We start from the raw sequence: 144,179 nt of genomic DNA, 5'->3' as shown, positions 1-144,179 counted from the left end.
AAACGTCCTGGAGCTTTTCTTTTTTTTTTTTTTTTTTTTTTACATGAGCCAAAAATGAATTTCCTTTTTGTATTGTACATTGATTAAAACTAAAGGCATTGTAAACGTTCAAATATTTTTTTTTCCTTTCTTTAATTATTGTTTATTGAAGAAATGGAAGCAGAGGCGTAACTAGATCATTTAGGGCCTGGTGCAAGAAACCATGAAGGGCCCTCCTTTCCTCCCAGCCCAGTGGCAGAACACCAGGGGCCTAGTCACAAGTGTGACCTTTGTGACCCTGGTAGTTCCGCCACTGGTATCAGTCGTTTTTTATTTTTATTATTTTCTTTTTTTTATTATTTTATTTTACCATTATATTTTATTTTGATTTTTTTCTACAATATTATTTAAAAAAAAAAAAAATGTAGGAGCCCCATTGGGGGGCTTTGGTGAGATATCTGGGGTCTAAACAGACCTCTAATGTTTTACCTTTGAGGCAGAGAAAAGAGATTGAGGACATAGGGGGTTGGTTCTGATCGCTATTAGGCTTGTTATAAGTATAAGTGTCTGCCTTCGTCCCTGGGTAAATTGTGTATATGGGTTGGCGTACCAACCCATATACACAGAGATTGAGGACATAGCCCTCAATCTCCATCTCTGCAACCTCAGCTGCACAGAATGAATGGACAGGAACAGCTCTGTGCAAAGGTCTCCCCTTCATTTACAAACTGAAACATAGTAAACACATTTTTCTATGTTTCAGTTATGAATGGACAGAGTCAGTGATCGGTACCAATCTCTATTCATTCAGACAAGGGGTTGGTAAATGACACATTTACTGGCCCCTTCCCCTCTCTATCTTGACAGCACCCCCTGAAGCATCCGGTGGTAGAGAGGAGGGGGGAACCCGGCAGAGCTGTGGGGGACAGGGGGGGGCGAGGGAAAGCACACGGGGGCCAGGAGAGAGGACAGGGGCCCAGGAGGAGCATTAGGAAGCTGGATAGGAGGGGCAGCAGCATATAGAGCAAACCATCCCCTCCCTCCTGCAGCTGCTGAATGCTTGCGGAAGGGAGAGGAAGAGAAGCGGGCATTCAGCAGATGTATGAGGGAGGGGGTTCTTTCCGCTATATGCCACCACCTCTCCTATTCAGCTGTACAGGGGGCTGCAAAGGCCCCCAGGAGCATGGGGCCGGGTCACAACCCCTGTAGGTGCTTCCCTGAACAGAAGGCTGTACTGGTGCATATATATAAGCGGGATAGCATCCTCTACCCTCCCATGGACGCAACACGTCAGGGCGGAGTGGCCAAGTAGCGCCATCACGCACGGTGTAAATTATTATTTATTACAGGATTTATGATTTTGCACATTAAGATTGAAGTGCTGCACATTTTAATACATTTCGATTTATAACACGTTTTTGATTGATACATCAAGAGACAGTAATACAATTTGGCATACAAGTCAGTGGGTCTATCATCAATATACAGCATAAAGAAAATTCCCGTACGTAGACCCAAAAAACACAAAGCAGTCGAACATTTCTCTGACTGGTCGATCGGGAGTCAACAATTTTTAATGTTTGGAGACAGGTTACGGGGAAGGATAAGAAAGGCAGAACAAGAAAAAGAGGGGTGGGTGTCTGACTTTGAGTAGCTCAGGGTTGTCCAGGAGATATATTAACTTAGGTCCTCAGAACTATGTTATCCCAGAGGTCAATCACCTACCAGTAAAATTAATACTACTTAATAAACTTAGGCATTGAGTCTGCAATTTTTGACGTCAATTTTTCATTTGAGTGAATGTGTTGTGTATTCTATTTTTTTTCTGTATATTTTTATTGTAAATTTTCATTAAACAGTATGCATTCAAGAAGAAATGAGGACATATATAACTCTCATAGCATAACTATCAATGTCAAATAGTAAAACGTTCTACACTTCCGTAAGTCAAAGTTCAAACATAAATATGACTACATTAAGCATAACAGAAGCAATGTCAATAACACCATAGTTGTTAGGTGTCTCACATGGGACAGAAGGAGAAAACCAACCTGATGTTTGGATGACTCTTAGTGTCGGTTCACACTGATCCGACTTGGACCGCGACTTGTCAGCCTGACAAGTCGCGGTCCGTCACGCTCCCATTGTGCCGTACAGGAGCCGTTCTAATAGGAGCGACACAAGTCGCTCCGACTTAGAAAAAGGGTCCTGTACTACTTCGGGGCGACCTGGAGGCGACTTGCGTAGATATTCATTTTATGAAAATGAAGGATAGGGTGTTGGCGCTGCCTATTAGAAATGCAGTAAAAACATACAAGACGGTAAACTCAATAAAGTGACAGTTGCAAATGATTAAATATCCTGGCATAAATATTTCATACTAAAAATAAATACAACTGAGGTGCTAATCAGATAAAGTGCACAGCATATAAGGTGCTTATCACATATAGTGTTATCATGCACGTGCAAAAAGTTCCCAACTGTATCATACAGTATATGGAAAGTGCTATAAAGTGCTAAAAGAAAACTGATATGCAAAGGATATATATAAATATAAAATAAAGTAAAATAAAATGAAAACACAGTCCAAATAGTACTGGTGTGCAACAAATATGTGAATAGTCCAAATGGTGAAATTTCTTTAGTCCAGTGGCTGAGTATAATGTGAAAGATATCCAAAAAATTATATATAGAGATGGGTGAATGGTAGGTGACAATCACTTAAATTCAAAAGGGTGACCCCGTGCCGTGTGGTAGGGTGCTGCGTGATCCTTTCTGGTAAAAAAACTCACTTACCAGAAGCACCCACCCCACACAGGGGTATAAGGCGGGTGTGTAAAGATCAAGGGTCTCAGTATCTCCCCTCCTCCTGGGTCGATAGGTCCCGGAAGTGGTCTCGGAGGTCCTAACTGGAGATATCCCTGGGGTACTAGTGGGTCCTAATATTCTCCTATAGGCCGGGGATGGTCCGAGAGGTCCGCCAGATATAGCTCATAGCCGTATACCAAAGGATGATAGATAGACAAGGCACATAGCGTAATAACGTCTAGAAGGTTTATTAGTATGTAACAGAGAGGTACTCACAATCAGAAGCAAATAAACAGGCACGGATACGAGTGTGGAGCGCGATGCGGTCCAAGCCTCGTTCTCGATGTGCAGGAACCGGAAGTGACACGACACGCCGTACGCGTTTTGTAATCAATATGTCTTCAGCAGCCTCATTCATTTTATGAAGTCCGTGCAAATCGTGCTGAAGTCGCGCTGCACGCGACTTCACAGGTCGCCCCCTAAGTCGGAGCGACGTAGTGTGAACCGAGCCTAAGCTAGTTAGTAATAAGACCTAGACCAGTGATGGGGAACCTTGGCACCCCAGATGTTTTGGAACTTCATTTCCCATGATGCTCAACTACACTGCAGAGTGCATGAGCATCATGGGAAATGTATTTCCAAAACATCTGCGGTGCCAAGGTTCCCCATCACTGACCTAGACCTACAGAATATTCAGTAAAATTTACAAAAAATAAGTTGTGTCCATATTGAGAGCATTCTAGGATAGCAGGAGTGGTCGGCTAGCAGATAAAACACAGGTCAAACATAAAGATGATAGATGGTTTCAACCTGGGTGAATGAGCTAAGAGGAGTAAGTCAAGGAGCTGGGATTTTAAGTTTGCCAGGTGAGTTGGTTAGAGAGGCCTTGAGATACCAGACGGTGCACTGAAAAGAAGTCATTAATGACACTCTTTCCGATGGAGTGAAGGTGTATGAAATAAAGGAGCGCCATCTCACAAAGAACTGTTTGGTGTGGATATAGTTCTGAGTCTGTGCGTCCAATTTCTCTTTGTAGAGAAGGGTCGTCAAATCTTTTTTAACTGCCAATACAGTGGAGGGAACAAGGTAGTCCACATTTTTAGAATATATTTTCTGGCTGCTCTGAGAGTTTGGGGATGGCCCCTTCCTGTTCCAACATGACTGCGCATTAGAAGAAGAACAGGAGAGACAAGATTACACCTGCAGCAAATCAAAAACAAAAATCCAAGCATATTGCAAAAAAGGTGAAGAAAAATAAATAAAAGTATAAAGGAGGTGCACACAAATTGACCTAAAAGGATTAAAACATTTGATTTTTAATTTTTTTTTTGGGGGGGGGGGGGATGTTATCTAGCAGAAAGTGAAAATATATATATATATTTTTTTTTTTCAGAATTGTCACTCTTTTTTTGGTTTATAGCACAATAAATATAAATCACAGAGTTGATCAAATAACACCAAAAGAAAGTGCTATTTGTGGGGAAAAAAGGACATCGATTTTATTTAAGTACAGCGTTGCATGACCGCGCAAAAGTAACGCGGTGCCGAATCGCAAAAAATGGCCTGGTCAAAAAGGGGGGCAAATCATTCCGGTGCAGAAGTGGTTAAATAGAGTTGACTCTGTGAAGCCTGCTGTTACATCAAATGTCCAGTAGGGGGGGTCTGGGAAAGCCAAGAGGGGTATATGGCCTTATTCAGCTTCTACAGGAAAAAGTTACAATTTGGATACCGTTTACACTGCTTATATCTCAGGCCAGGGCCACTGCTAGAAATCATAGGGCCCCATACAACCCTCCTGACAGGCCTCCCCCCAACCATGCCTACACCCCACCTCAGTGCAGCGGAAAAGCAGAACTGACTTTACCCACCTATACCCCAAAAATGAAAAAAGTCCCTCCTCTGCTTCCACCTCCTGGGCCCCTTTGTTAACCTGATGGGGCCTTGGAAATGTAATTTAAGCTATGGCAAGCAAGAAAAGGGGTGAGGATGTGGTCTACTAAAATCCATTTATTAATTTTAGGCAGAAATGAACAATAAAGCTGCCCTGGGCCCCTGAATTATCCGATGGGCCCAGTACAGCAGGACTGGTTGTACTGCCTTATCAGCGGCCCTGTCTCAGACTGATGGTTATGATATGATGGTTATGATATGATGGTTAGGATATGATGGTATGATATGATGGTTATGATATGATGGGTATGGCATGATGGTTATGATATGATGGTTATGATATGACATGATGGTTATGATGTGATGGTTATGATATGATGGTTATGATATGATGGTTATGGCATGATGGCTATGATATGATGGTTATGATATGACATGATGGTTATGATATGATGGTTATGATATGATGGTTATGATATGACATGATGGTTATGATATGATGGTTATGATATGATGGTTATGACATGATGGTTATGATATGATGGTTATGATATGATGGTTATGATATGATGGTTATGGCATGATTGATATGATATGATGGTTATGATATGATGGTTATGATATGATGGTTATGGCATGATTGATATGATATGATGGTTATGATATGATGGTTATGATATGATGGTTATGATATGATATGATGGTTATGGCATGATTGATATGATATGATGGTTAGGATATGATGGTTATGATATGATGGCTATGATATGATGGTTATGATATGATGGTTATGATATGATGGTTATGGCATGATTGATATGATATGATGGTTATGATATGATGGTTATGATATGATGGTTATGGCATGATTGATATGATATGATGGTTATGATATGATGGTTATGATATGATGGTTATGGCATGATGGTTATGATATGATGGTTATGATGGTTATGATATGATGGTTATGATATGATGGTTATAATATGATGGTTAGGATATGATGGTATGATATGATGGTTATGATATGATGGGTATGGCATGATGGTTATGACATGATGGTTATGATATGACATGATGGTTATGATATGATGGTTATATGACATGATGGTTATGATATGATGGTTATGGCATGATGGCTATGATATGATGGTTATGATATGATGGGTATGGCATGATGGTTATGATATGATGGTTATGATATGACATGATGGTTATGATATGATGGTTATGATATGATGGTTAGGATATGATGGTTATGATATGATATGATGGTTGTGGCATGATGGGTATGACATGATGGTTATGATATGATGGTTATGACATGATGGTTATGATATGATGGTTATGATATGATGGTTAGGATATGATGGTTATGATATGATATGATGGTTATGATATGATGGTTATGATATGATGGTTATGGCATGATTGATATGATATGATGGTTAGGATATGATGGTTATGATATGATATGATGGTTGTGGCATGATGGGTATGACATGATGGTTATGATATGATGGTTATGACATGATGGTTATGGCATGATGGTTATGATATGATGGTTATGATGGTTATGATATGATGGTTATGATATGATGGTTATGATGGTTATGATTGTTATGATATGATGGTTATGATGGTTATGATATGATGGCTATGATATGATGGTTATGATTGTTATGATATGATGGGTATGATATGATGGTTATGAAATGATGGTTATGACATGACATGATGGTTATGATATGATGGTTATGACATGATGGTTATGATATGATGGTTATGATATGACATGATGGTTATGATATGATGGTAATGATATGACATGATGGTTATGATATGATGGTTATGATATGATGGTTATGGCATGATGGGTATGACATGATGGTTATTATATGATGGTTATGATATGATGGTTATGATATGATGGCTATGATATGATGGTTATGACATGATGGTGATGATATGATGGTTATGATATGATGGTTAGGATATGATGGTATGATATGATGGCTATGACATGATGGTTATGATATGATGGTTATGATATGATGGCTATGATATGATGGCTATGATATGATGGTTATGACATGATGGTGATGATATGATGGTTATGACATGATGGTTAGGATATGATGGTATGATATGATGGCTATGACATGATGGTTATGACATGATGGTTATGATATGATGGTTATGATATGATGGCTATGATATGATGGTTATGATATGATGGTTATGATATGATGGTTATGATATGATGGTTATGATATGATGGTTATGATATGATGGCTATGATATGATGGCTATGATATGATGGTTATGATATGATGGTTAGGATATGATGGTTATGATATGATGGCTATGATATGATGGCTATGATATGATGGTTATGATATGATGGTTAGGATATGATGGTATGATATGATGGCTATGACATGATGGTTATGATATGATGGTTATGATATGATGGTTATGATATGATGGTTATGATATGATGGTTATGATATGATGGCTATGATATGATTCGCTCTCAACTGTAACAGTTTTTATTCTAAAAGGCAATGAAGAACTTTGCGAATAATGTTTGAAAACAAAAACAAATGAACAAACTTTTTTAAAATGTATTTTATTTTAGATGTGAAGGGTGAGCGAAGCTGGCACCCTCTAGGGTAGAGCTTCAAGGCAACAGCAAACTTAGCATTTTGCTGGGTAAATGCACAGAACCAAGGTTAATTGGTTCTCCGCTAATTGGAAAACAAAAATGTCCTGCATGTCAGCGGTTCAAGAGCCCCAACCCCCTCGCCGTACATCAACTGGTTCAAGTACAGTCTATTAAGCGACGGATTGGCACTGATTGCCTACTGTACATTGCCTTCATCGCTCAGGCTGTTGCAATGCATGATGGGGGCCATAGATCAAACCGGTCAGCCTGACAGTGGAGCTTGGCAGGAGAGGGGTTAATTACTCAACTTTAGCCATCCGCTCTTACTCAGCTCAGGCATTCAAACGGTTTTCAATTTTCGGAGTGAGAGCCGCGCAAACCTCAACAGGCACAGTAGGTGGAAAAATCAATCACTTTGATTGACCAGATAGTGTGTGCTTCCAGCTTTATTGTTTGGTGATTATCTATTGTGCCTTTAACCCTGAGCGCTCTGGAGACTTCCGATTGTGCTTCTTGCAGCCCGCAGATAAGGCTACATCTTGACTCTTGTGTGCGGTGGGATTCTCCTAAAGTGGATCCATCGGTGAAAAGAACAGTCATACCTGTAATACAACTCCCTTTGCCCAACAATTTTCCTACAGTTTTATACTGATGGGAATATAAATTCATTTTCGGCTAATTTATTATAATTTTAAGCCTATATATTAGGGATATTCAAATTGCGCCCCCTCCAGATGTTGTGGAACTACACGTCCCATGAGGTATTGTAAAACTCTGACATGCACAGACATGACTAGGCATGATGGGAATTGTAGTTCCTGAACAACTGGAGGGCCATAGTTTGAAGACCCCTGCTATATGTAGTATTTTTAACCACCTCCTTCCCAGGCCTATTCTGACACTTCGCTCCTACATGTAAAAATCTACTTTTTTTTTGCTAGAAAATTACTTTGAACACCCAAACACTATATATATATATATATATATATATATATATATATATACATATATACAGTATATATATATATATATAAAGAAAAAAGATATAAAATATATGTTCTGATCTGAGGAAGGGTGCTGTCAGTTGAGCCCAAAACTGTAGTTATATTATGGACATGTTCTGACAGACTTTTGTGTAATGTCTGTTTGATTGGATTTTTCCAATAAAAGTTTTTATGTGCAGCAAACCCTTTTGACTTTTTTCTTTATATATGACCTATGGGACGGCCTGATTGCTATGCACTAATTTACGGCTGTTCACCTCTACTGATTGCAATATATATATATATATATATATATATATATATATATATATATACACAGTGCCTTGCGAAAGTATTCGACCCCCTTGCACTTTGCGACCTTTTGCCACATTTCAGGCTTCAAACATAAAGATATAAAACTGTAATTTTTTGTGAAGAATCAACAACAAGTGGGACACAATCATGAAGTGGAACGAAATTTATTGGATCTTTCAAACTTTGTTAACAAATAAAAAACTGAAAAATTGGGCGTGCAAAATTATTCAGCCCCTTTACTTTCAGTGCAGCAAACTCTCTCCAGAAGTTCAGTGAGGATCTCTGAATGATCCAATGTTGACCTAAATGACTAATGATGATAAATAGAATCCACCTGTGTGTAATCAAGTCTCCGTATAAATACACCTGCACTGTGATAGTCTCAGATGTCCGTTTAAAGTGCAGAGAGCATCATGAAGAACAAGGAACACACCAGGCAGGTCCGAGATACTGTTGTGGAGAAGTTTAAAGCCGGATTTGGATACAAAAAGATTTCCCAAGCTTTAAACATGTGTGGTGCGATTACCGTTTACATATGCATGTGGGAGTAATGTATGTGTTCGGATTTGCGCGTAAGCACAGTGGGACAGGGGCGCATTTAATTTTTTTATTTTATTTATTCATTTTATACAAATTATTATTTAATTTTTTACACTTTTTTTATTTTTATTTTTTTATACAAACTTCATTGCTATCACAAGGGATGAACAACATCCTTTGTGATAGCATGGGCCATAACAGGTCCTTTTTGTGGAGATTTGGGGTCAAACCTCTCCTCTGGCCCCCATGCAGCCATTCAGATCTGCTATAAATTTCCATCAAATAATGCAAACACGAACTGGAAAGTGATCTATGCAATGCTATTGAGCAATGAGCCATGTGCTAATTGGCTGTATTATGAAAACGAGAGGTGATCTCGTACTGACGTGTCCCTATTTAGTAGAGGTCGACCGATTATCGGCAAAGCCGATATATCGAGGGCCGATATGCACTTTGCCCGATATATCGGAATCGGCCTTCCGATATTTTTACAGATTTACCGATATTGCCGATATTTCGGGAAAGTGCATGTACCGGGGTGATGCCTGCAGCTAGAGGCATCACTACCGTACTGGTGTCCATAGCCGACGGGCAGCTGTCTTGTAATGACAACCGATGCGGCTGAGAAGCCACTCGGCTGTCATTCCAATGAGCAGGAGGGGATGTCCCCTGGGAGCGGGAGGGGACGTCCCCCCCTCCCGCCGCCTTCTGCGGCTCGCCAGGGTCTCCTGTCCCACCGGGAGACCCGGGCAACCTACCTTCACTGCCGCCATCTGACCGGGTCTCCATCTGCACCGCCGCCGTCTGACCGTGACTCGAGACTTGAATTCGGTGCCGCCAAGTACCTTGATATGACATCAATTCCGGGTACTGGCGGCGCCGAATTCAAAAAATGTACGGCATTCAAAACAGCCAAACTTGGCATTTTAAATGCTTTTAGGTCTAGAGGAGGGGTTTGGGGTCTTTTAGACCCCCAGATCCCTTCACCACAGTACCTGTAGACATTAAAAAAAAATAATACAATTTTTTTTTTAATGTCCGAAAATATCGGCCAATATCGGCCGATACCGATATCCGATGACCAAAATATCGGTATCGGCGGTAAAAGAAAAACAATATCGGTCGATCAATACTATTTAGTATAGGATTTTTTTATATTTGTCTATAGTTTTTACTATATATAAAAAAAAAAAAAAAATGAAAGTATATTCAGATCTGCTATAAATTATTAAAAAAAAATAAATAAAAATAACAATAAAAATCATTTAAAAACAATAAAAAAGCTACAGTTCCAATAATGATGATGTTATTTATGCAATTACATTGGCCAGGTGTATTTTCCTAGTTGGCTTTATAACCGTAAGAGTAGGTAATTTCGTACTGAGGGGTTTCAATACCATGGGAGGGGGGGGAGGAGATAAGAAGCAGTTGCACAATACAAACTGAGAATTGGAAAATTAGATACAATTAGTGACCAATCAGACCTTTGTGTTAGTTAGTTATTTGTTTTTATTACAATTTATTTCAGTTAGAAGCCTATTTTTTTTCAACCCCGCCCTCCCACCCTATCCCCATTCCTGAGTCCCCCGTACACATCACATACAGATCTTTTCAAAGATTCTTCTGACCAGACAGATGATGCCACAGATCTTTCCTCTTCTGTTCCAGCAGTGGTGCTGATCGGCAGCCTTTGTGATGACACCTTCTCAGGGGGGCGGGTCCATGACAGAGGAAATGGGTTGAATGACATTGGCTGTCATTGAACTCAACAGACTGAGCATATCTAGTGGTGAAAAAGTAGTACTGCAGTTTTAAGCTCGAGGTAGTAGGCAAGCATTTGCAGCAAAACCTTTTTTATTTATTTTTTAATATAATGCTGACCTTTTTAATTGAGACAAATCCTCTTTTAAAACATCTATTAGATATTCTGCTTGTATCACATTTACCTTCTTCAATTAAGAACAAATTCTAAAAGCCGATAGACATCGGATGCTGCGTTTAGGGTATATATTGGCCTCGCTGTCACACCTCGGTTTCCCATGATTCCTTTGGGTGGAGAGGTGCAGAGCGGCAGCTTTTTAGCCAGTTTGTTATATCCAGGGTGACAAAGTGACTAATGAACAGCTGAGCAGGTCGAACAGTTGGGTTACACACTCTGCAGGTTAGTGTCTGGAAGGCAGAGATTAATTGACCTGAAGGTGCCCTAGTTAGCTCTCCTCTTCTGCTTACTAGGCGGCCAGCTGGAAGCAGCTAATGTGCAGTGAAAAGCAGCCTAAATACGAGGACAGAATATGAAAAGAAATGAAATTTCTCCGCTCCACAAAGACCAAGCAATATGAAATCTCTATGGAACATGCAGAACTTTAGAGTTTTGGGTTTTAAATGTTACCTTGTATCTGTGTTGGAAACTTTTCAATCCCTGGAAAGTAGATCTGCCATCTGTTTAGGATTACAAAACAAACTCCATGCAAATCATATTTCTTAGTTTTAATTTAGCGCACCTATGGAAGATCAGCTGGTGAATTTGGCTTTGTTCCTCCAGTCAGGACACACATAGCCAGGCACATAGCAATTTCTCCGCTCTTTCACTGGCTCAAAGAAACAATCTAGGGGTGTTTTTCTGTTTTGTTGTATTGGAACATAGAAGGTGAGGTGGCTTGGGATATGAATGATTTGAGGACTCTTCTCTAGATTGCTGAGCTACACAAAAAATGTCCCACACAATCTGTCGCAGACAGGAGACTAGGACTTATTTATAATGAGAGCTGCCCCCAGTAACTTATTTCCAGAAACAGGGTCAATTAGTCACATGACCACAGGATCATTGGTTGCCTCCTTTTGATATCCACCCTGCCCTCTCTAAAGAGGGAGGGACACAAACCCACACCACCATAGGACTTCTCCTCCAACTTGGTACTCTCTCTCTAGTAAGCTTCTCCAGACCCAAACAAACTCCAGAACTAACTTTTGTGAATAGGCCCCCCAGCTGAAGCCACAGCTGGGACCTCAATATCTTCTAAGGGGCACCTTTAGAAATCTTGCCTCAGGGGCTGAGCCCCTGCACAGGGGGTCTCCTCCAGCAGGACTGGACCCAGGAACTCTCTCCCCAGTCTATTTATGGGCTCTTCCACCACCTTCTGGGCACACCTCTCCGGAATGGGCTGGAGACCCATAAATATTCTGGCTTCTTATTCTGTTCATCCACCTGAAAGATCCACTGGTGAATTTGGCCTTATTCCTGCAGTCAGGACACACACAGCCCGACATATAGCATTTTTTCCACTCTTTCACTGGCTCAAAGAACAGTTTAGGGGTGTCTTTTTTGTTTTGTTTTAATGGAACTTAGAACTTGGATAGGGTGAGGAGGCATGGGATATCCCAGAACTGAACAAAATAATGCTTTGAGGACTCTTCTCTAGATTGCTGAGCTACACAAAAATGTCCCACAGAATCTGTCACTGGCAGGAAACTAGGGCTTATTCCCAATAGACTAGGACAGAGCTTCGCTCAGTCACTAATTTACAGAAACAGGGTCAATTACTCACATGACCACAGGATCTTCGGTTGCCTCCTTCCGATATCCACCAGGCCTTCTCTAGTGAGGGAGGGACACAAACTCACACCACCATAGGACAGCTGGACACTTCTCCTCCATCGTCTTCCTGGTACTCTCTCTCTAGGTTAAGGAAAAAAACAAGGATGCCAGGTCAGAAAATTGTAAAAGTAAAGGCAAAATGTATTCTGAGACACTTACATAAAAGAAAGCCAGCATCGACAAACAGGTACTCAAGGACGTGGGTCCCCAAACGTGTGGTGCTGAGGGGCGGTGTGGTTCGCATGCATCCAACAGCAGGTTTGCCCCCAGTGTCCTGGGATGGAGGAGGTCGGAAGACCCGGAGGTGCCAAGGGGGATTTCAAGAGTAGAAAAAATCCAAATTGAGACCGCACTCAAGGTGATATGATGAAATCAATAAATTATTTTATTCCTCAGGAATGAAGCAAACAGACGTGTCGGGTTGGCGCGTTTCACAATGCTGTAGATCGCTTACTCATAACCACACCTGTGTGGTTATGTGAGTGTGGTTATGAGTAAGCGATCTACAGCATCGTGAAACGCGTCAACCCAACACACCTGTTTGTGCACTGTCTGTTTGCTTCATTCATGAGGAATAAAAGAATTTATTGATTTCATCATATCACCTTGAGTGCGGTCTCAATTTGGATTTTTTCTACTTTTGGATGATGGATCTGACCTGCACCAGGCTCTGAACTTGCACCTGAGCGGCTTCCTCTTTGTTTGTCTCAAGGGGGATTTCAACACACCTCCCCAGGGACGTCAGCGGCACTCAGCCGTGAGCCGGATGCAGCGTCACAAGACACTGCCGGTTCCTCCACAGAAGTCGGCAGGAGACAACTGAGGCTGTGGAGAGGGCGGGCCGCAATGTCGTTTCAGAGGATCCACCTCCCTCGTCAGACTCTACCTCTAGTAAGCTTTCCCAGACCCAAACAAACTCCAGGGCTAAACTTTTGCGAATAGGCCCCCCAGCTGAAGCAGCAGGTAGGACCTCAATGTCTTGTAAGAGATGCCTTCAGAAATCAAGCCCCTGCACAGGGGTTTCCTCCATCAGGACTGGACCCAGGAACTCTCTCCCCAGTCTGTTTATGGGCTCTTCCACCACCTTCTGGGCACACCTCCCCAAGGATTGGTTGGAGGCCCATAAATATTCAGGCTTCTTATTCTGTTCTTCCTCCCACTATAATAAAAGAACCCTCTAGAACACAGGGGTAAACAATCAGAGCAGCGGCCTGTGAGATACTGAGCAGACCTACAAAATCAACCCCAGCTCCACTGAGGAGCTAAACTAAATATATCTAGCAGACCACACTACATTAGGAGGGTACCGCATCTACAGGAGGGTTTGAACCATTAAAAAATCTTCCAGACCCTTTGGGCACATTTACACTTGTGCAATGTGGCAATGTGTGTCGAAACCCATGTTCTGCAATACATGGCTATGTACCTACCCCATGTGCAGAGCATACAGGTGCCAATGGTTGTAAATGGCACCCCAACGCATTTTACATGGGGCTCTGCAGCGCACCACAGCACACATACTGTAGGGGGGATAAAGGTAAAATAAAGAAGAAATGAGAACAATGTATTAAAATTCACCAGGGTTAATTAAAAAATAAAACAAAAAAACAAAAAGACATTTGCCAATTTCTTAGCCATATGTTTTACAATATCATTTTTTTGTTTTTAAATCTTTATTGCACTGATTGGTTGAATTTACTACAAGCATGTTATTATTATTTTCACATAAAAGCCATTTCGCAAAGGATAATATACATAGTTTATGATTTAAAGCAGTATTAAATCCAAAAGCAAAATTTTATTATATTGCAGCTTATTAATTCTTAGATGTGATGGCTGATTTAGCTTTCTTTTTTAGGCTTTATTTCCCGTATTGTCACCTGTTGATATGGCCAGTAAGTCTGTTGTTTTTCAAACCATGAGACAAAGCATTTAGTCCCGGTTCACACTACCGCGACTTGTCAAGTCGCGGTCCATTCTGTGCTACGGGAACCGTTCTAATAGGAGCGACTCAAGTCGCTCCGACTTAGAAAAAGGTTCCTGTACTACTTTTGACACAAGTCGGAGCAACTTGCATTGACTTCCATTATGTGAAGTCCGTGCAAGTCGCGCCGAAGTCGCGGTGCACGGCGACTTCACTAGTCGCCCCCGAAGTCGGATCGCCATAGTGTGAACCGACACTTACTACTGACAGGGGCGCTTACAATAAACAGCTTTTATTTATTTATATTATTAAAAGGAAAACAACTGTTTGCTGTAACTGCTGGACTTTGCCTTCAAATTGTTAGTGTATTTAAATCTGCTAGTCCACCTAAGACTCTCCTCACCTGGACTGACAGTTTTGCTGCCCAAATATTCCCCCAGTGCTCCCTCAACCAAAGTGGGGGGCGCTCTAGTACAGGAGGTATGTTACTGGTCAGATCACTAGGAGAAAACAGAGGGGAAGAAGACAAAAATAAATAAAACAAATACAGCCATTGCATCTAAGGATTAGTAAACCGCAATATATTACATTGTTCGTTTTGGGTTTAATACCGCTTTGATAAAATGCTGCCACCCCCTAGAAAGCCATGCCTGGGAGGCTCGATAAGCAGGAAAACGAGCCAATCCAAGTGGATATAAAATAATAGTTGATAGGAAATAACTATATCCTACAAAACAAAAATATTACTTGAGAGAGATAAGGGGGGAGGGGTGGGAGAGGGAGAGAGAGAGGAGATAGAGAGATAGATGGTGGGAAAAGAAGAAGTAGAGGATGAAAGAAGGACAAATTGTGAGAGGGGGAATGAGAGATTGATGGAAAAAGTAGGACAGATGAGAAAGATAGAAAAAGAGAGTTGAAAACAAGTAGGGAGTGAGAGGGAAAAAAAATATGAAGAGATAAAAAGAGAATGGGGGAAAGTTAAAGATATAGAATGGGCGATGAAGAGGGTTGGAGAGGGCTAGCGCAGTGGTTCTCGACCTTGTTATTACCAGGGTCCAGTAAATCTTCTAAAACCTTCCATGACCCAACACCAACAGTATAAATTAAAGTCTGGGAATGCAAAAGGTACTGATATCATGGAAGGCTCTGGGTGATGCAGGGGGTCACTGTGGGGTGTTTGGGACTCTGAAAAGGGTGAAGTGACTCTGCAGAAGACTTGGTGGTCCTGTAGGGGATGAGGTTTCTAGAAGGGAGTGGCAACAGCTGTAGAAAGTGGGGTCTCTCTAGGGGGCTGTCCAGAATGCTGGGGGACTTGCAAGAGCACTGTGGAAAACTGCAGGGGGTGGGGGGAATGAGGGAGGTTAGGTCACACTTTGGGATACTGTTGAAGATTGGGGCGGACTGGGGGAGGGGATCTGCAGAGGGCTGAAAGGCACTGCATTGGGCTGCGCAGCACTGTGGGAGGATTGGGGCACTGTGAGGGATGAGGGGTCACAAGGGGTGAAAAAGCACCATGGGAGGTTTAGGGGCGTTGTGAGCCACTATTGGAGTTTGGGACTCATAGTGGGAGGTTTAAGGGCACTGTGGGCCACTATGGGATGGTAGGAGGTACTGTGGAGGGTTTAGGGGCACTGTGAACCACTATGGGCGTTTGGGACGCATAGTGAAAGGTTTAGGGGCACTGTGGGCCACTATAGGAGGTTGGAAGGTACCGTGGGAGGTTCAGGGGCACTGTGGGTCACTATAGGAGGTTGGGAGGTACTGTGGGGGGTTTAGTGGCACTGTGGGTCACTATGGGAGGTTGGGATGTACTGTGGGAGGGTAAGAGATCTGAAGTTGGCTGGAGGCCTAGGAGGAAGGAGGCCACAGCTCGGCAGCAGACCATGGCCCAGTGGTTGTGGAGAGAGTTTAAAAAAAGGGGAGAGAGATTAAGAAGTAGAGAGAGTGATGGAGGGAATACAAGAGTACGGTGGAAAGAGACAGGGTTGAGGTTTCTAAAGGGGAGTGGGGACAAATGTAGAAAGTGGGGTCTCTTTAGGAGTCTGTCCAGGATGCTGGGGGATATTCAGAAGTACTGTGAGAACCTGGAGGGTAGTGCAGGTGCTGGGGGACTGTGGGAGGTAAGGACACACTGTTGGACATTGTTACAGACTGAAAGGCACTGCATTGGACTGCGCAGCACTGTGGGAGGATGAGGGCACTGTGGGGATCAGGGGTCGCAAGGGGCGTAGGAGCACTGTGGGAGGTTTAGCGGCACTTTGAGCCACTATGGGTGGCACTGTGGGAGGTTTAGGGGTACTGCGGGCCACTATGGGAGGTTGGGAGGCACTGTGGGGGGTTTAGGGGCACTGTGTACCACTATGGGAATTTGAGATGAACTGTGGGGGTTTAGGGAGAGGAACTGTGGGGGTTTAGGGGCACAGTGGACCACTATAGGAAGTTGGGAGGCACTGTGGAAGGTTTAGGGGCATTTTGGGCCATTATGGGAGGTTGGGATGTACTGTAGGAGGTTAAGAGATCTGACGTAGGCTGAAGGCCTAGGTGGAAGGAAACCACAGCTCGGCAGCAGCAGACCATGGCCCGGTGTTTGTGAAGAGAGTTAAAAAAAAAGGGGGGAGAGATTAAGAAGAGAAGAGAAGAGAGGTAGAAGGAATACAAGAAAAAGGGGGAAAGAGACAGAGTTGAGGTTTCTAGAAGGGAGTTGGGACAACTGTAGAAAGTGGGGGTCTCTGGAGGGGCTGTCCAGAATGCTGGGGGATTTGCAAGAGTACTGTGGAAATCTGGAGGGTACTGCTGGGGCTGGGGGGGCTGGGGGGACTGTGGGAGGTTAGGACGCACTGTGGAACACTGTTACAGGTTGGGAGGAAGGGGGCACTGTGGGGGCCTGGAGGATCTGCAGAAGGGTGGAGGTCACTGTAGTGTAGCACTGGACAGTGCAGCACTGTGGGAGGATAGAACCACTGTGGGGATTAGGGTTCTCAAGAAGCATAGAAGCACTATGGGAGGTTTAGGGGCACTGTGGGCCACTATGGGAGGTCTGGAGGCACGGTGGGAGGTTCAATGCCCCTTTGGGCCACTATGGGAGGTTGGGATCCACTGTGGGATCTAGGAGGTACTGTGGGAGGTTAAGAGATCTGAATATGGCTGCAGACCTAGGAGGAAGGAGGCCATGGCTCGGCAGCAGACCAGGTGGTTGTGAAGAGAGTTAAAAAAAAGAGAGATGGAGGGAATATATGTGTAAGGTGGAATGAGACAGGGCAAAAAAAGGAGAAAGAGAGAGCAGAAGTAAAATGGAAAAGGAAAGAAAAGCAAATAGGGGGAGGATATAAAGAAAAGAGAAAAGAAATAACGAGAGAGAGAGATAAAGAAAGCAATAAAGAGAGATGTAGAGAGAGAAGGCATACATGAGGCATTCCCCATTCAGACTGTCTTCATATCTGCTCACTTTGTTTAAATACATATATCTGTACTGTCCTCTGGTTCACCTTGATCATACTGAGCCCCGACTGTGCAGAGTGTTTGTAGTAACAAGGTTAATGCAGTGACCAGAGCAGGAATGCCGTGCCCCCGTCTAGCAGAAATGATGACTTTAATAAGGCTGTCAAGGGAAAAGACATACTGCCAATAAGCTACTTTGCTTTTGCTTACCATAACCAGGACGTCTTTATAGACAACACCCGGGAGATAAATTCTTTAATTACATTGAGAGTTTGAGCTGGGCTGGAGCCTCCCCACCCCCACCTCTATATGGTGATTCCCCTGTGGAACAACACATATATTGACAGATTTCCTTCTCTGTTACCGCAACATACCAGCAAAATTAAACTGAAATTCCAAATTGGTGACAGATTTAATCTTGTAAGCCGGAGTCAATCCATTCATTGTTGCACACTCATGCATATCTACAAGGCTTTTGACTCATTTACTCATTTACATTGTGCAAATTCTCTTCTGTGTTCGGAACTGAGAATTAGATAATGAAAGAATAAGTTAACAGGTTCAGCCGATGGAACCAACTAACAGGGGCAGGTGCGGCAATAGAACAATGGGTTCAAGAACTTGAATTAGGGTTTTTCTCCAAAACTGTTGGGTTTTTGGGGAGGAATTTGGCAGTTATATGTGTTCAAGCAAAGACCTTTGTGCCATTGGGTCACTGTGTGCCACCTTCAGTTTTATAGGGAACTTATACTAGTGGCTGCTTTGAAGGTTCCCCACAAGCTGTGTGGGCACTGTGAACAAACCTTGGGCAAACCCAATCTATATGACAAGGAATAAATCTGCAATTTAGTCTGGGAATGCATTGGGATTGAGAATTAGATAATGAAAGAAAAAATTAACAAGTTCATCCTATGGAGCCAACTAATAGGGGCAGGTGTGGCAATAGAACAATGGGTTCAAGAACTTGACTTAAGGTTTTTCTCCAAAAATGTTGGGTTTTTGGGGGGGAATTTGGCAGTTATATGTGTTCAAGCAAAGACCTTTGTGCCATTGGGTCACTGTGTGCCACCTTCAGTTTTATAGGCAACTTATACTAGTGGCTGCTTGGAAGGTTCCCCACAAGCTGTGTGGGAACTGTGAACGTGCCTTGGGCAAACCCAATCTATATGACAAGGAATGAATCTGCCATTTAGTCTGGAAATGCCTTGGGGAGGCGCTCCCACCCCTTCTCGGCAGCAGGCAGACGGCTCCCATTGCCGTCTGACACCCGCGATAGTTCCCCGCTGAGAGAGAAGAATGGTCAGCTGTTGTAAACACAGCTGCCCGTTCTTCTCTCTGGAATGATCACAGAGGTCCTGTGATCCTTTTATATAGGATCACAGGTCTATATGATCATTTCACAAGCCACGCTCCCCCCCCCCCGACAGTTAGAATCACTCCCCTAGGCTCACATTTAACTTATTGATCACCCACAATGCTAGCCCCTTCCCTGCCAGTGACATTATTACAGTGACAGCGCATATTTTTAGCACTGATTACTGTAGTAATGTCACTGGTCCCCCCAAAAGTGTCAAAAATGTCAGTTAGGGGTCCGATCTGTCCGCCGCAATGTTGCAGTCCCACTAAAAATCGCAGATCCCCGCCATTACTAGTAAAAAAAAAAAAAAAACAATAAAAATACATAAATCTTTCCTGTAGCTAGTAGACGTGATAACTTTTGTGCAAACCAATAAAAATACGCTTATTGCGATTTTTCTTTGCCAAAAATATGTAGCAGAAAACAAATTGGCCTAAAATAGTAAAAATTTAGATTTTTTATTTATTTATTTTTTTTGAGAATGTTATATAGCAGAATGTGAAAATATTGTTTTTTTGTTTTTTTTTTCAGAATCGTCGCTATTTTTTTGTTTATAGCGCAAAAAATAAAAATCGCACAGGTGATCAAATACCACCAAAAGAAAGTTCTATTTGTGGGAAAAAAAGGACATCAATTTTATTTGGGTACAGTGTCGCACGACCGCGCAATTGTCCATTAAAGTAACGTAGTGCTGAATCGCAAAATATGGCCTGGTCATTAAGGGGGGAAATCTTCCGGTCCAGAAGGGGTTAATGACCCCCAAACTAGTTTCCTATAAACTGAGTTAAAATAGAATATTTAAATTTTTTTTAAATATTACAGCAGTGATCTGAGGCTCGCGGATTTTAAAAAGCAGATAGAAGCAGCCAGAACTCCGCCATGTGTTTAGCATTGTGCAGCATATCTAAAGGTTCCCCTATCTGAATGTTCTTAAACAACTCTTGAAATGCATCAGATTCTGTCTATTGTCTGTGATGGGTAGCATGTTAAACCCAGGATTAATCCTCGAGGGACTCGATTGATGCTGTGAATGGGATTGTTTCACAGTGCTAGGCAGGCACCGCGGGGCATTTGTAAGTCACAAGTGTGTCATTTTATTCCTTTAATACTATTTCATCAGTCAAATGAATGTCATACTTCAGACGAGACTGCCTCTGCTTGTTAGCTGCCTGCCGCTGCCTCAGTCCCTGTGATTGGAACACTCACAAACATCTGTAATGCTTTGGTATCAGATATTTCATCCCCAGATTTCTTACAATTACATCGTATCAAGCTTTAGATCTCTTGAAGGGAAGATAAAGCGCACGGCATTACAAATGGCATTGGATAACAAGGAGCTACAGCTCCCATCATGCTCTGGGGTTTTAAGATTAAATGGGTCAGTCCACCCAAAACTGTTTTTTCAATGTTTGGCAGATGCTGTCATGTTCTTCTGTCATTTGAGGGCTCTTTTGGTGAGATTTATGCCCTGAGTTCACGGGTCTGTACACCTGCCGTGCCCATTATAAGAGGCTTCCCTTATAATGGGCATGATTATATAAGAATGTTATAAAATATGGTATAGGAACACATAAAGAGTCTGGAATTATATTTAGGAGGTCTCATTGTTGGAAGGAGAGATCTTCCAACAATGAGACCTAAGAGATATAGGAAGCCGGGATCTGCCCTCAACTAGAGTTTGACTTTTGTGTTGATTGACTTTTTTAAAGAGTAAGTACGCAAAAGAGCAGATGACTGTAGGTGGAGTCTGGTAGGCAGAATCAACCACTGGCCTCTTGTTATGGAATATGGTACAGAAAGAGCTAAAACACAAAAAGAGTCTGCAATTATAGCTGGGAGGTCTCATTGTTAGAAGAAGAGATCTTCCAACAATGAGACCTAAGAGATGTAGGAAGCCTGGGATCTGCCCTCAACTAGAGTTTGACTTTTGCGTTGATTGACCTTTTTAAAGAGTAAGTACGCAAAAAAGCAGATAACTGTAGGTGGAGTCTGGTACGCAGAATCAATCACTGGACTCTTGTTATGGAATATAGTGCAGAAAGAGCTATAACACAAAAAGAGTCTGCAATAATAGCTGGGAGGTCTCATCGCTGGAAGAAGAGATCTTCCAACAATGAGACCTAAGAGATATAGGAAGCCAGGCTCTGCCCCCAACTGGAGTTTGACTTTTGCGTTGATTGACCTTTTTAAAGAGTAACTACGCAAAGGAGCAGATAACTGTAGGTGGAGTCCGGTAGGCAGAATCAACCACTGGCCTCTTGTATGGAATATGGTACAGAAAGAGCTATAACACAAAGAGAGTCTGCAATAATAGCTGGGAGGTCTCATTGCTGGAAGAAGAGATCTTCCAACAATGAGACCTAAGAGATATAGGAAGCCAGGCTCTGCCCCCAACTAGAGTTTGACTTTTGCGTTGATTGACCTTTTTAAAGAGTAAGTACGCAAAAGAGCAGATAACTGTAGGTGGAGTCTGGTACGCAGAATCAATCACTGGCCTCTTGTAATATCCCTAAAGGTGGGACATGGAATATAGTGCAGAAAGAGCTATAACACAAAAAGAGTCTGCAATAATAGCTGAGAGGTCTCATTGCTGGAAGAAGAGATCTTCCAACAATGAGACCTAAGATATATAGGAAGCCAGGCTCTGCCCCCAACTAGAGTTTGACTTTTGCGTTGATTGACCTTTTTAAAGAGTAAGTACGCAAAAGAGCAGATGACTGTAGGTGTAGTCTTGTAGGCAGAATCAATCACTGGCTTCTTGTTATAGAATATAGTACAGAAAGAGCTAAAACCTAAAAAGAGTCTGCAATTATGGGAGGTCTCATTGTTGGAAGAAGAGATCTTCCAACAATGAGACCTAAGAGATGTAGGAAACCAGGCTCTGCCCCCAACTAGAGTTTGACTTTTGCGTTGAATGACCTTTTTAAAGAGTAAGTACGCAAAAGAGCAGATAACTGTAGGTGGAGTCCGGTAGGTAGAATTAACCACTGGCCTCTTTTATGGAATATGGTACAGAAAGAGCTATAACACACAAAGAGTCTGCAATTATAGCTGGGAGGTCTCATTGTTGGAAGAAGAGATCTTCCAACAATGAGACCTAAGAGATGTAGGAAGCCAGGCTCTGCCCCCAACTAGAGTTTGACTTTTGCGTTGAATGACCTTTTTAAAGAGTAAGTACGCAAAAGAGCAGATAACTGTAGGTGGAGTCCGGTAGGCAGAATCAACCGCTGGCCTCTTCTATGGAATATAGTACAGAAAGTGCTATAACACAAAAAGAGTCTGCCATTATAGCTGGGAGGTCTCATTGTTGGAACCTCTAAGAGACATAGGAAGCCAGGCTCTACCTTCAACTACAGCTTGACTTTTGTGTTGATTGACCTTTTTAAAGAGTGAGTCCATACAAAGCAGATAACTGTAGATGGATCCTGGATGGAAGAATCAACCACTGGCCCCTTATAACTACAAGAGACTTTAGCTACAAGGTTTTCTTACCATGGACCGCAATTCCATTTCTGTCTGTCTGGGGAGGTCTTCTTCTCTTGGAAAACGAGCAATCCTTCCCCTTCTTTTGCATGCTCCATAGTAAAACGTACATTTAAATAAATCAACAGGTAGTATCAAATAAAAATGTAAGACAAAAGATGGGATTTGCAAATGGTGCAGACACTTCCCTAAAGAAAATCACAAATTATTAATAAAAACAATATAGTTTGATGTACATTGTTAAAACACATTAGTTCACTTCATATAAAATTAGAATATCTTAAAATTGAAAGAATGCAACATGAAGGTACCCCCAAATGTAACTCTCACCACTCACCTTCTTTATATAGTAGGTAGATGAACACTACATCAACATATTCTAAGTCAGCATATGTAGACGTCTAGACGAAAGAAAAATGGAGGTGCTGACTGTAAATCATTTCTAATGATGAGGTGAGTACAGGGTAAGATACAAGTCCTGGTGCATTTTGCAAAGAGTTTCTTCAAGGGATCAAGGTAAAAACAGTTGCATACCATATGTGAACCAAAGGTGAGTTGGCACTAGACATTGCAAGATCCAAAGGGAGGGAGGAAAGCTGTCTGAAAAGGCCAGATCCCAAAAGGTGGGACAAGCATTAAGGAATTTGGTCCAGAAGGCTGACTCCCTCTACTGTGCTACATCACCATAAGGAAGGATCCCTTAGTTAGACCCCTTACTGGCCTCTTGTCTAGAAAGGATATTTCATGCCATTTTTTAACATGAGGATTGTGTGTTTAGCAGGCTTTGGTCTACTTAAGGGATCATTCTATATGACAATGTAGCACAGTGGGGTGCGTCAGTCCTTAATGCTTGTCCCACCCTTTGGGATCTGCCCTTGGCTGATGGCTTTCCTCATTCCCTTTGGGTCTTGCACTGCACAGTGCCACCTTACTTTTGGGTAACATATAATATTATGCAACTATTTTTTCCCTGATCCCCCAAAAGAAGCCCTTTGCGATACGCTTTGGAAAGCGTCTCTTACCCTGCACTCACCTCATCATTGGAAATCATTTACAATCAGCAACTACCCTTTTATTTTGCCTACATATGCACATTTATGATATGTTGATGTAGTTTTCATCTATGTACTATGTATAGAATGGTGAGAGTTACATTCATCTTTTGTCCTACATTTTTGTTTCATGTTTACTTACATGGATGTGATGCATTTTATACATATCCACAACAATTTCTAATGGTAATCCAACAGGAAGATTGATACCGCTTTGAAGAACCAATTTGTGGTTAGCATGTCCACGTGTGACCACTTTGGTGATGGTTATCCAGTTTTAGTGGGTTCATCTTCTCCTTTATCACATATATAGGCTGTTTAGTATTGCTATTCAGTGACTGCATCTTACTCAAGACTGTAAATCTTTGGTACTAAGGCTACTAAGGGACTGGTGTAGGAAAGTGGAGAAACGACACAGTTTGGCTCTGAGGAAGGGGGTTCGCCCTTGAAACGCGTCAGCCTAGCCACAGCAGCTACATGCAGTCAGCTGCATGCCATCCAGCATCACGTAGTGCCAGGCTATCTTGGAGACCGTTCCATTGATTCATTGATTTTACGATATGTGTGTCATTTCACGTTATGTTTGTGAGTATATTTTATGCAGTTTACAATAACCTATGTACATACCTTGAGATGTGTTAAAATGCATAGGTGTGCCCTAAATGTATGTAGGAAACAACACTACTGTGCAGCTGATCAATCTCATTTCAGCATTTAGGAGTGTTTCAGAATGATCCACTCTATATGAATACAGCTACCAGAGCAGCCTTGCTTAATCAGGGTTCTGTGGTATCCTAGGGTGTTTCTAGAGGTTGCTAAGGGTTTCCTGAGCAATGGGCAATATCTGCCACTCAGATATGTAACCACTGACAGCAATCGGCAATAATCTCTTTAGCTACTTGTAATGGGGTCATTCTTTCCACTGACCACCCATGTAGGGAGAATTCTTCCATCTGTCCACCAATGTAAGGAAATTTTTGTCCATTGACCACCAATGTAAAGAGCATTCTTCCCACTGACCATCAACGTAAGGGTATTATTCCCACTGTGGGACAATTTAAGGAGCATTCTTCCCACTGACCACCAAAGTAAGAGGCTCTTTTTCTGTTGACCACCAATGTAAGAAGCATTCTTCCCAAAGACCACCAAAGTAAGGAGCATTATTCCCACTGACCCCCAATTTAGAGGTATTCTTCCCACTGACCACCAAAATAAGGGGCTTTTTGTTTTCATTGACCATCAATGTCGGAAGCATTCTTACAAATGACATCAGTGCAATTAGGGATGCACCGATCCGACTTTTTTGGACCCGATACCAATACCGATATCTGGCGTTGTGAAATTGCCGATACCGAAACCGATCCGGAGCTACACATAAAGCAAGCGGCTGTAGTACAGAGCAAAGCCGCTGCTTCATGTGTACGGCTCCTCCATTCACAGGTGCATCTGATATCACTCCACCTGTGAGCCGGACCTATACAGGAAGTAGCGGCTCCCATCCCATACTATTACTGCACCTAGTAAGGGATGGCTGAGACGTTACCAAACAAAAACCGGATCGGCCAGTGGATCGGTCAATGTTACCGATCCCCCGATCCATCTAAAATGGCCATATCGGCCGAATATCGGATCGGTGCATCCCTAAGTGCAATGGGACCCTTCTGTCATTGACCACTGGTGTAAGAAGAACCTTTACTCTCAGTGACTAGGAATGTAAGGTGGACCTTCAACTACTGACCACCAGTCTAAGGGGGCCTTACTCCAATGACCACCATTGTATTGGAGAACTTCACTGAAAAACCATGCCTTCTTGCTGTGTATTTAAAATCATTATTGTTACTGAAAATAATTGTTGTATAGAGTGTAAAGAGTATGCAATGTATTCTGCATTCCTTATTCTTTTTTTTTATTCTTGTATTCCTACTGTTCATATGAATGTTCCATGAGCTGTAGATGTTGTAGTTATTAGCAGGTGTTCCCTGAGACCTGAAAGTTATTTGCAAGGTATATCCATGATAAAAATGTTGAGAAAGGCCGCATTGGAGGGACAACCTACCATTCTTTGAGCTACAATCAAAATATGGGATAAAATGCATGCAACAGTAGCACCAAAAATTTATTTTAGGTAAACTTTATTATAGATAACTCAAAATATGTATTCACAAAGCATACTCATAGTTTCCCTTTAAGAGCGACTAATCTTCAGGTCTGTTGTTTCCCGGCTTACACCCTGAGATGCATTTTACACTCTTTGCTGGCTTTTTTCATTCATTAGTGTCAACTTTCTGGATGCAGCTCGCCTTGTATTGTTGGCATTTGGCTTGTTCGGGGTCTCAGTGATTTCCCCAGGTCCTCCGGTGAAGCAGAGAAGGTGTACCAGATACAAAGACTGCGCGGATAATAAGGCATCTTGGACTACATGTTACCTGGCGCCTGCGATGTGTTTAGATTTCCTCTTTCCAGCTGCTTTATAATCGGCGCTTTTCCCCCTTTACGTGAAATAAAACCAAAAAATAAATCATAAATGCCTTGGTTCAGATTTAAAGAAGAAATTCAATTTTCCATTTTCCTTCAGAGAGATATGTGCATTGCAAGGTGACCAGAAGGCATCTAATTCTTCATACTGGAAGGGAGATATTGTTTATTTTGTGGACGATTAATGTGGAACTACCTGTATGTGTTACATAGTTACATAGTTACATAGTTACATAGTTTCATAGTTAGTGAGGTTGAAAAAAGACATCAGTCCATCCAGTTCAACTTATGATGTGTGTGTGTGTTTGCTGTTAACCCGTACATTGTATACCCCCGTATGTTGTACATTGTATACCCCTGTATGTTGTACATTGTATACCCCTGTATGTTGTACATTGTATACCCCCGTATGTTGTACATTGTATACCCCTGTATGTTGTACATTGTATACCCCTGTATGTTGTGGTCTTTAAGGTGCCCACCTAATAATTTTTTGAAACTACCCATGCTCCCTGCTGATACCACTGCTTGTGGAAGAGAATTCCACATCATTTCCGCTCTCACAGTGAAGAACCCCCTGCGTATTTTAAGGTTAAACTGCCTTTCCTCTAGTTTATTTGCAGTAATTACATACAATATATTATATATTGCAGTCTGTTATTAACAATAAAACAGCCGTTTTTGTTTCTTCGAGTCCCCCCGTAACATAGGTAAATGACTTGTTGACCCTGCCAATAAATCTTTTATTTTTTGGATAGTGACATACTGCATCATATATGTCTTTTTTGGCCAATAGTTACACTTAAAGCAAAATTTAACTCCAAAAAGGAAGTTAGTTCCACTTACCATTCCCCCCCTCCCCAAGCATAATAGCCCAAAATGGTGAAACAGGACCTATTGTGTGGCACCAGAACAGCTTTGAAGAGCTCTAAAGCACTGCAGATAAGTCGAATAAACAGGGTGAAGAGAGTTGAGTATCTCTTAAAAGCCTCATGAAACCTTCCTAATAGAGGATTTATATCAAATTAGGGTGCAAAATCTTACTGTTTGTTTTTGTTAACCACTTAAGCCCCGGAAGATTTTACCCCCTTCCTGACCAGGGCCTATTTTGCGATTCGGCACTGCGTGACTTTAACGGACAATTGCACGGCCGTGCGACGATGTACCCAAACAAATTTGACGTCCTTTTTTTCCCACAAACAGAGCTTTCTTTTGGTGGTATTTGATCACCTGTACGATTTTTTGATCATGCGTTATAAACAAAAAAAGAGCGACAATTTTGCAAAAAATAACAATATTTTTCAAATTTTTTTTATATGAAATTCCCCCCCCAAAAAAATGTAAAAATCTAAATTTTTTAACATTTTAGGCCAATTTGTTTTCTGCTACATATGTTTGGTAAAAAAAATAGCAAAAAGCATATTTTGATTGGTTTGCGCAAAAGTTATCGCGTTTACTAACTAGGGGAAAGATTTTTGTCATTTTTATTATTTTTTTTTTTAACGAGTAATGGCGGCGATCTGCGAATTCTTTTGCGGGACTGCGACATTGCGGGGGACAGATCGGACCCTTGACTGACATTTTTGACACTTTTGGGGGTACCAGTGACATTACTACAGTAATCAGTGCTATACATACGCACTGTTACTGTAAAAATGACACTGGCAGGGAAGGGGTTAACTTTATTTGAGAAGGAGGGGTTAAGTGTGTCCCTAGGGGCGTGCGTCTTACTGTGATTGGATGTGGCTGTGTGTGTAACAGCACAGATCTACGGTCCTACATAGCAGGACCGTATGATCTGTGCTGTTACACAGGGGAGAAAGACAGGCGGCTTTGTTTACATCAGCCGCCTGCCTTTCTCCCGGTGTAACCGACGATCGCGAGTGACCGGCGGACATCGGGTCCGCCGGTCACTCACGCGGGGGGGTCCGTGAATGAGCAGGAGTGGGAGCGCTCCTCCAGCGTCGCTTTGCCTGTGAGGGGCTGACTGCCGATTTAAATAATCGTTAGGCAGTGGGCAAGTGGTTAAAGAAACAGCCCCAGCTACGTTCAAACAGCCTATGACCTGCCAGTAGTCTGCAAAGGATTGTTTAACTCTAAGATCAGTGGTCTCGCTGCAGAGGTCTGACACTCCCCATGTCTGTCAGAGATAAAACTCTCAAATCCCGGAGCTCTGCTAATTCAGGAGTACTAGCATTGACACACAAGGGGTATGTCAGACCTCTGCAGAGAGTCCACTGATGATGACATCTTATTCATTGGTGCCATTGAGTAACTCAAATGATAAATGACCCCAAGGCATTGGAATACGTAGTTAGAACAAGGTGGTACCACAAACTTTCATACCTTCCATCCTGTTTTTTTGACAGGCAACATCTGCCTTGACATGTTCCATGGTGACTGGATAAAGCTTACCAATGTGAATATAAATGCTGGGTATGTTCTCCGCCCTGAGGAGGCTGCTTGGGCAGTTCACAAAAGATCTTCAACTTCATGCAACAAGTCTAGTTGAATGTGACTAACTACTACTAGTTATACTATGACCTGGATCAACGAGAACCCTCACAGACATACATTGCTCAGGTGGTGCTCATAAAAGTGAGCAGGGCACATATAGACCTTATACCAGTGAGGGCAAACCTTGGCACCCCAGATGTTTTGGAACTACATTTCCTATGATGCTCATGAACTTTGCACTGTAGTAGAGCATCATGGGAAATATAGTTCCAAAACATCTTGGGTGCCAAGGTTTGCCATCACTGCCTTATACAATTGATACTTAGGGGGTTGATTTACTAAAACTGGAAAATCATGTGCAGCCGTGCATAGTATCCAATCAGCTTCTAACTTCAGCTTGTTAATCAAGTTTTGACAAAAAAACATGGAAGCTGATTGGTTTCTATGCAGAGCTGCACCAGATGTTGAACTCTTCAGTTTTAGTACATCAGCCCTTGGCATGCAATACTTCCAGTGATATGCAATACTACTCCCTAACAAGGTGAAGCTATGCTCAAACAATTGTCTGAGCGTACCAATAATGGAAGGCACTCCCTGCATATTTTTGTAATCTGAATTATAAAGATTATGGAGATCTAATTGCCTTCAGAAACCTAGCCTTTTCGGGGACTCTTGATGGTTCCCAGTAAATTGGAAATATGCAAAAGTTGGTATTTAAGGCAAGGTGCTTTCTCAATGATTTATTTATTTCCAATATTCTCCCAGAAGGATGCTGCCAGGTTTTTTCCTTCATTGAATTTCTGATTATTTAATTCAATTACGTCTTCCTATGTCTTCCTTACACGTTCCATATGCCACTGCTAGAATAATAGGATCCCAGAGCGAAACAGCAAAGAGTGGTGAAGAATAACGGCAAAAATGTTTTATAAGAGGTTTAAAGTGAAGCTGAAGCAATCCTGGCTAATTCAAACTAGGCATATGATGGAATTTCCCAGTGGGCACTAGAACAGGTGCCGTCATTGGAAGATTTCCCATCTAGTCTGCCCTGGGGACAACACAAAACATTCTCTCACATTCAGTCCTAATGACAATAGTCAACAGAACAAAAAGAGGGCAAGTCTTTCTGGGGGGTGGGGGGGGGGGCAAAAAAAAAAAAAAAACTTGAGATGGCACTTGAGAGTCCACTTCTGTCTCACCCAAATGCTGGGGAGGTTGTGGCTCATTGGGAAAACTTGTCTACACTTGGTTGGATTGCCCGTTTATACAAAGATATTCGAATAAGAGTCTTCCTCTGACTCAGTGTCAGTGGTGTCCAGTGCTTTAAGTGGCCCAAAAGAGGTGCCGGTACTCTATTATAGCCTATAAATCCCCCCCCCACTCCACATAAAGGTTTCCCACAGAGCACCCCCCCCCTGGCCTGGGCTGGGACTCCGGAGCAGGGGGACTCACTGGTGGTGACTGGTCTGGCTCTGGAGTGGAAAATATTCTTGGGGGGGGGCAATTGAGGTCGCAGATGTCCAAAATGAGCGTACTGGTACGCTAAGGCGCACGGAGAGGTGGCGGTATGCTCAAGAGCCATATTTGGAAGTGGCGGTACTGAGTACCAGTGCATACCGGCCCACTTAAAGCACTGGTGGTGTCCAAAAACATCAAGACTCTTGACCTTGTCTCTTCCACAGAACTCTTTTCTCTGTTAGTATCTACAAACACTCAATGGCCCCTCATCTTCTTAACAGGGCAAAGAGCCTAATACCGAAGCATTGAAGAACAGAGCAACCCCTAACACTTTCTAAATGGCTATGCAAAGTAACCCTTATTCCCCTTATGGATGAATTATTGTACAGCTGAAGGGACTCTTACAGTAAATTCTACCACATCTTGGCAGGGTGGCTCAAATTCAAATGCTTCCTTCCATCCATGTCTTATATCTTATACGATTCTTGATTAATGTAAGCTGGAAGGTTGACCCAACCTAGGGGTAGATATGCAGCCTAGCTTAAATGTCAAAAGACCTTAACCTAAGGCCCGTACACACGCACCGATTGTTGGCCGTAAATTTTCGGCCAACGTCCAATCGGCCGATTGTCAGCTTGTTAGTATGATGCTCCCGACAACCGACTGCGACTTTTCGGCCGAACAAAATCTGGTGTGCATGCTATAAAATTTTTGTTGGCCGTCAACAGAACGGCCGATTGTTCGTCAGTCAGTACAGATTTCGGCCGCCAAAAATGTGATGATCAAGACTGGGCATGCTCAGAGAAGAAAAAACACACAAAAAGTAGACCAGAACATGACATCACTTCTGCAGTTGGTTGTTGTTGGCCGACAAAATTCGTGTGCAGTCTAGAGCCCATTTCAATCAACACAACAACACTGGACAAAAGACGGCCGATCATTCGGCCAACAATCGGTGCGTGTGTACGGGGCTTTACTTTTGCAGCTATGTAGGATGCAAGTGCTTAACTTTCGACGCTAGAAAGTACTTAATAGAGACATCCACATTGAGCTATCCTACAACCCCTTCCCCCCACCTCCCCTTATTCCCTTTCTTTTTCCTGATGGTGTTTGGTCTGTGTCTTAACCCTACCTTTGTCAGTTAGTTCTTTGGTTTTCCTCATGATCTGCTGTAACTCATAATTTTGGTGTAATGTTTTGAACAGTGGCTGGACAAAGTCAACGAGTGCCTAGGGCGAAGATGCTAAAATGTGTACCCCCTTTCACAGACACGGGAAAAACCCCCAGCATTGGAGTCAGTGGATACAATAATAACCCGCAAGCATTGGTGCCAGTGGACACAATAATAACCCTCCAGCATTGGTGCCAGTGGACACAATAATATCCCCCAGCACAGGTTTCAGTGCATGCAGTAGTAGCCCCAGCACAGGTGTTAATACAGGCAATGATAACCCCCATCATTTGTGTCAGTGGACCCCATAAATACCCCTAGCACAGGTGTCAGTGGATGCATTAATAACCCCGAGCATTGGTGGCAGCTGATTTCATAACAACTACCAGCACAGGTGTCAGTAGATGCAATAATAATCAAGATCAGAAGAAAATTTCAGTCTCAATGACAATGGTCAACAGAACAAATAGAGAGGGTGAATCACAGAAAGCAAAAAGACTTGAGGTGCCACTACATTCCTTCCAGAGTCCACTTCTATCTCACCCAAATGCTGGCGAGGTTGTAGCTCATTGGAAACTTTTGTCTACACTTAGTAGGATTGCCCATTTATACAAAGATATTGGAATGAGAGTCTTCCACTGAATCAGTGTCAGTGTATGTGCAAAAACATCAATAATTACTTCCAGCACAGGTTTCAGTGCATGCAATAATAACCCCCACTACAGGTGTCAGTGCACACAATAATAACTCCCAGCATTGATGTCAGTGGACTCCATAAAACTCCCCAGCACAGGTGTCAGTGCACACAATAATAACCCCCAGAATTGGTGTCAGTGAACCCCATAAACACCCCAGCACAGGTGTCAGTGCACACAATAATAACCCCAAGCATTGATGTCTGTGGACCCCATAAAACCAGACAGTACAGGTGTTAGTGCACACAATAATAACCCCCAGAATTGGTGTTAGTGAATCCAATAAAACCCCCCAGCACAGGTGTCAGTGCACACAATAATAACCCCCAGCATTGGTGTCAGTGGACCCCATAAAACCCCCCAGCACAGGTGTCAGTGCACACAATAATAACCCCTCCAGCATTGATGTCTGTGGACCCCATAAAACCAGACAGTACAGGTGTCAGTGCACACAATAATAACCCCAAGCATTGATGTCTGTGGACCCCATAAAACCAGACAGTACAGGTGTTAGTGCACACAATAATAACCCCCAGAATTGGTGTTAGTGAATCCAATAAAACCCCCCAGCACAGGTGTCAGTGCACACAATAATAACCCCCAGCATTGGTGTCAGTGGACCCCATAAAACCCCCCAGCACAGGTGTCAGTGCACACAATAATAACCCCCAGCATTGGTGTCAGTGGACCCCATAAAACCCCCCAGCACAGGTGTCAGTGCACACAATAATAACCCCTCCAGCATTGATGTCAGTGGATCCCATAAAACCAGCAGTGTTGGGGGTAACTAGTTACAAAGTAACTAATTACAGTAACTACATTACTTTTTTTGGTAACTAAGTAAAGTAACTAGTTACAATACTAATATTGGTAACTACACTACTTTACTAGGCTATAGGAGGTAACTACACTACTTTACTAGGCTATAGGAGGTAACTACACTACTTTACTAGGCTATAGGAACGCGCTTTCCTGCGTTACCCAAGCCGTGCGATACAATCGTTATTTCGAAGAATAGAGAGGGATGAAGTTTATGACTTTTTGTTGCACTTTATGTTTTATTCTGTTTTTTCAGGTTTTGTTCTCATGTTTCCCAAAGCCTGTGTTTATACAGAAAGAGTGTCATGTATCTTCTTCTACACGGTCAATTAAGAAAGAGGAAAGTAAAGTAATAAGTAGTGAAGTTACTTTTCAAATGCAGTAACTAGTAAAGTAATCTCATTACAATTTACAGAAGTAACTAGTAACTAATTACATTTTTTGAGTAACGACCCCAACACTGAAAACCAGACAGTACAGGTGTCAGTGCACACAATAATAACCTCCAGCATTGGTGTCAGTGGACATCATAACTACCCCCAGCACAGGCCATAAAAAATGGACAGGGGTTGCAACCCTTCCCAATGCTACCTAAAACTGGTAAAAAAAAAAAAAAAAAAAGAATTGAATATGCTTGCATTTAAAAAAAAAAAGTTTTACTCACTGTAGTACACTATGACAGCTGCAGCCTATTGGCTTTAGCTGTCACTGTGCATCTCTCTCTGTATAAGACACAGTGACAGCTGGAACCTGGGCTCACAGGCTCATAGGTAGCCATTTCTAGATCTACAGTTGAACATAGATGAGAAAAATAAGTTTACAGATTGCGATCAGAAGTGGGTAATGGCAGGGGCGTCAAACTCAATTTCCCCGTGGGCCGCATCGGCATTATGATTGCCCTCAAAGGGCCGGCTTTATCTGTTTTACTATATAAATTCATCCACTGCTTTATTTCTCAGAGAATAAGTGCACAAACTCAACCACACCCCACCCCAGTGTTCTTGGGTTTGATAGGTACACAGTGCAGAGTTCAGGAGTGCCCTATGCACAGAATGCAGAGTTCAGGGGTGTGCTGTGTAAAGTAAGCAGGGAAGCTCCACCATATTCCGGTTGCAAAAAAACTCTGGGTGTGAGGGCCACATGAAATGGTCTTGAGGTCCGGATTCAGGCTAGGACCTTGTGTTTGACACATGTGAGTTAAGGTCCATTCACACTAGCGCGACTTGTCAGGCGACTTGGTCGCTCGCCATTGAATAGTACAGGACCCGTTCTAATAGGAGCAACACAAGTCGGGTCCTGTACTACTTTGGGGCGACCTGGAGGCGACTTGCATTGACTTCAATTATATGAAGTCCCTGCAAGTCGCGCCAAGGTCGTGGTGCATGCTGTGCACCGCGACTTCACAGGTCGCCCCTGCAAGTCGTGTCGCGCCAGTCTGAATGGGCGCTTAGGGTGTCTACAAACATTGAAGAATATTTGTTGTTACCAGTCAGATCATGGAATGGTCCAGTGTGTTTTGGCAGCTCCACAACCATGGCCAAGTCTTCCAGGTCAAGCTAGCTCCGGGGAAACTTGTTTGGCTTTAATGAGTTTTTTTGGTTGACCCTTATAATCCCCCTCAAAAAAGGACAGCAACCCCAGCATTCCCCCTCAACATTTTTTTTTGTGCAAAGGGAACTTGCGTTCACAAGGCTCTTTCCTTAAAAATATGGTTCAACAGTTTTATTCATAGACAGCTAGTCGCCGAGTAATATTTGTAGGCTGCTTTATGTCAAGGAGGTCTATTCAACATCCCAGGCTAAGCAGTGATACAACTATCGGTTGAAGAACTGGATGATCTTAATAGAATCGTGTCTTTTTTCAACCCTACTAATTATGTGCCTACTACTACTACTACTACTACTACTACTCCATCCTCCAGTGCCATTGGTGTCAACTCCATTACATTCTTGGCCAATTTTTTTTCTTCTCAGCTCCTCTAAATGAGGTGAAAAAGTGACACAGAAAACACGTATTCCTCATATTCATTATTCCAGCAGCATCCTCTTACTGGATACACCATATTCCTCAGAGTTCTTATTACGCCATTTAATTCCTGTGCAGCCCGAAAACCTTTTTCATAGTGGAATGACTAATTTGAGGGTTAAAATATGTAATCAAGCTATGTAAAAAAAGGCTGAATGGTGGCATTTATGGGTTATTATAGACTCATACATTGCTTTATAATAGGACAGGGCATATGAGAATGATACAGTAGGAGATAAAAGCACAGCAGACCTCAGGCTATGGAGATGTGGAGGGGCTGAATATATTTCATCGATTATTGTTCTTGTGATGTTAAGAAATAGGGCAACAGCGATCTGTCATCATTAAGGCTTCCTTATATCTGCATCTCTGGAGTATTATTTCTGGGTCGTTTATAACATGCCTTATAAAACAAACAACTTGTTATACATTTTATAGAATTTGTAGCCATTTTTCTATGTCCATGCAAAAGAATAAACTCATTTTATAAACTATTCCTTCCTTCCTTTCTTCCTTCCTTCCTTTCTTCCTTCCTTCTTTCCTTCCTTCCTTCCTTCCTTCCTTCCTTCCTTCCTTCCTTCCTTCCTTCCTTCCTTCCTTCCTTCCTTCCTTCCTTCCTTCCTTCCTCCCTTCCTTCCTTCCTCCCTCCCTTCCTCCCTCCCTCCCTCCCTTCCTCCCTCCCTCCCTCCCTTCCTTCCTTCCTTCTTTCTCTCCCTCCCTCCCTCCCTTCCTTCCTCCCTCCCTCCCTCCCTCCCTTCCTTCCTCCCTCCCTCCCTTCCTTCCTTCCTTCCTCCCTCCCTCCCATCTTTCCTCGCTTCCTTCCTTCCTTCCTTCCTTCCTTCCTTCCTTCCTTCCTTCCCTCCCTTCCTTCCCTCCCTTCCTTCCTTCCTTCCATCTTTCCTCACTTCCTTCCTTCCTTCATTCCTCCCTTCCTTCCTTCCTTGCTTCCTTCCTTCCCTCCCTCCCTTCCTTCCTCCCATCTTTCCTCGCTTCCTTCCTTCCTTCCTTCCTTCCTTCCTTCCTTCCTTCCTTCCTTCCTTCCTTCCTTCCTTCCTTCCTTCCTTCCCTCCCTTCCTTCCCTCCCTTCCTTCCTTCCTTCCATCTTTCCTCACTTCCTTCCTTCCTTCATTCCTCCCTTCCTTCCTTCCTTGCTTCCTTCCTTCCCTCCCTCCCTTCCTTCCTCCCATCTTTCCTCGCTTCCTTCCTTCCTTCCTTCCTTCCTTCCTTCCTTCCTTCCTTCCTTCCTTCCTTCCTTTCTTCCCTCCTCAGTTATACTTCTAGGACCCCCCCCCCCCTTTCTTTTCCACCCTACCTCCCTCTTTCTTTCTAATGTTAACGAATACCCTATCCATCTTTCTTTTTACTCCAATATCTTCCTTTCTCTCTTGCTTCCTCCTTTTCTATCTTTCCTCCATTTCCATATCTATCTATCTATCTATCTATCTATCTATCTATCTATCTATCTATCTATCTATCTATCTATCTATCTATCTATCTATCTATCTATCTATCTATCTATCTATCTATCTATCTATCTATCTATCTATCTATCTATCTATCTATCTATCTATCTATCTATCTATCTATCTATCTATCTATCTTTGTCAACCCCCCCACCCCATATCTTATGTTCTCATTTCCTTCCTTCCTCCCCTCCCTATCTCTTTTCTTCCTTTTATTTCCACCACCAGGAACCCTTCCTTCCTTGTATCTGTTTTCAGGACTTCCATCCTTCCCTTCTTGCCACATTCATTGATTTATGAATATACCCATAACCAAGTTATTTGGTTATTTTTTAATGTTTGCCCCAAGATTCTTATAACTTTCACCCAAGATTCACCCTTTTTTAAAAATAAATAAATGGAGTAATTATTGGATGGAAGTTGTGTGAATCTTGGGTGAAAACATACCAGTTGAGTCCTATCTGTCAATGTGTCCAGTCCTGCACCGAGCTCCTAGAAGCAATGACTTCCATTACAAATACAGGGAGTGCAGAATTATTAGGCAAATGAGTATTTTGACCACATCATCCTCTTTATGCATGTTGTCTTACTCCAAGCTGTATAGGCTCGAAAGCCTACGACCAATTAAGCATATTAGGTGATGTGCATCTCTGTAATGAGAAGGGGTGTGGTCTAATGACATCAACACCCTATATCAGGTGTGCATAATTATTAGGCAACTTCCTTTCCTTGGGCAAAATGGGTCAAAAGAAGGACTTGACAGGCTCAGAAAAGTCAAAAATAGTGAGATATCTTGCAGAGGGATGCAGCACTCTTAAAATTGCAAAGCTTCTGAAGCGTGATCATCGAACAATCAAGCATTTAATTCAAAATAGTCAACAGGGTCGCAAGAAGCGTGTGGAAAAACCAAGGCGCAAAATAACAGCCCATGAACTGAGAAAAGTCAAGCGTGCAGCTGCCAAGATGCCACTTGCCACCAGTTTGGCCATATTTCACCAACATCACTGGAGTGCCCAAAAGCACAAGGTGTGCAATACTCAGAGACATGGCCAAGGTAAGAAAGGCTGAAAGACCACCACTGAACAAGACACACAAGCTGAAACGTCAAGACTGGGCCAAGAAATATCTCAAGACTGATTTTTCAAAGGTTTTATGGACTGATGAAATGAGAGTGAGTCTTGATGGGCCAGATGGATGTGCCCGTGGCTGGATTGGTAAAGGGCAGAGAGCTCCAGTCCGACTCAGACGCCAGCAAGGTGGAGGCGGAGTACTGGTTTGGGCTGGTATCATCAAAGATGAGCTTGTGGGGCCTTTTCGGGTTGAGGATGGAGTCAAGCTCAACTCCCAGTCCTACTGCCAGTTTCTGGAAGACACCTTCTTCAAGCAGTGGTACAGGAAGAAGTCTGCATCCTTCAAGAAAAACATGATTTTCATGCAGGACAATGCTCCATCACACGCGTCCAAGTACTCCACAGTGTGGCTGGCAAGAAAGGGTATGAAAGAAGAAAAGCTAATGACATGGCCTCCTTGTTCACCTGATCTGAACCCCATTGAGAACCTGTGGTCCATCATCAAATGTGAGATTTACAAGGAGGGAAAACAGTACACCTCTCTGAACAGTGTCTGGGAGGCTGTGGTTGCTGCTGCACGCAATGTTGATGGTGAACAGATCAAAACACTGACAGAATCCATGGATGGCAGGCTTTTGAGTGTCCTTGCAAAGAAAGGTGGCTATATTGGTCACTGATTTGTTTTTGTTTTGTTTTTGAATGTCAGAAATGTATATTTGTGAATGTTGAGATGTTATATTGGTTTCACTGGTAAAAATAAATAATTGAAATGGGTATACTGTATATTTGATTTTTGTTAAGTTGCCTAATAATTATGCACAGTAATAGTCACCTGCACACACAGATATCACCCTAAAATAGCTAAAACTAAAAACAAACTAAAAACTACTTTCAAAAATAGTCAGCTTTGATATTAACCACTTGCCGACTGCCTAACGCCGATCTACGTCGGCAGTCAGCCCCTCACAGGCAAAGTGACGTAGGGCTACGTCACTAGCTTGTGAGGGTCTAGGGAGCGAGCGCGCGCCCCCGGAGGCGCGCTCCCGCTCCCGCGTGGTCACGGACCCCCCCGCGCGTGTGACCGGCGGACCCGATGTCCGCCGGTCACTCGGCGATCGGCGGGGGAGAGGGAGAATGTCAGGCAGCTTGTGTAAACAAGCCACCTGTCATTCTCCTTGCTGTTAGGATACTGATCACTCGGATCTAGTATGTAGATCCGTTGATCAGTGTCCATACAGCTCAAGCCCCAGCCAATCACAGTAGAAAGCACGCCCCTAGGGATACACACAGCCCCTCCCTCCCAAATAAAGTTAACCCCTTCACTACCAGTGTATTTTTACAGTAACAGTGCATATATATAGCACTGATTACTGTAGAAATGTCACTGGTAACCCCAAAAGTGTCAAAAATGTCAGTCAAGGGTCCGATCTGTCCGCCCCAATGTCGCAGTACCGCAAAAAAAAATCGCAGATCGCCGCCATTACACGTTAAAAAAAAAAAACAACAAAAATGACAGAAATCTTTCCCTTTGTTAGTAAACGCGATAACTTTTGCGCAAACCAATCAAAATACGCTTTTTGCGATTTTTTTTACCAAACATAGGTAGCATAAAACAAATTGGCCGAAAAAGTAAAAAAATTTTGATTTTTAAATTTTTTTTTTGGGGAATTTCATATAAAAAAATGTGAAAAATATTGCTATTTTTGCAAAATTGACGCTCTTTTTTTGTTTATAGCGCGTGATCAAAAAATCGCACAGGTGATCAATTACCACCAAAAGAAAGCTCTGTTTGTGGGAAAAAAAGGACGCCAAATTCGTTTAGGTACAGCGTCGCACGACCGCGCAATTGTCCGTTAAAGTCACGCAGTGCCGAATCGCAAAATACCCCCTGGTCGGAATGGGGGTAAAATCTTCCGGGGCTTAAGTGGTTAATGAGTTTTTTGGGTTCATTGAGAACATGGTTGTTGTTCAATAATAAAAGGAATCCTCAAAAATACTCATTTGCCTAATAATTCTGCACTCCCTGTACATTGCAGCTAGAGAAAGTCAGCCTGTGAACTTGGGGTTATGTGAAGAAGTAACTTTTTGACCTTCTTGGAAAAAAATAAAAAAAGATTATTTCTTGCTGAGCCTTAAACGCAGCTCATGTAATTCACGGTTACAAAAAGTCTGCATTCAAAATAAACAAAAAAAAATCACACTTTTTTTTTTTCCCCCAGCAGCAACAACAATTTCTGCTCTGGGAAAAACAGCAGCGGAGGCTGTAAGTACATTGGGTGGAATATTCTGCGGAAGCGAGATTTGTTATAAATCCAGGGCAGACTTGTAAGCGGCATTTTTCTTGCCACGAGGTCAGAATAAAAACACTTTTAACCTTTCCTGCTGGTTTGGCTTTTGAAAAGTACGCTCCGAGGATTGGCTTCATGGCGGCAGAAATTATTTAGCGCAGACCATAATGGAGGTCTGAAAAGCTAACATTAAATATTGAACATTGCGGCCCAGCCGCTCACACACTGATTATTAGGAACTTGAAATGACCGAAGGGAAGAGGGCGATGGTGCGCGTCTAAGATGAGCGCAATTGTTTACCAATCGTTTTGTTGCGTTAATTCACCTTTTATTATGTGTTATATTTTGCACTAAAGACACGTCATACCTTGAAAAAAATATATTTAATCTGGAAAAACTCAAAATTTAATCCCTAAAGTGATTGTAAAGTCTCATTTTTTTTTTTTAAACTACTTAACCACTTTAGCCCCGGAGGATTTTCTGCTTAACGTCCAGGCCACTTTTTGCAACTTGACAATTGCGCAGTCAGGCAACTCCGTACCCAAACAAAATTTACGTCCTTTTTTTCCCACAAACAGAGCTTTGTTTTGGTGATATTTGATCACCTCTGCGCTTTTTATTTTTTGCGAAATTAATAAAAAAAGAGCAAAAATTTTGCGAAAAAATTGACATTTTCTAATTTGACAGTTATAAAAGATCCAATATTTAAAATTTTTGTCATATATTTAGGCCAAAATGTATTTAGCTACATGTCTTTGACAAAAAAAATTCTCAATGAGCGTATTTTTATCCACTTTAAGACCGGAAGATTTTACCCCATTCCTGACCAGGCTATATTTTGCGATTCGGCACTGCGTTATTTTAACAGACAATTTTGCGGTCGTGCCACGCTGTACCCAAATTAAATGTATGTCCCTTTTTCCCCCACAAATAGAGCTTTCTTTTGGTGGTATTTGATCACCTGTGCGATTTTTAATTTTTGAAAAAAAGAGCGACAATTTAAAAAAATATATATATATTTTACATTCTGATATATAACATTCCCAAAAAAAAAAGTATAAATCAAAAATTTTCAACATTTTAGGCCAATTTGTTTTCTGCTACATGATTTTGGCAAAAAAAAAAATCACAATAAGCGTATTTTGATTGGTTTGCGCAAAAGTTATTATTAACTACGGGAAAGATTTGTCATTTTTATTGTTTATTTTTTTTTTACTAGTAATGGCGGCGATCTGCGATTTTTTTTGCAGAACTGCGACATTGCGGCGGACAGATCGGACCCCTAACTGACATTTTTGACACTTTTGGGGGGGTACCAGTGACATTAATACAGTAATCAGTGCTATAAATATGCACTGTTACTGTAATAAAGACACTGGCAGGGAAGGGGTTAACACTGTTGGTGATCAAGGGGTTAAATGTATGCCTCATGCTCTAGGATATAGATACTCTAGAGAGAGTTCAAAGAAGAGCTACTAAACTAGTACATGGATTGCAGGAAAAAACTTACCAGGAAAGGATAAAGGACCTTAACATGTATAGCTTGGAAGAAAGAAGAGACAGAGGGGATATGATAGAAACATTTAAATACATAAAGGGAATCAACTCGGTAAAGGAGGAGAGCATATTTAAAAGAAGAAAAACTACCACAAGAGGACACAGTTTTAAATTAGAGGGGCAAAGGTTTAAAAGTAATATGAGGAAGTATTACTTTACTGAGAGAGTAGTGGATGCATGGAATAACCTTCCTGCAGAAGTGGTAGCTGCAAATACAGTGAAGGAGTTTAAGCATGCATGGGATAGGCATAAGGCTATCCTTCATACAAGATAGGGCCAGGGACTATTCATAGGATTCAGATATATTGGGCAGACTAGATGGGCCAAATGGTTCTTATCTGCCGACACATTCTATGTTTCTATGTTTCTATGCTTACTGACGTGTGTGGGGGGAGGGGACTATGTGACACAGATACAGATCGCAGGTTCAGCTATGCAGAATCCTGTGATCTGACCCTGCCTGTCACATTGGAGATCCGCCCGCTTTGTTTACACAAGCAGGCGGATTTCCTCACTCGATCCCCGACGATCGGGGAAGAGCGGCGGTGATCATCGCCTCACCTCCTCCGGCCCGACTCCCGCTGTGACTGAATACAGCGGGAGCGAGCCTCCGGCGGCGCGCGCGCACCGCCGAGAGAGTGGAGAGTCTGGTGACGTAGGTCTACGTCGCCATACCTTAACGAGCCACTTTGCCGCAGTACGCTCAATGTGAGCAGTCGGCAAGTGGTTAAAGTTGACTTTGTTGAGAAAAAACACCCTGTGGGTGATCTCTGTACATTACAAGGATTTTAACAAACTTTGTTGCAGGTCCCTCCCTTTTGTTATTCCTCCTCCCCGGCACTCCCGTAGCGACACAACTGACCAAATATAATTAGTGACATTACTACTTGCCAAATATAGAGTTGGCATTACACACATCTGGTCCACCACTTGGTGCCAGTGTTTAATCAGCAATATAAGGGCGACCCTCATCTATTGTTGCCTGAGCACCCTTAGATTGACTGCCATTGCCACCAGGTCTAACCCTTCCATTTTAGTATCCCAGGTACGATTTTTAAAGGAAATAGCTCAGGTTGTTTTGGCTCTTCCGGATGGGCTGTCAGGAGCTTCCTAAAATATTAGACACAAATTGGCATAATTTCCTGCTCTGTAGTTGCTCTGTAATCCACCAACTCTGGGAGCCTGCTTTCCAATAGCTTTAATGGTTCTGGTTCTGAAAGGTCAATTATTTAATACTTCTGGTTCAGAAAGGCCACATTTCTGAGGTTTGCACATTTTTGAAAAGTTTGGCCGAAGACAGCTGATTTTTCTGAAGTTTTTCCGAAGTTTGCTCATCCCCATGCCAAGGCCATCAATGGTTGCTATGAAAACTGTTATTTTGAGCTTCAGTTAATAGGTTGCATATGATACAAATTGTTCTATTTATTCTCTTGAGCGTGTTTCACCTATTTGTCCTTTGTCGCCAGGGCGGGCAATGATGTCACATCCAAAATTGTATGTTTTCCACTTGAACAGGAATAAAAGGCGAAAATCTCCCAAAAGTACACCTGTTCCAGTAACAATTGTCTAAGGGCTCTTCCACATGGGTGGCAGTTCTTACTGCCCTCTGAAAAAAGATCTGTGGTAGATCCCCTTCCAGAGCGCAGTATAGCAGTGGCTGTAGGGCATTCAGGAGGCGAAAATCAGGTTTTTTGTAAATGTCTGTTTTTTTTTTTTAAATCCAAGGGAGACTTTGTATTAAACATTGGGTATTGTACTTGCAGTTATGGTGCACCCCTGTTGACCTCAGTAGGCGAATCTGCCAGGTGGTGCCTTCTGTCAAACTCTGTAGGCCGAGCTAAAATTGCCACAGCTTCGAAGCAAGTCCCAGCTGTAATATTAGAATTTAGGTGTACACCCAATAGGGTAGTAAAGCTGCGTCTCAGCCACCTGTTCTTACTGCCCCTTTGACCACTCATGTGAAAGATCCTTATGAGAGGATTTCACCTACTTTTGGAAAAATGTTGACTGTTTTTTTGAATTGTCTTCAGGACAGGAAGTGGGAGGAAGCTCCCCCAAAATCTGAAAATAATTCTAACCCCCCCCACACACACTTTTTCTAAAATGATTAAAAAATGGCTTTAAACACACTTTAATGTATAACTAAATTCAAAACTTGGCCCGGTTAAGACTCCAGCATGGCTACCAGATGTCTCAGGTTTGCTAGGAGTTGGCCGTCCAAGCATAATTAGAGGCAGGGTTAAGGTGGGTCACTCCACTAAGTGGACAGGATAAGGGCAGGCCTGTGGTGGACTGTGGGACACTTCCTGTCCAGTAGCTACAGCAAGAGGCAAAAGGAAAACTTTCAAGACCAAAGGAAATGCCCTCTTAGATTGTTGTCAGTGAATCAGGTGCCCCAGTTGGAAAATTACCCCTCTATTCCTTGATTGAGTTGATGGAAACTCAAAACTTTGGATTTTCCACCACTTTCTAACCCAGTGACAGTCATCAACTAAGACAAATAGAGAAAAGGAATCTCCTCAATAGGGGGTGAAGTTCATGTTCACAAATTGCAAATGTGTGGCCAAAAACTTCAAGGATTCACCACCAGAAAAAAGTGACAACCTATAATGCAGGACCACTGGTCAGCTGAGTCATAAGAGCCAATAACTTGAAAGGATTGATAAGCCTGCCCACTTTCAATGAATAGATGAGCTTTTTTTAAGCAAAAATGTCTGGCCCCACCTCACCATGCACTTGATTCGCCTTAGGCGATTGACATACATACTGCCTGTTGTGCCTTCTGGGATTTGTATGTCACATATCCCAGGAGACGTAGCCTTCCTTTTAGAAAATGAGGAGGCCTTTTGGTGCATCATCGGGAGGCCAGCTGAACCAGCTAGAGCCAACAGTCCTCTCAATGACGTCATAAAAAACATGGCGGCCTGGGGCAGAGTTGTGGCCAGGCATGAGAGGTCTCAGCTGGATAAGGCTTGATCCACTGGAAGGGTAAGTATCTGAAATGTGCAGATACCACCTTAAGGTGGGAGGGCGGGAGGAGATCCGCTTTAAGCGAGGGGTGAAATTGATCACTGAACCAAGTCAAAGAGATGGTGGACACTTGTCATCTCATCCTTAGTTTGCATTACATCATTCCTGACAGTCTATCACCAGGTTTACGCTGCTCTGTGCTAACAAACAAAGGCAATCAAGACCGAAAAGTCATCATCCATGGACAAATGACAAACAATTTCAGCTGATGCCATGACCAATTTTGATTGTCAATCACTAAATGCCATTCTCCAAGTGTAGATGAAGCCAGGGTTAAGCCTTTGTAGGCTCTCTGCTGGCTGTTCTATCCCATTGAGATGACAAGTTTCTATTGTCACAAGGTAACTAATTGTGTTGGACAGACAATGGCGGGAGAGCTGAGAGGAGGTTGCCACATCACTGGCTCTCAGGGAATCTAGGGCGACCTTTCCCCCTGTGGGATGTGCGCAGCCCTTTCTTCCTATATCAAACAGAATTCATACTGAAATTCTAAACTTGCTGCAAAAAAAAAAAAAAGACAAAACTTTGATGTGGATTCTTCTTTCCATGGCAGATGCTGTTTGATGAGATATTTTTAAAATGGGTCTGATAAAGGTGAGGACATTACCAAATTTATGGTGCCATCGTACCGGAGTGTAGTTTGTGAGGTGCAATATGCTGTAAAGCACAGGTGTCAAACACAAGGCCCGCGGGCCGAATCCGGCCCTCCAGGCCATTTTATGTGGCCCTCGCACCTTTCCTGTAGCTGCAGGAGAGCTCCAGTCCTCCTCCAGACCTTATACTTTCTGCTTTTCCGCAATGCCTCCAGCTTCTTCCCAGCAGCACCACAAGGTAAGGGAGGTGCACTGTGATGTGAGGGATGGTGGGGGACTCAACTTTTGATGGTTGAGAGGCTCTTGATGTCTTATGTAAGGGTAGAGGATGCTCTTGACATCTAGTCTTACAGATACAACCAGCCCTTTTGAGGGCAATCATAATGCTGATGCGGCCCGCGATTAAATTGAGTTTGATATCACTTCTGTAAAGTATGGAACCAAGGATGCCACAGTGCAATTCACACCTAACATGGGAGGTGACTACTATATAAGAAAACATACTGCAGGAAACGATATGGAGTTTTTTCAATTTATTTTTTAAAGCTCCGCACCTGGTGGGCTGGGTAGAGTCAGTTCCTCGATTTTGGTCTTGGATTCACCAACAGTGATAGAAGGCCAACCTTGATTCCTGTTGACCTGGGAGTTTTGGGTGTTCACTTTCCTCCTTTTATATTCCCCATAGTATAAATGAATAATTCCAGCTGAATGGTGGGAGCCCCTCATAATGGACAGAGCTGGTATGTAGCCTGAGAACCCACCCACAATGGCACTGATAGAGGCTCTTGGAAATAAGAGAAAATATCAGATGGTTTAAAGGAAAACTGAACTTTCCTACAATTTGTCTTTAAGACTTTCCTAAAATGTCTTCTATTCACCTGTCCGCAATCCTGGCAGATCCACACTATGTGGCCCACATAGAGCTATACAGCCTTTGCTGGAAAATGTTCCTAGCTGGTCCTAAAGTGTTGACTTAATGTATGTACAAAATCCCATTGATTTCTATAAATAAGCTGGTTATCGTGCACCAATTGATACATGGCTTCTGCATAGGAATGATTGGGATGAGTTTGCTTATAGCAACAAAATTTAGGACTGACTGGTAGAACTTCCAGTGGGGCCTGAGCCATCATGCGCCATGCACTATTGGCACTTTTCCACTGCAAGTACCGGCTCGGCTCTACTCGGCCCTGCTTGGCCCGGTTTGCTTTTCCACTGCTGGTACCGCATGGTACGGTGTTGGAACGGTTCGGTACGGTTTGGTATGGTTTGCTTTTCCACTAAAGTAGTACTAAAGTTAAGTGGGTGGGATAACAACGATTCTCTGACCAATCGGTGGCTAGTAGTGACTGCATGCAAGGGATTGTGGGATATGGTACCGGTATGGTACCCCTTGGAACCACAATCGAGGTGGTACTGTTTTAGGGAGCTGTACCGTTCGGTTCCATGCAGTGGAAAAGCGCCGCCGTACCGAACCGTTCCTACACCATACCATGCGGTACCAGCAGTGGAAAAGCGCAAAAGCGAGCCAAACCGTTCGGTTCCATGCAGTGGAAAAGCGCCATATGGTTCTTCCAGGATCGACAGGGTAGTATGAGACCTTGGGGGGTGGCCCATTTTTCAGGATAAGCTTACTCCACCAAACACCAAAGTATGTGTTTTTGGGTGGGCTGATCCTTTAAGCTTCTAACTCTAGTGTCCCAGTGCTAAAACTTTAGGGTCTGCTTGTTCCAGTATATAGCAGGCCTACAAACTTCTTGGAGTAGACCAAAACAAAAATAGTGCAATGCACCTATCTCCTGCGCTCTGAGAAGGTAATCTCCTGACCAACTCGAGCCACACACATGCGGCTACCAGAGACCTTTCGCTTGGCTTCTCCTGGATGCTTCAGCCTTGCAGCCCCTACAAGACCAGGGTAGTCTGGGACCACTGCAAAACAAACACAAGGGCACACGGGCCTAGCGCATTATCCTCCAAATGGGTTTTATTGAATAAAGAAATAAAAATACTCACAAACGAGTTCATAGTATGTGCATATCGAAATAATTAGTTGCCATCAGCATCAGAAGCGAAAGATGTACCGCCCTCAACAGTTTGAAATGGCTTACGCGTTTCGAGGCTTAGCCTCTTCCTCAGAGCCTACAGAAGATGTCTGAGCCCTTGCATAATATACTAGTACATTGTTTCTGATGCTGACGGCAACTAATTGTTTCAATATGCACATACTATGAACTTGTTTGTGAGTATTTTTATTTCTTTATTCAATAAAACCCATTTGGAGGATAATGCGTTAGGCCGGTGCGCCCTTGTGTTTGTTGTGCTACAAACTTCTTGGCATGGAAAACAGGTTTGAATTTCTGCACTGGTACGTGTGTGTTTGCATGGTGGTGGAACGTTTGGGACTCCAGTTGTACACACAGTGCATGGTCATTGAAACTCTGCAGCCTAGTATTAGCAGCCCCAATGCTCAGCTGTAGTTGCAGCTGCACCACTGTTCTCCCAGTATACACCATACTTTCCATTCCAATAACATATATGTGTTGTTTTCTGGCCACTGCTTTTACCAGCTGGTCATATAAGCTGTAACTATATCCAATGTGCAACTGGTGGCTAGGAGCTCGTTGAGACAGATATTTTTCTTCTAGTGCAGTAGCAGTCAGTTTAGATTGGTCAGGAACACACCCCCAACCTTCTAATTGGGTAAAGAAGAAGAGGAAGCAGTACACTAAAATTGCTCATATTGATTTCTCCTCATAATAGCCTATGTGCTAAGCATCTGATTAGATCCTAGCCCTTCTCTTATGACCACAAATAGCCTATCATAAAGGAAACCTTTAAATCCTTGCACATCCATGGCAATTCCAAGCTTTGCCTAATCCCCAATACTTTTAGGTAGCCCAAAACATTTTGATAGGTGCTCTACTTTAGAACCTGACTGGATCCTAGCTCTTTCCTCATAACCATACAATGCCAGATCCTTGCATCTCTGTATCTTACCAAAAATTTACCTAACCCACATCCATCTTAGGGAGACCAGTGCCCTTTCAAGTACAAAAATTAAGGCAGTTTGAGTAAAGTCATAGTTTTTTTTTGACAAATCCTTTATTAAAAAAATTGTGTCCCTCGATGTAAATCCATCGTCAATCCATTGTAAATCATGCTGCCCGGCAAGTCCAAAAAAAAAACCGCTCTCGCCTCCTGCTGTATGTCCACTGGGCGCTTTGACATTTCTTATATAGGCAAAGGGGCAGGGCCACCTGGCTACATCACCTTTGGCACCACTCCCCTCTGACGTCACGTGACTTCAGAAGAGGGGCGGTGCCACCAGGTGACGTAGTCCGAAGGGCCTGGTATGGACTGGGGGGGACGACCCCACGCCGTTTTTTTTTTCTTTACTTTTTCAATAGCCGGGTAACGGTCATTTTAAATGATTTTAAATTATTTGACTCATTTTTTTTTTCTTTAGAAATTTCATTTTTACTGTAGCATGTTTTATACATGCTACAAAAAAAACAATATTTTTCACTTTCTGCTATATAACATTCCCAAAAACATTCTTTAAATCCAATTTTTTTTTTACTTTTTAGGCCAATTTGTATTTTGCTACATATTTTTGGTAAAAAAAATCACAATAAACGTATTATGATTGCTTTGGGCAAAAGTTATCGCGTCTACAAAGTACGGGAAAGATTTATGTCATTTTTATTGTTTTTTTATTTTACTAGTAATGGTGGTGATTTGCGATTTTTAGCAGGACTGCGACATTGCAGCAGACGGATCGGACCACTAACTAACATTTTTGACACTTTTGGGGGGGCAGTGACATTACTACAGTAATCAGTGCTAAAATATGCACTGTTAGTGTAATAATGACACTGGCAGGGAAGGGGTTAACACAGTGGGGGATCAAGGGGTTAAATGTGTACCTAGGGGTGTGTTTCTAACTGTATGGGGACGGGGCTTATGGAATGACCATAGAGACCTGTAAATCTACATAGAAGGATCACAGGCGCTCTGTGATGATTTCAGGGAGAAGAATGATCAGCTGTGTTTACAACAGCTGACCGTTCTTCTCTCTCAGCAGGGAGCGATCGCGGGTGTCAGGCGGTGTTCTAACAGATCTCCATACCCCATCAGAAATCCATACCTTCGGCATTTCCGGCTGCGGATCAGCTGTGGCTTTGTCATGCATCAGCTGTAGCTGCGTCACAAGTCCTACTGCACATGCGCGGAATAGGTAGGGAATTTTGATAACATAGCAGTGGGTCGGGCACACGTCCTAGTGCGCATGCGTGGCAACGGGTGGGGCAGGGAGATCTCGTATAACAAACAGCCATCTGATCTCCATGCCCCACACTGCACCGACCCGACAATGGGAAACAGCCATAAAGAGACTGTGGGAGTGCGTGTGGGAGTATGGAATATAGTATGTATATATATATATATATATATATATATACATATATATATATATATATATATATATATATATATATATATATATACACACACACATTCCCTTCCCCCACGTGCACACCCACTGTTATATTTATATATCAATTTCCTACCACCACGTGCAGTCCCACAGTCCAGTTATGGCTGTGTCCCATTGTCGGGTCGGTGCAGTGTGGGGCATGGAGATCGGATGGGTGTTTGTTATACGAGAGCTCCCTTCCCGTTGCCTGACCCGTTGCCACGCATGCGCACTAGGACGTGTGCCCGACCCGTTGCGATGTTATCAAAATTCCCAACCTATTCCGCGCATGTGCAGTAGGACTTGTGACAAAGCCACAACTAATCCGCAACCAGAAATGACAGAGGTACGGATTTCTGATGGGGTATGGAGATCTGATAGAACAGCGGCAATCGGAGCCGTCTACCCCATTTAGAGTCCCCACTGCCGAGCAGGGGCAGGAGCGCACTCGCCCCCTAGCTGCAGGCGTGTGACTGACATAGGTCGGTTCGCGCAGGAGGGCCCCCCTGCCACAGTAAATTGGCAGCGGGTGGTCTGGAAGTAGTTAAATGATTCGACTCATTCTTTTTTTCTTCTTTTTAAATGTAATTTTTGCTGTAGCATGTTTTATGCATGCTACAGATGCACCAGTAAAGTCTTCATTTTTACCATGACATGCCTCAACAACAAGACATAATGAGTTAACAGTGCCAGAGAAAAACACTTTTATGTGCAGGGCCTGGTATGGACTGAAGGGGGAGGACCCCACGCCATTTTTTTTCTTTATTTTTTCAATAGCCGGGTGACAGCAATTGTAACCGCGAGTCATTTTAAATGATTTGACTTCTTTTTTCTTTAGAAATGTCCTTTTTGCTGTAGCATGTTTTATACATGCTACAGATGCGCCAGTAAAGTCTTTGTTTTTTTACCATGACATGCCTCAACAACAAGACATAATGAGTTAACAGAGCCAGAGAAAAACACTTTTATGTGCAGGGCAAAATGTTTATGAAATTAATTATGGAGAAATAGCTGCCTTGGAATCGGTTTATCCTTGTACTGTGGCTTGCAAGGCTCCAGAAAACTGCTTAATTAGTGTAAACATGGGAGAATGAGTTATTATACCGGGATAGGCAGCTCAACAACTGAGATTGCAGCATTACGTGCTCAAATCAAAATGTTCACAGCAATTTCTGACTGAGAGACATACTGTGAAGATAATCATGAATTCCCATAGACACCGGAAAGAAAATCAAAAGTAAGAGTGATTGCTCCACTGTGTGCATGCTTTAACATTACAACAACTACTGAACACAGCTGAGATGCAAATACAGGAATGGTTTTTACTGCCAGAAGATTTGTAGTTCTGTTCAGCTAGCTGTGTGGTCTGGGCAGCCCTGCTAGGTCCACCATGACCTCTATTGCAGTAGCCTGCTGATTGGACACTGGAAGAGCAGCAGTACACTGATAAGTCAATCTGCTCGCTTTGCTCTCTCCTTCTGTTTGGTCTCTGGAGGTTTCCCTACCCCTCCCAATCTAAATGCTGCAATGCGGGAGATTACAGGAGACTGATATTAGGGCATAAAATACTAATTATTGCAATGAATCAAAATATATCCAGATACTCATTATATGTAAAAACATATACAGTATTTTCGTTTCTTGGGTTTTTGGAGTTAAAGCGGAGTTCCGGCCACGGAGGTGAAGTTTAGATAAAAATACCCCCCGGGACAGTCAGGGGTAGTACTTTGTACATTCCACAATGGATAGCCTCTGAACTTCAATAATGACAATAATGACACTGGCAGGGAAGGGGTTAACCTAGGGGTGATCAAGGGGTTAAATGTGAGCCTAGGGGAGTGATTACTAACTGTATGGGGGATGGGCTTGTGAAATGACCATAGAGACCTGTGATCCTATATAGAAGGATCACAGGCGCTCTGTGTTCATTCCAGAGAGAACAACGGTCAGCTGTGTTTACAACAGCTGACCGTCCTTCTCTCTCAGCGGGGAGCAATTGCGGGTACCCGGCAGAAATCGTGTCTGCCGATCCCGTGGGTCTGAAACCCCTGCTGCCTAGTGGGGGCAGGAGCGCCCCCCAGCACCACGCAGGCGACTGACGTAGGGCTATGTCGTTTCGTACAGCCAGCCTTCCGCAGTCAAACTGCGGTGAGCAGTCGGCAAGTGGTTAAGGACAAGAGCAGGTAAACTTTTGGTCACATTGGGGTGGATTTACTAAAACTGGAAATTGGCAAATCTGTTTAAGCTGTGCATGGTAGCCAATCAGATTCTAACTTCTGCTTGTTCAATTAAGCTTTGTCAAAAAAAAAAAAAAAATGGAAGCTGATTGGTATTTATGCAGAGCTGCACTAGATTTTGCACTCTCCAGCTTTAGTAAATCAAACTCATTTTATTAATCTTCAGAATTCGTGTGGCATTTCTTGAGGATGGTTGATGTACTAACTTGGAAACTGTTTTTGTGATAATCGGCTACTTGCCATCTTAAAGTTGAGATCAGGAAATCAATGGGTGTTTCTGCTCTCAAAGCAGATGGGTGTAAGGGGAAGGCACGCAAGAGAAAAATACTGCAGTGTGGGTGCCACCATTGTGGTAAAGTTCATTGGTTGGTCAAACTGTTGGAAGGAGGCAGGGCAGTGACACTGACATACAGAACTATGCATTTAGATTTTTGGAAACCTGACCATTACACCTACCTGTATGTCACCCCTCTAAATGAGTGAGTTCAGGTGGGTTTACGAAGGGTATATACAAATTGTGCACATCCAACCTTGTGGCAAGGCCCTTTTCTGTTCCATCATGAGTCATGACTGTTCCCAGCCAGGTCCACAAAAACATGGTTTGACGACTTTGGTGTTGAGGAACTAAATTGGTGTGCATAAAACCCTGACCTCAACCCTACTGAAAACCACTGAATTGGAACACCAAATACAGTCGTTCTCATCCAACATTAGTACCTGACCTCACAAATGTTCTTTTAGCTGAAAGAGCAAAAATTCCTACATGCACACTACAAAATCTTGTGGAAAGCCTTCCCAGAAGAGTAAAGGCTTTTGGGGTTTCATAGCCATGAAGGAGAGCCAATTCTATGTTCACATCCATGGATGAACAACAAGCTCATATAGGTATGATGGGCAACTTTCCAAAACCATTTGGCAATTGTAGGGTTGATTTACTAAAACTGGAGAGTACAAAATCTGGTGAAGCCAATCAGCTTCTAGGTTTTTTTTTTTTCAAAGTGTAACCACCTCCCGCCCACCCGGCAGCTCTCTCATTCTGGGACGATGCAGTGAGGAGATGGGAGGTGTGCCCTCTCCCTGGGTCAGGGCGTTTCACCAATCTCGGGTCAAGGCGTTTCACCAATATCGGTAAAGAACCGATGACAAGGCTCTTTACCCATGTGATCAGCTGTGTCCAATCACATCTGATCACGTGTAAACAAAAAAACCCCAGTGCCTGACAGCATGTGAGGAGTAGAGAGTGGATCAGTTGCATTTCCTCACAAGGGAGATCTGCACAGATAATCAGGGCACTGATTATAGGTGCCCTGATTATCAGTGCAGTCCCAACGGTGCCCATCAGTGATGCCAATCAGTGCTGCCTTTCAGTGCCCATCAGTGCTGCCAATCTGTGCCCATCAGTGCTGCCAATCTATGCCCATCAATGTTGCCTATGCGTTCCGCTCATCAGTGCCCATAAGTGCCACCTATCAATGACCATCAGTGCCCATCAGTGCCACCTATGTGGGCCCATCAGTGCCGCATATCAGTGCTCATCAGTGCCGCCTATCACTGCCCATCAGTGCTGCATATAAGTGCCTCCTCGTCAGTGCAACCGCATCAGTGCCCATCAGTGAAGCCTATCAGTACCCATCAGTGCAGCCTCATCAACACACATCAGTGCCACCTCATCAGTGTCCATCAGTGAAGCCTATCAGTGCCCATCAGTGCAGCCTCATCAGTGCCCATCAGTAAAGCCTATCAGTGCCCATCACTACAACCTCATCAGCGCACATCAGTGAAGGAGAAAAAAATACTTATTTACAAAATTTTATAACAAAAACGAAGACAACTTTTTTTTTTCCAAATTTTTCAGTCTTTTTTTATATTTTTTTTTAGCAAAAAATAAAAAAACCCAAAAGAAAGCTCTATCTGTCTCACAAAATTGATAAACATTTTGTTTTGGTACAGCTTGCATGACCGCGCAATTGTCATTCAAAGTGCGCCAATTGGCAGTTGGTCTGGGCAGGAAGGGGGTAAGAGTGCCCAGTAGGCAAGTAGCTAATTGAACAAGCTGACTTTAGAAGCTGATTGGCTACCATGTACATCTTCACCAAATTTTGTACTCTCCAGTTTTGGTAAATCTCCCCCGTTGCGTCTTTGTTTAGGATGTGAATTTGGTTGTTTGGCTGCAGTTGTCCTTTACTTTAAATCCTTCCATGAGCACAAGATAACTGCCCAGAAAAATCAACGCACGGCCTTGAATTCATTCCAGCCGGTAAACGACCCCTAATATATTTTATATAGTGTCTTCAAAGTTCTATATATCTGTGCAGTAAGTTTCTCTAACTCGGCTCTGCATCATCTTTCCACCCAGTAATGTTCTCCCTGAGATGCATCATTTGTTGCTCGCAGAGGTTAAAGTGTTAACAGGATTCTGTCAGGAGTGAAATGGGATTGTAAATAGAAATTACTATGTTAGGACGGAGATACGACGGACTGCGATGTAACGCAAGAGCTGGCAGTTATTAGCTGGCTGCAACGCTGAGCCCAAATGCTTAAGCAAACACATAAAGGCAGTTGATCCCAGACCCCCGCCTGACGCATTGTGATTTCAAAACAGTTAAAATGCAAATCCTCTCTGGAGACACAATGCTTTTGCTTCGCTGTGAGTTATCAAGGTAGACTGACCTGACCTGATGCGACACAAACCTTCGTCCCTATGACTCTCTGAATTTATGTAACTCTACACAGCTGTAAGTGATACTGAACAAAGCAAGGAAGAGCAGAAGGAAAACCCAGAGGGGGGAGCTTTTATTATTTTACCTTACTTGCAGATAGTAAGAACCAAACTGGTGAACTGGTAAAGAGGTCTTCCTGACCCCTTTACTACATTGCAGCAGTGGCAGGCTGGTGCTCCATGGGCCGGGGTGGGGCAGACGGACCACACCATACCCCCCGGGACCACACCATACCCCCCCGGACCACACCATAACCAGAGATGTATAGTAACGAAGTAGAACTACTTAAGTACTGTACTTAAGTACCGAAATGCGGTATCTGTACTTTCCTAGAGTAGAATATTTTTCTCCTACTTCTACTTTTACTTCACTACATTTTTTCGATGATTTCGATACTTCTACTCCAATATTTTTTTTTTGTGCTGCATAGTTACTCGTTACTTTTAAAAAAATTACCACTGCCAGAACAGTAGATGGCAGGTTGCATAAAGCTCAAAAAAATGTGTATAATTTCATTTGTAAATCAGCGCATACGAAAATAAAGGCTGTGTATAATAAAAGCTGCTATACCAAATCTTTCCAATAAAAAGAAAATATGAAACAAACAAATAAATGGTGCTACAGTGCTTAAAGTGCATCAAGAAACTACTAACAAACACAGGTTAATCATTTGAATAAATCATTTGAAATAATAAAAAACAATATGATGTTCAAACTTTTGACTTCTTTCTTTAATAACTACATAACACAGTACTTGTACTTCTACTTTCAGTACTTGAGTAGAATTTTTTTTCAAAACTACTGGTACTTTTACTTTTAGTACTTAAGTAGCAAATTTTTTGAAAAAACTACTTGCAATACTTAAGTAAAAAAAATGTTGAATACTTTAGTACTTCTACTTAAGTAACTTTTTCTGCGAGCACTTCCACTTCTACTCAAGTCACTTTTTGATCGAGCACTTGTACTTTTACTCAAGTAGAAATTTCAAGTACTTTATACAAGTCTGACCATAACACCATACCCCCCCGGACCACACCATACCCCCCCGGACCACATCATACCCCCCCGGACCACACCATACCCCCCCGGACCACACCATACCCCCCCCGGACCACACCATACCCCCCCGGTCGCCGGCTCACTCACCCTTGAAATGTGGAGGGCAGTCGGCAGTCAGTGGCGGTAGCGGCGGCTTTTCCATCGGTCACCTGCGTCTCCTCCCTCCTTCTCCTTAGGCAATGGCATAGCTTCTCCTTTCGGCCATTCGGGAAACGGGTCTCAGGAGGAGAATTCGTATGACAATAGCGAATGTTCATTCGCTATTGTCACACAACTGGGTGGGCTTAGGGCGCAGTGCTCTACGCCCCAAGCCCACCCTTTTTGAAGCCTATTAGAACTTCTGGCTCTAATAACGTGCTTCAAAAAAAAAAATTGGAATCCATGCGTCAGGCACCCTGCATGTAGATTAAGGGGCCAGATGCATGGATGGGGGGGGCGGTGCCCCTGTGCCCCCAATGGACGGTCCCGCCCCTGAATTGCAGTGGTGACTGGTCCTCCTTTGGTTAGACACTAAACAGGCAGGGTTGGCCCAAGACATTGTGCTGCCTGGGTCCAAGAATGAAATGCTGCCCCCCCCCCAAAAAAAAAAAAAAAATTAAATAATTAAAACTAAAATTAAATTTATCAGGAAGTCAGATTTACAAGCAACAGCACCTTGTCTATATGCAAAATTATATGACATACCACCATGATTCTGCTGCCCCATCTTGGCGCCCTAGGGCATCCTCCCGTGGAACGGCCCGGCTCGCTTTGTGATCAGCAAGTCCATGAGACTCGCCTGATCACAGATCAGAGTAAGGGGGCGGTCACCGCCCCTTACCACGTGATCAGCTGTCAGCCAATGACAGCTGATCATGTGAAGTAAACAGCAGCCGACGATCAGCTGTTTTTTTCTCCTCACACAGTGTGAGGAGAAAAAAAAAACGATCACCGGCTGCTGTCAGAGGGACATCGGTCGCAAAGAGGAGAAGGTAAATTGTGCCCACCAGTGCCACCTACCAGTGCCCACTAGTGCCACCTACCAGTGCCCACCAGTGTCCACCAGCGCCACCTAGCAGTGCTCACCAGTGCCACCTATCAGTGCCAATTAGTGCCCCATCATAAGTGTCAGATAACAGTGCCTATCATTGCCCATCAGTGCCACCCATCAGTGCCACCTATTAGTGTCCATGAGTGCTGCCTATTAGTGCCATTCAGTGCCAACCATCAGTGCCCAGCAGTGCCACCCATGAGTACCACCTATCAGTGGTGCCTTATCAGTGCCACCTTATCAGTGCCCATCAGTGCCGCCTTATCAGTGCCCATCAGTGGCTCCTATCAGTGCCCATCAGTGCAGCCTATCAGTGCCAATCCGTGTCGCCTCATCAGCGCACATCAATGAAGGAGAAAAATGACCTGTTTGCAAAATTATATAACAATGAACTATGAAAACAGTTTTTTTTTTCCAAAATTTTTTGTCTTTTTTTGTTTGTTCAGCAAAAAATAAAAACCCCAGTAGTGATTAAATACCACCGAAAGAAAGCTCTATTTGTTTGAAAAAATTAGTCATTCAAAATGCGACAGCGCTGAACGGTGAAAATTGGCCTGGGCAGGAGGGGGGTTTAAGTGCCCAGTAGGCAAGTGGTTAAAAACTCAAAAAAAATCATAAAAAAAAAAAAAAGATGCAGATTTAAGAAATATTTAAAATATTTTTTTTTTTTTTTTTAATTCCATTACCATACTAAAGCTTATATGAGTTTTCTGTGATTGGGTTTCCATCTGCTTTAAAGCCACGCCATGATTACATTAATTATTTTTTAACTACTGTTTCCTAATAAAGACACGGAGCAAAACACAAAAAGTAAATTACGGTGTAATGTTGAGCAAAATAGACTCTAATATCTTTATTTACCTTTCAGCGAAATTCTATAATAAGTCAGTCTCTTTAGAGGTCTGCGGGATACTGAGAAACTAATGAGCGACGTATTATTAATAGGACAGGGACTGGCTATAATGCGGAAATTATGAGCGTACTACTTTATAGTTCAATATATTTGGTCGCTGAGATGAAATAAATATTCTATATTGCATCCCAGGATATTTGTCCGTTTTACCGGCTACTCATTTTAAAGCAATATTTTGTTGCTTTTTAATTATAACAGAGTGTGCATTTCAAAGGGAATCTATAATTTGTTGTTTTGTTTATAAGCTGTACACGTGAAAAAGCTTAATTTTATGTAGATAGTTGAAGCAGGGTGAGATAATATTTTAGAAACCATGGCTCTATGAACAGTTTGAAGCATGGTATAGACTTCTAAAAACCTGTATGCCTCCAATAAAAATCACATATCAACAATTCAAAGGGGATTTTCTGGAGCATACCTATGGATGATGGGTCTCCATACCAAAACTAGTGTATATATACAATATTTATGCTGGTTCTGATAGAAAGATGTCAGAACCAGGGCTTTTTTTCAGCAGGAACGCGGGGGAACGTAGTTCCGGCACCTCCAGTACTGAATGTATGCAAGGGGTGCAGGGGTGTGCTGAAGGATCTACTGATGCTGGCTGCTGGGGGGTCTATTGTAGATGGAGAGGATCCATTTTTTTCACTGAGGGGTCTATTGTTGCTTAAGAAGTCTATTGTTATTGGTGGAGGATCTATTGTTGGTGGGGAGGGTATTATGTTGCTGGGGGGGGCAGTTGTTGCTGGGAGAGTTCTACTGTTCAGGGAGGGGTCTGTTGATGCTGGTTGTGGGGAGATTTGTCGTTGCTTCCGGGCGTCTATGGTTGTTGGGGGGTCTATTGTTGTTCTGGGGGATTTTTTGTTGTGGGTGGTGTTGTGGGGGGAATTGTTGATGAAGGGTCTATTATTGTTGCTGGCTGCAGGGGATCTATTTTACTGCTTTTCTTGTTCTCATTAATAAATTACATACAAATTACTTGCCACAAAAAAAGTTATACTTGGTTCTGTATTCTCCATAAAGGGCAGTACTAGGAGATGGGCAAAGGGGGTGAACCGAGGAACATTCCTCGGAGGTGGGTAGGGGCGAAGAAAAGGGGTGACTCAGAAAGGGAGAGTTCCTGCACCTATTCTTTGAGAAAAAAAGCCCTGGTCAGAACACACAGTGAATCACAATTATGTATGAGGCTACGTAGCTGCAAACCGATTAGGGTGGGTATGCTAAGCAGTGCCCACATCCAAAAGTGTCTACAATGGGCACATGAGCTTTATAACTGGACCACAGGGCAATGAATGGAAGAAGGTGGCCTTGTCCGATGAACTCAAAAATCATTTGAGGAACACAACAATGCCTTTAAGGGGTTGACTTGGCCTGTAAATTCTCCAGATCTAAATCCAAGCAAGTATCTTTTCGGCATCCATCGAGAGGACAACGCAGGGCTTTCACTCCGGCCCACTTTGAGCCCAATGAAGAATATGCAAAGCCGTTATTGTGTTGTCTCTCGGCCCACCATAAAACCTGTTTGGTCTGGATGGATTAATGCGGTTGCATGATCTTGGAAGCGGAGAGACAAATTCTTGGCCAATAATTTGCTGGAGTGAAATGTTTTTTTTGTGCTTCACCTCAAGAACATGAATCTTGTCTAATAACTCAACAATTTATTTTTGCCTTTCTTTTTTACTACGAGAGCCTTGGGATACCAGTTCCCCTCTGATGATGGCTTTATGGTCTTCCCAGACTGCCTGGGTGGACACCTCGCTGGGGGAATTGAGCTCAAAATAGGATTTCAGAGAATTGGAAACCGCTTCAATGACCAATCGGTCGTCCAGAAGGGTCTCATTAAGCTGCCAGGTCCTCTCAGTCCGGCAAGCGGACGCCCGGCGAAGGGCCAATGTTACAGGGCAATGATCAGAGATTGTTATACATTCTATTCTGGAGGACCGGACTTCATTCAAATAAAACTGATCCACAAAAAGAAGGTCTAAACGAGAATAAGTATCTAAAGATTTAGAGTAATAACTATAATCTCTGTCACCGGTATGCATCACTCGCCAACTATCTACCAGATGGAAAGAACATAGCAATTTTTAACATGCTTGAGAGCTCGGAAGGAGAAGGAAGGTGCCAGTTGAGGTGTCCAAGCCAGGGTCAAGAGTGATATTAAAGTCCCCCCCAATACCAGCGTTCCCTCCCTGAAGTCCGCCAACTTCCTGAGGGTCGTTGAAAGAAAATTGACTATGCCTGAGTTAGGGGCATAAATATTGGCGAAAGTATACAGGCGACCATGAATCAGCCCTTTAATGAAAAGGAAGTGGCCCTCGGGATCGGCCAACATGGACTGCAGAGAAAGAAGGCAAGTGTTTTTAATAGCTATGGAGACACCTCTAGCCTTAGGGATAGGGGAGGTACCATGGAACCAATGGTTAAATGTAGAAAGGGGCATATGTGGCGTAGAATTGGCCATGAAGTGCGTCTCCTATAGGAAAACGACATTGGGTACCAGATGCCAGAATTCCTGCCAGAGGCGACCCCTTTTATTTGGGGAACAAAATCCCCGTACATTATAGGATAAAATCTTTAAATGACCAGCCATAATGAGAGCCTAATGAGATCATAAAACACAGTGCATAATACATAGTAACCCTATAAACTAGTGATGGCAAACGTTGGCACCCCAGATGATTTGGAACTATATTTCCCATGATGCTCAACTACACTGCAGAGTGCATGAGCATCATGGGAAATGTAGTTCCAAAACATCCGGGGTGCCAAGGTTCGCCATTACTGCTATAAACCATGAGAAGGGAATCAGCCAAAACAAGCTGCCCCAGTAAGGACATACATTCCCCCGACACCCCCGGGAGGTGGCATAGAAAAAAACAAAACATACATAGAAAGTAAAGAAAAAGAAGAAAACTATCATTACCTCAAACTGAGGAACAAACCCTCTAAAGCAGGGGTCTTCAAACTATGACCCTCCAGTTGTTCAGCAACTACAATTCCCATCATGTCCAGTCATGTCTGTGAATGTCAGAGTTTTACAATGCCTCATGGGATATGTAGTTCCACAACAGCTGGAGGACCGTAGTTTGAGGATCCCTGCTCTAAAGGAAGGGTAGGAAAACCACTCCTCAAGGGCTAACTGCCCTACTGCAAATATGCAGAAAAATAACCCCCCCCCCCCCTTATTGAGGGAGGAGTGACTGAGTGCATGAATGAGGCCTTTAAAACATCTTGGGCATATCATGCAAAAATACTTTTTAAAATGGTAATATAGTGGCAGCAAATTGCTGAAGAGAGAAAAAAAATTAGGGAGGGGAGAGGGTAACATGCACATGTGTCCATGTGACAACTGTAAAAAGTTTTAGGGTCCTACAAAAGAACCTGCAGTAAGGAGTAACAAATGAGCTGTATGGAGCCCCTTCCAATTGAAGGGGGGCAATCTTCATTTAGGTGCTATTCTCCATCTCCATGTTAAAGGAGCAGTTCGCATAGCATGAGACACGGCAGGAAGTCAGGAAGATGGGGTGGCCGCCACACTCTGACTCTGATGACGTGGACGGTTCCTTCTACGGGATCTGGAGGATGCCTGATGCCATCTTTCAGGTTGTTGTGGCAGTCTAAATCTCCAGTCAGGAAAATCAATCGATGGGAGATCCAACGTTTCCACAGATGAAATTGCTGCAGGTCATCTTTGGTGCGGAGAACTGCCGTTTTCCCCATTCCGAGAAGCCATCAGTTAAAAAGGGAATCCCCAGTGATAGACCACATCCACAGAACGCAATTCCTCCAGGAGAGGACGGACAGCCCTGTGCTGCATAAGAGTGCGTTTTGACAAATCAGGAAACAAAGATAGCTGAGCACCGTCAATGTCAATACATGGTTTACCACGAGAGGCTTTCATAATTGCTTCTTTTAAAGAATCTTTATGTAGCTTACAAATTACCTCTCAGGGACTCTCTGTGTCTTGGGGTACAGGGAGCAGAGCACGGTGCACCCTCTTTCCTCTTCAATTAAATCAGGAGCTGTCTCCGAGGATTTGACAAAAGAGACTTTGCACTGTTTGGAGCAGATCAGCAGCATGTGTGGCTTCTGGGAGACCGCGTATGCAGATATTTGGATAATGACCCTATTCTCATAGTCATCAAGCTGGTCTAATAGGGAGTTTAGGACATCTTCATGGTGTTTAGTAGTGTCCTGTATGGCAGCCACAGTGTGAAGAATGTCATCCTAGTCTCCAAGGCTTCCGCTCTATTGCCCAAAGCCACTGTATCTTCCCTGAGGCCCTCCACGGCCTGTTTAAATGAAAGCTCCACTGCAGTTACCGTATTTTCCGGCGTATAAGACGACTGGGCGTATAAGACGACCCCCAACTTTTCCAGTTAAAATTTATATTTTATCGTTTATACCGGTATTTCATCTTTTAAATTTTATATTGTACCGTATTCACTCATCATTTTATTTATTTTGTTCCACTTAATTTACCGTACACCCCTTTATCTACTTGTAATATTAGATGTGACCAGATAAACCCGCCTCTCTCACCTGTCTGGCCCCTGCTTGTAGTCTATGACAGGATAGGTCTCCCTGTCATAGTTGGTATCCCTGCCACAAATGCGCACGCGCCGGATCTTCTCGCGCATGCGCACCTACACCGCTTCCGGCCTCAGGAGTGAGACGCAGGGACGGACGCCGAGAAGAAGGTAGGATACAAGGGCGGGCGGGTCAGACGGGTGAAAGGCATGTTTTTCCCGACGCATCTGGTCACATCGCCGCTCTCTCCATACCCCGGGCATACCACGGACGTTTTTGAGCCCCCCCTCCACCGCATATTCTGAATTTTCGGCCTATAAGACGATACCCGGCATATAAGATGACCCCCGACTTTTGAGAAGATTTCCAGGGGTTAAAAAGTCGTTTTATACGCCGGAAAATACGGTATTAGTTGCTGTATGCCATATTTAATTGTGAGAGCCCTGATGTGTTCTTTGAGGTCCCAATCTGTATCTGCTGCCTCAAGCTCTGATGGGGGAGATTTCTGGCCAGCTGAGTGTGTGGAGGTGGATGGGCTGGAGTATCTCGCCTGCGGTGTTGCTGGCATTCCTGGGGAGCCGCCGCTGTGAACTGGGGAAGTGTACTGGGCTGCCTCATGTCTCCCGAGGCATATAAACTATTCTCCTTTTGTGCCGGGGCTAATTATACAACCAGAGCCACAGGTGTACAGCACAGATACAGCCAACTATTGTAGAACTATTTCTCTAAACTGCATACAACTATTCCAGGCTTGTTGGCAGTTATGCAGGCCATGCATGTTGAATTCCAAACTAATTTTCTTTCGAAAATAGGAAATGTCATGCTTTTGTAATCTGATGGTGCCACCATTGTTTTCAACATTCAACCAACCAAGCATTTAAGTTCACCTCATGTTGCAACAGAAAAAAAAAAAATTGTGGGTGGGAATCTTCTTTTCTTTTCTCTTTTTGGGGGAGGGTTGGGACTTTAAATGAGGCAATGGTAGGCAGCTGATGGAAAATGTAGCGTCAAGTTTATTGAATCATATGGTAAAAGGACAGGAAAACTTTTATGTATGTTATGATGTCATTTGGAAAATCTGCAATGTACTCACCTGTTGTTTATGCCATTTTACATACTGGTTTAACTTTTTTAACATGCCATTGTTTTTTGTACATGCCATGATTTTCCTGTCCTTTTACCATATGATTCAATAAACTTGACGCTACATTTTCCATCAGCTGCCTAACATTTCCTCATTTATGGCACTTTTCCCCTGCAAGTACCGGCTCGGCTCTACTCGGCCCTGCTTGGCCCTGCTTGGCCCGGTTTGCTTTTCCACTGCTGGTACCGCATGGTACGGGGTTGGAACGGTTCGGTACGGTACGGTATGGTTTGCTTTTCCACTAAAGTAGTACTAAAGTTAAGTGGGTGGGATAACAACGATTCTCTGACCAATCAGTGGCTAGTAGTGACTGCATGCAAAGGATTGTGGGATATGGTACCGGTATGGTACCTCTTGGAACCACAATGGAGGTGATACTGTTTTTGAGAGCCGTACCATTCGGTTCCATGCAGACAGAGCCGTACCGAACCGTTCTGACACCATACCATGCGGTACCAGCAGTGGAAAAGCACAAAAGCGAGCCGAACCGTTCGGTTCCATGCAGTGGAAAAGCGCCATTAAAGTCCCAACCCTCCCCCATTTTGGTCATTGACTCTCAGGAATGGAGACACCGGTAGGTTCAGATTAGGTGTCTCATACAAAGTCCCAAAGCCCCCCCTTTTTTGCAATTTTCTTTTCTTTTCAGGTCACAGCTCATGCGCATTTCTTTTTCGATTATATTTCTCCCATCATTGATTAGACATTCGTTTGTTTTTCCACAAATTTCCAACATGCCCGATCACTCAAATTCCAAGGCCTTTACGAACATCGGCCGTTGCTGGGACCCACTAATGGTGCGAAATTTGAACGAAAATTCTTAGTTACGATTTTCGAAAGAAAATTTGTTTGGAATTCGACCTACACTATATTACCAAAAGTATTGGGGCGCCTGCCTTTACACTCACATGAACTTTAATGGCATTCCAGTCTTAGTACGTAGGATTCAATACTGAATTGGCTCACCTTTTGCAGCTATAACAGCTTCAACTCTTCTGGGAAGGCTGTCCACAAGGTTTAGGAGTGTCTATGGGAATGTTTGACCATTCTTCTAGAAGCGCATTTGTGAGGTCAGGCACTGATGTTGGAGAGAAGGCGTGGCTTGTAGTCTCTGCTCTAATTCATCCCAAAGGTGTTCTATCAGGTTGAGGCAGGCCAGTCAAGTTCCTCCACCCCAAACTCGCTCATCCATGTCTTTATGGACCTTGCTTTGTGGACTGGTGCGCAGTCAAGTTAGAACAGGAAGGGTCCATCCCCAAACTGTTCCCGCAAATATAGATCCCCCAGCAGCAATGGACCCCTCACACAGCATTATACCCCCCAGCAACAATGGGCCCCCTTTTACACAATACCACCTCTGCAACAATAGATCCACCCCAGAAACAAAAGACCCACCCCGAGAGCAACAACAGATCTTCCTATCTTCCTCTCTTCCTCCTCTACCTCAACAGTAGATCCTTCCCAGAAACAATTGATCCCTCAGCAACATAAGACAAGCTAGGGAACAATAGATCCCCATGCAAAAAATTATCCCTGCCAGTTACAATAGATCCCCAAGCAGCCAGCATCATAGACCCTCCAGCATCCCTTACCATTACATGCATTCTGTGCTGGGGGTGCCGGAACTGCCCTGACCCTATCCAAAAAAAAAACCACCTCAAAATAAGTTTTAGTTAGATTTTAAATTTTAGTTCGATTTATTGGGTAAATGTTAGTTAGATTTTTTTATTTTTTTTTCTAAGCAAATATGTAACCAATTTAGGGACAAAACCAGTTTAGATTAAATTGCTTGTCTCTATTTCAGGAAGAGAATAGATATAAATTTTCACAAAAAAAATATTTTAGAAAGTTTCTTGTGACTTTCAGAGTTTTACATACTGCTGATGTTAAAGCTTTGCAAGTTTTGTATTTCAGATTCCTAGATTAGCCCTCTAGTGGCTGCTCGCTGAGCAACTGCTAAGATAAAATCTAGGGTTATCCTTCCGGCATCGTGGTAAGAGAGTCAGCAAAGGACACTTACAGAACCAGACGACAGGCATGAATATGTAATGAGAAAATACATCTGCCTCTAGGCACGTTTATATGGATAAGCAATCAAGATTTTTAATACAATTTCATAAATTGAAAATGGATTGATTTTAAAGCTGAACTCCATTTGTTTATCATGCTTTAATCTATTTAAAGTATCTCTGCGGTGTCCTTTTTTTTCTCGACTACATAAAAGATTGATCTGGTGGTTTTAGGTATTAGCATAGCATTTTGTTTTTGCAAGGTAATCAACTAAATAAGTTGCCTTTAACGGACAGCAATGGAAAAACCTCTACATACACAAATATATATATTTTTTAATACCAAGATATTTGTAAAGTATACCACATATTCATAATTATATATCTACATTTAGATATAGGGGGGTATTGAAGTGTATTAAAGTCTTTACTTCTACAGGCATTGTGCCACTACCCCACCTTCAGCTACCACCCACCAATGTAAATTAATAATAATAAGTAATATAATCAGCGCAAACCGTATGTGTAAATAAAGTGAATCAATAAATAAACGCATAGGGCCGCATGCAATCAGTGCAACACACAAAACACCAATGAATAAAATTACATAAATATTGCTGTGCAAAGTGAAAATTAATAAAAAAAAAGTGCATATTCAAAATAAACAATATTAAACTTATTAAAAGCAAATCAATGCAGACAATAGGTGCAATAAAGTGCAAAAAAGTCCCAATATCAGTGATCAAGTGAATATTGGATAAAAAAAACCCCAAGGATCAGTGAATAAATAACTAAGTTTTGAATTGATTTTTAGTTATTTATTCACTGATCCTTGGGTTTTTTTTATCCAATATTCACTTGATCTCTGATATTGGGACTTTTTTTGCACTTTATTGCACCTATTATCTGCATTGATTTGCTTTTAATAAGTTTACTATTGTTTATTTTGAATATGCACTTTTTTTTTATTAATTTTAACTTGGCGCAGCAATATTAATGTAAATTAATAGATTTATTTATTTATTTATTTATTTATTTATTTATTTATTTATTTTTAACGTCACATTATAACCATATTCCTGTTAAAATAACATAAATAAAGTACGTACTACATACAACGTAAAATAAGAAACGCTTATTTACCTTGCACTTGGATTGTTACGTAGAATATCATATATATTATTCCTACCTGTTCTTCATTTCAAATCCAGATTTTAAGTCTCCAACAGTGACATTTGGGATTCTGGTGAGGTGTCCTCCCTGTCTTTTCCCTTTCTTCTCCACATTTGGTTTGGTGCAGAGTAAACCGATCTCATGGATAAACCCAACATGCACTTTGATCATTTATTAGGATATCATATACACCATAACTACCTATTCATCATCCAAATCCAGATTTCAAGTCTCCAACAGTGACGTTTGGAATTCTGGTGAGGTGTCCTCCCTGTCTTTTCCCTTTCTTCTCCCCATTTGGTTTGATCCAGAGTAAACCGATCTCATGGATAAACCCAACATGCACTTAGATCATTTAGTAGGATATCATATAAACCATAACTACCTTATCATCATTCCAAATCCAGATTTCAAGTCCTTAACAGTGGTGTTTGGGATTCTGATGAGGTGCCCCCCCCCCTGACTTTTCCCTTTCTTCTCCCCTTTTGCTCTGGTACAAAGTAAACTGATTTCATGGATAAACCCAACATGCACTTGGATCATTTAGTAGGATTTCATATACATCATAACTACCTATTCATCATTCCAAATCCAGATTTCAAGTCTCCAACAGTGGTGTATAGGACCCTGGTGGGGTGGACTCCCTGTCTTTTTCTCTTTTTTTCCCCCTTTGGGCTTTGGTACAGCTTAAACTGATCTCATGGATAAACCCAGCATGCACTTGGACGTTGGGTAGGATACCATGTACTCCATACCTACCTGTTCTTCATTTAAAATCCAGATTTCAAGGCTCAAACAGTAGTATTTGGGACCCTGGTGAGATGTCCCCACTGGCCTTTACCCATTTCCCCCCCCTACGGTTTTGATACACCATAAACCGATCTTATGGATAAACACAACATGCACTTGGATCATTGAGTAGAATACCATATACACCATATCTACCTGTTCTGTGGTGTTTGGTGTTTGGGAATGGATACTGGTTAGGTGGGCCCCCTGTCTTTTTCCTTTCTTCTCCCCATTTGGTCTGGTACAGAGTAAACCAATCTCATGGATAAACCCAACATGCACTTGGATCATTTAGTAGGATATCATATACACCATAACTACCTTATCATAATTCCAAATCCAGATTGCAAGTCTCCGACAGTGGTGTTTGGGACCCTGGTGGGGTGGACTCCCTGTCTTTTTCTCATTTATTTCCCCCTTTGGGCTTTGGTACATCATAAACTGATCTCATAGATAAACCCAACATGCTCTTGGACGTTGGGTAGGATGCCATGTACACCATTCCTACCTGTTCTTCATTTCAAATCCAGATTGCAAGTCTCTAACAGTGATTTTTGGGGCCCTGGTGGGGTGGGCTCCCTCCCTTTTTCTCCCATTGGGCTTTGGTACAGAGTAAACATATCTCATGGATAAACAAAACACGCACTTGGATCATTGAGTAGCATGCCATGCACACCATTCCTACCTATTCGTTTCAAATTAAGATTGCAAGTCTCTAACAGTGATGTTTGAGGCTCTGGAGAGGTGGGCTCATTGTCTTTTTGGCCCTATGGCTTTGGTACAGCATAAACCGATCTTATGGATAAACACAACATGCACTTGGATCATTGAGTAGAATACCATATACACCATGTACACCGTATCTACCTGTTCTGTGGTGTTTGGTGTTTGGGAATGGATTCTGGTTAGGTGGGCCACCTGTCTTTTCCCTTTTCTTTCCCCTTTTGATTTGGTACAGAGTAAACCGATCTCATGAATAAACCCAACATGCACTTGGATCATTTAGTAGGATATCATATACACCATAACTACCTATTCATCATTCCAAATCCAGATTTCAAGTCTCCAACAGTGGTGTTTGAGATCCTTGTGGGTTGGGCTCCCTGTCTTTTTCTCATTTTTCCCCCCTTTGGGCTTTGGTACAGCATAAACTGATCTCATGGATAAACCCAACATGCACTTGGACGTTGGGTAGGATACCATGTATAAAATTCCTGTTCTTTATTTCAAATCCAGATTGCAAGTCTCTAACAGTGATTTTTGGGGCCCTGGTGGGGTGTGTTCCTCTCTTTTTCCCTTTTTTCTCCCCTTGTGCTTTAGTACAGAGTAAATGGATCTCATGGATAAACCCAACACTCACGTGGATCATTGAGTAGGATGCCATACACACCATTCCTACCTATTCATTTCAAATCCAGATTGCAAGTCTCTAACAGTGATGTTTGAGGCTCTGGAGGGGTGGGCTCCTTGTCTTTTTCCCTTTTTTCTCTCCTTTGGGCTTTGGTATAGAGTAAACTGATCTCATGGATAAACCCAACATGCCCTTGGATTGTTGAGTAGGATACCATTGTAGCAGGTTTTCCAGGCCTGTGGCCTGATGTGGGTCTGCCATCGGTACCGGTTACCCCATCCAGCCCTTGTGAGCTGCGACCCTGGGTGTGAGCACTGAGACATTGACAACTCCGGCATATTTGTTTTGTTGTTTTATTGGATTTAAGGGGATGGGAGAAGGGCATGAGTGGGATACTCCTTTAGGCTTAACAAGATACAGTTGTGGGACATTTCTGGCAAAAATGCCTATTAGCGCTGCCTTGATGCCAGCCGACGCTGGCCAACGCTTCCTGACGCTTGAACACTGTGTAATTACTGAAACTGTGCTGGATCCTCGACTTTAGTCCAGAAGATCCAGGACTGTAGAACTGCTTGACTTGTAACACTGCAATAGCTCAGAGTCATTGAATGGCTTCCTCCAGCACTGCACTGGCTGAGAAAACCCCTTGTAAATTCCTGTACTGCTGCAACTCTCAACTGGCACACTTCACACTGTGCACTAGCACTTCAGGGCCCAAACCACAGGTGCCCTTTTACTCTTTAAGCTCTTCAGGGTCCACTGACTATGTACCCCCTCTGCCACTTCAGGGTCCTCAACCTAGGTACCCCCTTTCACCACTAGCTGGCACTGGATCCCCAAACCTCCTCCGGAGTGGTCCCCTCTGACTTCAGGCAGACCCCCATGGGCAATCCTCAGTACTCACGACCTGTGTAGGCTTTCCTGGGACTGGACCCCACTGACTCTCTGCAGGTTCTCGGCACACCGGATCCCCTCAGCTTAACTCAGCACTCTCTGGATCTTCAGGCAGCACCCCACGATCCTCCTTCTCAGACAGGAGGGGAGACAGCCGTTCTCTCCCTCCTCGGACTCTGCTCCCGCCAAAGACATTGTGTCATGCGCCACCCCCAAACTTATACCCACTCCCAGAATCCTTTGCAGCACAATCTGCCTTCTGGGGTAGTTACAAGCCTGGATGTGTCCCCTGATTGGGTTTCCTCCACTGCCCTATGAGAAGCCTCTCACAGAAGCCAGTGGGGAGACTCCCCCTTCAGCAGGCACACCTGGAAACCCTGACACCCTGACTAATGAATCACTGCCCTGCTGTTAGACAGACAAGTCAAGCTATACCTTTAGCTAGCACCATATACACCATACCTACCTGTTCATCATTCCCAATCCAGATCACAAGTCTCCAACAGTGGTGTTTGGGACCCTGGTGGGATGCCCCCCCCCCCTGTTTTTTCCCTCTCTTCTCCCCTTTGGCTGTTTTTTTCCTTTTTATGCCCCAATCAGCGGGAAGCCAGGTTCCAGGGACCCCCATGGAACAAGTTTGCTATCAATAGATAGCCTCCACAGGTTCCTGATGAAGCATTAGCTAACCTGTGAAACATGTTGAAAAGGGAGATACCCCATATTGTGTGAAGGTAAGCTAACTGTTATTCTGTAAAGAATATATCATTGCTGTACTCTGGTGGTAATGATGGGTTTTTTCTGTGGAGAGTATAGTGATATCACATAATGTTATCCACACACCTCCTTTTCTGTTGGGGGTTATAAATGGAATCGGTTTACTCCATATTTTTATTTTATAATATATACAATGTATTATTGCACACATTGTATATGTATTAGTAGCACCTGAAAAGTCCCCATGGTCCTCTTCTGTTCTACTGTGTCGATATTAAAGTTTAATGGATGTGGTGCTATTACCCTACAAGCCAGTCACCAGTTCGGTTTTACCAACCACCAGCTCCAGGTGCTACATTGCAGTGTGTTGCATCTCTGTCCCCATGTAGTAATTTGTATTTACAATCCAATTTCCCTCCTGACAGAGTCCTGTTAACACTTTAACCTCTGCGTGCTACAAATGATGCTTCTCATTACCGGGCGGAGGGATGATGCAGTGTTGAGCTGGAGAAACTTACAGCGCCATTATAAAGATCTCCTAAGACACTATATAAACTATATTTGGGGTCATTTATTGACTGGAATGGTTTCAAGGCTGCAGGCTGTCTTGCTATGCAGTTTTTCACCTAGCTTGTAGTAACAGCTAAATGTGCATCTGAAATAAACACAGGGGAACTACCTTACCCAGCAAAAGATTGGTAAAATAATCTGGATGTGCTTGGGTCTCTTTTCACTTGAGGACCATGGAAAAAGGAGGGGTGAGAGCTTTCCATAGGCTGCAAACTTGCACTTTCTGTGCCTTTCCAAAACATTGGGGCTATTATACCGACCTACTTGTTAATCTTTGGAAGCCCTTTGAGTGCCTACTACACCTGCTGTTACATTGTTTATTTCACGTGGTGCACCAAGCCCTCTATCTTGGATCTGTCTATCTTCGGATGGAGTCCACATAAGTCCGAACTGTGGTTTTAAAGCTTGCTAGCCCACTTTTATTCAAAATGAAAATTAAAGTGGCTGCCCACGCATGGGTATGAGCTTCACACAGCAAAGCATAACAGAACATGCTGAGCCTCTTGGCTCCCTTTTTAGAATTACCACTGCTTTTGGCACTGGTTCCTTAGACCAGGGATTCCCAAACTATGGCCCTGCAGCTGTTGCAGAACTACACATCCCATGAGGCATTGTAAAACTCTTACATTCACATACATGACTAGGCATGATGGGAATTGAAGTTCCTGAACAACTGAAGGGCCGTAGTTTGGGAATCCCTGCCTTAGACTGTCTCACCCAGCTTCTACAGGCTCTCTGGGCTTTTCTTACTCAGCCAGTAGGTTACAGCTCTCTGCTGTACGGGCCCACTCCTGGCCTCCTAATAGGGTTTCTTATAGCACACCAGGCTCTCTAACACCACTGGGACTTCCAGATTCCCTCAGTCCCCATGGACTGGCCTAGTTGTCTTGGCTCTCCCAATCTCCCAGACTTTCCCTCAGTCTCCCGGACTTGCTTAACCACCTCTACTCTCTCAGCCTGATAGACCTGGAATCTCTTCTTCAGCATGAAGTGCTGTCTCTTGAGTAGAGTACCTCTGTCACCTAATGGAAGCTCTGACCTGTCTTGAAATGAGAGCCCTGAGCAATGGTCAGGTCATTGCTTATAACGAGCATGCACACTTGTAAACTCACAGGACCTCCAGGTTCCTAATAAGACTTAAGGCCCGTACACACCCGTAGAAAATTGGCAGGTAATTTTCGGCCAACGTCCGATCTGCTGATTTTCGGCTTGTTAGTATGATGCTTCTGACAACCAACTCCGACTTTTCGGCCGAAAAAAATCTGGTGTGCAGACTATAAAATTTTTGTTGGCCGTCAACACAACGGCCGATTTTTGTGCAGTCAGTACAGATTTCGACAGGGAAAAATCTGATGAGCAAGTCTGGGCATGCTCAGTGAAGAAAAAACACAAAGAAAACAAACCAACACATGACATCACTTCTGAAGTAGAATTTTGTTGGCCGAGAAAATTTGTGTGCAGTCTAGGCACATTCCAACCAACAAAACACAACTTGGACAAAAGTCGGACGATCGGTCGGCCGATAATCGTTGCGTGTGTACGAGGCTTTAGACACAGGTCTGGAAGGCTTCGTCCCACCCAAGACTTTCTGAAGCCTTCAAACTCTTGACCCTCATCTAGGATTACTAAACCCAGATAAAACTGAAACCCCAGTCTTCTCTGCTCAGTCACACTACTCCGGAGCCCTATACTTGGCATTAGTGCCACCCCTGTGTCACTTTTCCCTATATTCCCACAGTGGCAAGGCCCAGCAATGTCACTAATGTATAAAAACGTTACAAAACATCCATACATTCCCTTTTGGACCCGCACGTTTTAGCTGACTTACCTTTAGTATTAAAAATTGTACATTTATTTTGTTAGTCCTGATCCTAATGAATAAATAAAATATGTACAAAACCCCCATACATTCTTTTTAAGACCCAAATTCCCCCACTGACTTACTTTCAGTAGTAAAAAAATGTAAATATAATTTAATTTTATTAATCCTGATCATAATGAATACATTCCCTTTAAGACTCGCACTTCTCTGCCGACTTACCTTCATTGGTAAAAAAAATCTATTTAATTTAATTTTAGTTCTGATAATAGTAAATTAAAAAAAAGAGAAAATCTTAAACTTTTATACATTCTGTTTAGGACCCTTAAGACCTACACTTCTCCACTGACTTACCTTCAGCAATAAAAAAATTAAAAAAAGGATTATAATTTTAAATATTTTTAGTCCTGCATGATAAATAAAAAAATGTTAAAACCACCATACATTCCTAAGAAGACCAGCGCTTCATTGACTTTGTCAGCTGACAACAGGTTTATTTAGAGTCATGCCCATCTTTGGGATGTGCTAAGTCTCCTTCCAGTTCAGTGGAAGACAATAAAGATCTGCAACTGAACAGAGGTCCGCGGAGAGCCAACTAACTTACCTTTAGTATTAAAAATTGTGAATTTTTTTTATTAGTCCTGATCCTAATGAATAAAATAAATATGTACAAATCCCCCATATATACATTCTCTTTAAGACCCACACTTCTCCGCTGACTTACATTCAGTAGTAAAAAAAAATGTAAATATAATTTAATTTTATTAGTCCTGATCATAATGAATACATTCCCTTTAAGACTCGCACTTCTCTGCCACCTTGCCTTCATTAGTAAAAAAAAAAAAAAAATGTTATTTTATTTTTTTAGTCCTAAAAATAGTAAATAAATAAAAAATAAATAAATAAACTAGAAAATCTTACATGTTCATACATCCCCTTTAGGACCCAATAAGACTCCTACTTCTCCGCTGACTTACCATTAGCAAAAAAAAAAGTTATTTTAATTTGAATTTTTTTCAGTCCTGATAATAAATCAAAAAATGTTGAAACCACTCTACATTCCCTTGAAGACCCACACTTCAATCACTTTGTCAACTGACAGCAGTTATATTCAGAGTCGGGCCCATCTTTGGGATGAACTGAATCTCCTTCCAGTTCAGTGGGAGACAATAAAGATCTGCAACTGAACAGAGATCCATGGAGCTAACTTACCTTTAGTATTAAAAATTGTAAATTTATTTTATTAATCCTGATCCTAATAAAAAAAAGAAATATGTATAAAAATCTCATACATACAGTACATTCCTTTTAAGACCCACACTTCCCCACTGACTTACTTTCAGTAGTAAAAAAAATGTAAATGTAATTAAATTTTTTCAGTCCTGACCATAATGAATACATTCCCTATAACACTCGTACTTCTCTATTGACTTACCTTTATTAGTAAAAAAAAAAATGAAATTTAATTTAATTTTTCTGTCCTGATAATAGAAAATTTAAAAAAATTAAATCCGGAAAATCTTAAACTTTCATACATTTCCTTTAGGACTCTTAAGACCTAAATTTCTCCACTGACTTACCTTCAGCAATAAAAAAATTATAATTTTAAATGTTTTAGTCCTGAATGATAAATCAAAAAATGTTAAAACCACCATACATTCTTATGAAGATCCGTACTTCATTGACTTTGTCAATTGGCAGCAGCTATATTCAGAGTCGTACCCATCTTTGGGATGAACTGAGTCTCCTTCCAGTTCAATGGGAGACAATAAATTCTTCAAATGAGCAGATGTCCATGGAGAGCCAACTAACTTACCTTTAGTATTAAAAATTTTAAATTTATTTTATTAGTCCTAAACCTAATAAATAAAGGAAATATGTAAAAAAAAAAACATACATACAGTACATTCTCTTTAAGACCTGCACTTCTCTACTGACTTACTTTCAGTAGTAAAAAAATGTAAATATAATTTCCTTTTTTTAGTCCTGATCATAATGGATACATTCCCTTTAAGACCTGCACTTCTCTACTGACTCGCTTTTATTAGTAAAAAATATGTAATTTAATTAATTAATTTATTTTTTATAAAATCAAGAAAATCTTTAACTTTCATACATTCCCTTTAGGACCCTTAAGACCCACACTTCTCCACTGACTTACCTTCAGCATTAAAAAAAACAAAAAAAAAACATTATTTTAATTTTAATTTTAATATTTTCAGTCCTGAAAATAAAAAAATTTTGAAACCACCATACATTCCCTTGAAGACCCGCACTTCATTGACTTTGTCAACTGACAGCAGCTTTTTTCAGAGTTGTTCCCATCTTTGGGGTGTGCTGAGCAGGGCTGCTGTTAGAAATCGCGGGGCCCCGTACAGATTACCTGGCAGGGCCCCCCCAAGAAAATATATATATAGCTAAAATTACAACAAAATCACTATTATCAGACACAAATATAACATAACTCACATAATTCCTGCTAAATCTAAAAAAAAAAAAAACTATGTTAAATAAAAAAGAAGATGAGATGAGAAAAATATACAGGCTGGGCATTTGGAGCTCAGTGATCAGAGAGACTGAGAGAGAGAAACAAAGTTACAATTTACAAATAAACTCCTGAGCAGAGATAACATTAGAGTTTGTGCTGGGAGGGGGGCTCACACAAGGGAGGGGGATTAGTGAGGGACGACTGTCTCTTTCTCAACAGATAAAAGCTGATAGCAGGGAGAGGGACAGATCAGATTCAGGTGCTGGAGGAAGATTTCTGTATTTGTTGTCCATCACTAATCCCCCTCTCTGTGTGGGCCCCCTGTGTGCTCGGGCCCCCTACAAGAGGGCTGGTGGCCCCCCTATCAGCAGCCCTGGTGCTGAGTCTCCTTCCAGTTCAATAGGAAACAATAAAGATCTGCAATTGAACAGAGGTCCACAGAGAGCCGAAATTCATAGATAGATTGTGGTTGTGACAGTTGGAGATGTAAAAGCACCCATTGGACTTTTGGTGAACATACTGGTCGAGCTCATGCTGAACTCAGCACCTTCTACCTAAGCACCTCCCCTTTCTGCATCAGGCACTCCCACTGTAAGCCTGATTTTAAGTGTAGGAGTTCAGTAACAGTTTCAGATAAATTAGCCGTCTAAATTTAAAATAATTTCTGGAGGACAAAACTAAAAAGTGTTTTGCATGCTTGACTGAAGCCATTTTTTTTTTTCTTTTAAGATGAATATCTTCTTTTTTCACATGGTCCCTTTGGGCTAAGCCAAAGAGATTGGCAGGGATTGCTGGGTGTTGTAGTGTCACGGATAATTGGCTCGCCTCTCCCCGCTCCATATGGTCTGGCTTCCCCCTCTCTCTTTTTATTACACGTTACCTGCCGATGAAATACAGGCTTTTCGGATGCTGTGAGTGCGTTAATAACCGCCTCTGTTCTGACTCTGCAGATCGCCACGTACAGATGATTTCCTGGCGGCTTCCCAAACCAGACTAAGCTCTAATTAAAGGCTTAACTCACCTTCATCCTTTTAGTTTCCCATGTGGAAATGTAAAGCCAGCCTGTAATTGGTCTCGAAACAGACAAGTCAACATTCCATCAAGTAATAGTATTTACTTCTTTTACAAATTGGGGGGGCGTCTAAGGCGAAGAAATCTTCTAAGCTCTCCGAGGCTTATATCTATCGCCGCTTCTTGGAATAATGAAGAGAAAGAGGCTGCTAAAAACTCCTATTAGTTCAAATACTTTTGTTTTTAAAAAAATGATTTATTTTTCTTTTAATTGTTTTATTTTGTCACATGTTTTGTTGTTTTTATTATGTTTATTTTGTTACAATGTTATTTAGATTTATTTTTTTAGCAAAAAAAAATACTTTTGTGATTTGATAAAGTTTTTTTTTTTTTTTTAATTATGCAACTCTTAAAGTGAACCCTTTATGGCCTAAATCCAAATTTTCCTTGCATCATCATGATTCAGCCTCTATTTCCTGGACTGAAACGTTGGCTCAGAGATGACACAGTCATGTTGTGACGGCTGTAAACTACCTGGTTGTGTTCACAAATGTCTGACACAGATCCTGTTGCTATCTCTCACCGTGTGATAAAGTTGCAAAATTGCAGTCTTATCACTGAGGGAAGAGGAGACTGAGGAAATGCTTCCTCTTGCCTGCAGCAGAATGAAGATATCACCACAACCTAGGCAAAGTCATTAGACTCAAGCTCAAATGGCATATTAATGATAAATATATATATATATATATATATATATATATATATATATATATATATATATATATATATATATATATATTTAAATACTGTTGCTGTATATTGTGAAATGTCAGGAGTGAATTAATGCTGATTGTACAGTTTATTGAAAGGTCTACCATATATAAGGGCTGTGGTAGTGCTGGAAAGGTCTACTTTATATAAGGGCTGCGGTAATGCTGGAAAGGTCTACTTTATATAAGGGCTGCGGTAATGCTAGAAAGGTCTACTTTATATAACGGCTGTGGTAAACATGCTACAAAATACTGTTTATAGGATCCCTACAGCTAATATAAAAACAATGTGTGGGCAGGCTTACACCTCAGTTCTTTATTACTGAGCGAGTCTAAGATGAAAACCAAAAATCGAGGGGCCCTTGCCAAAAGTTACTATAGCTACAGCTCATGGTACATTCATTTAAACAGTATTCTGACATATAAGAATAAGGAATGTGGAATACTTTGTGTATTGGTGGTCAGTTGGGAGAATGCCCCTTACATTGGTGGTCTTTAGGAAGAATGTTTTCTACAATGGAGGTCAGTGGAAAAAATGGTTCCTACGATGGAGGTCATTGGGGAGAATTCCCAGTACATTGGTGGACAAAGGGGAGAAGACCCTTATGTTGGTGGACCATGGGGAGCATGCCCCTTTAATTGGTGGATAGTGGGAAGAATACTCCTTACATTGGTGGACAGCGGGGAGAATGTTCCTTACATTGGTGGACAGTGGTAAGAATGTCCCTTGCATTGGTGAACAGTGGGGAGAATACTCCTTACATGGGTGGACAGCGGTAAGAATGCCCCTTACATTGGTGGACAGTGGGGAGAATACTCCTTACATAGGAGGACAGTGGGGAGAATGTTCCTTACATTGGTGAACAGTGGGGGAGAATGTTCCTTACATTCATTACATTCATTGGTGGGAAGAATTCTTCTTACATTGGTGGACAGAGGGGGAGATAGCTCCTTGCATTGGTGGACAGTGGGGGAGAATGCTCCTTGCATTGATGGACAGTGGGAAGAATGCTCCTTACATGGGTGGACAGCGGTAAGAATGCCCCTTACATTGGTGCTCAGTGGGAAGAATGCCCCTTACATTGGTGGACAGTGGGAAGAATGACCCTTACATTGGAGGACAGTGGGGAGAATGTTCCTTACATTTGTGGACAGTGGGGAGAATGCTCCTTACATTGGTGGACAGCGGTAAGAATGCCCCTTACATTGGCGAACAGTGGGGAGAATGCTCCTTACATTGGTGGACAGTGGGGGAGAATGCTCCTTACATTGGTGGACAGTGGGGGAGAATGCTCCTTACATTGGTGAATCGTGGGTGAGAATTCCCTTTGCATTTGTGGACAGTGGGGGAGAATGTTGCTTACATTAATTACATTCATTGTGGGTTAGAATTCTCCTTACATTTGTGGACAGTGGGGAGATAGCTCCTTGCATTGGTGGACAGTGGGGGTGAATGCTCCTTGCATTGGTGATCAGTGGGAAGAATGCTACTTACATCGGTGGTCAGTGGGGAGAATGCTCCTTACATTGGTGGACAGTGGGTAGAATGCTACTTACATTGGTGGACAGTGGGGAGAATGCTACTTACATTAGTGGACAGTGGGGAGAATACTACTTACATTGGTGGTCATTAGAAAGAATGCCCCCCCCCCCCCCTACAGATAGCTAAAGAAATAATTGCTGCTTCCAGTCAATGCTTACATATCTGAGAGGCAGACAGTGCCCATTGCTCAATGGACCTTTAGATACCTCTGCAGGAAACCTAGGGTTCCACAGAATCCTGGTTGAGAAAGGCTGATCTGAAAGGGGGAGCAAAGATACAAAAAGTAACAACTGTGGGGGTTGAGCTTATGGAAAAGATAGAAGTTCAGTTTTTGGGTGGTGGCATGACAAGCTTTCCTGAAAAGATGTGTCTTCGGGGACCACCTCAAGGTGGCCAGAGTAGTTGGACAGGTTGAGCTAGGGAATTAAAGAAGATTAGAGAGGTTCTGAAGAAGTCTTGGATGCAAACATGGGAGGAGCTGATGAAGGAATAGAGAACAAGAAGTTGATGTTTTTTGTATTTAGACCAATGTTATTTGCATATATCTAATAAACAACACTTTTCTATAACTGTTTGGAACTGTGTTTTAGACGCATTTCCCCGTGGTCTCTGCCATTAACCCTAACCCCCTTTCCCCAATAATCGCTCCTTGTTTATAGAGTGGTCTCTGTGAACCATCAGTCAGCAACTCAGAGGAACTTAAACAGACCAATGGCCCCAATTACCAGTCTACATTTCAACAGTGGTTTCGGTAGCTGTTTAAAGGAGAATAATTACGTTTATAGAATAGTTGAGGGTTTGTCACCAGTATTTATACCAATACTAAACTATTCAATGTGCTACGGTGTGCTACAACCATTGGCAATATTTTGGCGCATGCCGAAACCTTAACATACGATGCAGCATGGCCTAGGATACAAGGTTACTGGAAAAAGGGCAGTTTTAATCAATGGGGTGAATCCAAGTGTTTAGTGGGGTTTTTCAACCCACTGAGCCCTTTCTGCAGTTATCAGTTTTTGGGCACATTAATCTTGCAAAGCGAAACTTTTCTTTATTTCTCTCTATCTGTCTTTTCTTTTTTTGATGGTCTTCTTTAAATATGAGCATTTGACTTCACCGGTGGATATGGTAAGCTAAGCTATTAATTAGACGTGCAGGAAAGGGATTTTGTCAGAGCTACAACGTCTTGCCTAATCCCTGCCTTTACAGACAAAATAACAATGTTATATCGGCTTGTTCTTTGCAGAGACAGATTAACTATATGAATATGTAGCAAGGTAATACACTCTCTCACCTTTCCTCATTTAAAAGAATTTTACTGAAGACACCTCATAACAAATACGGTGTTAAGAAAATGGATTATTTAGGAGGACATATCCATGGTGTCAAGTCAATATTCACTAGGTGCAAAAAAAACAATTTGGCTTAATGTGAAACCACTGCTTTAAAAAAGAAAGGTATGTGGACTTCCCTCTAAACTACTGCATTTATATATTTGCAGTGAAGGGTGCTATTAATGCTATGATATACAAAGACCTTTTAGACAATTGTTGAAGGCCTACATGCTCCACCATGACTGTGTACAAAGCCAGTCACATAAGGACATGCTCTGATGTGCTTGATGTGGAGGAAAGAGTGGAGGATTTTTTAATCACAAGGAGGGGCAACTCAGTCCCATGGTTTAGGAATGGAATGTCCAACAAACTCTAATGGGTGCGATGGCCAAGTGTTTTCTAACATATGGTAATACAGTCTATTTGGGATGGACCGATTATCGGCAAAGCCGATATATCGAGGGCCGATATGCACTTTCCCCGATATATCGGAATCGGCCCCTGAGGTTACCGATATTGCCAATATTTCGGAAAGTGCTTGTATCGGAGTGATGCCTGCAGCTAGAGGTATCACCCCGGTACCTAAGTCCATAGCCGACGGTCGGCTGTCCTGTAATGACAAACAATGCCATTCGGCTGTCATTACAAGGAGCGGGAGGGGATGTCCCCCCTCCCGTCACCTTCCGCGGCTCGCCCGGGCTTCCCATCCCACCGGGAGACCTGGGCAACCAGCCTGCACTGCAGCCGAAGACCCAATCACAGCCGCATTTGGCTCTGATCCGGTCTCCATGCAAAAACCCGAAAGTGATGTCATGACATCACTTCCGGGTACTGGCGCCAGATTTTAAGTGCAGAGGAGGGGTTTGGGGTCTTTTAGACACCCAGACCCCTCCACAAGAGTACCTGTCAAGTAAAAAAAAATAAAAAAAAATGTACAAAAATATCGGCCCATATCGGCCCATATCGGCCGATACCGATACACGGTGACCAATATATCGGTATCGGCAATGAAAAAACGATATCGGTCGATCCCTACAGCCTATATCCTACAAAGATTTCAGCTAACTTTATTGCAGCGTGCTACCTGTATTGCAGGCCCACAAACTCTCTAGATGTAAGAACTGTATATAGGTATCTTGTCAGAGTGGCTACAAACATTTCTGGTGGCCAAAAATTAGACACCTGGACTAACTCTAGGACTAACTCAGAAAACCTGGCTCCTTATGGAGTTAGTAATTAGGCAACTCATATGTAACAATATGTGACAATATAAGTGGATATAAACCCAACCACTAAAATCCCATATAGATACAGCACTCTGCCCTAGGCCAGATACATTTAGATTTTGGCTGTGCTGTGCTCAGTTGAGCAGCAATTTTTTTTTTTTAGGTCTGGTCAAGTCTATCCCTAAACCTGGGGGTTAATTGGTCCTAAGTAAGCAGGAAGATTTGACCGCACTCCAGCAAGTGAAGAATAAAAAGTATCTCTTTATTATTTGTATAAATAGGACATACCACAACAGATGAGCCAAAAACAGTTGACGCGTTTCACGATTCAAAATCACCTAATCATAACCTGTCAGTTATGATTAAGTAATTGTGAATTGTGAAACAAGTCAACTGTTTTTGGCTCATCTGTTGTGTTATGTCCAATTTATACACGTAATAAAGAGATACTTTTTATCCTTCACTTGCTGGAGTGCGGTCAAACCTTCTTGCTTACTTTGGACTTACCCAGACCGCAGACTGGACTTGCACCTGGTTACTGAGGGGTGGAGTGCTCTCACCTGGAACGGCATATACCTCTTTTTTCCTGTGGTTAATTGGTCCTGCCCGCCTCTGAAATAAGCTTCCAGAAAAAGAATAGAAGGGTCAATCTTTGGGCTATGAATATTTACCTGACCTTAGCCAACCCCAGCATCCAGAAGGTGTGGCTGAAGAAAAGATAAATGTTTGGGAGGTTCCTTTCTAGTCTACCTATTCTCCTGGGCCTCTGTCCCTGGGAGGCACCCTGCATTACTGAAGAACTGTTACTGTTTCAGCATGTGAGGCCCTGAAAGAAATCTACTGGAGGACATTACCTTCGGAAGCTGGGCTGGAGAAGGATCCGTTTCACTGAAGATTGACGCAGGGAAGCTGGTTGAGGAGCTTTCTCTGGACATTGTTAGTAGGACCCTTTGCCTAGAGCTTCGGGTGTGCCTGTGTTTTCAGGCTTAGACCCCTGAGGCTGCTACAAGGATTGTGACTGCTCTTACAGAGTCTCAAACTAGCTGGCTGTCTCCTCTACCTCCAGCAATACTTGAGAATGCTACTGAAGGACTTTGAGAATCTTTCCTCCTCTACCTGTTTTTGTTTTGGAGTATCTTGCACCCCAACCTCTGTACCTACCTGTGTTCAAGTACTGCAATACATCTTCAAAAAGACACACCTAGACTGGGTTAGGGTTAGCATAAGTGTTAGTGCTAGGACTGGAGTTAGGGTTAGCATTAGGATTAGCATTAGGGATAGAGTTAAGGTTAGCATAAGTGTTAACATTAGAATAGGAGTTACAGTTAGGGTTAGCATAAGTGTTAGCATTAGAGTTAGGATTAGTGTAAGGGATAGAGTTAGCATTAAGTGAAAGTGTTAAAGTTAGGGTTAGTGTTAGGGAGAGAGTTAAGGTTAGCATAAATGTTAGTGTTAGGGAGAGAGTTTAAGTTAGCATAGGTGAAAGCCTTAGAGTTGGAGTTAGGGTAAGTGTTAGGGAGAGAGAGTTAAGGTTAGCATAATGTTAGTGTTAGGATTAGTGTAAGGGATCAAGTTAAAGTTAACATAAGTCAAAGCATTAAAGTTGGAGTTAGGGTTAATGTTAGGGAGAGACTTAAGGTTAGCATAAATGTTAGTGTTAGGGTTGAAGTCAGGGTTAGTGTTAGGGAGAGAGTTTAAGTTAGCATAGGTGAAAGCCTTAGAGTTGGAGTTAGGGTTAGTGTTAGGGAGAGAGAGTTAAGGTTAGCGATAGTGTTAGAGTTAGGATTAGTGTAAGGGATCGAGTTAAAGTTAACATAAGTCAAAGCATTAAAGTTGGAGTTAGGGTTAGTTTTAGGGAGAGAGTTAAGGTTAGCATAAATGTTAGTGTTAGGGTTGAAGTCAGGGTTTGTGTTAGGCAGAGAGTTTAATTTAGCATAGGGGAAAGCCTTAAAGTTGAAGTTAGGGTTAGTGTTAGGGAGAGAGTTAGGGTTAGCATAAAAGTTAGTGTTAGCATTTGGGGTTGGGTATGAGTTAGTACAGGGGTTAGTAATGGGAATAGAATTAGGGTCACCATAAATGTAGTGTTAGTTCTAGGGCCATGTCAGGTGGGTAAATTGTTTTCAGCAATCCCCCATTTTTTCAAGCAATTATTTACTAAGGTAATTACAGTTATGTACTATGGAATTGCTAACATTCTATATTTACATTGATTTGATTTGTAGCTCAGTTGCTCATTTAAAATTAAGGTTAGTGTTATTATTAGGGGTTAACCTGTAGGTTAAAGTTTTGGTTTGGGTTAGCGTGAGGGTTGATGGTAAGGTTAGATTAGCATTAGTGTTAGTGATGAGGTTAGCGTTAGGATTAGGGTTGCTGGTCCTTCATAAGAGAATCATTAAGAATCTGTTGCCTGTGTAAAGGGTTGTTCTTGGTTGAGATGAGCAAATCAATTAGCAGGGGTGAGAAATTTCAGTGAATCCTGACAGTTGGGTCTGCTCTGGCCTTCACCGAATTATGGCCCCTCCTGTCACCGGTGAACCCGATTTGCCCAGGGGACCTGGAAATATGGTCCTATACATTTATATAAGAGGTGATTCATCCTGCGACTATTCACCTACCACTGAAAGATCGCGTGTTCATTAATGTATCCTTTAAGTCCTCAGAAACCAGAGACACATTGTTCGTAAGGTCGGATGAGTCATATGCCGCGTTCAGTTTATTCTCTGACTTGTAATATCATAATGATGGGAAATATCATTGTAAGTTATATGTAGACCATTCCTTTACATCACCCCGTTTAATTAAGGCAGCTTGTAGTGTGTTAATAAATCTCTTTGAAGATAAGTCAGTATTGTCTTCAAAGACTCCATTCTTTTCTCCATTCCTCGCCCCACTCTCCCATTGTCACGTTCAGTAATAAAACATTCCCACAATGATAACATACAATTAGTTATAAATGATACAGGGAATCGAGAGATGCATAAAGATGGAAGGAAGGAAGATATGGGGCAGAAAGATAGACAGAGGGGATGGTCATTAAAAATAGATAGAATGCTGGGGCAAGGTCATCCAGTGCTGTGGTGGGGATACCAAACTGCGCCATTTTTTTCTCCCCGATGGAGCCAGAGGATGTGGCCACTTACAGAGTTCCTTGTCATGTATATAAAAAGAGGAAAAGAAAAGAGTAAAAAAAAAGAGAAGGAGAGAACAAAAGAAGTTTTGGAAATAGATGTCAGGAAGAAAAATATGGGGTCAAAATGGAACAAATGGAGCAAATGGAAAAAATGGTTAGATAGATAAATAGATATGAGATGTGTAGATAGATAAATTAATAGGTAGATGAGGGGAGGAGTTACTGGTCCTGGAAATAAAAGGAAGAATGGAGGTAAGGAAGGATGTCTTGAAGATAGATAGATAGATAGATAGATAGATAGATAGATAGATAGATAGATAGATAGATAGATAGATAGATAGATAGATAGATAGATAGATAGATAGATAGATAGATAGATAGATAGATAGATAGATAGATAGATAGATAGATAGATAGATAGATAGATAGATAGATAGATAGATAGATATAGTCACTTTGGCTGGGGGGCTTGTGGAACCCGGATTGCTTTAGGGAGCTTGGGAGACTCTTTGTCCAGCTTCCCTGGCCCCTCTTATGTGTAAGTCACCCTGTGTCTATTAGGGGCACAGGATGACCAAGAACCCCAGTCGGGTCTGCACAAATCAGACTCGCTGTACAACCATACCGGACTCAGCATTTGGTGTTGCCCCAGTTATCCTGGGTTCTATATGTGTGGTTTGTATTGAAAGAGTGAAGGGCTCTTTCACTTGGGACAATTATATTTCTAGACAATGTCCCTCAGGAAATATATAAAGATATATTGCAGAAGGGTTTCATAGACCCTTTCTAGTGGGGTGGGGTTTGTTGTTGTTGAATACCTGCATTCCATTGTTCTATTGTTCCTGTCTGCCTTGAGTAAGCGTATTATGGGATGTGTATGTTAGTGTGGATTGGCTAAGGGGAGGGATTGTCAGATTGTATATCTGTTTGTACATGTGTTTTGAATAAACAGTTTGATTCTGGTCTCACTCCAAAACTTGTACTGTCTAGTTCTTGGGGTAACTATAGCCAGATTCACGGATCCCATGTTCCAGAGCTTAGGAAGCAAGTTCTTGGCGGAGATACCCAGTCGCGGTGTCCGGATTCCGTCACAGATAGATAGAAAGGAGTCCCTGGTTCTGGAAAAAAAAAAATAAAGGAAGAAAGAAGGCCGAAAAATAGATGGGAAGATTAAAAGAACAAAGTAAGGAAGGAGGTCCTGAAAGTAGATTGGAGAGAAGGATACAAACGAGGAAGGGAGAATGGAGTAGAAATAGATAGATAGATAGATAGATAGATAGATAGATAGATAGATAGATAGATAGATAGATAGATAGATAGATAGAACTGTGGACAATGGTATTGCTGTCTGTGCCTTCCAATCCTGGTGACAAGCTGACCCCCCATAATGTACAAAGGTGACAGTGATTCCAGGTTGGGTCACATTCAAAAATAATTATTCATAAATTGTGAGTCCATCACTGTATCCAAAAATACATTTTGGCTGAAGTTAGGTTTTAAATCTACAGCAATGTATTGAGTGTCTGTCTCACATCTTCATCTTCTCATATCTCCAGTACAGAATGTCGTGTTCAGCGAAATTTCGGTATTCTCACATTGTATTACTTTTTTTTGTGTAACCCCCTTACAGCTCACTTTTCCCCCTTAAAACAGCAACTTTTCTTTTCCTTTTTTTTTTTTTTTTATTAGAAGAGAAGCCTAAGCGGAGATCAGAGCTTGGCGCAGATCAAATCCTGAGTATTGTGTGCGGCCAAATTAATCCTCCAGCCTCTATTGTGGCTCGGAGTGAGTTTTTAGGCTTCAGCTAAAAAAAAAAAAAAATTGAAATAGTTCAATAAATAGATTTTTCTTTATCATTGGCTCAGATGAAATTCACAGGAAATCTCTGTCATGTGTAGATAGCCCTTCTAATGAGCAGACACTTTTTTTTTTTTAAGGTCTCATAAGGTTTCCGAGATTTTATACCAATTACAAAAATGAAATGGTCATTCAGGGTGGGCGCTGACAAAGTGATTCCAGGTGGGGCTGTCAGAAAAGAAAATCATTTTCTCGGCGGTTGCGGATGGTTCACCAATCTCTGAGCTTCTATGGGTCTCTGAATTGTAGGGCCACAGTCATTTATTTTACCTTCAAAGCCCATCACTGCCATTGTTGTAGAACAAAAACGTCCTGTTATCTATTCATTTATATAGCATTTATTTTGAATTCTGAACCTGAAAAGAGAAAAAAAAAATAATCAAAGATGAATTCCAGATATGGCAATTTATAAATAGTTATATTGTTCCAGCTTGGACCAACATAACTCTGTATACACCATGCCTGTGGAATCCCTCTAGAACAGGGACCTCCAAACTCTGGCTCTCCAGCTGTTGTGAAACTACACGTCCCATGACGCATTGTAAGATTCTGACATTCACAAACATGACTAGGCATGATGGGAATTGTAGTTCCTGAACAACTGGAGGGCCCAGCTCTAGAAGCTGGAAATCACTGTATAGACACTGTTACTCTAGTAGTCTCCACTAGCTTCCAGGGCCTGTGCCGAATGGCTGCCCTACTGCATTCTAAACACAGGAGGTCACCTGTTTGGCACAGGAGCCATTCTGAGAACACTTTGCACTTTCTCACTGACTGCAAAGTGTTCTCTGATTGGATGTGGAGGTGACAATCTTGAGGCCACCATCCTGCCTTTCCACCTTGTCCAATTAGAGAACACAAACAGAGAAAATGCAAAATATTCCCTCAATGATGCCCATACCAGGTGAGCAAATCCTGGTGTTTGCAATGCAGCAGGACAGCCACCCGTCACAGGATCCAGAAGCTAGTTAAGATCAGTGTAGTAGTGGTACCTACTACTATGATTTCCAGCTTCCAGAGCAGACTGCTACCCAGGGGCTGGATGCGCCCCTTTCTCTGCCTTTATCCGGCAGTTTGGGCACTAATCCGTCCACTGACACCAACAATAGGGCACTATAACTTCCGTTGAACCTTTCTCTGCCTGTATCCGGTAGTTGGGGCACTAATCTGTCCACTGACACCAACAATGGGGCACTATATCTTCCATTGAACCTTTCTCTGCCTTTATCCAGCAGCTGGGGCACTAATCTGTCCACTGACACCAACAATGGGGCACTATACCTTCCATTGATACCAAAGATAAGGCATTGTTTACTCCCATTGGATGATAGGACATTTTCTACTCCCACTGGCCATAGTTAGGCCCTCTTAAAGTCTGAAAGACAGTATGGCTCTGTGTTTAGAAAGTTCAGAGACCCCTGTTCTAGAGGGATCCCATGATATGGCACATAGATGCCTACACTGGTAGAAAGGGGAACAATGTAACCATGTAAAAATATCAATACCTGGAATTCAAATTCATAGGGACATTTGTTGCCACCAAAAAAAAGGTCACACACTCTAATATTTAGATGGCTTTGATTACGGCACGCATTCGCTGTGGCATTGTTTCGCTAAGCTTCCGCAATGTCACAAGATTTATTTCCGTCCAGTGTTGCATTCATTTTTCACCAAGATCTTGTATTGATGATGGGAGAGTCAGACCACTGCGCAAAGCCTTCTCCAGCACATCCCAACGATTCTGCAAGAGTTAGTTACTCATTTAGGCCTAGGGGGCATGGAAAGGTAGATTTACTGGCCCAATCCTTCATACTGCTAGACCCGTCCCCACAGCATCTTCTCCCTGAGCAAGTGGGCCTCGCTCAAAGTTATGTGTAGCACCCTTCTGACATCCCAAAGGCCATGGCTATAATGGGGGGACTGAGAAGGGAACTTGACTAACCTGCACAGAGTCCTGACTTCAACCCAATAGAACACCTTTCAATTAGAGCGCAGACTGTGAGCTAGACCATCTCGTCTAATATCAGTGCCTGACCTCACAAATGCGCTTCTGGAAGAATGGTCAAACATTCCCATAGACACACTCCTAAACCTTGTGGACAGCCTTCCCAGAAGAGTTGAAGCCGTTATAGCTGCAAAGAGTGGGCCAACTCAATATTGAACCCTATGGACTAAAACTGGGATGCCATTAAAATGAATGTGTGTGTAAAGGCAGGCGCCCCAATATTTTTGGTATTATAGTGTATTTAAATGAATGTTTTTTGCCCATAGTTCAGCTTTAAAATCTCAAATTTTACCATCCCATTGCCCTGGACCCTATATACAGTTATTAATGAAAAGAATAAAAACATTTTCCAAAATTGAGTAATCCATTTATATTTGGATCTCAACTCATAGGCTGCATATCTTCACATCAAACAACTGCAAGAACCCCCTAGGTGTGTTGCTAGAGTGCTAGTATTTGTTTTTGGTAAGAGTAGGTAAAATGTCATGCTTGGCTGGCAGCCAAGCCTGTGTGTTTTTCTGGGTCAGGGTTTGAGTTACTCAAGGAGGGCTGGATGATTCACAGGCAGCATCTGTAAGACCTCTGCCCAAATTCTAAAAACTTACAGAAGATTCTGGAAGAATGGGAGTGGAGGAGAGGAAGAGCTGCCTGGAGTATTCTGAGGGCCCTGACCAATCCCCAACAGATGGGTTGGCAGGGGACAGGCTCCTTTAAATGCTCAGGGTTAGCCCAGCTAGGGAAGTAGAATTCGGGTGGAAGATGGAGTGTTAGGCTGTCAGTGGCTCTTGAGGGTTCTCCCTAGTCTAGGGGGGGTTACCTCGGGCCTGGGCTTGGGTGTAGATGGGACCCTCTTCACAACAAACAAAGGAGTTCTGACAAGAGGCATCGGAGCAAGTTAAGGACAGCGGGATAACACTGCCGGGCAGATCCCCAGGGAGGAAGACAGCCAGGTGGGCTGATGAGTGTTACTGTCAAGAGGACTGAGAGTACTGGGTTCAAGCAGTTTGGGATGGATGCAGAGTCAGTCTGGGAGAACTGTGGAAGAGTAGCCAGGAGGGCTAGAGAAAGGGGCAGCTGCAGCCAGGTGGACTGGCAGTGCCTGAAGAGGTAGCGCTGTGATTAGTTGCCACAGAAGGAGGACAATTGGGCACTAGAACTTTTTGATACACTGCCAAAGGGGCCCATGGTCCCTGACTGCAATAGACATCTGATATTGGTCTGATTGCTCTTGTCAGACCATCCATACAATGCCAACTGGACCTGAGAGTTGGAGCTCTATAAGCAGAAGGAGGACAACTGGGCACAGGGACTTTTTAATACACTATCAAAGGGGCCCATGGTCCCTGCCTGCAATGGACATTTGCTATTGGTCTGATTGCTCTTGGCAGACCATCCATACAATGCCAACTGGATCTGAGAGTTGTAGTTCTACAAGCAGAAGGAGGACAACTGGGCACTAGGACTTTTTGATACACGACCAAATTGGCCCGTGCTCCCTGCCTGCAATAGACATTTGCTATCGGTATGATTGCTCTTGTAAGACCATCCATACAATGCCAACTGGACCTGAGAGTTGTAGTTCTACAAGCAGAAGGAGGACAACTGGGCACTAGGACTTTGTGATACACTACCAAAGGGGCCCATGGTCCCTGCCTGCAATAGACATTTGCTATTGGTCTGATTGCTCTTGGCAGACCATCCATACAATGCCAACTGGACCTGAGAGTTGCAGTTCAAGCAGCAGGAGTACAACTGGGCACTAGGACTTTTTAATACACTACCAAAGGGGCCTGTGGTCCCTGCCTGCAATAGACATTTGCTATTGGTCTGATTGCTCTTGGCAGACCATCCATACAATGCCAAATGGACCAGAGAGTTGTAGTTCTACGAGCAAGATTTCTGCTGGAGGTAAAAGGAGAAGTGTATATAGTTGTGTACCTGAAGAGTTTTGCAACTTTGATCAAGTGGGCATCCCATAAAACCATCAACCCTATCCAAGTTCAACCCCACTAATAAAATACAAAAAACAAAGCTGCAAGGACTGCTTCTTGTCTCCAGAGTGCTGTGGCTGTTCAGGGTGGGAGATACCTTCATTCACCAGCGGCTCGTACGGGGGGAGTAGCGCTACACAACAACACAAACACTCATTAAGATTCAATGGAAATTCTTGTGAGCGACCACCAAGGACTGAACATTTTCCTGCGACTTGTTAACTACAAAAGTCCTCGGCCCCGGGTGAGCTATTGTTGCACAGAAGTAGATTTAATGCAAAAAGTCTTTGAAAATAACCATAAATGACACAGTTATTTATAATCTCTACAAGCCAAGCAATAAATAAACATGACGCCATGCCTTATGAAGACAAATTAAATTTTGCGACGTTCTAAGTAATTTATCAAACAAATACCGGTCCCAATTCTTCATACTGGGCAAAATGAGATGGAGGGTGACATAAATATGGAATCGGTGTTTTTCTGTGGGATAAATTGTGAGGATCAAGACTTGGGACTTTACTGTAATTAACCCATTCAGCTCTCCTATCTGTACAACTCTTATGGACCAAATTAATCTTTTTCTTTTTTTTTTTACATTTCCACTATATTGTTTAAAATTACCTAAAGTAGAACTAAACTGTATTTGAGCGCCACAAACTGAAAATTCTATTTAATTCATTAATGATATTCGAAGCAAACAATAGTATATTATTTTTTGGGGCGGTGGGAAAGTAGGCTTACTTTTGACTCAAATTATTTTGCAAAACAAAAGAAAAATATTTCTTTTTTTTTTTGTTTTTTTTTTTGGAATCTATAGACAGAGGACATACATGTTTTTTTTTTTCTGATTTGACAAGAATTATTAAAAAAAAAAAAGTAGTTTTATTATAAATAAAAAATATACATTTTATGCTATGATTTGTCTAGTTTAAAATGACACTAAAATTATGTTTATGGTAAAAAGTATAGCAAAAATGTTTACAAATGAGCGCCACAAACTGAAAACGCTATTTAATTAATTATTATTATTATTAAAAAAAAAAAAAAAAAACACTCACCCATCCATCCATGTCTCCATGCTTTATTTTATTGAGAAATCATTTTGAGAAACACCCCTCTAGCTTTTCTAGCCCTGGCCATCGTGATAAAAAGCAGATGGTTCATGCAGCATTTATTTCCTGGCATACATCTGCCAGTAAATATAATATACCTTCCTATCTAAATACAATGTATTATGCTAGCAGGAATAAAATAGTAATGGTTGAAAGAGTTTATTCACTTTAAGATAACAAAATATATATATAATATATATTTAATATATTTAATAATATATTTATTATTTATTTATTCTATTATATTAGTATATTTATTATATTATTTAATATTTATATATTTAATAATATGTACATTATTTTTTTCAGAGGGTGGGGAAGTAGGCTTACTTTTGACTAAATTGTTTTACAAAAAAAAAAAGAAAATGTTTCTTTTTTTTTTTTTTTTTTTGTAATCTATAGATAGAGGACATACATGTGTTTTTCTGATTTGACAAGTATTAATTTAAAAAAAGAAGTTGTTTTATTGTTAAAAAAAAAAAAAAAAATTATACATTTTAGTCTATAATTTGTCTAGTTTAAAATGACACTAAAATGATGTTCACGATACAAAGTATAGCAAAAGTATTTGCAAATGAGCGCCACAAACTGAAAACGCTATTTAATTAATTATTACTTTTCAAAGCAAACTCACCCATCCATCCATGTCTCCATGCTTTATTTTATTGAGAAATCATTTTGAGAAACAACCCCCTAGCTTTTCTAGCCCTGGCCATCTTGATAAAAAGCAGATGGTTCATGCAGCATTTATTTCCTGGCATACATCTGCCAGTAAATATAATATACCTTCCTATCTAAATACAATGTATTATGCTAGCAGGAATAAAATAGTAATGGTTGAAAGAGTTTATTCACTTTAAGATAACAAAATAAATATATAATATATATTTAATATATTTAATAATATATTTATTATTTATTTATTATATTATTGTATTTATTATATTATTTAATATTTATATATTTAATAATATAGTCCATTATTTTTTTCGGAGGGTGGGGAAGTAGGCTTACTTTTGACTAAATTGTGTTACAAAAAAAAAAGAAAATGTTTCTCTTTTTTTTTTTTTTTTTTTTTGTAATCTATAGATAGAGGACATACATGTGTTTTTTTCTGATTTGACAAGTAGTAATTTAAAAAAAGAAGTTATTTTATTGTAAAAAAAAATAAATAAATGATACATACATACGTCTATAATTTGTCTAGTTTAAAATGACACTAAAATTATGTTTACGGTACAAAGTATAGCAAAAGTATTTGCAAATGAGCGCCACAAACTGAAAACACTTCTTAATTAATAATTACTTTTCAGCAAACTCACCCATCCATCCATGTCACTGTGCTTAATTTTATTTAGATATAATTTTGAAAAACACCCCCCTAGCTTTTCTTTTTTTTTTGGGGAAAAGGCAGATGGTTCATGAAGCATTTACTTCATGTCATGCATCTGCCCTTAGCTCAGGCATGCAGGCAGGTGGGTATGTTTAGCTAAGAAATACCCTCCTTCTCTCTTCCAGAGGAAAGAAAAAAAAATGCCATAAAGACTCCTTTTGCCATCATTTTAGCCTAGGATAGAAACCAGGAAGCAACTGAAGAAATGTAAAAAAAGTTTAACCACTTGCCGCCTGCCTAACGCCGATCTACGTCGGCGGTCAGCCCCTCACAGGCAAAGTGACGTAGGTCTACGTCGCTAGCCTGTGAGGGTCTAGGGAGCGAGCGCACGCCGCCGGAGGCGCGCTCCCGCATGGTCACGGACCCCCCCGCGTGTGTGACCGGCGGACCCGATGTCCGCCGGTCACTCTGCGATCGCTGCTGCAGAGGGAGAAAGTCAGACGGCTAGTGTAAACAAGCCGCCTGTCATTCTCCCCTGTGTAGAAACTGTGATCACACGGTTCTACTATGTAGAACCGTTGATCACTGTTTCTACAGCTCAACAGACAGCCAATCACAGTTAGAATCACGCCTCTAGGGACACACACAGCCCCTCCCTCTCAAATAAATTAACCCCTTCACTACCAGTGTCATTTTACAGTAACAGTGCATATATATAGCACTGATTACTGTAGAAATGTCACTGGTACCCCCAAAAGTGTCAAAAATGTCAGTCAAGGGTCCGATCTGTCCGCTGCAATGTCGCGGTACCGCAAAAAAATTGCAGATCGCCGCCATTACGCATTAAAAAAAAAACAAAAAAATGACAAAAATCTTTCCCTTTGTTAGTAAACGCGATAACTTTTGCGCAAACCAATCAAAATACGCTTTTTGCGATTTTTTTTTTACCAAACATAGGTAGCATAAAACAAATTGGCTGAAAATGTTAAAAAAATTTGATTTTTACATTTTGTTTGGGGAATTTCATATAAAAAAATTTGAAAAATATTGTTATTTTTGCAAAATTGACGCTCTTCTTTTGTTTATAGCGCATGATTAAAAAATCGCACAGGTGATCAAATACCACCAAAAGAAAGCTCTGTTTGTGGGAAAAAAAGGACGTCAAATTTGTTTAGGTACAGCGTCGCACGACCGTGCAATTGTCCATTAAAGTCACGCAGTGCCGAATCGCAAAATACCCACTGGTCAGGAAGGAGGTAAAATCTTCCGGGGCTTAAGTGGTTAAAGCAAGTAAATATAACATACCTTCCTAAACACAATGTATTATGCTAGCAGCACAAGGTTTAAAATAGTAACGGCTGAAAGAGTTAAGTTTCACTTTAATATAACAAAATAATATAGTATATTTTTTTTTTTTTGGGGGGGGGGGGTAGGCTTACTTTTGACTAAATTATTTTGCAAAAAAAAGAAACTTTTTTTTTTATAATCTATAGACAGATGACATACATGTGTTTTTCTGATTTGACAAGTATTATTTAAAAAAATAAGTAGTTTTATTGTAAATAAAAATGATACATTTTAGTCTATAATTTGTCTAGTTTAAAATGACACTAAAATTATGTTTATGGTACAAAGTATAGCAAAAGTATTTGCAAATGAGCGCCACAAACTGAAAACGCTATTTAATTAATTATCATTATTGAAAAATATCACCCAGCCATCCATGTCTCCATGTTTTATTTTATTGAGATATTATTTTAAAAAACACCCCCCTAGCTTTTCTAGCCATGGCCAGCTTGAGAAAAGGCAGATGGTTCATGAAGCATTTACTTCCTAGAATACATCTGCCCTTAGCTCAGGCATGCAGGCAGGTGGTGTGCTTAGCTAAGAAATACCCTCCTCCTCTCTTCCAGAGGGAAGGAAAAAAATGCCACAAAGACTCCTTTTGACATCATTTTAGCCTAGGCCAGAAACCAGGAAGCAACTGAAGAAATATAAAATATAAACATAAAATGTAATACACCTTTCAATCTAAATACAACGTATTATGCTGGCAGCACAATAATTAAAATAGTAATGCTGGTTGAAAGACTTTAGTTTTACTTTAGGATAACATAAGATAATAAGATAATTTTTTTATTGAATAAAAACGTTTATGGAAAAAAAAAAAGATAATGAGATAATAATACAGAAAATAAAAAGAAAAAATAATGCAAAAATAATACTATTTTTTTTTTTCGGGGGGGGGGGGGGAAGTAGGCTTACTTTTGACAAAATTATTTTTTTTTTTCGAATTTTTCTTGTAATCCATAGACAGAAGACATAAAATATATATATATATATTTTTTTTGACAAGTATTAACCACCCCCCATCCGCGCTACAGCCTATATACGGCTGCAGCGCGGACTTGAATTTTCGGGAGGCCGTCTTTATACGGCCTCCCTGTAACCCGCTCCCCGCGCGCTGCCGCGAGCGCGCATCGGGGAAAATCTGTGTCGGCCGTGTCCCTTGGACGCGGCCGATCACAGATCGTGGTGAATGGCCAATCACAGCGGCCATTCACCACGTGATCGGACTGTCCAATGAGAGATGATCTCATATGTAAACATATGAGATCATCTCTCATTGCCGGCGCTCCTTCCTCACACGGAGCCTGCAGTGTGAGGAAGGAGGGGGAGCCGTCAGCTGCCGGGGACACACAGCAATGTAATCAGGGCACTGATCACCAGTGCCCTGATTACTAAAGGTAAAACAAATACACAAATAGCCCCCCCATCAGTGCCCACAGTGCCCGCCATCAGTGCCCCCCATCAATGCCCACAATCAGTGCCCAAAGTGCTGCCAGTCAGTGCCCATCAGTGCCTGCTCATCTAGGCACTGATGAGCACTGACTGGCAGCACTATGGGCACTGAGTGTGGGCACTGATGGTGCTGCCCATCAGTGCCGTCCATCAGTGCTCATCAGTGCCACCCGTCAGTGTCCATCAGTGCTGCCTATCAGTGCCCATCAGTGCCGCCCGTCAGTGCCGCCTCTCAGTGCCCAGCAGTGCCACCTCTCAGTTCCCAGCAGTGCCACCTCTCAGTGCCCAGCAGTGCCACCTATCAGTGCTCATCAGTGCCGCCTATCAGTGCTTATCAGTGCCGCCTATCAGTGCTGCCTATCAGTGCTCATCAGTGCGGCATATTAGTACCTCCTCATCAGTGCCCATAAGTGCCACCTCATCAGTGCCCATAAGTGCCACCTCATCAGTGCCCATCAGTGCAACCTATCGGTGCCCATCAGTGCCGCCTCATCAGCGCACATCAGTGAAGGAGAAAAATTTATTTTCAAAATTTACTCGCAGAAAATAAGAAAAACTTTTTTTTTTTTCAAAATTTTCTGTCTTTATTCTTTTTTTTTGTAAAAAATAAAAAACCCAGAGATGATTACATACCACCAAAAGAAAGCTCTATTTGTGTGAAAAAAATGAGAAAATTTTCATATGGGTACAGTGTAGCATGACCGCGCAATTGTCAGTCAAAGTGTGAGAGCACTGAAAGCTGAAAATTGGCCTGGATTGGAAGGGTGTTTAAGTGCACAGAAGGCAAGTGGTTAATTAAAAAAAAAGAAGTAGTTTTATTGTAAATAAAAATGACAAATTTTATTCTATAATTTTTCTAGTTTAAAATGACACTAAAATTATGTTTTTTAAAACCCCAAAATAATACATTTTATTCTATAATTTTTCTAGTTTAAAATGACACTAAAATTATGTTTTTTAAAAGCCCCCCTAAGTCTTTTGGTCATAGTTCAAAGGCATTATGTTCTAGAAAAAATCCTTCTCGGTAAATCTATATAATCGTATAAAATAGCTGGGACCACAGATCTTGAACCTGTAGGATTCTGCCTCAAAGCCATGGTAGCAGCGAACCAAAACCTTATTCCTACAGGCTAGCAGGGACCCAAATAATAATAAAAACCCAACAGAGGCTCCAACTCTTCCATACTTTTGAAAACTAACTTTAAATATATTGTAGGTCCTCCCCAAAGAGTTACACTGTTCTGTTGGTCATTCAACTTGAAATACTGAGAACAACTTGTGGTGAAGAAGAGATACTGCAGGGACAGCTTTGGATTGAAGGTCGATATTGTAGCCTTGGCCTTTTTACTGTTCGGAAAGTTAATAAACAAAAAAAATTAGGTCTCAGTTTTGCTTTAATTATTTATGTGATTTCTGAAACTTTTTTTTTAAACAAACTCCTACTGTAAGAATCCTCTAACAAGACAATTGTATCTTTATCTCTAATAAGACTAGGCACAATAATTCAGTGAGGTCCCGCTAGACCCCGGTAGGGAAGAGCGCGCCATATACGGCTCGCGTAACATCCCCACGCAATGTTTCATTAGCCGCCTTGACATCTGCCACACACAGTCTGTCATGCCGGAGTTTGAAGCCAATTTATCAGCCAGTATTGCTTGCATCTGTCTCCCTCCATCAAGGCAGCTGACATAAGGTGTAAATGTTGTTATGTGCTCGCCCTAAATGTAACAGCTTCTGTCAGATGGCCACTAAAAGGATGATAAAGGTTTGTTTGCTCGTAATGGCACCACGCATTAAAACAAAACAAGTCGCCTGCTTTTCGGGAAGCTTCACTTGGCCGGGGCCAAACCACAGTTTTGCAATGTAAAAGAGAGGGAAGTATGCTGGGCGCGATTACCGTGTCATTTTTTAATCCTCTGGGCAACCATGTAACAGTGTGAGAGGGTAAGGAGGGTGGGCCTTAATGCCCACATGCCCCATATATGCGGTCACGGTGGCCAAAAGTTTCTGAGATGAGAGAGAGTTCACTGGTGTCTCCCAGCATGTTGACCGAGTTGTCACGGATAGATACCGGTCTCTAGTTATGATCAGGAGCCAATGCAACAATCTCTTCATCATCATGTGACCACTTTGACAGCCAATCGCATTGTGGTTAAGAAGCCCATCCCACCCTGCCTTAGGACTGCCAGGAGCATCTAGTGCTCCTGCTCCTCATTTCAGCATCCTGGGTTTGGCTGTGGCATTCTCCTTGTCTGCTTGTTCAACTGCAAGGTGAATAATATGGCCAACCTCTGAGTGGAGACCAAACCTGGTTTAAGCAAGCCAAGCCTGCAGTGTCATGCTTGTGTAGTACTCCCCCCTTGAGGACTGCTGGTTTTTCACACTTTTGGATTCCCCTGGGTTACCCCGTAGCAACTGCATGCAGAATCTTAACACTTTACTTTCTTGGCTCAGTCACTGAACAGTCTAGGGCAGTGATGGCGAACCTTGGCACCCCAGATGTTTGGGAACTACATTTCCCATGATGCTCAACTACACTGCAGAGTGTCTGAGCATCATGGAAAATGTAGTTCCAAAACATCTGGGGTGCCAAGGTTCATCATCACTGGTCTAGGGGGTTGATGTTTTTGTTGTTTTATTTGCTATTGGGATGGGAGAAGGGATGAGTGGGATACTCCAACACTTGAACTATTCACAATGCTGAGGACTTCTATCTGAGATTGCGGCCAGGCCGCAGCTTCACCCTGCCACTAGATGAATTTGAGGTAATGTTCCTGTTAGTATTTATCTTCAGGGCACACTCCTAGTACCCCCTTCTCCTAGTACCCCTCCTAGTACCAACTGACACCCGTCCACTGACTACTCTACCCCTTCCTGGTCAGGCCCATTAGGCACAATCCTCTGTACTCACGATACTGCTTTTCAGGTTCTCCAGCGCCTCAACTCCTTCAGTCATCTCTCCTGGACCTCTGGGTTAAGCTCCACACTTCTGGCTCACCAGGCCGACTGCCTGTGACCATACACCAACTGCTGCAGAAGAGGAGGCAGCGCCACCCTCCTTCTGGGTCTCTGCTCACCAGCCAAAGAGCTTGAGCACATGTGCTCCTGGCTTTATACTACACCGCACAATGCACTGAGACAACAGTCTGTGCCAATCACTGGGGCTGTATCAAAGCCTGTGTGCCAATTGGTCATGTTTCCTCCACTGTGCAATGTGCCTCCCCATTGGACCAGTGGGGACACTACCTCAGACCACATGAATCCCACACTGAGCACATTGAGCAGACCTAACTCACAGACCCTGCTCCCTGTTAAGCAGAGATAATGTAGAATTTACCTGCTGCTCCTCTGATAGGCAGACAGTGCCAAAAACTATATTCACTCTCTAGCACCTACCTAGGAGGATGCTACACTTGTAATAATGCGCTTGTTACATGTGTTCAAGCTGCCTGTTTCTCTGTTCTTCTCTGCTGTTTGGGTTTCATTGCTGATGACCTCAGATCAGATATTGACTATTCTCTGAACTCTGGCTGCCTTGCACCCAAACTGTCATTAAACCACTTTGGCTGTTGGCCAATGGCAAGTACCTGTTTTCTTTTCTCAGTTCGTGTCTTCCCTGGCATGGTAACCAGGCACAATAGCATTGTGTATAAGTCCTGGAGGCAAACGAGTACCAGTACCAGCCTGCTTGCCTTATGGGAAAGGGGGCTGCTATAGGTGAAGAACACCAGCCATAGTGTCTGACCACCTGCGTTAGGAGTAAGTGTGACAAAAACCCAGTTAAAGAGACCCAGGGAGAGAGTAGGAAGGAGTTCATGACATAAGTCATGCAGTTCTGCATGACCTTTTGCAATGTTGTGGCTTTAAGGCCAAATGGGCTGGATTTGTGGCTGGTGTCAGTCTCCAAATATAGCCATGATTAGAACCAAAGGTTCGGCTTGGTAGGCAGGCAAAAACCCCATTTAGTTTGCCCATTTGCCAAATACTGAAAGGTTAAAGTTTGTACCGCATTATATTTCAGTTAGAACCGAAAGCTCATCCTTAGTTAAGAAGTCACAAGATAAAGCCAACATGTTTCGGGGGCTCAGTACTCCTTCTTCATCAGGACTTAGAAGAAAAAAAAAAATTGGGTGGAGAGAGATAACCTGTATCTGAAAATACCAGCACCATCCCCTAGTAAAGTTAATATTATTGAGGTATATTTCAGGTCTCTAAAGATGCTGGAAATTGGGGATTTGGGAGTGCCTATATAGAAAAATAACAAAGAACTAAAAAGCCATATATTTTATTGAGTAACAAATTAAAATAACAGACAAACGTTATACATTAAAATTCCTGTGTGTATTAAATGTAATCATGTGATACAATCATTTAAGATTTGGATGGTTCCAACAAGGAAAGGGTACAGATCAACACGTTTCGCCCATTCTGCAAGCCTCTTCAGGATCCGATTTTCCGAAAAATATGTAAGCCTGGCAATAAATAAAAAATAAATATCAATGCTTTATAGATACACATAAGAAGAAAAAAAAGGGCACATACTGAATCTACACAATTCAAAATACAAACTAAATACACCAAGGAAGAGGGAAAAGGAGACACGCGAAGGACGAGGAAAAAAAAGGGGGAGGGGAAGGGGAGAGGGGAGGGAGGGGAGAAGAAGTGGGGGGGTGGGGGAAAGGTACAAGGTAGAAGTGTGGAGGACCATAATGGGTCAACACATCAGGGGGAACAGTTGGCAATGGGACTTAGAGAAATTATAAGCTCTGATTAAGAGGGAGCACTGAGTCTCCAAAACAGTTGTCTTTTTCTTGTGACCTCCTGTTAAGGGAGACCTGACCTCAACCTCAATAGGGAGAATACTGGACATCAGTTTGTAAAGTAAGAGCATAAAATGGTGCTCCTTTGGGCTGGCAACCTGAATGAGCACTATTTTATATCTCATTTTACTGGATCTACAATATATTAAAATTGTAATGGGGGAGCGAGGGGGCAGAGAATAAACTTAAGCTTTAAGGAGCAGTTTCCTTTAATCAGCCAAACGAATCACATTTCCAGATACATATACTACATTCACAAGATGGGGGCATTTACATATCTATAAATGAAGTAGTATCAGCAAAATACGGAAAACCGTGCAAATAAAAGCATGAAAATAACATCACAAAATTACTTTCGGGTCCATTCTACAACAATAACTTAAAAAAGTCTACTTACTAAAATTACACTGTAGTTTTCCTTTATAGAAGACAATTTTGAGGAATAAATCTAATGCTTTTCCCCCTGTAGCGCTTGAAAGCAAAACTGATACACTTTACCTACAAGTCTGTATCAGTGCTAGAGATAACAGCACTCCTAAGTAATGCAGAATTCTCCTCCGGGCCTTTTGTGCGTTCTCAGTCTCAGAATTGTGCACCAGATGGAAGGCTTTTTTTCATATACCTATTTTAAACTGTCAAAAGCTATGAATGCAAAAGAAAAAAAAAATAGGCCTGTGTCTGGCAGAATGAAACTTGGATATGAACAGGACGGGATGGTTTCATCAAAATCCTAAAAGCCAAAAATAAAGTAAATAACGGGAACTGTTTGAAAGCCATGTCACAGCTAAGTATGCTAGTTATTCCCAAAAGTTTACAAATGTTTGTGGGCACCTGGCCATCACAGCTACCCATATCGTCCAAAGTATATGGACCCCTCATCCCAAAATATTGAGGTCTTTACAGTGAAGGGTACTTCCAATGCTACAGCATACAAAGACATTCTAAACAATTTTGACCTTCCAGATTTGTATTACCAGTTTTGCAAAGGTCCTTTTCTGTTCCAGCATGACTGTGCCTCTATGTGAAAAGCCAGCCCCGTAAAGACATGGTTTGATGAGTTTCTTGTTGAGGAACTTAAGTGGCCTCGACAGAGCCCTGACCTCATCCCTACTGATCACCGTCCATAAAGACATGGTTTGATGACTTTAGTGTGGAGGAACTTAAATGGCCTGCACAAAGATCTGACTCAACCCTACTGATCACCATCCATACAGATATGTTTTGATGACTTTGGTATGGGGGAACTTAAATGGCCTGTACTGAGCCCTGACCTCAACCCTACTGATCACCATCCATAAAGACATGGTTTGATGACTTTGGTGTCAAGGAACTTAAATGACCTGCACAGAGATCTGACTCAACTCTACTGATCACCATCCATAAAGAAATGATTTGATGACTTTGATGTGGAGGAACTTAAATGACCTGCACAGAGATCTGACTCAACCCTACTGATCAATGTCCATAAAGACATAGTTTGATGACTTTGGTATGGAGGAACTTAAATGGCTGGCACAGAGATCTGACTCAACCCTACTGATCACCAACCATACAGATATGGTTTGATGACTTTGGTGTGGAGGAAATTAAATGGCCTGTAGAGAGCCCTGACCTTAACCCTACTGATCACCATTCATAAAGACATGGTTTAATGACTTTGGTGTGAAGAAACTGGAATGGCCTCTGCAGAGACTTGATCTCAACCCTACTGATCACAATCCATAAAGATGTGGTTTGATGGGTTTGATGTGGAGGAACATGAGTGACCTGCATAGAGCCCTGATCTCAACCCTACTGATCACAATCCATAAAGATATGGTTTGATGGGTTTGGTGTGAACTCATGTGGCATGTATACCCTTGTGAAAGCCTTTGTGAATTATTAGATGCTCATCGAGTGCTGGGTGTTTTTGTCCACCATCAATAATTCCTCACAAATGATCTTTTTGCTGAACAGGCACAAATTCCCACAGACACACTCCAAAATCTTTTGTGAAGCCTTCCTAGAAGAGCTTAGAGGCTGTTATGGACACAAAGGTTGGAGGAACTCTATACTAACCATTTCAATACCGAGCGATTTCACCCCCTTCCTGCCCAGGCCAATTTTCAGCTTTCAGCGCTGTCACACTTTGAATGATAATTGCGCAGTCATGCAACATTGTACCTAAATGCAATTGTTATCATTTTTTTTAGGCAGATTGAGCTTTCTTTTGGTGGTATTTAAAGCGGCTTTTCGTCATTTTTTCATCTTTCCATCTATTAAATCCTCTGCTCTTGTTGTTTTAACTTTGGACAGTAAAACATTTTTTTCTGCCAGTAAATACCTTATACAGCCCACTTCCTCTTTCTTGTCTGGTAATAAGCCTAGGCTAATGACATCATGCACAGCTCTCTTTCTAACTCTCTGGAGAGTTTGCCAGCAAGGGAGGGAGAGGGGGTGAGTCATAGGAGAGCTTCAGAGCTGTAGGGGTCTGGATGAGGACATATATATATATTAGGAGACTGCAGAGATCCATGAGTATTCATCAAGAGAGGAGAAATGTGCAGGCAAGCAATGGCGTGAGTGTGTCTGTCTGTATGTAGGTGTATGTGTCTGTATATGTGTGTATATATATATTTCACAAAATTGAGTACTCCCCTCACATTTTTGTAAATATTTTATTATATCTTTTCATGTGACAACACTGAAGAAATGACACTTTGCTACAATGTAAAGTAGTAAGTGTACAGCTTGTATAACAGTGTAAATTTGCTGTCCCCTCAAAATAACTCAACACACAGCCATTAATGTCTAACCCGCTGGCAACAAAAGTGAGTACACCCCTAAGTCAAAATGTCCAAATTGGGCCTAAAGTGTCAATATTTTGTATGGCCATCATTATTTTCCAGCACTGCCTTAACCCTCTTGGGCATGGAGTTCACCAGAGCTTCACAGGTTGCCAATGGAGTCATCTTCCACTTCTCCATGACAACATCACGGAGCTGGTGGATGTTAGAGACCTTGTGCTCTTCCACCTTCTGTTTGAGGATGCCCCATGGGTGCCCAATAGGGTTTTGGTCTGGAGACATGCTTGGCCAGTCCATCACCTTTACCCTCAGCTTCTTTAGCAAGGCAGTGGTCGTCTTGGGGGTGTGTTTTGGGTCATTATCCTAAGGACACAGTGGTCACAGAGCATGTCTGATGGGGGGGCATGGTTCTGGGAGGACATCCAAGGATGAGAGAGCCACGCTGTAGCCATCTTTTTAGCTATGGTGCAGTATTAAAGTGGTTAATGCCCATGGGTTTGAAATGGAGTGTCCACCAAAGCTCACATACTGTAGGTATTTCTTTCTATTAGGGATGCTTCTGATGATGTCTCATGACGAAGTGCGTAGAGCGCCATTATGTCACTTCCGATTCCGGCCTTTGGAATGCATTTGCGTTCCGGTAACTCTGTTTTATCGCGCTTGATGTTTTCTAATGTTATGTGAGTATCGCTTCTTGTTTATTAATAAACTTATAACCACGGATTTACACTATATGGTCCTTCCCCATTTGTGTTCGTTTGGGAACTATACCACGGTCTGAGGGTCCTTGGTGTGTGTGATTTAGCCCGGCTCAAGGATATCCTATCCAGGATTTGGGGTGTTCCACCCATTGGAGGACCCGAGACCGATCTTTTACCATATCTATCTACCCATTGGGGCGAGATACCCCTGCAGGGGTTATTTGTTCTGGTGAGTGCATATTAGAGCAAGAAGGAGCATGAGCATTTCTATCTCACCATCCCATCCAGTGTTGCCTGGGATCAGCACATAGACAGGCTTCTCACCTGATTGAACTGCTATATTTATGCACAGACTGTACATTTATTTATTTGATTGAGTTTTCATTCATATATTGTCGCTTAGTTCAGCACTTTTTCGTGGTACATGATATATTACTGCCAATTTTTTATTAATTCATTTATTTTTATTTATTTATTTGTCCACACACAGAGTCACTTTATTATTATCACTTCCTGAGTGGACCTCTATATATTTATTCATTATATATTTCACTTATCTATATGGTGTACATTATAGTTTTTAATATTTGCCACTTTTTTGCACATTTTTCTATTTATAGTCACATTCATGTATATCATATACACCTTATATTCATCTTATTATTATTGGATTTATTTGGTTTATCCATTTAAAGTTTTTGTCATTTTTAATACTCTTGTATTTTATTGTATTGTAACTGTACTGTCTCCCTTTTATTTTGTAAAGCGCTGTGTAAACTACTGGCGCTATATAAATCCTGAATAATAATAATAACACACCTGACTCCCCGGCAGCACCAATATTCATCCCCCTTTTTTCTGTAAACCTTTCCATATGTTTGTATATTCCTTCAAATGTCATGAAATAGGGTTAAGGCGTCATCTCATTCTAGTTAATGCATTGTAAATAGTTGCCAAGACATGAGAAGGTGTTATTATTCTTTCTACTTGTAATGCTTTGTTAGTTTTTTTTTATTTTATTTAATGCTGTGTTAGTTTTAATACGAGACGTTAAATTAAAAAGATTTTTGGGTTGCCAATTATGACCTGCCCCATAAACGCACAATTGACCCCTTTTCAGTACTTTGAGTGACTAACCCGGTACATGTATGAAGATAAGGACTTCTGACTTTTCTCTGAATTATTATGACATGCCTACTTGTACATGAAATTAATGTATTGCAGTCAGCGGGTCAACCACTTAGCTTGCATTTTCAGGACACAGTAACTTGTTCTTGCCTCAGTATATTCCAATTAATTAAATAAAAAAAAAAAAAAAAAACTTCTAGCCCTGTCCATAAAACCTAACCCCTTAGGTTAACACTTATCCCTCACTTTAACCTTGACACTAAAAGAAACAAATGCTAATGGAAAAGCTAAAAAAGCTGAAATGCCTAGCAATAAATGATGCAACAAATTATAGTTTTTTCTATTGGCTAAAAAAAAAAAATGCAAAGGCTCCAAAACGCTGCATAAAAATTAAAAAAAACATGCGCCAAAATGGTGCATAAAACGCCAGAAAAAGCCAGAAAAATGCTCAAAGACGCTATGCTCAGGGGTAAATGCAGCCTCTTGGGTATACACTGAATTAAATGTTTATTTGTAAAATAAAGAGTTTATATAATTAACCCCATCCCGCCGACGAATCGCAAATATGCAGTCTCGGGTTCAAGGTACCGTTTTTTAGAGCAGACGGTCGGCTTTCTTGTGATAACTACTGATGTGGCTAAGCAGCCACTCAGCCATTATCACAAGCAGCGGGAGGGGACATCCCCCCTCTTCCTGCTGTGTCTCGCCTAGGTTTCCCGTGCCACCGGGAGGCCCGAACAACCACCTGGCACATCCGCCGGCTGGCCGAAGACCCGAACAAAGCTGGTTTCGGCTTTGATCCTGTCTCTGATGTAGAAACCCGGAAGCAATCACTTTCGGGTACTGGAGCCTTAAAGGTGCCAGATTTTTTTTTAAAAAATGACAGCATTCAAAACAGAAGAACTTGGCGTTTTGAAGTGCAAAGAAGGGATTTGGGGTCTTATAGACCCACCCCAGATCCCTCCATAAAGAGTACCTGTCACTGCCTATTACTGTCACAAGGGATGTTAACATTACTTGTGACAGCAATAAAAGTGATCAGAAATAAATAAAAAAAAAATAAATTAAAGATACAGTGTAAAAATAAAAAATACAATGAAATAAATAAGGAAAAAAAATAATTAAAGCACCCCATCCCTCCGTGCGAACGCTTCTGCAACATAAGTCACGCTTGCAAATGTAAACAGTGTTCAAACCACACATGTGAGGTATCCCTGCAATCGTTAGAGTGAGAGCAATAATTCTAGCACAAGACCTCCTCTGTAACTCTAAACAGGTAACTGTTACAAATTTTTTAAAACATTGCGTATGGAGATTTTTAAGTATGGTAGTTTGTCACCATTCCTGGAGCGTGCACAGTTAGATATCTATTTACTCGGCCTAACATCATCTTTCACATTATACAAAAACATTGGACTAACTTTACTTTTTTGTTTTTTTTAATTCACGAAAGTGTATTTCTTCCAAAAAAAATTGCATTTGAAAGACCGCTGGGCAAATACCTTGTGACATAAAATATTGCAACAATCGCCATTTTATTCTCTAGGGTCTCTGCTAAAAATATATATATATATATAATGTTTGGTGGTAATAAGTATTTTTCTAGCAAAAAATACTGATTTTAACTTGTAAGCAACAAGTGTCAGAAAAAAAAGCTTAGGCATTAAGGGATTAAAATGAGCTATACCATTTAAAAACAGTTAAAAAAAAAAAAATAAATAATAATATAAATTGACTGGCTGTTAAAGGTTGTTTTTTTTTAAGTAATGCTAAAATATTTATTTTCACTTAAATCATAGAGAAATATCTGAACATATTCGCTCATTGACTTCTTCCCCTTTCAGAAAAATTGGACTTTTGTTTTGCTCTTGTTTCTCATAATTTTGACAGCTGTAGTCACTCTGACACGCAGATAAAATTGTAGATGAAGATTTGACAGGAGTTAGAGTAACTGTCAAAGAAACCCTATATAACAGCAAAGTGTGATGGATTTCCCCTTTCACAAATAACAGAGAGAAAACAAATCTTTAGACTGGAGAAAATTCACTAAACAGATATTGAAGTAGGTAAAAACGACACACCAAAAAAAAAGTTTTTACACATTTTTTTTTTTTTTTTTTTTATGTTATGTTAGTCGTCTGGTTGAGCTTAATATGTCACTTTGATGACCCCACTTTTTATAGTTTAGCGTGCTGGAAGAGCCACCGCCACAAAAAAAAAAAAAATGTTATAAAGACAACAGCTATATATATATATTTATATATATATATATATATATATATATATATATATATATATATATATATATATATATATATATATATATTTTTTTTTTTTTTTTTTTTTGTTTTGTTCTAAACAAATTTTATTAAGAAAAGTAGGGAACATAATATGACAGAATTACATTAACAAAATCAATGTGATACAGAAATATATCAACTGAACAGGCAGTAATAGGTAATAAAAAATGGTATATAATGTAAAAAATAATTGAGCTATGGATTCAGAAGTTACTAGTATTACATTAATGATTCTGTTAGGAGTAGCATAATAAATACAGTAGTGAGTAAAAGAATAAAGCTGCCATAGGCAAAGAGCAGGGTGGTCCTAATTGGTTGTGTTTTATCTTAGATTTGTTACATAGTAGAAATGATGTCAGATACGTATTTCAGCGTATAAGATATACCTTGAAGCACGGCTGGCCTAAGACATTGTGCTGCCTGGGTCCAAGAACTAAATGCTGCCCCCCCCCCCCCCCAAACAAAAAAGAAATAAAAAAGCATGCCCACCAAAGGGCCCCCACATTTATTATTTTATATCATGATAATTAAAACTAAAATTAAAATTATTAGGAAATTAGATTTTCATGCAACTGCACCTTGTCTATATGCAAAATTATATGACGTACCTCCATGTTACCGCTCCCCCATCTTGGCACCCTAGGATATCCATGGATGCAGTGTGTGTCATGGATATGGAGGAGGGGATTTGTGTTGGAAGAGGGATGGCAGGGGGTAAGTATTGTTCTAGGAGGGGAACTTTGGGGGGGGGGGGGCGGTGCTAACAGTAGTGATTTAAGGGGATTTGCGTTTGAAGGGGGGTGGGGGAAGAAGATTTGTGCTAGGAGGGGGGTATTTGGTGGGGATTAGTGCTGGAAGGGGGAAATTTAAAGTGTGGGGGGGAGAAGATGTGAACTAGGAGGGAAAATTTTTAGGGTAGTGGATTTATGCTAAGAGGGCTTAATGTATTTTTTTTGGGGGGGGGGGCATTTGAGCTGGGGGGATTTGAGGGACTGGGGGGCAAAGATATTTGCTGAGAGGGGAGATTTCAGCAGGGGTGGATTTGTACTGGGAGGAGGGGGGATTTATGCTTAGGGGGTAAGCATGCCGATTAGTGCTCAGTGTTTTTGTGGGGGGATTTTTTTGACACATAATGCTCATTAATCTTGGGTTGGGGTGCAGTTTGGAATTTTCGCCTTGGGCTCTAGATGACCTTTTCCCAGCACTGCCTCCAGGACTTCTCCTGAGCCTCTCCCATTCTTTGGAATTCCCTACCCCGATCTGTCCAACTATCTCCTACTCTGTCCACTTTTGGGCGATCCCTGAAAACTTTTCTCTTCAGAGAAGCCTATACCGCCTCCACCTAACAATCATACATTTATTTTCTCCATCACCTCATCCCCCATAGTTATTACCTTTTGTATCACTTGACCCTCCCATTTAGATTGTAAGCCCTAATGCTCTGGGCTCTTTGATTCCTCTTGTATTGAATCAACTTAAAAATACTGGACCACCTGTCTCTTTTGTAAGCAGCACCTCTGCTCTCTTTGGTCTCCCAGACCATGGGTTCCTCAGTCTCTCTGATGACAGGGTTTGCCCAGCACCTCAAGCTTACTCCCGACAGAGACTTGCAGATTTAATCCAGCCCCCCAGACCCACTAGCCACCTCGGCTTTCTCTGCCTCCTGGACCTGCATAGTATTCCTGACTTTTCCTGTCCTTGGGCAAGGAATCTCCCTCACAAGGGATGCACTCTCCAACAGGAAATCCCAGCTCTCCTGACAAGGCTCTGTCTCCACACGGCTGCAACTGCCCTGAGCCTTGCTCAGATCTGGCTTATAATGATCCTGTGCACTCACACAGGCTGCAGGCATCTTGCAAAGCCCAGACACAAGGCAGAAAGCCCCGTCCAACCCAAAACACTTTGGAACTTTTAAGCTCCAGGTACCGATCTGGAACTATGAAATCAAGAAAAAAACTTAAGACACGGTCTTCTCTGCTCACAAAACAGATGTTGGAGTTTCTCAAAATGGATCTTTTAGAGTCTGGTGTCTTTTCTATAAATATAAATACAACAAATAGGCTAACCAAAAGTAGTGACGAGTTAAGATTTGGGCTGAACCCAGTGAAGTCCAAACCATCGGAAACTTCACATGATCAACTGCAGCCATGGAGTTCTCTAGCTTGCAGCATCACGTAACAAAGGGGTAGAGAATGATGGTGACATCATTGACTAAATATGGCTACATGGCTACATTTTGTCAATGACAATATCTAAATATGGGCATGTGGCCATATTTCGACAGTGACATCAGCCAGCATCTCTGCTGGTGCTACTGTGGGGTAGGGAATTCTACTGCTGCAGCTACAGTTTGGGCCCAACCCAGTTAAGCACAACCCATGGGAAACTACACATGATCAACTGCAGCCATGGAGTTCCCTGGCTTGCAGCCTCATGTAACAAAGGGGTGGGGAATGCTGGTGCCATCATTGACTTAATATGGCTACATGGCCACATTTGGTCAATGGTCAATGACATTTGGTCAATGACATTGTCCAAATAGGGCCATGTGGCCATATTTAGACAGCGACATCAGCCAGCCTCTCTGTTAGGTGCTACTGCGGGGCAGGGAATTCTACTGCTGCAGTTAATAAGGCCTACTATTATGTAACAGCTTCCTGCAAGTTTGGACTGAAGTGGGTTGGGCTCATTACTAATCAGAAATATCTTTATCATGTGGATACCGCTTCAATAAATACCACATATAAAATAATCAATAGTCTCAGCTAATGATCAGATACCACGTGTGGTGCTCTTAACCTCTGCCCTCTTTTTGGCTACCCCCGGGGTACCCATAGGAATACCTCATATAATAAGAGAGCATCCACTTAGAGCCGGAGATCATACCTGACTATACTTGTCCTTAGGTCCAGGGTTTGATCAACATTTCTTTTGTGATTTTTTTTAGAGAGGCCACATTTGAGTTATTATCCTAAAGCTTGCATAGAGGTAATTTGTGATGTAATTCCACATTCTTACTGCCTTGTTTTTCGATGCTTTTATAATCACATTTAATATACAGCTATATTGATTTTCCTTAGAAAAGAAGGGCGTGAGATTTAACAGCACAGCACCCAGATACAAAAATAACTTGAATACAATGAGCATTAGAGTCTCTAAGCAAAAAGATGTGATACATGTGTGAGCTAAATGCAGGATCTTGATGTTTAATCATAGTGCACTTTTAAAGTATAACTACAGGCATATCATAACTGAAGCCTTTCACACTACTAAGAGAATTGCCTATGTATTTAAAAAAAAAAAATCTTGCCTTCATATAATCATAATTTTGCACTTTCCAATGCCCCTGACTGTCTATTGTTTAGAGAAACAAAGTTGGTGGTGAGCAGAACTATCCTGCAGATGACAATTCACCCGATATTATGGTGAAGACCATGGATAAGCTAAAACTCCCAAGCTTCCTTGTGCCTTGTATTGCAGGTCGGGTGCATGCTATTGGCTTTTACCAGCCGTAGCAATTGGGAGATTGGAATGGCATGTACAGAGCAAGCTTGCGCGGGAAAAATGTGGGCAGGGGTGCCAGAGGCCCACAACTGAAAGACATGCTAACAGTTGGGTTTAAATATATTTTAAGGGAGATTTGACAGTGGCAGATGTGGTATGGATTACCAAGTTTTGTATTGTGTTTTGAAACAAGTGGGGAAGTGAGAGTGCTAGCTTGCTGTTTATAGAGATATAGGTGCAACAACCATTATCTTATATTATACAGTAAAAAGAATCTATCAGGTCTTGGTTCCTTCTTCTAATCTCTACATCACTACAGGACTCAGCAGTAAGGTACGCATTGGAGGATGGAACCACATTGAAGAGGCATCTGGCACTGTTGGAAATCTTGAATGCTGAAGATTCTAATGAGGCACTGGATTTGGAGAGGTGATTTTGCTGGCTATTCTATTCCAGTGTCTTCGGCATTTGACTCTTCCGGGAGTGTCAAATGCTTGTGTCCCCATCTCAGGTCTTGGTTTTTTCTTCTGACCTCTACATTACTACAGGACTCAGCAAGTCAGCAGTAAGGTATGCATTGAAGGATGGAACCACATTGAAGAGGCATCTGCCATTATTGGAAGTCTTGAATGCTGAAGATACTAATGGAGCACTGGTATTGTAAAGGTGATTTTGATGGCTATTCTATTCCAGTGTCTTTGGCATTTGACTCTTCTGGGAGTGTCAGATTCTTGTGTCTTCTATCTTAGTTCTTGGTTCCTTCTTCTAATCTCGACATCACTACAGGACTCAGCAGTATGGTACACATTGGAGGATGGAACCACGTTGAAGAGGCATCTGCCATTATTGGAAGTCTTGAATGCTGAAGATACTAATGGAGCTCTGGAATTGAAGAGGTGATTTTGATGGCCACTCTATTCCAGTATCTTCGACATGTGACTCTTCTGGGAGTGTCAGATTCTTGTGTCCCCTATCTCAGGTCTTGGTTCCATCTTCTTACCTCTAAATCACTACAGGACTCAGCAGTAAGGTAAGTGTCGAAGGACGGAACCATTTTGCATGGAGAGGAAGAAGCATCTTGCACTGCTGAGAGTCTTGATTGCTGAAGATACTGATAGAACACTGAAACTAGAGAGATGAGTTTGATGGCCTTCACATTCCAGTGTACTATGGGTACAATATTTTTAGAGATGGACAGAGCCTCTTAAATATTATTAAGGGCTATGGAAAAAGGAAGCAGCATAAGGGAAGTCTGGTATAGAGATTATACATTTGCCTATGAGTATAAAACAGAAAATAGTTCTAAAGAAAGGAAGCAACACAAGAGAAACAACAACTTCCCATGAGCTGAAGGGCTCAGACACACGGAAGTCTAAAGGCTGAAAAGTCTTCTAATGTAACATCTTTGGTGCTTTCCTGCACCCAGGGAGCCCCAGGTGGTGCATATAGCTGTACATACAAGTGAACAGCCATATACATCCATACTCTTGCAAACAGTAAGGGCTTGTGAATTGGCAGTTACCCATGCATGTGCATACAGTGCGTTTCCCCAAACATGCACAATACATCTGAATTTACAAGAGTACAGCTGTGGACATCTATTCAGTTGTATGGGTGGCTGTACGCGGCTCCTGTGGCTCCCTGGGAGTAGCAAAACATTGGAGATTCTACACTGGAGGAATTTGGAACCTCTAGACCAGGGATCCATAAACTACGGTCCTCCAGCCATTGCGGAACTACACATCCCATGAGGCATTGTAAAACTCTGACATTCACAGACATGACTAGGCATGTAGTTCCTGATGCTGAACAACTGGAGGGTCATAGTTTGAGGCCCCTGCTCAAGACGTTCATGTGCATGAGGCTGTAATTTATCTGCAAAAACTGGGGTCCTCTGAGAAATATCTTGCCAGCTACATGTTGTTTTTCATTTTGTACGGGAGATGCAGATGTTATTTCAGCCGTAAACATCAGTCAGGATTTTGCATGTCGTAACTATACCCTGCAATGATGGGGCAAGCTATTGATCTTAATTAATGAGTAGAGGAAGGAATTAATCATGGCTAATGGGAAAATGTTAGATGCATTAGGCATTACAATGGAAAGCGAGTAAGTAAATTATTTTTATTTTTCTTGATGGTGGGTTTAAATCATCCCAGGGAAGATCATTATATTGACTTGCAAATTATTCCCTTTAAATCTGGCCCAAAACTTACAAATGAGTTTCATTAATTTATTAAAGTGGAGAGAGAGAGAGAGAGTGTGTACAAGGAGGAACCGCTCAACAGGCACTGCACAGAGCTACATAGACAGAGAGACAAATAGAAAAAGATAGATAGATAGATAGATAGATAGATAGATAGATAGATAGATAGATAGATAGATAGATAGATAGATAGATAGATAGATAGATAGATAGATAGATAGATAGATAGATAGATAGATAGATAGATAGATAGATAGATAGATAGATAGATAGATAGATACTAATGGAAAGATAAAAAATCAACAGAGGTAGAAGGAAGAATGAAGGGAAGGAAGAAAGAAAGATAGATAGATTATATAGATGTAAATTAATGAATGTTGATGATCCTATCAATATGTAATCATGATTATAATTCCTAGTTGGAATATAATTTGTATACACAATCCATAAATAGATAGATGTATAGATAAAGAAGCAGACAGATAATCACTGCAGGTTGCAGAGTATGGACACAGATGGCTCTGTGTTTTCTGGAAGAATCTGACCCCTCCCCCTCCGGTGCTCCTGGATCTCTGCTCTGCATTCTTAGCCGCGCTTCGCCTTGGGCTTTCGCCAGCGCTCCAGCTGGTCCGGAGCAATGGGAAGCATCCAACGCTTTTCATCAGCCTAGGCCGATGTTTATTTATTTTATTTTTTTTTTCAAGCTCGCAAGTTGTTATTATTATTATTGTCAACGTTTATTTAAATGCAGCCAGCAAAGATGAAAGGAGCAAAGCCGGCATACGGAATGAATATCTGTGCTGGCAGGAACGCCGCCTGCGTGGGGGAGGCGCTCCCAAGTGGCACAGGTTGGAGGCCTGCGAGGTATTAAAGAGAACGTGTGGCCTGTTTTTTTTTGTTTTTTTTTTTACATTTTTAGAAGATACATGTAAATGTGATGAGATGAATGTTTCTAAATGTATCAATGGGTGATAATGATTAAAAATGATACATTACAATGTCGTTTGCATACAGATATAAACACCAGATCAGCCATATTTGCTCATTATATATGCAGGCTGGGATTCCTACTTTGTAGTATTGTATAGTGACTGTGCTTTACAGTTCTGCTCTAATCTGTCTATTCCACTTAGAATTATTGCAAATGAAAAGGTCTCTTTGGGGCTAATTAAAATAACTCCAGCAGCTGCTTAGCAAGGCTCCACCACACTGCACGGACAACAGAGGGCAAATCTTTAACTCAGTCAATGTCCAATGTACATTAAAATTGCTCTTAGGTAAATATTACAATTCAAATATGCCAAACTGCGCCCCCCTCCTTACCTTAGGGTTATGGTCAGGGCATTCCCATCCCTGCAATAAACCATTGCACCCAGGGCAGCCGTCTCTGCTGCACACCCCTTGTCCCGGCCCTGGCAGTAAGTGCAGGGATGTCACACAGGATAACAACATATAAGGAAGCATGCTACTGAGTAGTTAAAGTTGGTGGACTTTGGAGTACTTTGCTCCCTTACCTCTTGCGGTGCATCTTTGACAATCAATTTGCAAAGTATGCAGGGCTTCAAAGAAAGCCCAGCACTACTGGAATGCTTTTTGATAGCCTGTGTTAGACTGACAAAATAAGCTGACCTTAGTTCGCTAGACACAGGGATGAAATGGTATCCTGATTTTAAGGTCATTGGAGATTATGTGGTTAGAATACCCACCCCCTGTGACATAGGGTAGTTTCATATTGGAGGCATTATTCCTATCTATGGCAGTAAGGGCAGGGATGTCACAGAAGATAACAACTTATAAGGAAGCATGCTACTAAATAGTTAAAATTGGTGGGGTATTTCGCTCCCTAACAATGTGTGGTGCATCTTTGACAATCAATTTACAAAGCATGTAGGGCTTTCTAAGAAAGCCCAGCACTAATGAGGTTTTTTTTGTTTTAGCCTGTGTTATCCTGTCAAAATAAGCTGGCCTCATCTCTCCCGACATAGGGATGAGATGGCATCCTGATTTTAGGGTCATGGGAAGTTATATGGTTAGAACACCCACCCCCCATGACATTGGGTACTTTCATATTGAATGCAGTATACTAACTTTTTGCAGTAAGGGCAATGATGTCACCCAGGACAGTGTGCTAATAATTTGTTAAAATGGGTGAGTTTTTTTGCTCTGCAATCTCTTGTGGTTTTAAAACGGGGACCTCATTGGCTGCTGCTACATAACTCACCTGCACAATTGATTTACTCATCTTTACTGGTCCCACCTGTGCTATATCCCTAGACTAGGGATATAGCACTAGATCTCCACATTCCCATTATTTTCTTGCTCTGACTGGATGTCTGGCAGGGTAAGTATAAGCATTATTCCATTAGGGCTATTACTGCTCATAGCAGAAATGTGTGCATAGCTAGAAGTTCATAAACTAAATTTTTTATTTTTTTTATTTATTTATTTCTATAGAAAATCCATGGCGAGACGCCAACTCCCTTTTGACTTAATTACCGGCCACGCGGTCACATTCTATTGAAGGCGGCAATTAGCTTGAGAATTCAGTAACTGTACATCAGGCTGTTAGCAAATGGAACAGCAAAGCTGCTGCTATTCCTCGGTGCCAGGGTAGATGCTTTCTCGCTGATACCCACATTGAATAACTGTGGCATATTAACAAAAATATGTATGCTCATTGCCAATGGCGTCGTGTTCCCACTTCATGGCAAGCTTTAAAAATGTCACTCGGCTTATTCCATAATGTCACTAATAATGAAGTGTTATCTAGCTTATTACCTACAGCGATATCCTGGCATGCATTATAATGAGCCTATGCACGGGGGGGTTTTCCTAGTCACCGAAGCAGGAGCTGCTGACTTTTTGTTGACCCCAGGCAGGTACTGTAATTGTACTGTAGGCTAACAAGCTGCAATTACATAATGAATATATCACTTCCTGCTCCGTCTCTTCTTAGAATTAGCCACAGGGGAAAAACTCTAAAATCCCAACGGTGACTGCAGGCTTGTAGCTAAAATAACTGCAAACACTTTTCTGGCATTCCTTGAAAAAAAAAATGGAGAAAGGCTTTATTTTGGAAAGCTGATGATGATTATTTTAAGGTAAATCTGATGAATATGAAGCAAATTTATGTATTGAAATGGTTTATAAGTTGCTTTTCTTATTCTTCCATGCTACAGCGAATTTGTATTGATAATTATTCATTCGTTATATTATACAGTATTCATTATTGTTTTAACATTAATTAAATTATTATATTAATTATATTATAATTATTATATTACATTTGATTCATTACAACAGAAGACCCCTTGTTGCCCTGATGAACAAGTCCTTTACAGTGAAACTACCTTAAAACGTTTTTTTTTTTTTTTTTTTTTTTTTATTGTGTCACAATTAGTTATGTTATGACACAACTCCTCCCCCCAGCTGAAGCTGAGATCAGAAGTAACAGAGGGAATGTGATCACCCATGAAAAAGGGGAAAAAAAATATTTACAATGTTTTTTTTCTTTATATATGTTTACGAAAATGTTTTGCATTTCATTTCTGTTTTAAACTGAATGGGTTGTTTTACAAGGTGATTGTTTACAATTAAACTGTTATGACTAAGGCCCCTTTCACACAAGCGGACCGTTCAGATCCGCCTGTCAGTTTTTTTTGCGGATCTGAACGGATGCCCCATGCATCTCTATAGGGCATTGGATGTCAGCAGATACATGTCCGCTAACATCCGATCCGATCCGTCAAAACCAGACAGATGGAAACTGTCGGATCGGATATCGGATCGGATAAGAACGGACAGGCGGTCTGTTCCCATCCGATTCCCCCATAGAGAAGAATGGGGATCTGACAGCTGTGTCTCTGCACACAACGCGGAGACACAGCTGTCATCCGCCTGCTCAGCGGGGGATCGGCGGATCGATCCCCCTCTGAGAAAAATGGAGTCCATCTGACGGACTCTGTGTGTGAAAGGGGCCTAAGGCCTCATAGGCTGAAACGCATCAACTGATCTTCTTTGCCTTTTTACACTGTGGTTTTTGAATAAAAATGAAGATGCAGGACTATCTCGGGCAATCCGGGACACACGGTCACCCTACACAACAACTGTTGTGTGGATCATCTCTCTGCATTGTCTACTCAGCTAAACGACTGTGGATCAAGCACCTGAGAGCTGTATTATCAGTATGTTATCTGGATAGTAGCACCGTTTTTTCTATTTGCAATCACTTTTAACTGTCTGGGGGCCCAATTTTTTTTTACTACCACTTTAAAAATGGTTAACAATTCTGTATGGCAGGTGCTCGTTAAAGGTGAACTCCAGAATAATTAACTCTCTTTAATTTCTTGCACTTATGTGTAAAATAAATTTTAGCTTCCAGAATTCAATTCTAATCTCTTAAAATGTGTGTGTTCTTGAGAATTTGCATGCATATGCACGTGCAACACTGACAAGCAATGCACATTTTTTTTTTTTACTGATCTATACAGCGCATGTTACATTGAAAACAATGGTCTGCATTTACATCAGTAAAAAAAAAAAAAAATGCTTGTATGCCAAAAAACACTGCATTTTTAGGCAGCAGTGTGCAAGAGGCCTAAGAATCATGTGTATTGTTCCTTGAATCTCGGTGTGCTTTTTGTATTTCTTCCAGATCTGTGCAGTAATCCAGTGTGAGACTCCCTGTAATAAAGACCTCTCACTGCTGTTTCCTCTCCTTGTGCAGGGGGACTGGTCTTGTCTCCGCCCCCTCCTGTAGTTTTCTGCGGGCAGCCTGTAGTGAGTGGAGCTGCTGGACCCCTCCCACAGCTCTTCTTTCTGCACAGTGATGATGTCACTGATACATTCACAAGGTTATATCTGTGCTTGCACATACATTTGGTGCACAAAACATCATTTTTTTTCTTTGAAATTATTAAGGAATATAATAAACCACTTTCCGGCCGCGCTATGGCTGAAATACAGCTACAATGCAGGCTTCCAGTGCTGGGAGGGCATTTTTAGACATCCTCCCGTGATCGCGCTGCTTGCACGCACAGGCGGCACACTCTGTGATCATCGAGTCCTTCAGACTTGGCTGACCTTAGAGCACAGTAAAGGGCCAGTCACAGCGGCCCTTTACCACATGATCAACTGTCAGTCAATGGCAGTTGCTCACAAAAGTAAACAGAAGGCGGTTATCTGCATTTTTTTTTCTTCTCACGATCAGCGTGAGGAGAGAAAAAGAAAGCCGGTAACCGGTTTCTGTTACAGGGACATCAGTCCCAATCTGTGCCCACCAATGCTGATTACCAGTGCCAACCAGTGCTGCCAATCAGTGCCCACCAATGCCACCTAGCAGTGCCCATTAGTGCTGCCAATCAGTGCCCATCATCAGTGTCACCTATCACTGCCCATCACCAGTGTCACATATCAGTGATGCCTATCAGTGCCACCTACCAGTGTCTATCAGTGTGCATTAGTGCTCCCTATCAGTGCTCATCAGTGCTCATCAGTGCTGCTTATCAGTGCCCATCAGTGCCACCTCTCAGTGCCCTTCAGTGCAGTCTATCAGAGCCCATTAGTGCTACATATCAGTGCCTATCAGTGCCACCTATCAGTGCCTCCTCATCAGTGCCCACCAGTGCTGCTGCATCAGTGCCCACCAGTTCCACCTCATCAGTGCCGACCAGTGCCACCTCATCAGTTTCCAGCAATGCCACCTCATCAGTGCCACCTATCAGTGCCCATTAGTACTGCCTCATCAGTGCCCATTAGTTCCACCTATTGTTGCCAATGAGTGCCGCCTCATCAGTGCCCATCAGTGCAGCCTCATCAGTGCCCAACAGTGGCACCTATCAGTGCCCATCAGTGCCACCTATCAGTGTCCATTAGTACTGCCTCATCAATGCCACCTATCAGTGCCCATGAGTGCTGCCTCATCAGTGCCTATCAGGGCCACCTATCAGTGCCCATTAGTACTGCCTCATCAGTGCCCATCAGTGCATCCTATCAATGCCCATGAGTGCCGCCTCATCAGTGTCCATCAGTGCAGCATATCAGTGCCCATCAGTGCAGCCCCATCAGCATACATCAGTGAAGGAGAAAGATTACCCGTTAGCTAAATTTTTTAGCTATGAAAAATGTTTGTTTTTGTTTTTTCAAAATTTTTGGTCTGTTTTCATTTGTGTAGCAATGAATAAAAAAAAACCCTGCAGTGATGAAATACCACCAAACGAAAGCTCTATTTGTGTGAAAAAAAAGCTAAAAATGTTGTTTGTGTGCAGCGCTGCATGACCGCACAATTGTCATTCAAAGTGTGACAGCGCTAAAATCTGAAAATTGGCCTGGGCAGGAAGGGTGTAAATGTGCCCGGTAAGCAAGTGGTTAAATGAAAGTTTTTGTATTTGTAAATTGGCTTCAAGAAACAAGTAACAATAAACAGTGAAAAGTGTGAAGTATATAGACATGTCTTTGTGCTGATGATGCTGAACCGGGTGTACAATGTACAACCTATAGAGGGAAATAAGTAATTACAAGCTACATTGCAGTCCAGATAAATCAAGTAAATCTGCAGCTCCGTCGCCAGGATCTCCAGGAAACGGCCGGGGAAAGTGTCTGGTGTCTCTTTCTGAGTAGCAGATCCCGTCATCAAGCCATTTCCAAGAAGCCTGAATTTCCGCCGCGATCTGTCTTATTGTCACAAAACAAATTAGGCCGTAAGACGTAAACACTAATTGCATGAGTCCAATTAAGAAGCTGTTGAAGATTAGTGCAGCTTTCACTGCAGTGCATCATGGGTAGGAATAGAGTCCAACAGGATCCGATGGGAGGCAAGTGATATGTAGAAACAGGCGAAGATACAGCTGAGATACATACATGGCAGATGTTTGACCTTGCCAAAAGATTTGGAATCCCGCTCGGCCAGTCTGGTGATCCAGGCGCTCCTGCCAGATAGCACGGCAGAAGTCTGTGTCTTCATATTTATCTGCTGCAATTAACGTGGTTGTAAACCCTTACACAGGGGGCAGACTGGCAACTTTTGGCCCAGTGGGCAAGTACAAACCAGGGGCCCATGGTGCAGCGACTTGGCCCCCCTCCCACTCTCCCTCTTCCTGGCCTCCTTCTGGCCCCTATTCCAGGCTGAAGCTCCGCTCCAGGAACTCTCTACTCACCGGCTGATTCTGGGTTCCCGACCTGGCAAGCAAGGGGCTGTTGGGGGGAGCTGGGGCAGCTCGGTCGGGGCTAGCCAGGGGAGGAGAGTCTCCAGAGGGGCATGGAACCAGCCTCAGCTCAGACACAGTTTACACCATCCATGCTGGCGGGGAGGATAGCTGCGCTCTGTTCTTGTCTTCAACCCGCATTCAGTAGGTCAGCGCTGGGGACTTCTCTTCACCAGGAATCCTTTAGGTATGTCTGTGGCAGAAGCAGGGCAGCTTTTTTACAGGACATCAGAGCGGCCCAGGGGGCAATTGCTCCCCCTGCCCCCTGGCCCAGTCCTCCCCTGCCCTTACAAATACCCAGTGAAGTGACTGGCCTCAGGTAATACACAGAAATGAAACAAATCCTCCTACGTAAGTTGCGCCTGTTTATCTGCAGTCATCTCTACATCCATTCAAAGTCCAGAATTTATACTGAAAGATAAAAAGAGGGTGCACTGGCCTAGCGCATTATCCTCAACAAAATGGCTTTATTAAAAGAATTACAAATTTATACTCACAAACGTAAGTTTTGACAAAGGCACATCGATATTCATGTTGTTACATCAAGAGGCTCTGAGAAAGAGGCGAAGCCTCGAAGCGCGTTAGCCAGTCGCTATAGGACTATACATCTGTGATGCGACAATCTTGATGTACAACATCAGCGTGAGGAGATAAGAAGAAAGCCGGTAACTGGCTTCTGTTAACAGGGACATCAGTCCCAATCTGTGCCCACCAGTGTCGCTAATCAGTGCCAGCCAGTGCCGCTAATTAGTGCCAACCAGTGCCGCTAATCTGTGCCATCCAGTGCCAACCAATGCCACTAATCAGTGCTAACCAGTGCCACTAATCAGTGCCAACCACTGCCGCTAATCGGTGCCCACAAGTGTTGCTAATCAGTGCCAACCAGTGCCACTAATTTGTGCCCATCAGTGCTGCTAATCAGTGGCAACCTGTGCTGCTAATCTGTGCCGACCAGTGCTGCTAATCAGTGGCAACCAGTGCAGCTAATCAGTGCCCACCAGTGTCGCTAATCAGTGCCAACCAGTGCCGCTAATCTGTGCCCACCAGTGCCGCTAATCAGTGCCAAACAGTGCCGCTAATCAGTGCCCTCCAGTGTCACTAATCAGTGCCAACCAGTGCAGCTAATCAGTGCCAACCAGTGCCACTAATCTGTGCCCTCCAGTGTCACTAATCAGTGCCAACCAGTGCCGCTAATCAGTGCCAAACAGTGCTGCCATTCAGTGCCAATCAGTGCCACTAATATGTGCCCTCCAGTGTCACTAATCATTGCCAACCAGTGCCACCAATCAGTGCCAACCAGTGCTGCCAATCATGCCAACCAGTACCACCCATCAGTGCCCACATTAGTGTTGTCAATCAGTGTCACCTATCAGTGCCCATCATGAGTGTCACCTATCAGTGATGCCTATCAGTGCCCCCCTACTAGTGCCCCCTATCAGAGCCCATTAGTGCCACCTATCAGTGCCACCTAGTGGGCATTGGACCCATCAAACGTTCCAAGGAGTGATAGAACGGCGGTCTGCCTATGTAAACAAGGCAAACCGCTATTCTGTCAGGGAGAAAAAGAGAGATCTTGTGTTTTAGCTAAGCTGAAATACAGATCTCTCTTTTCCTCCGGGGCATCCATTCCCCCCACAGTTAGACAGCACTCCCTAGGAGCACACGTAACCCCTTGATCACCCCTGGTGTTAACCCCTTCCCTGCCAGTGTCATTTATACAGTAACAGTGCATTTTATTTAGCACTGATCACTGTATTGGTGTCACTGGTCCCCAAAAAGTGACACTTAGTGTCAGATTTGTCCGTGGCAATGTCGCAGTTCCGCTAAAAATCGCTGATCGCTGACATTACTAGTAAAAACAATAAAAAAAATAAATAAAAAGTCCATAAATGTATCCCATGGTTTGTAGACGATACAATTTTTGTGCAAACCAATCAATATACACTTATTGGGATTTTTTTTTTCCAAAAGTATGTAACAGAATACAAATTGGCCTAAACTGATGAAAAAATTAGATTTTTTAATTTTTTTTTATTGGATATGTTTTATGGCAGAAAGTAAAAAATATATATTTTTTTTTTTAAATAATTGTCAGTCTTTTTTTGTTTATCGTGCAAAAAATAAAAACCGCAGAGGTGATCATATACCACCAAAAGAAAGTTCTGTTTATGAGACGCGATTACTTTTGCGCAAACCAATCAAAACATGTTTATTGGGATTTTTGTTTTTACCAAAAATATGTAGCAGAAAATAAATTGACCTATATGATGAAAACATTTGATTTTTAGTTTTTTTTTATTGGGAATGTTATATAGCAGAAAGTGAAACATATTGCTTTTTTTTTCATAATTTTATTTGGGTACAGCGTCGCGCGACTGCGCAATTGTCAGTTAAAGCAACGCAGTGCTGTATCGCAAAAAATGGCCTGGTCAGGAAGAGGGTAAAACCTCCTGGAGCTGAAGTGGGTAAATAAGCATAAGTAAAACTGCCTTCATGGCAAGAGTCATTAATGCACTGGTGGCTCCCATTGACACCCGTCATCTGTCAGTCATTGTCATCCAGTGTGACACTAGAGAGAGGAGGGAGGGTGCAGCAAAGGATTACATTGTTTCAAGCCCCACAAAGATGACTGATATTGTGTAAACGAAATTACATGCAGCATGTTCATTCTGACATTGTTACCCCTTTTGTACACTTCAGATAAAATGCAATGTAACGTGATGTACAAACCAATAAATGTTATTCACTCTCTATTCACCCTTGGCATCGTACTGACACTCACTGTTGGCAAAAAATAAATAAAAAATTGCAACTTAACTTTTTTTGTATTCAGCCTGTCACATCCCTTTTATATGCTCATTTATCTTCTCCAATACATTGCCTCCTATGCACAGTATAAAGCTCTGAGGCTCGTGTAATTGTTCCAGCATGTTATGAATAACTTACATGCGCAAGGCTGGGATTTATGCAATTGCAGTTTGAGTTTCATCCAACTATCTCTATCGCCAGAATACTAAACAGTAAAAAAAAATAAAAAATGTTTAATTACCGAAATCTAGACCATATTGCGTTTCCTAATTTCACCCGCGCAGTGTTTGAGAGACGGCCTCCAAAGTCTGCCATCCAAATCCGAGAGAGGTGACATAAAATCCTCATCACTGAGCAGGATTCTGTGTTCGCTGCCATCTCTTCCCTCAAAAAAAAGTAAACTAAAGCTGAACTTCAGAAACACAACTCATGCCATGTGCAGTCTTGGCACTCTGATAATATGGGGGAACCAAATCATTTGGTGGAGGGGGGATTATGGGGTGGGGTTGTTTTTCAGGGGTTGGGTTTGGCCTCTTAGATACAGTGAAGGGAACTCTTAAGGCAGGGGTCTTCAAACTATGGCCCTCCAGTTGTTCAGGAACTACAATGCCCATAATGCTTAGTCATGGCTGGGAATGTCAACATTTTACAATGCCTCATGGGATGTGTAGTTCCTGCAACAGCTGGAGGGCCGTAGTTTTAGGATCCCTGTCTTAAGGTCTCAACATGCCAAGACAATTTGGACATTTTCATGCTCCCAACTTTGTGGGAACAGTTTGGGGATGGCCCCTTCCTGTTCCAACATGACTGCGCACCAGTCCACAAAGCAAGGTCCATAAAGACATGGAGGAGCGAGTTTTGGGTGGAGGAACTTGACTGGCCTACACAGAGTCCTGACCTCAACCCGATAGAACACCTATGGTGAGGGGGTTGTTCTTCAGGGGCTGGGCTTGGCCCCTTAGTTCCAGTGAAGGGAACTCTTAAGGCGTCAGCATACCAAGACATTTTGGATAATTTCATACTCCCAACTTTGAGGGAACAGTTTGGGGGTGGCCCCTTCCTGTTCCAACATGACTGCACACCAGTGCACAAAGCAAGGTCCATAAAGGCATGGATGAGCGAGTTTGAGATGGAGGAACTTGACTGGCTTCCACAGAGTCCTGACCTCAACCCGATAGAACACCTATTGTGAGACGGTTGTTTTTCAGGGGTTGGACTTGGCCCCTTAGTTCCAGTGAAGGGAACTCTTAAGGCGTCAGCATACCAAGACATTATGGACAATTTCATAGCTCCAAATTTGGGAGAACAGTTTGGGGGATTGCCCCTTCCTATTCCAACATGACTGCGCGCCAGTGCACAAAGCAAGGTCCATAAAGGCATGGAGGAGCAAGTTTGGGGTGGAGGAACTTGACTGTCCTAGCCTCAACATGATAGAACACCTTTGGGATGAATTAGAGCTGAGCCAGGCCTTCTCATCCACATTAGTGCCTGACCTCACAAATGTGCTTCTGGAGGAATGGTCAAACATTCTTATAGACACACTCCTAAACCTTGTGGACAGCCTTTCCTGTAGAGATGATGCTGTTATAGCTGCAAAGGGTGGGCCAACTCAATATTGAACCCTACCGACTTAAGCTGGATACACACTATACAATGTTGGATTTCCTTTAGATTTACCTTTACTATGTAGTGCAAGGGCCTTCCAGATTGCATACAAATTGAAAGTGTTTAGGTTTGACCTCATATTATATGGTTTTGGTAAATCTAAAGGAAAAAAATCTAAAGACAATTGAATAGTGTGTATGGCCCATAAGACTGGGATGCCAATAAAGTTCATGTGTGTGTAAAGGCAGGTGTCTCAATACTTTTGACAATATAGTGTATAACGCCTCTATCACATATTGATAGCTATCTAGCCTCTGTACATACCACACTTTTTTGTACTATACTCAGAATATATTCTATTGAATTTCCATATATACAGTATATTGTCTATCAGTGCCAGGAGCTGGATCACCTGCTGGTGACATTGTGGTTCCCAGGGTGTAGTCCCAGTGTTCACCAGCAGGTGGCTCCCAGCAGCCCCTCCTCTAGCTTTGAACAATGTCTTAGCTTTTTTTTTACCTGTGTGCCAAATAGCCTCATTCTGTTTTTGTACCTGTTCCCCTGATCCCATTGCCTCTACCTGTTCCCCTCATACCTGATCCCTGCTCTGACCCCCTTCCTAACCCATTTCACCCGCTGTTCCTCTGCCTGAATAAGCTCTACCTAATTTCCTCACTGGCTTGTACATAGCGTATCATAGTTGGTTTGTTAAGGCTCATTTAGCCATGCAAAGAAACGTGAGCGCCCATTAACGCGACTAATGCAAATAAGGTGTATTCACTGCACATTTTTGGTGCATTTCTGATGCATTTGTGTTGCATTAAAAAACTCTTGCCTCTCTATAATTTTTTTTATTGTGTGGGTTTTTGTATTATTATCTCGGATAGTAACACTTTCTAAACGCCTCTCAAAGGCGCTGTAAACACCATAAGGGCGTTTGTGATGCATTTGCAGCAATTTTACATTGACGTCAATAGAAACGTTTGGGAAGCGGCAAAGCCTGGCAAACAAAACATGTTGGGTCAATGTTGACGCTTTTCCTATTATGAATTAATATCAATATTAAAAGACTTTGGATTCTTCAACCCTTCGCCTTCCACTCTCATTATACTTTGTACATCTGGTGCTGGTTGGACCTTAACCAGTTCTGGACCAGAAGGATTTGCCCCCTTATTGACCAGGCCATTCTTTGTGATTCAGCACTGCGTTACTTTAACTGAAAATTGCGCGGTCATGCGATGATGTACCCAAATAAAATTGATGTCCTTTACTTCCCACAAATAGAGCTTTCTTTTGGTGCTATTTGATCACCTGTGCAGTTTTTATTTTTTGCGCTATAAACAAAAAAATAGCAACAATTCTGAAAAGAAAACAACATATTAATAATATATATAACAATATAATTTAAAAATAATAATATAATTAATTAATATAATAATTAATTAATTATTAACAATATATTAATATATATTAACAATATATTCATTATTAATATATTAATTGATATATTAATACATATTTACAATATATTAATAAATAATTATTAACAATATATTAATAATATATATATATATATATATATATATATATATATATATATATAAAACAATATAATATAATAATAATAATGTAATTAATTAAAATAATAATGGATTAATATAATAATTTATATTAAACAATATAATAATAATATATATAACAATATAAAAAAACATTCTGATATATAACGTACCAAAAAAAAAAAAAATCTAAAATCTAAAATTTTTATCCTTTTAGGCCAATTTGTTTTCTGCTACACATTTTTGGTAAAAAAATAGCAATAATTGTATTTTGATTGGTTTTGCGCAAAAGTTATCGCATCTACAAACTAGGGGAAAGATTTATGTAATTTTTATTTATTATTTTTTTTACTAGTAATGACGGCGATCTGCGATTTTTTGCGGGACTGTGACATTGCGGCAGACTGATCAGACCCCTAACTGACATTTTTGACACTTTTGGGGGGGACCAGTGACATTACTACAGTAATCAGTGCTAAAAATATGCACTGTTACTGTAATAATGACACTGGCAGGGAAGGGGTTAACCCAGGGGTGATCAAAGGGTTAATTGTGAGCCTAGGGGGTGTTTTCTAACTGTGTGGGGGGAGGGACTCATGAAATGATTATAGAGACCTGTGTTCCTATATAGGAGGATCACAGGAGTTTACAAGTGGTTAACCAAGGTATAGAAAAAAAAAAAAAAAAGAAAAAGAGAAAAAGAAAAAAAAGAAAAAAAAAAAGTATGTTGATCTTTCCTAACTAAATCTTACAAAATTAGATTTCCAAGTGGACAAAAAGGTCCCCTACATGTGTTTGACCACCCAATGAACGAAATGCGAAAGTTGGCTCAGTTCCGCTTATGTAAACAACATATGGTATCTATCACCCCTCTGGTATCCCGTTGCGATACCAGAAGGGTTTAGAGGCAACTACAAATATGAAAATATATGTAAAAAGAACTAAATTTTATTAATACAAATATAAAATCTATCTGCTACAAAGCATGATAGAATCAACAGACAAATACAAGGAAAATAATGATATAAATACAAATGCAAAAAAGGTCATATGAAATTTGAACAATCATCAATATTTAACAAAAAAATATGGACTCTGAAACCCCTACGCGTTTCAACCGAAGGTCTTCTTCTGGGGATATTTGTCCAATGGATTTAACCATATTTGTATATATATATATATTACTAAAGCAAAGAGAAAAAAAAAAGAAACAAAAAAATAATACATAGAAATGTATAAATTTATAAGAAAAATAATAATCCTCTACATACAATCAATATTTCAAGATCAAAAAATATCAATAACATTTATTTGTATTGGCAAGTGGTTAACCAAGGTATGAAAGTATTTGTAAACCTCTAAAGCGCTATTTGCGTGAAAACAATAATATAAATTGTATTTGCATACAGTGTTGCATGACCGCTCAATTGTCAGTTAAAGTAGCGTAGTGCAAAAGAGCAAAAAAAAATGGCCTGGTCAGGAAGATGTAAAACCTTCCAGAGGGCAAGTGGTTAAAAGACGCTCAAAAGCTCCAGGTGCTGTTGGCAGGCATTGTGATAGACTTCTATGGAGGCTTTAGAGATGTTTTGAAGCACCAAGAAAGCAACATGGGGTATGATTTTTCAAGAAAAGCGACGCAAACACAATGTGTGAACAAGACTGTAAGCTTCCCATTTTATTTAGTGACAGGCGCTTTGATTGGCTTTTAGAGAACTTTAACTACTTGCCCTCTTGAAGATTTACTCCCCTAATGACCAGGCCATTTTTTTGCTATACGGCACTGCATTGATTTTATTGACAATTGCATGGTCATGCGACGCTTGACGCTTTACCCAAATAAAATGTGTGTCATTCTTTTTTTTTTTTTTTTGCACAAATAGCGCTTTCTTTTGATGGCATATGATCACCTGTGCATTTTTTTTTTTGCGCTATAAACAAAAAATCCCTACAATTTTGAAAAAAAAAAAAACAAACAATATGTTTTTTTTACTTTCTGCCATAAAACGTATCCAATAAAAAAAAAAAATGTAAAACTCAAATTTCTTCATCAGTTTAGGCCAATATGTATTCTGCTACATATTTTTGGTAAACAAAATCCCAATAAGTGTATATTGATTGGTTAGCGCAAAAGTTATTGTGTCTACAAACTATGGGATATATATTGGAATTCTTTTTTTTTTATACTAGTAATGGCAGCGATCAGCGACTTTTAGCGGGACTGCAATATTGCGGCGGACAATCTGACACTGACAGTTTGCAGGAACCAGTGACACTAATACAATGATCAGTGCTAAAAATATGCACTGTACTAATGACACTGGCTAGGAAGGGGTTAAACATCTAGGTCAGGGATCCTCAAACTACGGCCCTCAAGCTGTTGTGGAACTACACATCCCATTAAGGCATTGTAAAACTCTGACATTAACAGACATGACTAGGCATGATGGGAATTGTAGTTCCTGAACAACTGGAGGGCCATAGTTTGAAGACTCCTGATCTCGGACGATCGAAAGGCTAACTGTGTGCCTAGCCAGTGTTTTTGTGTACTGTACAGTATGTGCTGCTTTTATTAAGGGAAGAGATGGATTATAGTCCCTGCTTTGCAGGGAAAGAAAATCAATCCATTCCCCCCTGTCCGATCAAAGCTCTGCCTGGTTTACATAGGCAGAGCTCCGTTTTGTGTGGTTTGCCGAAAATTTCACAAGGATGTATGGCAGCAGAGCAGCTCTTGTGTGCCAGATCAAGGACCTATTACGTGAACTGGCATGTCTGCGTAGGTGGCGCACATGCGCGCAGCCAGCGCACTGCTTCTGTTGTGATTTTTCACAGCAGAAGCCAAGCAGCGGCTGCTGATGGATAGATGCTCACCTTCACCCGCTGATTGGCTTTTGCGCTCAGTCTAAACCCTTACAGCTGGTGACCATGAAGTAGCCTTTTGATCAGTCTGAACCCTCAAAGCTGTGGACCATGAGGTAGCCTCAGATCAGTCTAAACCCTTAAAGCTGTGGACCATGAGGTAGTCTCTGATCAGTCTGAACCCTCAAAGCTGAGGACCATGAGGTAGCCTCAGATCAGTTTAAACCCTCAAAGCTGGGGACCATGAGGTAGCCTCAGATCAGTTTAAACCCTCAAAGCTGGGGACCATGAGGTAGTCTCTGATCAGTCTGAACCCTTACAACTGGGGGCCATAAGGGAAGCCTTTTGATCAGTCTAAACTCTCAAAGCTGGGGACCATGAGGTAGTCTTTGATCAGTCTAAACCCTCAATGCTGGGGACCATGAGGTAGTCTTTTGATAAATCTAAATCCTCAAAGCTGGGGACCATGAGGTAGCCTCAGATCAGTCTAACCCTCAAAGTTGTGTTGGGTTTAGATCTACTTTATTAATGACTTCCTTTTACGTGAAATCTCAGCTGTTGTTAGGAAGCAGACCACATGGCGAAAAACCTACAAATTCCTATTTGTAATGAAAATAGGGTACAACAAGCATGTCAAGAGTTGTGAAAGTCGCATCAAATTTACAATAAAAACAGGATAGCCTCAAATCAGTCTAAACCCTCAAAGGTGTAGACCATGAGGTAGCCTCAGATCAGTCTAAACCCTCAAAGCTGGGGACCGTGAGGTAGTCTCTGATCAGTCTGAACCCTCAAAGCTGGGAACCATGAGGTAGCCTCAGATCAGTCTAAACCCTCAAAGCTGGGGACCATGAGGTAGCCTCAGATCAGTCTAAACCCTTCACAGCTGGGGACCGTGAGGTAGCCTCAGATCAGTCTAAACCCTAAAAGCTGTGGACCATGAGGTAGTCTCTGATCAGTCTGAACCCTCAAAGCTGGGAACCATGAGGTAGCCTCAGATCAGTCTAAACCCTCAAAGCTGGGGACCATGAGGTAGCCTCAGATCAGTCTAAACCCTTCACAGCTGGGGACGATGAGGTAGTCTTAGAAGCCCTAAAGAAAGCTGCGTGCCCTCTATCCAGGAGTGCCAGTACACTTTCTAGGTACGTGATCTGGCACAAAGGAGCTGCTTTGCGGCCATACATCCTTGTGATGCGATCGGCAAATGGTTAAAATAATTCCTTGATTAGCCTGCCCACGAATGTTCGTTTTGGTACTTCCTGTTATTGGGTGACAACGCTTTGTCCCGGTCTAGAATTTGTACTTCACGTTGTCATCCTATCACACGGGCTTCCGATAAAGACTACAAGTGGCTGTTTCGACACATACACCCAGGAGAAAATGTTATGATATAGTAAATAAGTAGATTTGGGTATTGTGTCAATTATATCAGCAATTCACCTGTTTCTGATTTCCCTGTAATCAAAGCAGTTGTGTATGATTCCCCATAGACTGGACAGTTCTGCTGGCCTATATTCAGCCGATGCATTGGCTCATCAATTGGCCTGATTTTCAGGTTGATTCTCCCTTCACTATTTGGTTAATTTAATCAAGATGTTAAAGTAGAGCTATACTGTAAGTCGCAAGATGACAGGCTCTCCTTCCTGCACCGGTAGTGTCACCCTTGTATTTGCACAAGTTATTTTCGGATGTTTGTAGTTCTGCGACGCGCGGCGAGTGTTATTTTTTTTTTTTTTCCTCCCCAGAGACATGTCTTCCGAAACGTAGTCCCCAGCCTGTCACTTCAAAGAACACAGAGGACTTTCATGTGCAAATACTGTCAGGGAGAGAGGGAGGAGAGGCGGACATAGAGTAGGAGGTGTCGCCAAACGCTTAGCACTGGCTGCCACAAGAGATTACTGCAAAATAAAGACACCATTTAACGTGACAGACACCTGAAGGGATACAGAGAATGATGAATACATCACGGTTAATGCCATCCAAACACTGTGACATCACATTTATTCCTGGAAAACCTAGGCATCTTTAGCAGAATTAGTTCATAGCTTCTGACTGCCCTTCTCTAAGACCTGAATTCCATGTCTTCTTATTAACAGCACCACAGGGCTCCTCTGAAGCTTGCCTGTCATAGATGGGTCAATGTCCACAGGGAGAGGGACCGGCTAGGAGATACAAGAGTGTAGCTATAGTGTCATGGGGTTGCTCAGGGCCCACTTGGGTCATTGGAGACTCAGAGGTTAGTGGAGATACAGAGGTTACTGGAGACACAAAGGTTGCTGGAGACACAGGGTTCACTGGAGACACAAAGGTTGCTGGACACACGCGGGTCACCAGAGACACAAAGGTTGCTGGAGACACAGGGGTCACTGGAGACACAAAGGTTGCTGGAGACACAAAGGTTGCTGGAGACACAGGGGGTCACTGGAGACACAGGAGTTGCTGGAGATGCAAGAGTCACTGGAAATACAGAGGTTATGGGAGACACGGGTTGCTGGAGACACAAGGGTTACTGGAGACACAAAGGTTGCTGGAGACACAAGGGTCACTAGAAACACAGAAGTTATGGAGACACAGGGGTTGCTGGAGACACAAGGGTCACTGAAATACAGAGGATGCTGAAGACACAGGGGTTGCTGGAGACACAAGGGTTACTGGAGACACAAAGGTTGCTGGAGACACAAGGGTCACTAGAAACACAGAAGTTATGGAGACACAGGGGTTGCTGGAGACACAAGGGTCACTGAAATACAGAGGATGCTGAAGACACAGGGGTTGCTTGAGACACAGGGGTTGCTGAGGACACAAGGGTCACCGGAAACACAGAGGTTACTGGAGACACAGGGGTTGCTGGAGACACAACGGTCACTGCGTGCATAGGGGTCAAAGAGGCACAGAAGCGCTGGAATCACTGGGGTGCACAGGGTTTACAGGATCACTGGAGGCAAAAGAACTCTAGAGTCCCTGGAGTGCATAGGTTTCACAGGGTTTCTGGGGCACCAGGGTCACTGGAGAGCACAGGGATCATAGAGTTCCTTCAGGCACAGGAGCACTCGGGTCACTGTAGTGCACAGGAGTTACAGAGTCCATGGAAACACAAGTGCACTGGGGCCACTAGAGTGCACAGCGGTCGCAGAGTCCCTGGAGGCACAGAAACACTAAGGTCATTGGAATGCATAGGGGTACAGAGTCCCTGGAAACACAAGAGTTCTGGGGTCATGGGAGTGCACATGGGTCACAGAAGTCACAGAAATGCTAGGATCACTTGTGTGCATTGGGGTCAAGGGAAGCACAGGAGCTCTGGAATCATTGGGATTCACAGGAGTCACAGAGACCCAAGTGGCATAGAAACATTAGAGTCATTGAAGTGCACACGTGTCACAAAGTCCCTGGAGGCTCTAGGGTCACCGAAATTTCAGCAAAAGAAACATATCGTTCGACAGTGGTGTTTTCCACATTTTGCCGACAAAGGCGCTGAAAATGCATGTGTTTTTGCCGCAATTTGACCACAATTTGTCTGTGATTTTGCTGCAATTTTACCATGATTTTACCATGGTTTTACTGTATTATTAGTATTTTTTTCATAGGTCATGTGACTCAAAAACGACATAAAAAAAATAACACTGGTGCATTATTGATGCGTTCTTGCTGCATTTTCAATGTATTTCAAAAGAGGTGTGTTTTTTGGTGCATTTTTTTTTTTTTTTTTTTTTTAACTGCAAAACCAAAAATGCAGCAAGCAATATTTTTAACCCCACGACCAAAGCGGAAAAGGACCAGTGTGAAGACATACATAGAATTTAAAGGGATGCAATTTTCGTGAGTCTTTTTTGCGCTAAAGGTGCCGATAATGGCCGACAATAAATTCATATTCATTTAAATTCATGATATTAATTAAAAAAAGTAAAATATAATACAATATTATATATATGGATATATATTTATGTATTGTAGCTGTACTGTTTACATTCATTTTGTGAAGAGTTGCTCAGACTGTTGGCATTATGTAAATCCTGTATAGTAATATTACTATTAGTAATAATAATAAGTATTATTATTATTATTATTATTATTGATGATAATAATAATAATAAATAATACCAACAACAATCTATATTATATATATATATATATATATATATATATATATATATATATGTATATATATATATATATATATAATTATAAAAATGTAAATATATTAAATATATTGTAGTATTAATATATATTATTACTAATAATAATTGAAAATTAAAAATGAAATAAATATATATATATATATATATATATATATATATATATATATATATATACACACACACACACACATATATATATATATATATATATATATATATATATATATATATATATATATATATATATATATATATGTATATGTGTGTGTGTATGTGTGTGTGTACATATATAAAATAATGTGAGTAATAATATATGTAATTATAATATTTATATAATATACATGTAAATATGTTAAATATATTGCAATATAATATATTATTACTAATGCATATTTTTTTTTTTTTTTAAACTGTAATTTTTGGTTACAGCCAAGTGCATCCTGAATTATCGGTTTTGGTTTCCGCACCAAAATTTCCATTCGGTGACCCTCTAATATTTTGTTAGTGTGCACTAAAATTCGTTTTTTTTTTTGTATTTTTTCCTTTTTTTATAAACAGCTTCACAAATATTAGTCCAATATAAAAAGAATTACAACGGCCACCATTTTATTCTCCGGGGCCTCTGTAGAAAATATATGCCTTTTGGGGGGTTCTACGTCATTTTCTAGGGGGAAAAAAAAACTGCAAATTTTTAACACGTATGTGAAAAATGGCCCCAGACGTAAAGTGGTTGACATACTGTACACTCTACTTTCCCTTTAAGTCATCCTTCCGCAGTGTGGAAGTGTGTGCGTCCATCCTGCGCCAGATTACGGAGCTTTTGTGAAATCTCCATTGTCTTTGTGTCTTCTGCAGCTGAGTCGCCAGCCAGTTTAATGGTGTGCTGACATCCCCTCACATGTCCTAGTCTGTTGTCCCCCCCTCAATGCATGGATCCCTTAATAGGCTTGCTCTCTTTTACTATTGATTCCAAAGTCTTCAATTCTGTGCGATTCAATTACTCTGGAGGGGCTCCCCAGGGAGCCATTGTTTTGCACCAGTCAGTAGCGATAAGGGTAGGAGATAGAATGAGCTGTTCAATAACGGTGGTGCTGAAAGGCGCTGTCTGCCTGTTTATTACTGCACCCTGCCAGGGCTAGTCTTACTAGTAATAAGCACCAGTAATACATCATTTTTTTTATCACCTCCCAGTAAATCCATCGGCTACATTCCATTCCGCTGGAGGATCCGGGAAGATGAGGCAAAGCTTCCAACATTTTATTTTGTTCAGTAACAGATTGCGGCACGCTCTTCAGAAGGACTTCATACAACACATGCAACAACAAATCAGAATACAGCTTTCACCTCTCTAATGACGGTACTCTGAAATCTCATTGGTTGTCATGGGCTTACGGTCCAATATTAAAGGTTCAGTCCGGCTAGAAATAATATTGAAGTTATGGATGGAACCTGGTGGGCTAAGTCATCCTCATGGCTTCCTAAATGACTTGGGTGCTCAAACAGTGAGATCTCCTGACCATCATTCCTGATTCTTTTCTTGTCCACTTGGGAGATGTTGGGTGTTCTTTCCCACCTACAGTATGTGTATTCAGTGTGTGTAAATGTGACAAGCCAATTGTCAGTTGTCAGGTTGAAGTCATCAGCTGACTGTACAGACTCCCGGTAGTGCCCTTGGTTGCCCCCATTGACCCTCAGTAGTGCACCCCTGCTTCCCCATAGACCCCCAGTATTGCACTCCCTGCTGCCTGATAGACCCCCAGTAGTGCAGCCCCTGTTGCCCCATAGACCCATAGTAGTGCACCCCTCTGCTGCCACTATAGACCCGCAGTAGTGCACCCCCTGTGGCTCCTATAGACCCCAGTGGTGCACCCCCTGCTGCCTCTATAGACCCCCAGTAGTGTTCCCCCCTGCTGCCTCTATAGACCCCAGTACTGCACCCCCTGCTACCTCTATAGACCCCCAGTAGTGCTCCCCCTTCTGCTTCCATAAACCCTCAGTAGTGCTCCCCCCTTCTGCCTCCATAGACCCTCTGTAGTGCATCCCCCTTTACCCCCCATAGTGCATCACCCCTTGTGCCCCCATAAACCCTTGGTAGTGCATGCTCCTGCTGCCCCCATAGACCCCCAGTATTACACCCCCTGCTGCCCCATTGACTCCCAGTAGTGCATCACCTGCTGCCCCATTGACCCCCAGTAGTGCACCACCTGCTGCCCCATATATCCCTAGTAGTGCACCCCTCTGCTGCCACCATCGACCCCCAGTAGTGCACCCCCATGTGGCTCCTATAGACCCCAGTGGTTCACCCCCCTGCTGCTGTTATAGATTCCCAGTAGTGCTCCCCCGATTCCCCAATTGACCCCCAGTGCACCCCCCCCTGGTGCCCCTATAAACCCCCAGTAGTGCACCGCCCTGCTGCCCCCATAGAACCCCAGTGTGCACCACCCCGCTGCCTCTATAGACCCCTGGTAGTGCTCATCCTTCTGCCACAATAGACCACCAGTAGCGCCCCCCCCCTTCTGCCTCCATAGACCCTCAGTAGTGCACCCCTCTTCTACCCACCTCACCCCTATAGTGCACCCCCCCCCCCCTTCTGCCCCTATTGACCCTTGGTAGTGCAAGCCCCTGCTGCTCCCATAGACCCCCCCCCTTTCCACCCCATAGACCCCCTATAGTGAACCTTCCCGCCATGTTCCCTAGGCTCAGCTGTCCCACCTGCAGGCAAAACGCCATTCACTTCTTACCAGAATTGCGCAGTGCTTCTTGTTTTCTTGTTTCTTAACTCTGTGTGTTAATTCAGTGCAGATGTGCATGGCTCCGCCCCCACACTTTTAAAACAACTTATTCAGTCTAAAATAAAAGGCAAAATATTTGTTTGTAGATTTATAAAAAAAATATATATAAATGCCTGTTTCCCTCTTTTTTCATAAGTGATCACATTCTATCTGTTCTCAGATTCATAAGAGCTGGGGGGAGGAGAAAGAGAAGTACACTGAGCTTCCCAGTGAAAGGCTGTGCAGAGGGGGGGGGGGGGGGGTGGTATCGGGACAAGTCTGATCAGTGAAGGAGAGCAGGCTGTTGTGTTCCCAGCATAGCTAGAGAACTGACTATGTTGTGCTCTTCTTCTTAGTGTGGTCAGTTTTTAACCATTTCAGCCCGGAAGGTTTATCCCCTTCATGACCAGGCCATTTTTTTGAGATTCGGCACTGTGATAATTTAACTGACAATTGTGCGGTCGTGTGACGCTGTACCCATGTAAAATTGATGTCCTTTTTTTCCCCCACAAATGGAGCTTTCTTTTGGTGGTATTTGATCACCTGTGTGATTTTAATTTTTTGCACTATAAACAAATAAAGGCACAACATTTTTTTTTTACTTTTTGCTATAAAACATATCCCATACAAAAATGTAAACATTTCTTCATAATTTTAGGCAGGGCTTTTCTTCTCAGAGAATAGGTGCAGGAACTCCCCCTTTCAGAGTCACCCCTTGTCTCCACCCCCTATCCACCTCCGAACACCATCCCTTGGTTCCAACCCCTACCCACCTTTCAATACCGCCTCTTTTAGAGAATACAAACATTTGTGGTGCTAGGTAATTTGTATGGAATTTGTCGATGATAATAAGAAAAGCAGTAAAATAGATCCCTGGCAGTAAGCAACAATAGACTCCCCCATCAACAATACATCCCCCCAGCATCAATTGCAACAATATACCCCCCCAGCAACAATAGACCCCAAGCAGCAACGACAAATATCCTCACAGCGAGCATCAATAGACCCCCAGCAGCCAGCAACAATAGACCCCTACCTCAACAGTAGATTCCTCCCAGCAACAACTGACCCTGCAGCAACATAAGACCCACCTTCAGCAACAATAGATCCCCCACCAGCAACAATAGACCTCAATCAATAGACCCTGCAGCATACCCCAGAAAACCTTGCCATTACATGCATTCAGTGCTGGAGGTGCCAGAACTGCATTCCCCCGCGTTGGGATATATTTATGGAATTTTAATTTTTTTAATTTTTTTTTTACTAGTAATGGTGGCGATCAGCAATTTTTAGCCAGATGCGACTTGCGGCGGACAAATCTGATGCTAACTGACACTTTTTGGGGACCAGTGACACCGATACAGTAATCAGTGCTAAATAATATGCACTGCTACTGTACTAACATACCTCCCAACTTTTTTGAGTTGGGAACAAGAGACACCTATTAGCAAAACTATGTAGGCATAGGACACAACCCCCCTGCCAGACCCCCTTAACCACTTAAGCCCCGGAAGATTTACCCCCTTCCTGACCAGAGCCTTTTTTGCGATTCGGCACTGCGTGACTTTAACGGACAATTGCGCGGTCGTGCGAGGCTGTACCTAAACGAATTTGATGTCCTTTTTTTTCCCACAAACAGAGCTTTCTTTTGGTGGTATTTGATCACCTGTGCGATTTTTACTTTTTGCGCTATAAACAAAAAAAGAGCGTCAATTCTGCAAAAATAACAATATTTTTCACATTTTTTTATATGAAATTCCCCAAAAAAATTTAAAAATCAAAATTTTTTAACATTTTTGGCCAATTTGTTTTCTGCTACATATGTGGTAAAAAAAATCGCAAAAAGCGTATTTTGATTGGTTTGCGCAAAAGTTATTGCGTTTACTAACTAAGGGAAAGATTTTTGTCATTTTTGGTGGGTTTATTTTAACGAGTAATTCCGGCGATCTGCGATTTTTAATGCGGGACTGCGACATTGCGGCAGACAGATCGGACCCTTGACTGACATTTTTGACACTTTTGGGGCTACCAGTGACATTTCTACAGTAATCAGTGCTATACATATGCACTGTTACTGCAAAATGACACTGGCAGGGAAGGGGCTAACTTTATTGGGGAAGGAGGGGTTATGTGTGTCCCTAGGGGCGTGCTTCTTACTGTGATTGGATGTGGCTACTGGTGTAGGAACAGTGATCAACGGTCCTACATAGTAGAACCGTATGATCACTATTCCTACACAGGGGAGAATGACAGGCGGCTTGCTTACATCAGCCGCCTGCCTTTCTCTCTTCACGGCGGACGATCGCGAGTGAGCGGCGGACATCGGGTCCGCTGGTCACACGCACGGACTTCACAGGAAACGAGCCAGGGCGGGCACGCCTCCGCGGGCGCGTGCTCGCCCGCTATTGGCCTCCGCGCGCTCGCGCTCGCCCGCTATTGGCTCACAAGCAAGTGACAGGCTAGTGACGTATATATATACGTCACTTTGCCTGGCCGGGGCTGACCGCCGCAGTATATGTACTTGCGGCGGTCAGCAACCGGTTAAAGAAGAATTATACAAAAAAAATGATTAGTTAAACCCACAAATGCTTTTTTTTTTTTTTTAACCACTAATATTCCTTTATACTAACTTTTGAAATGTACAACAATTTAGAAATTGGATGAAAGGTTTAGCACTGGGAAACACTTTTTGAAAGATAAATAGTGCATTTTATATACAACTATATAGATCAGACCAAAATGAGGGACAAATGAGGAGGAAAGAGGGACAGAGGGACTTTGTTCCCAATCAGGGACAGTCCCTCGAAATCAGGGACGGCTAAGACCAATGGTACCACTGGCTGGGAAGGGATTCATTTCAGGGGCGATCAAAAGGTTAAATGTGCTCCTAGGGAGTGCTTGCTAACTGTGGGGGAGGTGTTTTGATTTGGGGAAGACAGAGATCTGTGTTCCTGCACAAAATCACAAAATCTCCATCTTTCCTTCTCACAGAACGGCAGTCTGCCTTGTTTACATAGGCAGACTGGTGTTCTGCCTCTCTCATTAGCGATTGCTGGGTGCCGGTGAACATCGGGTCTGCCGAGCCTGCCGATTGCCTCCTGCAGTGTCCAATCACAGAGGGAGCAGGTTGCCGGCAGCATGCGCGTTTTTTTACTAGTAATGGAGGCGATCAGCGATTTTTAGCGGGACTGTGACATTGTGGTGGACAGATCGGACCCCTAACTGACATTTTTTACACTTTTGGGGGGACCAGTGACATTACTACAGTAATCAGTGCTAAAAATTTGCACTGTTACTGTACTAATGACACTGGCAGGGAAAAGGTCAACCTAGGGGTGATCAAAGGGTTAAATGTGAGCCTAGGGGAGTGTTAACTAACTGTTGGGGGAGGGGCTTGTGAAATGACCATAGAGACCTGTGTTCCCTATATAGAAGGATCACAGGCGCTCTGTGATCTTTTCAGAGAGAAGAAGGGTTGGCTGTGTTTACTAGAAATAATAGAAGGGTTGGGACTTTAAATGAGAGAAATGACAAGGCTGGCTGGACAAAAATGAACACATTTATTGGTACATACAGATATGCAAACATAACATGTAAAATGTAAAAAACCAAGGTAGTAGGAGAGCTGGTAAGAGGTCCCCAAATCCAGGTTCATAACAACCAGCATGGCAAAAATTCCAAGAAGTCGAGGGTAGTTTGATAAAACCATAACATCAGAAGACTCAATGCATTCCGTGGTCGTTTACAACAGCTGACCGTTCTTCTCACTCAGAGGGGAGCGATCGCGGGTGGCCGGTGGCAATCGCAGCCACCGGCCCTGTGCATTGGCATCCCCTCTGCCTAGTGGGGTTGGGAGTGCGCCGCTGCTGGCGCATACTCGCCCCCCAGCACCACGTGCGCAACCGACGTAATACTACATCGGTTCGCGCAGGCGAGCCAGCCTGCCGCAGTAACACTGCAGGGGGTGGTCGGCAAGTGGTTAAAGTAGAGGGATTGGGACAGACTTCCCAATCAAAGGATCACTGTGATTGGTTGTCACAGTGGTCACCTGATTGGGAGTCCATCCCGCCTGCTTCCATTCACAACTTGAGAACGGCCCCTGGAAGCCCACAGTGAGCACACGGTCCGCACCGAAACTTCGCCACCATGGACGCATATGTGATGCGTGTGGGCGGTAACGCTCACCCTCCTCACGTTGAAGGTTAAACGCTCAGCTAGGGATTTACTAACATGTTTGCTTTTTCTAGCTACAGGACACCATTTAGGAATTTTCTTCCTGAGCATTGATTTCACACATTATTACGAAACGCGTTTACCGTACCCGGTGAATCTATACTGATGCGTCAATCTGTGATCTGTCACCACCTCTATAGCTTCCAATCCCCCAGCAGGCAGCTGTTAGTTGGAAGCGGATGTTTACGCTTGCAATTTTTTGGTGGGGGCGGAGGGGGGGGGGAGGGAGTTGCAGTAGCAGAGACCGCTGTGCACCAGGGGGCGGATCAGAAGATAAGTAGCATCCGAAAACAGATCAAAGGATTGCTTATCTTGAGAGTTCATTATAGGAAATTGCAAATGTTCCTGGTGTGATTTGTCATCTTCTCTTGTTGCAGCATTTCCCTTGCTTTTTTTTTTTTTTACTTTTTGTAAGCAAAATCTTTTTTTTTTTTTTTTTTTTTTCAGTAATCACAATAGATGTAAATGATAGGAAAACCTATTATGCAAGGTAGTTGTAGCATCATCGTTTTTTTTTTTTTAATCATAGTAAAGGCTTGTTTTATTTATTTATTTATTTTTTTAAATAGCAAACATATTATACTTACCAGCTCTGTGCAATGGTTTTGCACAAAGCAGCCCCAAATCCTTCTTGGGTCCTCCATCAGTTCTCCTGGCCCCTCCCTCCTGCTGAGTGCCCCCATAGCAAGCAGCTTGCTATTGGGGCAATCTAGCTGCTGCTCCGTGTGTCCATTCACACACGGAGCATGGTTTGGCCCTGTCCCTGCTTGCTCCTCATTGGCTAATTGGCAGTGATTGACATTTACTGCAGTAGGGCGGCCGCTCTGTGCCCAGATCACGTACTAGGTGACACTGCCGGGTCTGGGGCTCAGGCACGAGCCGCCAGCGACCTGCCCCCGCTGTGACTGGACACAGTGGGAGCCAATCAGCGGGTACGGCAGACTCGATGTCCGCCGGGACCCACCGATCGTTCAGGACAGAAGTAAAACAGGACAGACCACCGTTCTGTCAGAGGGGAAGGTACTGATCCCGTGTCTCTGCTAAGCAGGAACAAGGTTCTTTGCCTTCCCCTAGTCAAAGCACTTTCCCCACAGTGAGGAAGCACACAGTTAGTAAGCACAATTTATGCACACATTTAACCCTTGTCTTAATGGACCTTGCTTTGTGCACTGGTGCGCAGTCATGGAAGGGGCCATCCCCAAACTGTTCCCATGAAGTTGGGAGCATGAAAATTGTCCAAAATGTCTTGGTATTCTGACTCCTTAGGAGTTCCCTTCACTGGAACTAAGGGGGCCAAGCCCAACCCCGGAAAACCAACCCCACACCATAATCGCCCCTCCACCAAATGATTTGGACCAATGCATGAAGCAAGGTCCATAAAGACATGGATAAGCGAGTTTGGGGTGGAGGAACTTGACTGGCCTGCACAGAGTCCTGACCTCAACCCTTTAGAACACCTATAGTGTGGGGTTGTTTTTCAGGGGTTGGGCTTGGCCCCTTAGTTCCAGTGAAGGGAACTCTTAAGGCATCAGCATACCAAGACATTTTGGACAATTTCATGCTCCCAACTTTGTGGGAACAGTCTGGGGATGGCCCCTTCCTATTCCAACATGACTGCGCACCAGTGCACAAATCAAGGTCCATAAAGACATGGATGAGTGAGTTTGGGGTGGAGGAACTTGACTGACCTGCACAGAGTCCTGACCTCAACCCGATAGAACATCTATAGTGTGGGGTTGTTTTTCAGGGGTTTAGCCTGGCCCCCTAATTCCAGTGAAGAGATCTCTTAAGACGTCAGCATACCAAGACATTTTGGACAATTTCATGCTCCCAACTTTGTGGGTGGGAATAGTCTGGAGATGGCCCCTTTCTGTTCCAACATGACTGCGCACCAGTGCACAAAGCAAGGTCCATAAAGACATGGATGAGCAAATTTAGGGGGCAGGAACTCGACTGGCCTGCACAGAGTCCTGACCTTAACTGATAGAGCTCCTTTGGGATGAATTTGAGCGAAGACTGCGAGCAAGGCCTCTCATCCAACATCATCAGTGCCTGAGAAATGGTCAAACATTCCCATAGACACACTCCTAAACCTTGTGGACAGCCTTCCCAGAAGAGTTGAATCTGTTATAGCTGCAATGAATGGGCCAACTCAATATTGAACCCTATGGACTAAGACTGGGAGACCATTAAAGTTCATGTGCGTGTAAAGGCAGATGTCCCAAAACTTTAGCCTGACCTCACAAACGTGCTTCTGGAAGAATGGTCAAACATTCCCATAGACACACTCCTAAACCTTGTGGACAGCCTTCCCAGAAGAGTTGAAGCTGTTATAGCTGCAAAGGGTGGGCCAACTCAATATTGAACCCTACGGACTAAGACTGGGATGTCATTAAAGTTTATGTGCGTGTAAAGGCAGGTGTCCCAATACTTTTGGTAAGCGAAGCCTCAAGCTGTGGCTACTTTTTAAAGAAAACAAGCTTTTGTTTTTTCTTAAATCTGAATTTAAATTCCATTTTTTTTTTGTAATTTGGAAGATTTAAAATAAAAGGTCAATTGGGCTTTAAGAATGGTTCTCCATAGAGCTAAAAGAACAGCTTGTTTAGGCCATATACATCACTAAGCTGTCCTGCATTGTAGAATGCCAAATGCCCCAGAGCTTGCAGCTGCGGCAGGCATAATATCATTCTTGGCACTGCCGGGGCGTAAGGCCGCACGCATATCACTGTTACATGGTAACTGGTGGAAGAGGCCATGGAGGCCATTTCCCAAAGGAAGCCGTTCCAGAAAAGCAGCAATTACATGTGATTATTTCCTTGTAGCGGAGAGCTGAGAATCGTCATGTAGTCGATTTCATGGCACTGCAATGGTATAAACAAGCGTCAGAAGAGTCAGGTAAGGTAAGAAGACTCCAGGCAATGATTCCTAGGGAATGTACGCCAATTATCCTCTCTCAGAAGAAAGGGCTTCTGGGTAAGTGCTGTTTGTACATGGCAGGCTTGAAAAGTGAATACCCCACACACCATGTAAATCATTAGGTGGTCTTTGTTAACCCCATTCAGCCCCAGAAGGTTTTATCCCCGATTGACCAGGTCTTTTTTTGCAATACAGCACTGCGTTACTTTAACTGACAATTGCGTGGTCATGCAATGCTGTACCCAAATATAATTGATGTTGTTTTTTTCTCCACAAATAGAGCTTTCCTTGGTTGTATTTGATCACCTGTGTGATTTTATTTTTTTAAACTTTAACTACTTGCCGATATGCTGTGGCCGGCTGGCTCGGCTGTGCGAACCATCGTACCTTCACACTTACCCCCTGAGGATACATTCCCTTGCAAGCCAAAATTCTGCCAAAGCAAAAACTCACCCTCTTCCAGTACAAATCCCCCTCCTAGCACAAATCCCCCCCAATCATCCCCAACAGCACAAATACCCCCCCCCCCCGAATCTCCTTTCCCAACATAAATCCACCCTCCTAGTAGAAATCCTCTCCCCCCTCCAAATCTCCCTGTGCCAACATAAATCCCCTCACCGAGCACTAATTCTCACCCCCAAATTTCCCCTCTTAGGACAAATCCTCTCAAATCATCCCTAACAGCACAAATCCTCCCCCCCCCCCAAAATCTCCTTTCCCAACATAAATCCACCCTCCTAGTACAAGTCCCCCCCCCCCCTCCAAATCACCCTCTGCCAGCACAAATCCCCTTGCCTAGCACTAATCCTCACCCTCAAATTAGAACCCCTCTTAGAACTAATCCCCTCAATCATCCCTAACAGCACAAGTACAAATCCTCCCCCCCATCTCCTTTCCCAACATAAATCCACCCCCCCAAATCACCCTCTGCCAGCACAGATCCCCTCACCTAGCACTATTCCTTACCCCGAAATTAGAACCCGTCTTAGAACAAATCCCCTCAATCAACCCTAACAGCACAAATTCTCTCCCAAATCTCCTTTACCAACATAAATCTACCCTCCTAGTACAAACTAAATGACCCCTTCTAGTACAACCCCTCTAAATCCCCACCACATCCAGGGCAGCCGCCCCTCCTGCCCACCCTTTGGCCCGGCCTTGAGTATTGTTTTTTTTTTTTTATAATGAACTTTCTCTGTAGACTTGTGGCCCACCCTGGGGATCAGTGAGCTCTATGGGGAGCAAGTTACATGCCTTGGCTGAACCCAGTAAGGAGTCATCTGTGGCAGAGTCTAAAACAATGTCCTGGAAATAGTTGTCTTACCACTGGAAAGTTCTTATATGCATTACCTGTACCTGGCTCGTATTTTTTTTGAGTGGCGTGCAGTACAAAGCTGTCAACAACCCTATAAGCCTGTGGCTATCTTTGATTGCTTGTTGTCAACTCCAGAGGATTGTTACATTTATTGACTTTGGCCTCCTAGCCAGGT

Source organism: Pelophylax lessonae, assembly GCF_965119305.1.
Source record: "Pelophylax lessonae genome assembly, chromosome: 2".
NCBI classification, from domain to species: Eukaryota; Metazoa; Chordata; class Amphibia; order Anura; family Ranidae; genus Pelophylax; species Pelophylax lessonae.
Note: the sequence above shows the minus strand (reverse complement) of the source record.